The 109892-nt window shown below is 36.2% G+C and overlaps 23 protein-coding genes, 2 long non-coding RNA genes and 2 pseudogenes across 42 annotated transcripts; 12 read left to right on the top strand and 15 right to left on the bottom strand.

Moving 5' to 3' along the window:
- Positions 1–4552: 4552 nt before the first annotated feature.
- Positions 4553–7176, bottom strand: LOC104714037 (uncharacterized). The gene is made up of 2 exons (XR_755710.3): positions 6893–7176; positions 4553–6412 (listed from the first exon to the last, which is right to left on the bottom strand). It is a non-coding gene; the product is annotated as an uncharacterized LOC104714037 (long non-coding RNA).
- On the top strand, positions 4644–6245 carry LOC104714035 (FCS-Like Zinc finger 11-like). The gene is made up of 2 exons (XM_010431270.3): positions 4644–5527; positions 5683–6245. The coding sequence occupies exons 1-2, from the start codon at positions 4644–4646 to the stop codon at positions 5789–5791; spliced, it is 993 nt and encodes a 330-aa protein (XP_010429572.2). The 3' UTR covers positions 5792–6245.
- A 645-nt stretch (positions 7177–7821) lies between the features above and the next one.
- On the top strand, positions 7822–9669 carry LOC104714034 (molybdate transporter 1 pseudogene; annotated as a pseudogene). Its single transcript, XR_015565224.1, has one exon. The product of XR_015565224.1 is annotated as a molybdate transporter 1 pseudogene (transcript).
- Positions 9670–11685: 2016 nt separating this feature from the next.
- Positions 11686–14062, top strand: LOC104714033 (uncharacterized). 3 transcript variants are annotated; one of them, XM_010431267.3, is made up of 4 exons: positions 11726–12026; positions 12188–12568; positions 12987–13248; positions 13438–14062. In XM_010431267.3, exons 2-4 carry the CDS (start codon positions 12248–12250, stop codon positions 13815–13817), a joined length of 963 nt encoding a protein of 320 aa, XP_010429569.2. In that variant the 5' UTR covers positions 11726–12026; positions 12188–12247; the 3' UTR covers positions 13818–14062. The 3 variants fall into 3 exon arrangements, with proteins under 3 accessions (XP_087323292.1, XP_010429569.2, XP_010429568.2); XM_010431266.3 differs by having other exon boundaries at positions 12145–12568; XM_087467166.1 differs by having other exon boundaries at positions 11686–12568.
- A 1589-nt stretch (positions 14063–15651) lies between these two features.
- Positions 15652–26940, top strand: LOC104714032 (protein TIC236, chloroplastic). Of its 2 annotated transcripts, none has more exons than XM_087467164.1 (23): positions 15652–17948; positions 18212–18410; positions 18491–18550; positions 18780–18884; positions 19129–19269; positions 19463–19525; positions 19672–19902; positions 19989–20072; positions 20681–20838; positions 20930–21434; positions 21725–21895; positions 21996–22055; positions 22311–22433; positions 22689–22964; positions 23145–23210; positions 23373–23504; positions 23715–24521; positions 24651–24931; positions 25182–25438; positions 25550–25788; positions 25905–26096; positions 26189–26461; positions 26566–26940. In XM_087467164.1, exons 1-23 carry the CDS (start codon positions 16054–16056, stop codon positions 26710–26712), a joined length of 6465 nt encoding a protein of 2154 aa, XP_087323290.1. In that variant the 5' UTR covers positions 15652–16053; the 3' UTR covers positions 26713–26940. The 2 variants fall into 2 exon arrangements, with proteins under 2 accessions (XP_087323290.1, XP_087323291.1); XM_087467165.1 differs by having other exon boundaries at positions 15790–17948; positions 18491–18545.
- On the bottom strand, positions 26904–28463 carry LOC104714031 (GLABROUS1 enhancer-binding protein-like 1). Its single transcript, XM_010431263.3, has 2 exons — positions 27984–28463; positions 26904–27903 (listed from the first exon to the last, which is right to left on the bottom strand). Exons 1-2 carry the CDS (start codon positions 28227–28229, stop codon positions 27163–27165), a joined length of 987 nt encoding a protein of 328 aa, XP_010429565.1. The 5' UTR covers positions 28230–28463; the 3' UTR covers positions 26904–27162.
- An 803-nt stretch (positions 28464–29266) lies between these two features.
- On the bottom strand, positions 29267–33300 carry LOC104714030 (uncharacterized). Its single transcript, XM_010431261.3, has 5 exons — positions 32944–33300; positions 30876–32763; positions 30562–30682; positions 30305–30364; positions 29267–30085 (listed from the first exon to the last, which is right to left on the bottom strand). Exons 2-5 carry the CDS (start codon positions 32729–32731, stop codon positions 29456–29458), a joined length of 2667 nt encoding a protein of 888 aa, XP_010429563.2. The 5' UTR covers positions 32732–32763; positions 32944–33300; the 3' UTR covers positions 29267–29455.
- A 181-nt stretch (positions 33301–33481) lies between these two features.
- On the bottom strand, positions 33482–34349 carry LOC104714029 (protein CHLOROPLAST VESICULATION). The gene is made up of 2 exons (XM_010431260.3): positions 34085–34349; positions 33482–33990 (listed from the first exon to the last, which is right to left on the bottom strand). Exons 1-2 carry the CDS (start codon positions 34183–34185, stop codon positions 33624–33626), a joined length of 468 nt encoding a protein of 155 aa, XP_010429562.1. The 5' UTR covers positions 34186–34349; the 3' UTR covers positions 33482–33623.
- Positions 34350–37990: 3641 nt separating this feature from the next.
- On the top strand, positions 37991–40604 carry LOC104714028 (putative protein phosphatase 2C 22). The gene is made up of 4 exons (XM_010431259.3): positions 37991–38545; positions 38822–39028; positions 39131–39342; positions 39811–40604. The coding sequence occupies exons 1-4, from the start codon at positions 38366–38368 to the stop codon at positions 40385–40387; spliced, it is 1176 nt and encodes a 391-aa protein (XP_010429561.1). The 5' UTR covers positions 37991–38365; the 3' UTR covers positions 40388–40604.
- A 214-nt stretch (positions 40605–40818) lies between these two features.
- LOC104714026 (V-type proton ATPase subunit c''2) lies at positions 40819–42191 on the top strand. The gene is made up of 4 exons (XM_010431258.3): positions 40819–41113; positions 41191–41268; positions 41479–41649; positions 41746–42191. Exons 1-4 carry the CDS (start codon positions 40989–40991, stop codon positions 41909–41911), a joined length of 540 nt encoding a protein of 179 aa, XP_010429560.1. The 5' UTR covers positions 40819–40988; the 3' UTR covers positions 41912–42191.
- Positions 42192–42414: 223 nt separating this feature from the next.
- LOC104714025 (uncharacterized) lies at positions 42415–44189 on the bottom strand. 2 transcript variants are annotated; one of them, XM_010431256.3, is made up of 7 exons: positions 43735–44189; positions 43507–43549; positions 43297–43389; positions 43154–43216; positions 42961–43056; positions 42796–42873; positions 42415–42691 (listed from the first exon to the last, which is right to left on the bottom strand). In XM_010431256.3, the coding sequence occupies exons 1-7, from the start codon at positions 43863–43865 to the stop codon at positions 42605–42607; spliced, it is 591 nt and encodes a 196-aa protein (XP_010429558.1). In that variant the 5' UTR covers positions 43866–44189; the 3' UTR covers positions 42415–42604. The 2 variants fall into 2 exon arrangements, with proteins under 2 accessions (XP_010429558.1, XP_087323289.1); XM_087467163.1 differs by having other exon boundaries at positions 42961–42991; positions 43735–44042.
- LOC104714024 (potassium channel AKT6) lies at positions 44155–48462 on the bottom strand. 2 transcript variants are annotated; one of them, XM_010431255.3, is made up of 12 exons: positions 47961–48462; positions 47456–47821; positions 47259–47316; positions 46849–47166; positions 46466–46711; positions 46278–46376; positions 46157–46189; positions 45892–46077; positions 45608–45802; positions 45408–45483; positions 44730–45308; positions 44155–44572 (listed from the first exon to the last, which is right to left on the bottom strand). In XM_010431255.3, the coding sequence occupies exons 1-12, from the start codon at positions 48188–48190 to the stop codon at positions 44292–44294; spliced, it is 2667 nt and encodes an 888-aa protein (XP_010429557.2). In that variant the 5' UTR covers positions 48191–48462; the 3' UTR covers positions 44155–44291. The 2 variants fall into 2 exon arrangements, with proteins under 2 accessions (XP_010429557.2, XP_087323288.1); XM_087467162.1 differs by having other exon boundaries at positions 45892–46073; positions 46153–46189; positions 47961–48329.
- A 654-nt stretch (positions 48463–49116) lies between these two features.
- LOC147939299 (uncharacterized) lies at positions 49117–49843 on the bottom strand. 2 transcript variants are annotated; one of them, XR_015566924.1, is made up of 3 exons: positions 49744–49843; positions 49558–49641; positions 49117–49439 (listed from the first exon to the last, which is right to left on the bottom strand). It is a non-coding gene; the product is annotated as an uncharacterized LOC147939299 (long non-coding RNA). The 2 variants fall into 2 exon arrangements; XR_015566925.1 differs by lacking the exon at positions 49744–49843 and having other exon boundaries at positions 49117–49454; positions 49558–49693.
- A 146-nt stretch (positions 49844–49989) lies between these two features.
- LOC104714023 (uncharacterized) lies at positions 49990–51762 on the bottom strand (annotated as a pseudogene). The gene is made up of 4 exons (XR_015566923.1): positions 51620–51762; positions 51098–51513; positions 50300–51013; positions 49990–50233 (listed from the first exon to the last, which is right to left on the bottom strand). The product of XR_015566923.1 is annotated as an uncharacterized LOC104714023 (transcript).
- A 307-nt stretch (positions 51763–52069) lies between these two features.
- Positions 52070–54676, bottom strand: LOC104714022 (pentatricopeptide repeat-containing protein At2g25580). The gene is made up of 2 exons (XM_010431254.3): positions 52707–54676; positions 52070–52553 (listed from the first exon to the last, which is right to left on the bottom strand). The coding sequence occupies exon 1, from the start codon at positions 54605–54607 to the stop codon at positions 52724–52726; it is 1884 nt and encodes a 627-aa protein (XP_010429556.1). The 5' UTR covers positions 54608–54676; the 3' UTR covers positions 52070–52553; positions 52707–52723.
- A 71-nt stretch (positions 54677–54747) lies between these two features.
- Positions 54748–56917, top strand: LOC104714021 (uncharacterized). Its single transcript, XM_010431253.3, has 8 exons — positions 54748–54932; positions 55037–55165; positions 55263–55378; positions 55533–55614; positions 55843–55902; positions 55998–56105; positions 56326–56371; positions 56556–56917. The coding sequence occupies exons 1-8, from the start codon at positions 54843–54845 to the stop codon at positions 56786–56788; spliced, it is 864 nt and encodes a 287-aa protein (XP_010429555.1). The 5' UTR covers positions 54748–54842; the 3' UTR covers positions 56789–56917.
- Positions 56918–57364: 447 nt separating this feature from the next.
- Positions 57365–57991, top strand: LOC104715957 (NEP1-interacting protein 1). Its single transcript, XM_010433322.2, has one exon. It carries the CDS (start codon positions 57365–57367, stop codon positions 57989–57991), a length of 627 nt encoding a protein of 208 aa, XP_010431624.2.
- A 358-nt stretch (positions 57992–58349) lies between these two features.
- Positions 58350–61447, bottom strand: LOC104714020 (uncharacterized). 2 transcript variants are annotated; one of them, XM_010431248.3, is made up of 2 exons: positions 61115–61447; positions 58350–60504 (listed from the first exon to the last, which is right to left on the bottom strand). In XM_010431248.3, the coding sequence occupies exon 2, from the start codon at positions 60471–60473 to the stop codon at positions 58512–58514; it is 1962 nt and encodes a 653-aa protein (XP_010429550.2). In that variant the 5' UTR covers positions 60474–60504; positions 61115–61447; the 3' UTR covers positions 58350–58511. The 2 variants fall into 2 exon arrangements, with proteins under 2 accessions (XP_010429550.2, XP_010429551.2); XM_010431249.3 differs by having other exon boundaries at positions 61103–61421.
- Positions 61448–64221: 2774 nt separating this feature from the next.
- On the top strand, positions 64222–69425 carry LOC104714017 (putative cellulose synthase A catalytic subunit 10 [UDP-forming]). 3 transcript variants are annotated; one of them, XM_019229591.2, is made up of 14 exons: positions 64222–64568; positions 65008–65197; positions 65284–65456; positions 65542–65611; positions 65695–65884; positions 65984–66250; positions 66399–66744; positions 66857–66994; positions 67088–67213; positions 67312–67524; positions 67625–67889; positions 67976–68169; positions 68243–68593; positions 68683–69425. In XM_019229591.2, exons 1-14 carry the CDS (start codon positions 64488–64490, stop codon positions 69046–69048), a joined length of 2970 nt encoding a protein of 989 aa, XP_019085136.1. In that variant the 5' UTR covers positions 64222–64487; the 3' UTR covers positions 69049–69425. The 3 variants fall into 3 exon arrangements, with proteins under 3 accessions (XP_019085136.1, XP_087319832.1, XP_087319833.1); XM_087463706.1 differs by having other exon boundaries at positions 64246–64568; positions 65008–65194; XM_087463707.1 differs by having other exon boundaries at positions 64287–64568; positions 65008–65176.
- A 20-nt stretch (positions 69426–69445) lies between these two features.
- LOC104714016 (adenine nucleotide transporter BT1, chloroplastic/mitochondrial) lies at positions 69446–71724 on the bottom strand. Of its 2 annotated transcripts, XM_087463708.1 has the most exons (4): positions 70798–71724; positions 70431–70592; positions 70312–70362; positions 69446–70219 (listed from the first exon to the last, which is right to left on the bottom strand). In XM_087463708.1, the coding sequence occupies exons 1-3, from the start codon at positions 71380–71382 to the stop codon at positions 70354–70356; spliced, it is 756 nt and encodes a 251-aa protein (XP_087319834.1). In that variant the 5' UTR covers positions 71383–71724; the 3' UTR covers positions 69446–70219; positions 70312–70353. The 2 variants fall into 2 exon arrangements, with proteins under 2 accessions (XP_087319834.1, XP_010429547.1); XM_010431245.3 differs by lacking the exon at positions 70312–70362.
- A 640-nt stretch (positions 71725–72364) lies between these two features.
- Positions 72365–75924, bottom strand: LOC104714015 (uncharacterized protein C115.02c). Of its 4 annotated transcripts, none has more exons than XR_015566922.1 (13): positions 75516–75714; positions 75296–75432; positions 75075–75217; positions 74838–74983; positions 74639–74718; positions 74294–74551; positions 73928–73991; positions 73695–73817; positions 73485–73606; positions 73223–73385; positions 73016–73143; positions 72669–72810; positions 72365–72588 (listed from the first exon to the last, which is right to left on the bottom strand). XR_015566922.1 is itself a non-coding variant. In XM_010431243.2 (13 exons), the coding sequence occupies exons 1-13, from the start codon at positions 75637–75639 to the stop codon at positions 72505–72507; spliced, it is 1764 nt and encodes a 587-aa protein (XP_010429545.1). In that variant the 5' UTR covers positions 75640–75924; the 3' UTR covers positions 72365–72504. The 4 variants fall into 4 exon arrangements, 3 of the variants coding, with proteins under 3 accessions (XP_010429545.1, XP_087323286.1, XP_010429546.1); XM_010431243.2 differs by having other exon boundaries at positions 73928–74038; positions 75296–75435; positions 75516–75924; XM_087467160.1 differs by having other exon boundaries at positions 73928–74038; positions 75365–75435.
- A 725-nt stretch (positions 75925–76649) lies between these two features.
- On the bottom strand, positions 76650–78256 carry LOC104714014 (putative sugar phosphate/phosphate translocator At2g25520). Its single transcript, XM_010431242.3, has one exon. It carries the CDS (start codon positions 78034–78036, stop codon positions 76993–76995), a length of 1044 nt encoding a protein of 347 aa, XP_010429544.1. The 5' UTR covers positions 78037–78256; the 3' UTR covers positions 76650–76992.
- Positions 78257–82255: 3999 nt separating this feature from the next.
- On the top strand, positions 82256–83714 carry LOC104714013 (uncharacterized). Its single transcript, XM_010431241.3, has 2 exons — positions 82256–82373; positions 82869–83714. Exon 2 carries the CDS (start codon positions 82885–82887, stop codon positions 83509–83511), a length of 627 nt encoding a protein of 208 aa, XP_010429543.1. The 5' UTR covers positions 82256–82373; positions 82869–82884; the 3' UTR covers positions 83512–83714.
- Positions 83715–87103: 3389 nt separating this feature from the next.
- Positions 87104–90423, top strand: LOC104714012 (EIN3-binding F-box protein 1). Its single transcript, XM_019229590.2, has 2 exons — positions 87104–87602; positions 87907–90423. Exons 1-2 carry the CDS (start codon positions 87578–87580, stop codon positions 89781–89783), a joined length of 1902 nt encoding a protein of 633 aa, XP_019085135.1. The 5' UTR covers positions 87104–87577; the 3' UTR covers positions 89784–90423.
- Positions 90424–95131: 4708 nt separating this feature from the next.
- Positions 95132–95733, top strand: LOC147939298 (protein DOWN-REGULATED IN DIF1 11-like). The gene has a single exon (XM_087467159.1). The coding sequence runs from the start codon at positions 95166–95168 to the stop codon at positions 95643–95645; it is 480 nt and encodes a 159-aa protein (XP_087323285.1). The 5' UTR covers positions 95132–95165; the 3' UTR covers positions 95646–95733.
- LOC104714011 (receptor-like protein 8) lies at positions 95619–99395 on the bottom strand. 2 transcript variants are annotated; one of them, XM_010431238.2, is made up of 4 exons: positions 98800–99395; positions 98583–98651; positions 98328–98399; positions 95619–98242 (listed from the first exon to the last, which is right to left on the bottom strand). In XM_010431238.2, exons 1-4 carry the CDS (start codon positions 99101–99103, stop codon positions 96081–96083), a joined length of 2607 nt encoding a protein of 868 aa, XP_010429540.1. In that variant the 5' UTR covers positions 99104–99395; the 3' UTR covers positions 95619–96080. The 2 variants fall into 2 exon arrangements, with proteins under 2 accessions (XP_010429540.1, XP_087323284.1); XM_087467158.1 differs by lacking the exon at positions 98800–99395 and having other exon boundaries at positions 98328–98480; positions 98538–98651.
- Positions 99383–104489, bottom strand: LOC104714010 (receptor like protein 21-like). Of its 2 annotated transcripts, none has more exons than XM_019230355.2 (8): positions 104051–104489; positions 103776–103867; positions 102857–103636; positions 102401–102556; positions 102244–102312; positions 102031–102105; positions 101829–101903; positions 99383–101704 (listed from the first exon to the last, which is right to left on the bottom strand). In XM_019230355.2, the coding sequence occupies exons 3-8, from the start codon at positions 103245–103247 to the stop codon at positions 99537–99539; spliced, it is 2934 nt and encodes a 977-aa protein (XP_019085900.2). In that variant the 5' UTR covers positions 103248–103636; positions 103776–103867; positions 104051–104489; the 3' UTR covers positions 99383–99536. The 2 variants fall into 2 exon arrangements, with proteins under 2 accessions (XP_019085900.2, XP_087323283.1); XM_087467157.1 differs by having other exon boundaries at positions 103755–103867; positions 104051–104216.
- Positions 104490–109892: the final 5403 nt, after the last annotated feature.

Below are 109892 nucleotides of genomic sequence, written 5' to 3'. Positions count from 1 at the left end.
CATAAAATAATTTATAAAGTAGGCATTTTGAAAAATTGTCATTTTTCTCAGTCCTCTAATACAACTAGAAATTTTAATAAATGACTCATTTAATCTTTTGTGCAAAGATAAATATCCCACAAAAAGTGTTTGTACAATACCTTTTTTTATTATTGACTTTTTTACTTGATTTTGTTATTAATTATTACCAAATAATTATATAAATTCTTTAAAATACTTTTATTCTCAATCTCTTCTAAACTCACAGTAGTAAGGAGTGTGTTCAAGATATTATGATAGTCATAACACTTGTATACTTCTCTAAGAAGTGTATGATTGATTGCACACCGTAGGTCTAGCTAAATGCACCTTAGCTCCACATCTTGCTAGTATTTGAACAGGGCGAGTGAAGTCACCATCCCAATTTATTAGTAGGATATTGCAGGGGCATCAAAAATTTCTCTTCTTGTGTACGTTATCACTAGACATTATAATTTGAGGACATATCACATCATTTTGAGTTAGAGAATGATCATCTAGATGATTTTTAGTCGAATCCCTGCCGAATTCTTCACTAAACCGGCGAAAAGATACTTTTTGATTTAATGTTTCCACAAATAAGAATATCACTTCCCATAAAATAGCTGCTAAATACTTTACTGATATTATATTGTGAACTGCTTATGTACTAATGATTCTAAAACATTTGATACGGGGAAAATCATATAAAAGTCTCCAAAGTTTTTAGGTTGAAAGAAAAAAACACATTAACTAAAGTATGTGATCTAATATCCAAAACATTAGATGTTGTTATTATTTTCATGCTTACAATCTCATAACTAAAATAAAATTTCAATATTCCAAGTTTATTTGAATAAAAATATTTTTAGTACAATTCTGTTAAAATAAAAATAAAAAAATTAGAAATTTATCTAGTTTTAATACACTGAAAGAATTAAAAAAATCAAATAAAAGCAAAAATTTTGTATACAAATTCATATTTATCTATATTTTTAGAAACAATAGCATATAACGGATTTTTTGTTTTTTAAAATTTTTGTAGTGGGCTAAAAAAAAGTGTAATTCTTCTCTTTTTAAAAAATTTATATTGAAAAAACAAAAACTTATTTTTCTTCAAATAAAATTATAATCTAAGCCATGTAATTTAAAAAACATTAATTAATGAAGATGATAAAGGGAAAAAAATTGTTTTGAGATTGTAAAAAAAAAAAAAAAAACATTTAATTTTGGGAGACGAACTAAAATGAGTATAGTGCACATGCTGACACCTGAAGTCACACGTGTGGAGATTATAGGGTCCATCAAAAGCACTATGACGTGGAAGAGCGTTTTAGGAACGCATTACCAAATAAAACATGAAACAGTAACCGTTGATTATCGAGCTATCTTTTGTTTGTATACCGTTGGATTCTCTCAACCACCGAGAACAGTGAAACTGACTTGTGTCGGTGCATGGTTCTGCAAAAGTCTCAAATACACAAAGTTAAGGAAAGTGATTGTTACACCAAAAACGACAAATCTTTTCCTTAAAGTTCACCAAAATTTAATAGGAAAAAAATAATGTAAAGTGCAAGCGAGGAGAATGATGGCGTAATGCGTCAGCCGTCAGGGGATAGTTTTAATTTGCAAAATATTTTTACACATCGTGTTTAATGTTTTAGAGAAGAGATTAACAGAAATAAGGATGATTCCTTTCTTTTTCTTTTTCTTTTCCTTATCAGCCTTGGTATTAGATTATTTTATTGATTCGGCTAGCCAAACTGAAGAAACCAAAGGTTACAAAAACATAGTTATTTGAACTTCGTTTAGTTTCGAATTGGCATTTTGCATACTGAACATGACCAACATCACATCCAACACATTAACAAATTCACATTTCTTTCTATTTTGTAAAATGATGGACCAAGTTTTAGTCCCTTTTTGCCAAGTTTTAGTCTCAAAACAAGAAAAACAAATAAATAACAGAAATAAGGATCTCTTCTTTTTTCTTTCAAGTTAGCCAAGTTGAAGAAACCAAAGGTTACGTACAAAAACATTGTTATATTTAATTTTAAACCTTGTTTAGTATATATTACGGGATAAAGAGTCAGCTTTTCCATTTCAAAATATGTAGAACGAAAGATAATATAAATAGCAATAACAAAAACGATTTTTTCGATGATAATAAGGCACCACCATCACAAATTCATGAAAAAAAAACACAAGAACACAAATTCTAAAAAACAAGATAGTTATGGGAAAAAAAAATGTCAAGAAATTAGTAAGGCATATATGATATATCTATATCAGGGATATTGAATTTATTGATTCATCTGATTTTACAGCCCTAGGTGAGGATTTAGTCTCCAAAACAAGAGAAACAACGATTATAAAAAAAAAAAAAAACTTTTATTAAAGATGCAAAGTAATATTCTTGTAATGAACTAATGAAAAACAAATCTATTCTTGATTTTGGTTTTCGTTTGGATAAGAAAATTGTGTAGACAAGCCATTATCAACGCACTAGCAAAACAAAACAAAAAGCTATGACACTTTGAATTTTCTCTCCACTCGACCAAAAAAATAAAAAGTTTGTTGGCTTCTATGTCAAGTTGGTCATACGTTATAATGCTTAATATATATATTTGTACTAGTTAAAATCCAGTACTTTATAGTATTTCTTTTACTATCTACTTGTGGTTAAAAGAAAAATTTAAGTATTTACGTAACTATATCTTTCACCGAATAATTTTGTGTTAGTTTATATACCCATGTTTATACTTTATACTTTATACCATGATCTTCAATTCGACGACTATGATGACTTATATATGTCTGGTGCATTTACTATTTTCAATTCTCAGTTGCATGTCTCTAAAATATGTTATGACTTTACCACAAATAAATACTATATAGAGAGAATCTATAACATTATGAAAGAGATCCTGACAATGTCCGTCAACATTTCTCCGCGTATACGCGTCTTCCCCACAAATACAACAGTTTTGTGTTTTTTTTTTTTCCTTAAGCTTTTTGTCGTGTAATGTTCGAAGAAAGGATCACTACAAAGCTTAAACTTCTCTACTGAATATATTAAAAAATTAATAAAGGAGAAGATGGTGGATAGTGTCATAGTGAATTCGTAAATAGTCTTTACTATTTTTATCAACACTTTAGTGTTAAAATTTTCACTGAAATTAAGTACAATAAAAAATACAATTTGAAATTTGTAAAATATTACTATTCTTTTATTATATATCATTATAGAATGATCTATTATGTATACTATTATTATTTTTCTATATTATTTATTTGTCCTCTAAAGTCGATCCCCTTAGTTTGGTTAATCAAAAATCAAAAATGAAATATTAAATGTTGATTTTGCTTGAAGTTTACAAATTAATTTAAAATCCAGTAATATACCTTTTACTTTCCATGTAATCCTCAATTTTAAAAATTGATTCCAGAAGTGGGTAAAAGACCCAAATTGTAACATACTCTTCTCAGTTCTCACCAGCAAACATAATTGTATATATTATTATTTATATTGTGAATTAAAAAAAAAAAAAGAGAATATACATTATTATTTCTGGGTTAAAAAATTATACTAGTATTTAATTTGGTTCTTTTTGAAAAGAAGTGCGTATGAAACCGACACCTCTCTGTGACAAAAACAAAAACAATTAAGAAAACAAGGAAAAAAGAAGAGAGTGGGAGCAGTGCAAAAAAGAGCCAAAAAAAAAAAAAAAAAAAATTGGTATAGAGAAGAGTGTGAAGAGAGCCAAAGTATTTGTTTTCAAAAAAGTCTCTCTCTCTCTCTCTCTCTATTTCTTCATTACCTCACTCTGATAACACCTCTTCACCTCACACACACGCACGCGCTTTCGGATCCGTCTCCTTTACCCGCCCATTTAGATCCGAATCCAATATCATCCTCCCGGGTCAGTCTCTTTTTCTTAATTTCTCCTTCTTTCCAAATTTTTATCTTTCTCAAGCAACTGTCTCTTCTTCTTCTTCTTGGGAGAAAGAACTGAGAGATTACAAGATCCATGTAAGAAACCCATCTCATACATTTGTTTTAGTTTCAACCCAGAAACCCCTTAAAACCCCCAGAAATCTAATTTTTCTTAATTGTATAAAAATGGTTTATAGATTGTAAATTCACAGTATTTAAATGCAGTTTCTTATAAAATATGCTTTCTTTCTAAATTTTATTGGTCTAATTTTTATCAAAGTTATAATCTTTGCATGTCATCTCCTCTTCAGAGTCCATATTTTTCTTTATTTTAAAAGGTTTTTATTTTATCATTTTCTTTTCTCCGTTGCAAATATTTCTCCGCTGATTAGAGGAATTTAATTTAAAGAATTTTTTTTGGCATATTCTTTGTTAAAAATCATATTCTTTGGTTCATTCTTAAGATTTAATTTTGTTGCTTAGTACAATATCTAAAAAAAAAAAAAAAGGAGAGTAACTAGAATAGCAAAAAGTACGGTACTTTTTTTTATTTATATAACTGATCTGATTCTAATTTATCGGCATAATTTTATATATATATATATATATATATGTGTGTTGTGTATGAATCTCTCTGATGAGTTTTATTTTATTTGATATTATTATGAAACAACAGATTGAAGAAGAAGAAGAAATCGTAACCGTAAAAATGCTGAAAACAAGAGCAATGTTTCCTCTCAAGGATCATCAGTCTTTAGATCATCAACCACAATCACAATCTGATCTTGTCGGCCTCAAACCGATCACTAACCACCCACTGTCTCTCAGTCTTTTGATCGGTCTGAACAACAACAAGTGCATCTCAGATTCTTCTGATTTCGTCAGGAGTCCCAAATCTCCTCTTGAATTCAGGATGTTGTCTACAACGGCTGCTGCTGATCCTTTTTTCCTCAGATCATCATCACTCACTCCTCCTCCTCCTCATCTTAACTGTTGTTGTCGCCCTTCTTCTGCTAAAGTTGGCTTAAGCATTGTTGATGATCGTAGTTTGTTGCCTGATGTTGTGTTTGGTCCTGCGTTGAGGATCAAATGTTCCAAGGTTAGGGACACCCACCACCACCGTCCCAAGTTGTTGTTCCCTGTAGCCAAGAAGATTGAAAAGGAAAGATCTGGTGTTGTTTTCGAAATCGGTGATGATAACTCATCTGAGGCTGAACAGATTGGGTTGAGAAACCGTTCCTTTTCTGCTAATGATTGTCTGAGGAAAACCAGAGTTCTGTCTGGATCCAAGTTGGGCGTTGAAGGGGAGAGTGGTGGTTCTTCTGACAATGCATTCTCCTCTTGTCTGTCTGAGGATGACATGGAGGATTACACTTGCATCATTGCACATGGTCCTAACCCGAAAACCACTCATATTTATGGTGACCGAGTTTTAGAGTGTCACAAGAATGAGTCCAAGGGAGATGATGATGATTCTGATGAGAAGCATATCGAAACACAGTCCGATTCCATGCTTGCATCTGTTAACTTCCTCAGCGTTTGTAACTTCTGCAACAAGAAACTCGAAGGTGGCGAAGACATTTACATGTACCGGTGCGTGCTCCTTTTCCAATACTCTGTAACACTCACTCACACACAGACAAATGTGTAGACTTAGGATGATTATGAGTTGCATAGTCTGAGGAAAATGGTTTAGTGGTTGTGAAAAAAATCTAAACTTGTGATGTTTGTGTGGTTGTGAATTGCAGAGAGAAACCATTTTGCAGTGCAGAGTGTCGTTCAGAGGAGATGGTGATAGATGAGGACATGGAAGATCCGTGCATTGTTATGCACGAATCTCTAAAGAAGCTCTTCTGAACAAGAAGCAGCTAAAGATGATGGCCAATGGGACGAGCTTTTATAGACCCGACCATCGTCTTTTAACTACCTAAAGACTTATTATTATGTAATGACTAGTGTCATGCCAATGTTTAGGTAACATGTGGCATTAAACCCGTTCATCCGTCTACAAAGAGCTGTGTTTATGCACATCTATTAACCGCTGCAGCAGCCACGGATGGATTGGCCGGCCTTATTTTTGTATATTTTGTAATGGGTTTCGTTTTTTTTTTCCCTTTTCTTTTGATATCGAAGTTGAAGGATACTACTAGTAAGATGTTAACTGAATAAGTTTAGAGTGTTGGTTGCAAGAAAGGGATTGTGTGACCACTCCATTTGGTTTTCGAGTCTTGTTTTTGAGGATCTTCCTATGGCCTCTTAAGTTTGTATGAAGATTTTAATTAAATAAGTAATACATATATCTATTACTATATGTTACAGCTATATCTTGTGCAAACAGAATAGCCAGCATCTTCTGATTCGATCTACGCAGCAGCTGGTTGTTGTTTAGAGAGGGTGAGAAGTTTTGGTGTCTTGATCACAGCCAAGTTCGGCCGTTTCCAAAAGCATGGGAATCTTACTATTGAGGGAGGACAAACTCTGTAGGAGAAAAAGAAAAGCAACACAAGTAACTCTGTCACTGAAATCAACAAGTGAGGTGACAGGATACATTCATAGAGAGTATTACTATTAAGGGAGGAAGGACGTTCTTCTCTTAAACTTTAAGAGACAAGTTCGTTGTTTGTTGATAACACCGTTACCGACATTTACTAGCATTTTAATAGGTTTTCAATAAGCTTTTAATATGATTCTTATACTTTTAAAACATATTTTCACCACTTGCTGTTTCAAACATCTTTTCAGGTTATTTGTGCGGAAAGGACATAAAATGAAGTAGAACAAGCATTCTATAAGAAAAGGACAGTTTGTGTACTAGAGGTATGGTACCGGACACACAAAAAAAAAAAAAAAGAGAAAAAGAGTTCAGCTGCATGTCGTGATCTGCCTAAAGAACATAGGACTTAAAGAAACATGGTATTCGATTTTTCAATAGCACATATAATGTTGTTTTAGTCTTACCTCTCATATTTGGACAAAAGATAGATAAGGCAAAGCAAGCTTAGATCGACCGATCCAAGAATGAGTTCGACTGATCCCATAAAAGCATGAACAATCCCATAGAGAGTTCAACCAAACCCATAGATGGCTGATTGATCTCCACCAGAGATCGACTAAATTCCTTCCCGTAACATATTTCATCATATTTACGAGGTATCCTTGATTCGATGCTGATTCTATATCTTTCTTACTTTAGCCGACTTAAGACCCTTTTATAAGGAAAGACTTTCCTAGAAGCTATACACACCTTCCACATCCTTCTTCTCTTCTTATTTATCGTTAATCTCAAAAGCTAAGCTTTTTAACTGAGTTTTCACCTCAAAAGCCCCTAAACTCAAACTAAAACAACAAAAGCATATGGAAAAGTAGGGAGAATAGTACCGAGAAGAGAAAGCCTCCAAACTCAACGGTCCAAATTCATCAACTTCTATTGACCTCACATCAAACAAGACAAGATCCTCCACTACTTCTCCATTATCTATCTTCTTTATAATATACTGATATCACTTCACAATGTAAGATGAGATCACTTAGTTATTCCTGCATTATCTTCATCTTCGTCCTAATACTTACAAAACTGTATTAAAAGTCTATTTGATTAATTAAATGTTGGTTAATCATAAACTCATTATTCCTTGGTTACGAAGATGTTAATGTCACCATAATTTTACTGAAACAAAAAGTTTAACACAGAAACATAGTATAAGATTAGATACTACCAATGGTTCAATTAATAATCAATACTGATAAGTCGCAGTAGTTTGCAAAACGAACGAACAATAGGTAATTGCGTGTCACAGTCGCTAGCGATGGACAGAGCCAGCGACTTTCCTTTGCCGGTTCGTTCAAGTACAATAATAAATACACTGCTCTCTTATTATTGTATGTTGACTTTTGTTTTACATAAAATCGCCTGCAACTTCTGGAGGTATTAACTGTTTGCTGAAGATATAAAAATATGTGCCCCCTAATTAAATTCTTAATCAATTTAGTTGACGTATAATTAAATCATAAATAAACATATTATTAAGGATAAGTTTGATAAATTAATTAAGGCAAATTTTATAGAACACACAATAAAGAATCAGATACTGTCGTCATCTGAGTTTATTTTTATTTTTATTGTCAACGCTAAGATATAAAGAGAGAGACGCTTCTTATAGCTCTGTTTCGATACAGAACACAAAACAATGGAGTCTCAGTCTCAGAGTAGTCAACCTGAAACCCCAAAACGTTTTCGGTTCACCGGTATGTTCCATAAGCTAAGGACTAATCTTGTTTTCAGGTCGAAGCTAGCCGAAATAAACGGTGCAATGGGTGATCTTGGTACTTACATACCAATCGTTCTTGCTTTAACTCTTGCCAAGGATTTGGATTTAGGCACGACGCTGATATTCACCGGCATATACAACGCGATAACCGGAGCGGTTTACGGCGTCCCCATGCCGGTTCAACCGATGAAATCGATAGCAGCCGTGGCGATTTCGTCTACCGCTGAAGATTTCGGTATACCGGAGATTATGGCTGCTGGAATTTGCACCGGAGGGATCTTGTTCGTGTTGGGGATCTCTGGTTTGATGCAGCTTGTGTTCAATATTATTCCTTTATCGGTTGTTAGAGGGATTCAACTGTCACAAGGCTTAGCGTTTGCGATGTCTGCGGTTAAGTATGTAAGGAAAGAGCAGAACTTTACAAAGTCTAAGAGTGTTGGTGATAGGCCATGGTTAGGGCTTGATGGTTTGGTTTTGTCTTTGGTTTGTGTTCTGTTTATAGTTCTTGTGAATGGAGATGGGGAAGAAGAGGAGGAAGAAGAAGTTGAAGAAGATGGTTCGAGAGGAAGAAGAAGAAGAAGACGGATAAGGAGTTTTATAGCTAATGTGCCATCTGCTCTGTTGATATTCTTGTTAGGTGTTGTTTTGGCATTTATAAGGAAGCCGAGTATTGTACATGATATCAGGTTTGGACCGTCGAAGATGAAGGTTGTGAGGATAACTAAAAAAGCATGGAAGAACGGGTTTTTGAAAGGGACGATTCCGCAGTTACCTTTGTCTGTTCTTAATTCTGTTGTGGCTGTGTGTAAGCTGTCGTATGATCTGTTTCCGGAGAAGGAGTTCTCGGCTGCATCGGTTTCGATGACTGTTGGGTTGATGAATATGGTGGGATGTTGGTTTGGGGCAATGCCTACTTGTCATGGAGCAGGTGGGTTAGCTGGGCAGTACAAGTTTGGTGGGAGGAGTGGTGGGTGTGTAGCACTGTTGGGAGTAGCCAAAATGGTGCTAGGGTTGGTGTTAGGAGGTTCATTGGTGGGTATATTGGATAAGTTTCCCGTGGGTGTGCTTGGGGCTTTGCTACTATTTGCAGGGATAGAGCTTGCAATGGCTGCTAGAGATATGAATACAAAGGGAGATGCATTTGTGATGCTTATTTGCACAGCAGTCTCTTTGGGCTCAAATGCTGCCATTGGCTTTGTGGCTGGGATTCTTTTGTATGTGGTTTTGTGGATGAGGAGCTACGGACGAGTCAAGCGGAGCACCCTTCCTCTGCGATCCGATGAACATCCTTGAAAGTCTTCTTTTGTGTGTTTAAGTGTTCACTCTTCTTCTTATTCTATACTTTCTAATAATAAGTTCAAAACTTCATTGAACTGCATGTCACTAGTCTGATTGATTTCATATGAATACAAAGGGAGATGCATTTGTGATTGTGATTACTTAAATAAAGAGAAGAGATGCACCAAATTGATCTGTAGTCCATTCGGTAAACAACATATTTTCAAAATATATTTGGTGCCTAAAAACTGAACACAGCTATTAAAGGAAACTCAGACATGATCTGAATTGAAGTTATCTTTATGGTCTCATCTGAGTATTTGAAGCAGAAGTACCAAAAATCAGGAGGAAACTTGGTGTTGTGTTAGCTTCAAGATTTTCCCCATATTCTTCACCCGTTACTTGGGATATGAACGTACTATCACCTAAGGGCTTAGCCCTCTTTTTCCATACTTTCTTAATCCAATTATGACCTTCTTCATCTATTCCAATCTATTCCAATGTACCTGTTTAACAAACAAAAACTCACCACCTTTCACTTGCTGTGACTAGAAGACTGTCCATTTTCCAACTTCAACTGAGATGCTAAATTAGATTCCTTGATATATATATTTTTTTTTTGTCAACTATTGGGCCACAACTAGCCGGCTCATTAGCCAAATTCTTACATTCGTAGGGGAGCCAGGACTCGATCCCGGGTATGATGGTGCCTTCTACAAATGGACTTACCTTCTGCCACTGTACTAAGTTCACTTCACCCTTGATATCTTTTTTTTTCTGAGCCTTTTTATATATTTGGCTTGAGAAATCAGATAGTGGACATTCTTGTGATCAACCAGCAGCCCACCTTAAGAGTGTTGCAGAAAACTGTATTAAAACTCCTTTCATTCTAAAAATATAAAAATATAAAATCATATATCAAAATATGATGTTTAAAATTATACAAATTAAAATGTATAAAATATGATTTAACCTCTTAGTTTGGGTCAATCTAGTTTTGTTTCTATAAAAAAATATAAAATCATATATCACATTTTATAAGTTAGTTTAGTAACTAACCTCTTAATTTGAGTCAATCTAGTTTTTTCCTATATGATATTTCTCCTTTTACTTACCAAAAAAATGATATTTCTCCTTTTTATTTGTTGGAAATGACTGAGTTTTTTTTTCAATTAAAAAAAGAGAAAGCAGCGTAATCAATCGAGTTTTTGAAACCATCAATAAAATATAATAAGAGACTTATACGTTGACTAAAACAATGAAAATTGATAAATTGACAAAAAAAATAAAAATTCAAACTTATCTGAAATATAAGAGAATAATGGTTTATATATTTTACAAGAGCTTGAAAATTTTAAATTAAAATTAAAAATTTATTAGAACTTTATGTTATTTTTATCAAGAACCGCGTTGTTTTATGTATGTAAAAAAAATACATATGTGGCATTTTTAAGAAACAAAATATAGAGTATCAGTTTAACGATATGTGTTTAGGTAAAATTATAGACAAAGGGTGTTTCACTACAAAAAAAACTGGTTGCATCAATTAATTTAAGTCAAAAATTTAAAATAATACATTTTTTTAATTATTTGTTTAAAATCGATATAAAATAATAATCAAAAATTAGTTGCAATAATCGATTTCTTTGCATCATTTCACAATAATGATACAAATTTGTGAATTACATCATTTAGAAAATGATATACAAAATCTAAATTAATACCAACTTCAGAAAACAAATTAACAGTCTAATGATGATTAAAATTTATGGTACATATTTTAGTTATCGTAACGGAGAATATAGAAAAATAAAATCCGTTACAAATATAATGACATGTTATATCAGTTATTTAAAATTTCGCGGGAAGTAAGTTAACAAAGATAGTATAACGGAATTTATCCGGAAATAAGTTAATACAAGTTTCTAAATTAACCTAAAAATGTCGTTACAACCAGTTTTTTTTTTTGCTATGGATGTCGTTACAACCGTTTTGATTAGACAAATAAAAACAAGATCATTTGAGACTTTTTTTTGACTTAATTATGTAGATTTAAGAAAATTTATCTCTAGTTATGTATGAATTTTACACAAGCTGTTAAACAACATTTGTAAACCTTTTCAAACTAGTTTGTGTAAAATTTTGGCTATAATTGTTTTTGGGTCTAAGCTGTATATTCCTAAAAACAATTGAGCAAAAAAGACAAAACCACTAATTTATGAGGTACCAAAAGGTAAATTTACATAACCAATATAAATTCAGAGACACGAGCTTTTTAATGGCTTCTCCTCGCGTTATCTCCTTGTCCGATTTAGCCCTAACCTATACGGCTGCCACATCCAGATTTCCTCATCCTTATTAGGGAGGAACCAAAACCCTAATCCTATCTTGTTTCTCTCCTATAAATCGCTTCAAAGACTGTTTCTTTTCTCTTCTTCTCTATCTCTCTCTCCGTTTCATTTCTGATTGATTCATGATTTCTCATCACGAACCCTAAGTTATATACATCCATCGGGTTGTGTTCTTCTTCTTTTGGGCAATCAGTGGTTAGTCAAAAGTCTAGGATTTTCATATAAAGATTTGATTTTGCTTTGAAATCGAACCTAGATTTCATATTGTTTTGTTGTGTTGTGTGTCTCTCTGTTCTTGCTTTTCATCTTTTAGGTTTTTTTTTGGTCTCCTTTTGTTTATCCGTCGAGACTTCTAGGTGGAATCAAAGCTTGTTGCTTTATCTCGATCTTGGTTATTAGCTGAATCGTGTGTTAAGATGGTTGGAGGTGGAAACAGGAGAGATGAAGGATCGATCACGATCCAGAGTACCAATTTGTTTGCAGCTTTGGACACTCGTAAGAAGAAGAAGAAGTCTGACAAGACAGGTAAGGGCAAAGGGTCATCTAAGTCACGAGAGCCAGAGAAGGAGCCTGAGCCACAGGTCTTTTGGGCACCTACCCCTTTGAAAGTTAAGTCTTGGGCTGATATTGATGATGACGATGAAGATGATGACTACTACGCCACCACTGCTCCTCCTCAGTCTGGCTGGAGCACTTCTGAGCCTTCCCATACTGATTCAAAAGACGTTCATGTCGAGGTTAGAAGTCTAAACAGTTTATGTTTTATGTTGTGTGTGTCTCTCTGTTTACTGAATTGGTTGTGATTTTTGTGTATGCCTATTGAGAATAGACATGATGGTAGTAAATAAGAACTCTTTGTGTATATGGGTTAACAATTCTCTTTGTAACTTGATATTCTGAGAGTTTGGTTTCTGTTCTTCTTTTGATTTTTCCTATGCTTATTGCTCTGCTAAGTTATTAGAAAACTAGTTTGTGTTTGGTGATTATAGTTGCACAAGTTGCTTGACCACTCTTGAATGTTTCACTTTTGTATTACTTATGTTGGGGTTGTATTGGAGCTTCTCTTTTTCTTGCTCAAAAAGTTGTTTAAGCTGGCGTGAGTTCTGGTGTGTGTGATTTCGATTTCTGATGTGATTATCTTGGTTTGATTGTCAGGAAAGTGAAAGTGAGGAAGATATTCTTGATGAAGGTGATGATGATGTGGAGGAGGAGCATGAACAAGAAACCGAGGTACAGGTTCATCCAGAGCCTGAGCCTGAGGTGAAGAAGGCTCCTGAAGTTCCTGCACCTCCTAAAGAGGCAGAGAGGCAACTTTCCAAGAAAGAGAGGAAAAAGAAGGAACTTGCTGAGCTTGAGGCTTTGTTAGCTGATTTTGGAGTTACCCCCAAGGAGAATAATGGCCAAGAGGAATCTCAAGGTACTTTTTCTGACATCTTATTGGCACAGCCATTGCAACTGATTGTTCCAGGCATTTGTGCTCTAGTGTTTTGTTGTATTCTCTTTTTGAAATGTTTTGTGTTGTGTCATTTATCTTACTGAGAAAATCAGCATATATTGATCTGTCTAGCATTTTGCTAATTGGGATACATTGTATGTTCTTTCGCAGATGCTAAAGAAGGAAAGAAAGAAGATGCCAATGGAGAGGGCGAGAAGAAGGAGAATGCAGCAGGTGGGGAGTCAAAGTCAGCCAAAAAGAAGAAAAAGAAGGATAAGCAGAAGGAGGCAAAAGAATCTCAAGAGCAACAAGCAAACAACAACGCTGATGCTGTAGAGGAAGCTACTGGGTCTGAACCGACGGAGGAAGAATCTCCAATTGATGTCAAAGAAAGGATAAAAAAGCTTGCATCCATGAAGAAAAAGAAGTCAGGCAAAGAGGTGGATGCTGCAGCAAAAGCTGTTGCGGAAGAGGCAGCTGCGAGGCGTAAGAAGCTGGCCGCTGCAAAGAAGAAGGAGAAGAATCACTATAACCAACAGCCTGTGCGGTAAATCCTGAATCACCACCATTTTGATCTTGATGGAAATACAAATATGAACATGTATTCCGCCGTATATTGTTCATATGAGTCTCTGTCCTAATAAATCTTTTGAAGGGGTCTGGTTTTTAGGGTTAAAGACATTGAATCCTTTTTCTAGTCGTATTACATTGAACAGGCTAAAGTCAAAACTTATCTCTTCTGTTTCTTTTTGAACATTTTTGTTTTTTTTTTATAATATCAGACCTTTTTTAGGTACATTCTTGTCTTCAATCATCTTCTTATGTATGGTTTGATGGTATTTATGTCTTCTGCTTTCATTTGATTTCCTGTGTTTTGATTCATGTCTTGCTACTAAATCAGTTGCTTGTCCCTCGTCCATAAGGAATAATAGTGATTCCCATTTGTAAGGTTTTTGACTGAAAACAGAAAAGGGTTAAAGTGGGGTTGGGGTTTGATGATCGGTTCTAAATCATTTATCAGCCAGATCAACATCCAAAAGATGGACTAGATTACCGGCTTTAGGATCATGTAGGGGGTAGGACCAGTGAAAAGAACATCTTGTGCCTTTAACCTACTTTTGGATGTCCTTAGAATGGTGTACGTGAACAGATTTATTATGCGAGCTTTCATGTGATCATGATCCGAATATAGTAGTTTCACTCGTACCCATTTCTTTTTGTAGTGGTTAAGTAATCATTACATTCTCAAACCAACGCTCCTCGGATACTTGATTGTGCTCCACTCCAAGTCTCCAATTAAAACTCTCGGTTTTGAACCCCTAAATTATGTTCTCGTTGCTATGCCTTATAATCCACTCTGCCTTAGTGCTTCCTTTTAACAATCATAACTCTGAACCCATCGTCAATGCTAGATCATGAATGCATGCACGATCATATCCATTATTATGCCACTATCACCATCTCTTTTCCCTTGATCAAAACATCTCTTTATCCGTGATCATCACACCCATTCACAGGCTTGAGTGTTTTACTTGTGTTCCACTTCCACACATCAATTCTACTCATTAATCACGAACTCATGTTGCGTTCCGAAATTGTAGTAAATAGTAATTCATTCATGTTTCATTTCGATTGTACAATGTACATACATGCACTCACAAATCAGTCTATATTGACCACTTTCCGTTTTCAAAAGCTCAATCTTTTCTCTCAAGTCTCAACATCGTATTTAGATAATATTCTCTCTGAACAGCTTTAAGTGTTTTTTTTCTTCAGAAAAAGAACACAACAAACAACAAATGTTTAAATAATGTTTTTACACAAATTCTCAAAAATACTTATTTTATTATTAGGCTAGTGGTTTGAAAAAATATTAGTTGGTTTCTAATTTAAAATTTTATAATAAAGTATAAAGTAAAAAAAAATCACATATTCTAAAATTAGGAATTTCTTTTATCTTCCTCATTTTCTATATTCAGTATAAAATTAAATTTATTCACATATTTCTAGATATTTTATGTTTTTTTATTCTTAATTGAATGAAGTTTACATTTTATTATTTTATTCATCTATTTTCCAAAATTTTGACTAATGGATGAAACATTTGTATACATGAAGAATTCTCTGATCGATTGACTCTCACACACATCTTATAATAATGTTCTTGACTAACTTTGAAAAACCAAATACAAGAAGATGTATTTCTATACTTGTAAATGTAATCCCCTTAACTATCTAATGATAAATTTGCTCTTAGTTGTTTTTCTTATAATTTGGCTTTCACGAACCGTAACCAGTAATTCTCACCAAAAATATTCGATTATTTTGTTACAAGAAAATGCTATAAAATATTGAAATAAATCCACTAAAATCTCTTCAAATCTTGAACCGGGTTTAACGATATTGGTACAGGCGTCATCAAAATTGCGAGTGGGTAATTGCGGTTAAACCGGAGCACATTTATACGCACCTTTGCTTGCTTTGTCCTTCTTCTTCTTCCCTTCCCTTCTTCCCCTATCACCTGCACACACAAACTCGTAAGCTTCTTCGATTCTTTTCTTAGTCCACAGATAACCCCTATTTGTTCCCGTTTTCGAACAAAATTGACCTTTAAAAGTCGGAATTGGGTCGAGTTGGTCGCTCTAACGTAGGGGAAACCCTAGTTTCCACACCCTCAGAAACCATTCAACCTATGCCAGGATTCTCGGAAGTGGGTTGTCTTAAAGTCTGAAGCTTTAGGGGGCTAAGAGCCACACTTCTTGGTCCCCAGCTGATGAGAGCGCGATAATGAGCTTGAGATTGCAAAGCCCTTTTCTTTCTACTCCTCTGCTTCATGGTTCCTTTAACCGCAGAGACAAGAGAATCAATGTTGCTAGAAGGGCGTTTCGTAGCAGGCGTATATCTTCGGAGAAGAAGCAGAATGATTGGTTAGCCCAAGTTGCCAAATTTTCTCAGTTTTGTGGGAAAAATGTACAATTGCTTAGGAAGTCTCTTGATTCTAGAAGTAGAATGGAAGTAAAATGTTTGAAAGAGCCTTTTGCACGAAGTAAGGGTTTGGTTAGGTCTTTGGCTCCTGTTTGGGAAGAGGGTTTGTTTTTCTTGAGGTGTTCAGTCTTCTTTGCTGTGATCTCTGGGGTTTGCTTCTTGGTGTGGTATGGACAGAACAAGGCTCGTGCTTTTGTGGAGACTAAGCTTTTGCCATCAGTTTGCTCTGTGCTTAGTGAGACTATTCAGCGTAAGGTTGATTTTGGAAAGGTTAGAAGAGTTTCACCATTGTCCATAACACTTGAAGCGAGCTCCATTGGTCCTCATGGTGAAGAATTCTCCTGTGGTGAGGTTCCGACTATGAAAATTTGTGTCCGTCCTTTTGCTAGTCTTAGGAGGGGAAAGATAGTGGTTGATGCGATTCTAAGTAATCCAACTGTTTTGGTTGCACAAAAGAAAGATTTTACATGGTTAGGGATACCTCTATCTGATGCTACTTTGCCAAGCCATTTGTCCTCTGAAGAAGGGATTGATTTTCGCACCAGAACTCGAAGACTTTCAAGGGAGGAAGCAGGGATCCGTTGGGATGAAGAAAGGGATAATAATGCAAGAAAAGCTGCAGAGATGGGCTATATTGTCCCTTGTAAAGGTATTTCTCAATCTAAAGATAATGCGGTGAGGCACGATAGGACTTTTACTGAAATAGCAAATCCCAACTCCTTTATTTGCATGGATGGAAAGATGCATTCAGCAGACCAACATTGCATGGACCCAGGTGTTGATTATGACGTGAAGCATGCTGAATTAGAGAAATCATTTGGCATAAAGATTCCTGGTTCAGGGCTCAAGTTCTTGTCCAAAGTGTTAAAGGTCCCAAGGAAGTACAAATTCAAGTGGAATTCAAAATCACATAAGAATTCAAAGTCTAATATTAGTGCCAAGAAGAGAATTCTTGAGCGTAGTGCTTCAGCAGCTCTATGTTATTTCCATAGTCTGTCACAACAGCCTTCAGTGATATCCACAAATTATGATGGGTTGAGTTTGGATATGCTATTAGTTAAAGGTGATAGAGAAATTAGTAATCAATATGATCGTGGTGTGCCGTATGGTGAGCAATCATTAGCTAATGATTTGGATGGGAAAGATTACCGAGGGAGGAGAAAAAGGCTCCTTGGTGTAAAAAAGGCTTCCACGTTAGACAAGTTCACTGTATCATGTGATCCATTACTTATGACTGTCGAAAGACTCTGTGCACTCGTACAAACTAAAGGAAGCCCATCTGGTGAAGATGTGAATTCTACTGAATCTGAGACTTCAAGCAGTCAGAGAGGGGATATATCTATGAATGTTGTGGATCAGAATGCGGACAATGTTCCACATGGTAATCGAAGTGAAAATCAACGTCGTGTCGTTACTTTCAAAAAGCATGAGCATCAACATGTAGCAAATCATCAGCGTCGTACTTGGCCATGGAGCGAAAAGTTGAAGGAAATGGTGTTTAATAGTCTAATTGGTTCCTCTAAGAAGTTAACAGGAGGGGCAGAGCCAAATGCTACTGACAATGCTCCTCGCTTGAGTGATGGACTGGAGAATCTGCCTGCTGGTTATGCTGAGAAGACACTACCAGTTATGCTTGATTCTGTACAGTTTAAAGCTGGGACACTTATTCTATTAGCGTATGGTGACACAGAGCCCAGGTAAGGGTCATTTATTTTGTAAATATAATGTTTAAGTAACCAATTTAGGCCTTTCTTTTACTCTCCACCGCCTCCTTTCGATAAACAAATTTGTAGCATAACAGTTTTAGTTTTAGCGTCAGTTTAAGTGAATATCAAACCTTATACTATCCTCTGAGATGTGTATGGCCTTAATATCTCTATTTATTTAGTTCAAGCTGAGTGTGGATGGGGTCTTTTTAAGATTTAAAGTGACTGATTGGTAAGCAACATTTAATATGTAGAGAAATGAGGAACGTCCATGGACATGTTAAGTTTCAGAATCACTATGGTCGTGTGTATGTGCAACTTGGTGGAAACTGTAGTATGTGGAGATCAGATGTAACATCTGAAGATGGTGGGCTTTTGTCCGTTGATGTTTTTGTTGATACTGTTGAGCAGAACTGGCATGCAAATTTAAATGTCACCAACTTCTTTGTCCCGGTAAGGTAGCAGATGAATAGATGACGTATGCTTGGTATCAGTTGCAATGGTTGGCTTATCATACTTCTACATGTCTGCAGATTTTTGAAAGAATTCTAGAAATCCCTATTGAGTGGTCTAAGGGAAGAGCTACTGGTGAGGTGCTTTTCTAATGTCCACTGTGTGTCCTCTTAGTGAATTGAACATTTATTATTTTCGTTATCAGTCTACGTTTGATGGTTTTAACTTTTCCATTTTTTCTCTAGTAGTTTCTTTGTACAACATCTCTACGAGCTGTTAAATATACCCAATTAGTCCACTGGCTAAGTTGAGGGGTCTGAGCAAACTTCCGAAATAATATTGGCTTGCCCTTGGTCTACTGCATTGCAGGTTCATCTGTGTATGTCTAGAGGGGAAATATTTCCAAACCTACATGGGCAACTTGATGTCACAGGACTAGGCTTTCATATAAATGATGCACCTTCATCGTTTTCTGTAAGTCTTGGGTTTTAATATATCCTGAATATGCTTTCTCATGTCTCTATACTATGTTATCGGTGCGTTAGAAGATCTATATATATGTCTTTCTATAGGGGATTTACGCTTTCCATGTAATTGCTAAGACATAAATCTTCTCCTGTCGTTATCTTTAGCTAGTAAACGCAGGATGTCAGCTCAAGGTTATAGTTGTTGACTCAGGCTACCTTTTGCCTCATATAATCTTATTTCGTTTTTACAGGATGTCTCAGCTAGCCTGTCTTTCCGGGGCCAGCGCATTTTCCTTCATAATGCTAATGGTTGGTTTGGAAAGGTTCCTTTGGAGGCTTCTGGAGATTTCGGTATACATCCTGATGAGGGGGAGTTTCATCTCATGTGTCAGGTAACATTTGTTATGTGAACCCCTAATCTAGATAGCAATTTTTGTTATCTAGATCACCAGTCAAAGACTAAACGAAATGATTTGATGTGGGTCAATATTCTCGCTACATTGGATGACTATCCTCATCTTAATGCATGATGTGTTTTCCTAATTTCCCAATCAAAGTTGTTAATTTGTCCCTATTTTGTCTTAGGTTCCTTATGTGGAAGTTAATGCTTTGATGAAAACGTTCAAGATGAAGCCCCTGGTTTTCCCGGTATAATTAATATTTTCTGCTTGTTCTGTTAAAATTTACCATTTATATAGCGCTATATGCATCTTCATTTCGTTTTTTCTTTTTTTTTGTGCTTCTGCGTGACTCCTTTGTCTAGTCCCAATTCCTTGTATTATCTTGGCCTGCAGCTAGCTGGTTCTGTTACAGCTGTATTCAACTGTCAAGGCCCGCTTGATGCTCCCGTTTTTGTGGGAAGTTGCATGGTCTCTAGGAAGATAGCTTATCTGTCTCCAGATCTCCCTACATCTTTGGCATATGAGGCAATGCTTAAAAACAAGGAAGCTGGTGCTGTTGCAGCATTTGACCGTGTTCCATTTTCCTATCTTTCTGCTAATTTCACATTTAACACTGACAACTGTGTAAGCAATTTCTTTGTCTGTTCCATCTATGTGAAGTATGAATTACCGTTTCGGATATTTTCAGATTAGCCTATTTTATGTAATAGGTTGCTGATTTATATGGTATTAGAGCTACCCTTGTTGATGGTGGGGAGATTCGTGGAGCAGGGAATGCTTGGGTCTGTCCAGAGGTATGTTGTATTGACTTACCTACCATTCCTAGTATAATCCTACGCCAATTGACGTTGCAACATTAGTGTCTGGGTTGGGTGAGTACTGGATTGAGGGAAAACGGGACACAAGATATGTGGCTCAATCTTGAGTTTCTCTTGAGGGATCTGCAGATGCATGCTTACTCTTTCCAGCTGATTTTATGAATAGCCTGTTAGGTTTATCATTTAACTGCATCAAGTCCCATATTTCATCCAAATAAATTGTTGTGATTGTGTGTTTCACCAGGCATGTGTAGGTATGAGTGGTAACTGTGTCTTAGATTTGTTTTTTTTTTTTTCTTCTTCTGAATGGAGCATATGGTATGCCTTCCATCATAATCGACTCAGTTTAACTGTAGGAAAATGGTTATGTCTCACAAAGACCAGCATGTCTCCCTTCGTTTACGGATTATATGGAAGTTTCAGTTTTATCGCCCCTAATTAATCTGAAGGACAATATGTATAACATCTTAAAATCTAATGTCTTCATTCATCATCTTATTTAGCATTTTGTTTGTTCTTCAGTACTGGTTATCATTTTGTGTTTCTGTTTTTCTAGTTTATGCTGACTAAGGTATATTTTACAGGGGGAGGTAGATGATACCGCACTGGATGTGAACTTTTCAGGAAACATATCTTTTGATAAGGTTTTGCATCGTTATATGCCTGAATATCTAAATCTTGAGCTGCTGAAATTGGGTGATTTAACTGGGGAAACAAAACTTTCTGGTGCCCTCTTGAAACCGTAAGATACCCTTGCCATTCTCTTGGGCCATATGGAGTGTTCTTTAATGTGTGTGCTTGTCTTATTGTGCTCATTTAAATTTTGAATGCAGGAGGTTTGACATTAAATGGGCAGCACCTAAAGCTGATGGCTCCTTAACTGATGCTCGGGGAGATATTGTGATATCACATGATAATATTATTGTCAATTCATCATCCATTGCTTTTGATTTATACACAAAATTAGATACCTCATACCAAGACCAGTGTTTGTCTCACCAAGACTTTGCCCAAGGGGAGGCCATGCCATTTGTTGTTGAGGGGCTTGACTTGGATTTACGTATGCGTGGTTTTGAGTTTTTCAGCTTGGTCTCTTCCTATCCATTTGATTCGCCAAGACCTACACATTTAAAAGCAACAGGAAGGATCAAATTTCTAGGGAAGATAAAACAACACAGCACTACAAAAGATGGAGATGTTGAGTCAGGCAAATCTGAAGATGCAGATGCAATTTCTAGCCTCGATGGTGAGATTTCCATATCAAGTCTCAAGCTGAATCAGTTGATTTTGGCCCCTCAACTAGCAGGATTTTTGAGCGTTTCACGTGATCATGTTAAGGTAATGTACTGAATTCTTGCTTCTGTGAACCATATCATCAGCATCAGTAACAGCCGGAGCACTAGTAGCAGCTATCCTTGTGACAAACCTTTCTGTTCGGCAGTAAAAGATCTGTGATTGATATGAGATTTCTAACTGTTGAAGCTTTTTCTTAATTTTTTTCTGTCAATTTATTAAAATTGTGTCAGTATGTCTCATATATCTGATTCGAACAGCCTCTACATAATTGTTAGGTAGACAAAGGTTAATCCATGAATTTTATACTAATTTTTTTTGTGTTGCATATCTAGCTTGATGCCGTGGGCCGGCCTGATGAAAGTCTTACACTAGACTTTATAGGTCCACTACAGCCTAATTCTGGCGAAAATGTACAAAGTGGAAAGTTACTCTCCTTTTCTCTTCAAAAAGGACAACTAAGAGCTAACGCTTGTTTTCAACCACAACAGTCTGCTACTTTGGAGGTATTCTCTTGTTTAAAAACATGCTTCTATTTGATCTTTTGAAGAGAAAATGAGAATCGGCTGCAGATAATTTACATTTTGTCCTCATATCTGGTCCCAGATACGCAATTTTCCACTGGATGAGTTGGAGTTGGCCTCACTGAGAGGGGTGATTCAAAAGGTAAACACAATCATATGAGTTATTTATTCTGTGTTAGTGCTGGGTGCAGGTTCAGTCTAAATAGACTATTATCAGCTTCAGTTTATTTAGGAATTTTTCTTGCATGTTAACAACAGTGTCAAGGAAGACTAGGCTCACTTAATAAAACGTTCATAAGATGACGTCTTGCAAGTATCATGAGTTAGTTTTAGCAGAATATGAAACTAAATATTACTATAATTATCAATAATATCTTACTTTCCATTTTACTTGCAGGCAGAGATTCAACTAAATCTTCAGAAGCGAAGGGGACATGGCCTGTTGTCTGTAATTCGGCCAAAATTTAGTGGAGTTCTGGGTGAAGCTTTAGATGTTGCAATAAGATGGAGCGGTGATGTGGTATGTAGTATAACCGTACATGCGACCATATAGATTGATCATTTTATGTTGTCTAGTTTACTCATTTCATAGTACATCATTTGCCACCATTTCTATGTTTGATTACCTTGTTTAAAGTGTTTCATGTTGTCCGGAAGACTACGGTAATAGTGAGATGAAACTGTGTATAATTGACTAGTACTTTTAGCAGTGAAGGCAATATGAGAATATGCATGATAATATTTCCGCTAATCCTCTTTATCTTTTTTCCTGAAGATCACTGTTGAGAAAACTATTCTGGAACAAAGCAATAGCCGGTATGAGCTTCAAGGTGAATATGTATTGCCGGGTTCCCGTGACCGAGACCTTGGTCAGAAGGAAGCTGGCAGTTTCTTTATGAGAGCCATGACGGGTCATCTTGGAAGTGTTATATCTTCCATGGGAAGATGGAGAATGAGACTTGAAGTGCCTAAGGCAGAGGTTGCTGAGATGCTTCCTCTCGCAAGGCTTCTTTCAAGAAGTACAGATCCAGCTGTTCACTCGAGATCAAAGGTTGGCTGTTATTACTAAATAATATGCTTATATTGTGAGTAGCCATATTCGAAAAATGTTGGTTTAATAGAAATTCAACCTGCATGAGCATGTTTATGTTTGTGTACTCCAAAAACATGTTCTCATCTACTCTTTGAGTTGGATGCCTCTGATTATGTGGGTTTACTGGTTATATGGCAGGATCTTTTTATTCAAAGTGTGCAAAATCTCTGTCTACAAGCTGAAAATCTTCGAGACTTGCTAGAGGTAATAAACCAAATATGATGTATTTCTCATTCTAAAGTAACTAACAGGCTTCTGATGTAGTAAGCAGATTCTATAGTGACAGAAAAGAACTGTGTGGATACCATTAGGCTCGTCTTTCTTTCTTTCGTTCCTATAGTAAATTTCATTGTTCCTTGAAATCAGGAGATACGTGGGTATTACACTCCACCAAATGAAGTCGTTCTTGAAGATCTAAGTCTTCCAGGTTTAGCTGAACTCAAAGGTCATTGGCATGGTTCGCTGGATGCTAGTGGTGGAGGCAACGGAGACACCTTGGTATAAACATAATTACATAAACTTGTCATGTCGTTTTTAAAATTATAAAAGGATAAACATTGTCATCATCTAAAGGGACTCCAAATTGGTTTTCATGAGCAATGTGTGCAGCTGTCTTAAAAATGGAAAAAGAAAACATGACTGGGATAATTAAGTGAAAATATCTAGTAGTGCTCTTGTTTAAACATTTTTCTCTTACATCTATATCAGGCCGAATTCGACTTCCATGGAGATGACTGGGAGTGGGGGACTTACAAAACACAGCGTGTTCTGGCTACTGGCTCGTATAGCAATGATGATGGTTTACGTCTTAAGGAGATGCTTATTCAAAAAGGAAACGCTACACTGCATGCAGATGGGACCTTATTGGGGCCAAAAACAAATCTTCATTTTGCTGTTCTGAATTTCCCTGTCAGTTTGATACCTACCTTGGTTGAGGTTGTTGAGTCATCAGCTACTGATCTTGTTCACTCTTTGAGAAAACTCTTGTCACCAATCAGAGGAATTTTGCACATGGAAGGAGATCTTAGGGGGAGTCTTGAAAAACCAGAATGTGATGTACAAGTTAGATTATTGGATGGCGCGGTTGGTGGTATAGACCTTGGACGAGCTGAAGTTTTTGCTTCTCTTACATCTAACAGTCGTTTTCTTTTCAACTCCAATTTTGAACCATTTGTCCAAAATGGTCATGTGCATATACAAGGGAGTGTTCCTGTTAGCTTCTCGCAGAAAAGTATCTCTGAGGGGGAAGACAGAGAAACTGATAGAGGTGGTGCAGTCAAAATCCCCAGCTGGGCAAAAGAAAAGGAAGATGATGAGAAGAGAACCTCAAGGGATAGGAGCGAAGAAGGATGGGACAGCCAATTAGCTGAGAGTCTCAAGGGCTTATACTGGAATATTTTAGATGCAGGAGAAGTTAGATTGGAGGCAGACATCAAGGATGGGGGAATGACTTTGTTGACAGCCATATCTCCTTATGCTAATTGGCTCCAAGGAAATGCGGATATCAGGCTTCAGGTTGGCCAAAAAATACTTACCCTCTTTTTTTGTTTTCTTTACATTGTAAGATAGTTAAATTGATCTATCCATGTCCTCAAACATTGTATAAAGTCAAATTCATTTACGCATAACCTACTTGCTGAGCAGGTCGGAGGTACAGTAGAGCATCCAGTGCTTGATGGGTCTGCTTCATTCAACAGGGCGTCTATCGCTTCACCTGTACTCCGTAAACCTCTCACAAACTTTGGTGGAACCTTGCATGTTAAGTCAAACAGGTTGTGCATCACCTCACTAGAAAGCAGGGTAAGTAGAAGGGGAAAGCTGGTTGTTAAAGGAAATCTTCCCCTTCGATTAAATGAAGCATCTACTGGTGATGGAATAGAGCTCAAATGTGAAGTTCTAGAAGTACGAGCAAAGAATTTTTTAAGGTACGCTGCTGTCAATCATTTCAAGCTTGTAGGACATAAATTTGATTGATTTTTCTTACTTTAACTATTGATATATCTTGAGGGGTACATACTTATCACTTCTGGTTAATTTATATTATTTGCTCTTCTGGTAGACCGCAAGTTGAGATACTGTATCGTCTAGGTTTCTTCCATTCTTCTCTTCTAGACGCATGTTACTGCTTATTACAATTTCTAATTCCTTGAGAGAGTGATCGTGTTGCCATATCAGTGGTCAGGTTGACACTCAGCTGCAAATTACTGGATCGATGCTGCAGCCAACTATATCAGGGAATATTAAACTAAGCCAAGGAGAAGCTTATCTGCCTCATGATAAGGGTGGCGGAGCTGCCCCTTTAAATAGATTGGCAGCCAATCAATATAGGATTCCGGGTGCTTCTATTAATCAAGCTGTTTCTTCACGATATTTTGCTCGGTTTTTTGGTACAGAGCGGGCGTCTTCAGGGATGAAATTATCCCAGTCTGCTGGTAACTTATGTATATACTAGCAAAAATTCTATGATTTCTTTTATCTATTTTAGTATTTTGACTTTGTAGGTAAAACTTTGTAATGATCTCTGCTTGTTTTGCCCGCAACAGGTAAATCAAATTCTGTTGAAAAGGAGATTGAAGAAGTGAAAATGAAACCAAATATGGACATCCGTCTGAGTGATATGAAACTTGTTTTAGGACCAGAGCTGAGGATAGTATATCCTTTAATTCTTAATTTTGCTGTTAGTGGTGAGCTTGAACTTGATGGCATGGCTCATCCAAAATATATCAAACCAAAGGGTGTCCTAACATTCGAGAATGGAGATGTCAATCTTGTGGCTACTCAGGTTTTGTCTAAATCTCTGTTTTGATCTTATGTGGTGAATTCATTCATTCCATAAAATTTCTTGCAAAGCCAAGCTCTCCTCGAGTAATCAACATCTATTTTGATTTCTAAACACAGGTTCGTTTGAAGAGGGAGCATCTCAACGTTGCAAAATTTGAGCCTGAACATGGACTAGATCCTCAGCTAGATTTAGCCTTAGTTGGTTCAGAATGGCAATTTAGGATCCAAAGTCGTGCCAGCAATTGGCAGGACAAACTTGTGGTGACTTCAACTCGTTCTGTCGAACAGGATGCTCTCTCACCTTCCGAGGTAAGTTTGAAGTTAAAATGTAGCTGAAATTTGGAAATGTTGTTGCGTTTTTCTTCTTGATGAAATATCTGTTTATTATCTCACTCTCGCAGGCTGCAAAGGTGTTTGAGAGCCAATTAGCAGAATCTATATTAGAAGGAGATGGACAACTTGCTTTTAAAAAACTTGCAACCGCAACACTTGAAACCATAATGCCAAGGATAGAAGGAAAAGGAGAGTTTGGTCAGGCGAGATGGAGGTTGGTGTATGCCCCACAGATCCCAAGTTTACTCTCTGTTGATCCAACTGTGGATCCTCTCAAGTCTCTGGCAAGCAACATATCATTTGGAACAGAAGTTGAAGTGCAGCTCGGAAAACGTCTTCAGGTCAGGCATAAACATATAAATCTTCTTTCTTCTCCATTTGCAACTTCATTTTAAAACTACCAAAATAAGTACCGACCAGTTCTTGCTGTCTTTTATCTCTACAGGCCTCTGTGGTAAGACAGATGAAAGATTCTGAAATGGCAATGCAATGGACACTTATCTATCAGCTCACAAGCCGCTTGCGTGTCCTTCTGCAGTCTGCACCTTCAAAACGTTTGCTTTTTGAATACTCTGCAACATCACAAGACTAAAGCTTTTTTTCGTCCTCGTCGGATTCATCTGGATAAGTCGTTTGTTGCAAAGGAAGTGCATTTGTGAATTGCTGGGTTTGGTGATTACCGACAAGAAAAATTATTTTATTATTTGGTCAGCGTGTTTCTTTGTTCACTTCTTTTGGCCCTTTTTTTTAGTGTTAAAAATGTAAAATTACATTGTAAAGACCTTTTGTTAGTGAATATAAAATGGTGCCACTTTATTGACTGATTGGTGCCACTAGATGTTATGGAATATGTAACCAAACTATATCCAACAAAGGACATGACTCCTGTGGATACTTAAGGAAGAAAACTAGATTATCTTACACAAAGCTTTCCCAAGTAGATCAGCAAAAGAACAAAAGATAACTACACTGAACAGTAGAAAACTTATGACTACTAAGAAACTAAACAAGACAGAATGCGAAAAGGGCTTCGTGGTTTCATCTAACCATCATTTGCTGCTTCTGCAAGCTTGGCTGAAAATCTGAGCTTCTTGATATTCAATTTTCTTTCCTCAACACATAACGCTTTCCATTCATCGCTCAACTTTCTTCTTTTACCAGCTCCAATGTTCATCAGCTTCTCAAGCTGCAGCTTCCTTTGATAATCACTTAAACCTTGCGACATAACGGTCTCAAATGCGTCACGCACAGCGCATAACTCATCATCATCATTGTTATGACTCTCTTTTCCAGCAGTAGTCCCATTCTCCGTTACTTTGGCTGCCCCATTCTCATTTAACCGTTCAGTATTAGCCACATCCTCGTGCTCCTTCAACATCTCTTCCCCATTCCCTCTCTGCTGTTCTAGTCGAGCAGTCCCGTTGTTGTCAGTTACTTTCACTAGCCCATTTTCATTCAAGGGTTCCTCCTGTTCCTTCAACATCTCCTTATCAATTCCATCATCATCATCATCATCACCATCATCATGACCAACTTCATTTTGTCCCCAAATCATCATGGAAAAGCCAAAAGCTTCAGAATCACTAGCCCTAGTAAACTTGGGATCACTACCTTGATTGATCTTCTCCAAGTGAACAAGGAATCTCTTTTTCAACTTCCTGATCTTACCCAAAACCTGCTCCTTGGAGTATTTCTCAGCGATTGAACCTCCAAGGAAGCGATAAAAAGCATCCCAATCGATTTTGCTTTGGAATCCTGTCTTGGCTCTGTAATCAACTAATCCCTGAGAATTTGAAATGAGGGTTTAAGGAATCACAAATACAGAATCAAATCAATAAGTAATTACAGTAAAGGAGGAGGAACCTTTAAGACAGAGAGTTCATCTTCCTCGTTCCAGATCCGGATGAACAACGGCGAACTCAATTTTGTCGTCGTCGTCTTCTTCTTCTTCTTCTTCTTCTTTTTCTTAGTCGCTTCTTCTTCTGCTGCGTCGGAAGCAGCGGGACGCTTTGAGGAAGGATTCCGCGGTGATTTTTGCTGGGAGAAGGTATCGTCGGAGTCAGCAGCACCACCGGAGGAAGAGAATTCTAAATGCTTCGGAGACACCATGATCCTAGTAAGGAAGGGGGCATGCAGACAAAACCCTAACCCTAAATCACATTCGTCAAATCCACCACTGATCCCCAATTTTCGTGAAACCCCTTTAACAGAGGAATCCGAATCCGAGCCACTCAAAAGTAAAAATAATATTCAGACCGAGTTAAAAAAAAAAAAGTAAAAATATATATAAGTGTTCAAAGTTATTTCTGATGGCAACAAAAAATCACTTCTCTTGGATCTTTCTCATTTGGGAAACTAGTTAATTGGTCAAAAACAAATTTAAAATGGGTAATAAATTAGTAAAAACAACATATAAGACTAGAATATTTTTGAAACAATAATGAAAAAGCCACACTTTTCTTAATGGCATTTGTGGATTTTGCCATTTTTGCTAATATTTTGTGAATTTGTCATTTTCCAAGATTTTAAAACACAATTTTACACATTATGTTTGAGTTTTTTTTTTGTTCCATTTTTCTTAGGGTTAAGTATTTGTTATGAAATATGTATTTTAGTAGAAAAACATTGACAAATGTATATATTTTAAAGTGACCAAAAGTGGCAAATCAAGAATATTTTTTTTTTAAATGACAGATTCAAAATAATTGGAGTGAAAAGTGACAAAATCCATAATAATCCCATTTTTTAGCATGATTTATAAAGGGGCCACTAACTCAGTTGTAGACAATTGCTAGACTGTTGGCATTACTACTTTACTACTCCCTCCGTTCTAATTTAACTGTCGTTTAAGGTTTTTGCACACAAATTAAGGAAACTATTAAATTTTATGTTTTGCCCTTCATTAATATATTTTATAATTTTTTCATTGGTTGAAACTTTAAAACAGCAGGGATAAGATTGGAATATTCATCAAACATCTGCATTGAAAATCTAAAACGACAACTAAAATATGAAACAAAAATTAAATCCTAGAACGACAACTAAATTAGAACGAAGGGAGTACTAAAGGATTGTGACAAAAGTACATTTACTCAAGACTATGCTATTTTTCTTTTCAATTTCCATAAATTTATATAGAGTAGGAGTGATCAAAATAAATTTATCTAACCCTCTACTGCAAAAGAACGATTAGCGGGCCACGAAGGCCCATCGTATGATCAATGCAAAATTCAGTGATAGAAAAGAAATTCAAAACTTTAAAGAGCATTCTATGGATAATGCCTGCTTTAGAGACAAAAACAAAACAAAATCACTAAGGTGTAACAAAAATGCAACTAATATCCTCCGCCAGCATGATTCGGCCACCACTCACGACGTGGTCTAACCACTAAGCCACCATCAACATGATTAAGCCCAAGACTCTGGCTCTGTTGAGGCTGCCACTCTGGTAGTATGTCATTGTCATCATTAAAACTTTGGTTCCACAAAGGTTCAGATTTTCCATATTTTTGAATAAGCTCTCTTACAGATTCAGACCGGCGTGTCCGGTTCATGATTACATCTCCACCAGAAAAATAGTTAAATTCAGGCAAGTCATCGTCATCATCCCGAGCCATGGTCAGTACTGGACCAAACCCCGGTGGCACATCATCTATATCATCATGGTTGTTGACCTGTCGCATGTTATTGTAACGAGACATATTAAGTGTGGTTAATGAAGAATCCTTTCCACGGTGGTTCTTGTGAGAGTTATATAGTGGTGCTTTTTTAATTTGTGGTCTTCTCCATACAACAACACCTATAAGTCCATCATTTAAAGATTTCAAGAAATCAAGTTGGTTTCTCGGAACAATCTTGCTTAGAATCTCGGCAGTTCTGCCACCGGTTGGGCAAAGGTAAAGCTCAACTCCTGAAGCTGGTTCTGCGTAACCAACCCTCTGATCTTTAGCGTACAAATCCACCACCTGTGAAATAACGAAATCACATTTCCCAAATTTGTTACTTATCCAGACATCCACATAACCTTAGTTCGTGAAAAACAAGAACCAAATTAAAATCTATCAGTTTGTACAGGTTCAGTTTCAGTATAGATATCAATTTTTTAGTCGACTATTTGGTTCGGATATGTTTATTTGGATAAAACACATCTACTCAGAATCTTGGTTAACTACTAGGACTCATACCTCGGAAATGTTTTCTTGTTCTGTATTTGAGCACTCCCCTCTGCAGATGAAAGACATAACCTGAATCACAAAACCAAGCTTTATAAGTACCCACGATGGATAATAGAGTTTTTGCAAGGGCTCAAAACACAATGTTTAAACTCTTTAACAATTATCAGACACAACAAGGACTTCTATTTTAACCAAGCAGACAGCTGTCTATGAATGTGCACAAAAACGGGTAGAGTCAGGATATAAGGGTAAACGTTAAATAATACCATAACAGCACGACTCCTGGAATTTGGGAGCTCTCGAACAAACTTCTCAAATGCGTCAACTCTGACTCTGCCCTTGATCTCAAGCAACATAGGCCATTCCTTAGTAGTAGTCTTTTCGCCACTGTCAAGTGTAAAAAGTCAGGTTGGTAACCGTGATATCAATAAATGTATGGACTTTGACATAAACCAATTGTTTTAACATGTTAAGGGTCTTTGACCAATCAGGAGAAAGAAAGCTTTAATAATATGCAAATCCAAATTTGTCAAAGTAGACAGAATAAGATATATTGAGATAGATTCCATTGATTACAAACCTTCTTAGAATGCCAATGACAGAGCTCACAGAAGAAGTACCCAGCTGGAGTGCACCTTCCCACACGTGTTCACCATCAGGTATGAGAACCGAAGTAGTTTCAGCTTTCAAATCAGAATTAGGCTTTGACGATACTATGTCACTATGCTCAGCTTTAATAGGTGATAATGCCTCAGCTTTAACTAATGATGATACATCAGCCTTGATTGGTGATATACCAAAATCAACATTAGCACTATCTTTGGGTGATGTACAAACTAAAACCGCCTCTGCATCATTCTTGTCTGAAACAGAAGTTTTTTTCTCAGTATCTGAAGAGGAAGAGTAAGACGGAGCTTCTGAATCTATGGATGACATGAATTCATCAAGAGAGATGATTGGAGGAAGAGAACCAGTAACAGCCTGCATCTCATCATCTATTGTGACTCCTTTTATTAGGCCAGTGCCCTCATCAGAGCCATTCAATTCCTTCTTGATTCCATGTGTTTTAGTTATGGTTGGGGTTTTCTTCTTTGGCCGAGACCAGTTAAGCGAACTTAATCCAACAGAGACCTCCACTGAGCCACTATCCATTGGTTCAACTTCCACTTGGAACTCTCCTTTGTGTGTTTTCCTTACCAGGCTTCTAATATCTACCTCTGTGTCCTGCAAAACAACCATTTGAGCCATCTCTTCTGCTTTAGCTTGTCGCCACTCAGCTAGTTCCTTTGAAGCAAGTTCCTCTGCTGACATGGAACACAATCTCTCAGCTGCAATTTCTCCATACATAACTTTTTCCCTGAGTTTAGGATTACTTTTGTCTTTCAAATTGAATAAGAGTGATCTTCCTTTCTCTTTATATTTCTTATTCACACCACCAAATAACTTAAAGAGTTCTGCCTCTATTTTAAACGCCAAAACTTGTGGATCCAGTAACAGTTTATCCTGGCACCTATCATTAGCTACTGCTCCAATCAAATCATTTTGAAAACTTTCTGTAAACTCAATATCCGACTCAAGATCCCAAGAGAGGTCATTCCCTTGCAAAAGATCATCTTTTGAAAACACATTGTCACTATATGAAACATTATCTACGGCAAAAGGTTTAACAGCCAGAGCTTCTTCTTTGGCATCACTTATCTTGGTGGTAGTCAAAATCTCTGGCAAAACTGTCTGATCAGAGATACCTCCAACAGGACTAGGATCACTGAGGGTCAGCATTGCGGTGCTACCATCAGATACCATGACATCAACTCCAGCAGCAACTGGCAATGGCTCACTAACATGACCGTCGAGAGGATTAGATGCAGTCTCAATATCTAACCTTTTCGACTCCTTTGGCACTTCCATTTGGCACTGTACCATTGCCAAGGCACCTGCTAAAGAATCTCTCATCTTAGACCTCACAGTTCCAGATGATTCGTTCTGAGGTTTCAGCGGCAGCGGTTTCTGCGAACTCTGTTTTCTCCCCGCAGTTTGCTTCACAGGCTTATTACACATAACAGAAGTATTCTTAGTAACAAATGATGCAGGCAAATACTGTGTTCTGGGGGAAACAGAAGATGACTGCACAGACATTGGAGCAGACGCCCATGGTCGATGCTCCATAGGTAAAACCATACGTTTATTTTGCACAGAAGGATGCAACGGAGACTTGCGCTTACCATGTAACATAGTTGTATCCATGTTAACTGATCCTAAACCAGCAGCAACACTAGGCAGCATTACATGAGAATCCTGACTCCCACCAGAGATTGGACTACAAACTGGTTGTAACAATCTCATATCCGGATTACAAATCAGGTCTGGAGTAGTAGAGACATTAATGAATTGACCCATTTGCATAAAAGGCTGAGGAGGCAAGACATTGTTGGACATAACAGGCAAAGCAATGTAGCACAAAACAAAGGCTGCGATTAGGAAAAATGACAAAAACCAATTCAGTCAAGATTCAAGATTTCAATTAACATGATACTTTTGAGAAAGAAAGGATTAATCTTGACCAAAAGGCAATGATATGAATTCAAACTTCTACTTTATCATCAATGTTTAAACAATGTGGAGGAAATAAAAAGAGTGAATATGTATACCTAATCTGATAAGCAACCGGAAGAGAGATCTCAGAGGCGGCGATTTGAAGATACCATTGAGTGGTGATGATATAGTGAAGAAGATTAAAAAAAAAACCCTAAAGAGGCATGTGAGAGAGTGAGTGTCTGAGAGAGATGTCAACTCTATTATTAACCTTTCTCTATTATTAAGATACCGTTACATTAGTTTCTTTTGTACTTAAAAAGGAAAAATTATGAGGCCGAAATAAAACTAAATGGTTGGACTGACATATAACTGTGGATCGATAACGGGCCGACTCACTCATTGATTTCAGTGTGAAGTACTTTTCTGTTTGTACTACACTACACGCATGTACTACTTTGTTTCATCATCTCACATCCAACAGAGTACTACTCCAACACTCAAAAACTGCAAGCTCCCAAACTTTTGGGAAGAATAGGCTACAAGATTACAAAAATAAAGAAAAAGAAACGAAAACGAATCGTGCAAATAATAACAATCTCAATGATTTTAAGTTTTTTTAATTAAATTTAAAAGAAAAAATGTCAAGTTTAATTTGTTCAAATACTTCAATTTTTATTTATGCAAGTACGTATATAAAATATTGAAATTTAATTTATTTACAATAGTAGTATTTGTTTCTAATTGACTTTTTTTACAGCTGCCTAACCCTTACACGTGTACTGAACTTTCCAATTTACACGGAGAAGCAAGCAGTCCTATTGACACGTGTCACCACCGCACCGACCGGCGGCGCATCACCCTTAGCTAATCCAGCTAACTCCAAACGTCGTTGAGCCGACGGACGGGGAAGATTCTCCGGTACGATAGTCTCTAACGAGTTCTCAAGCCAAGGCGGACACGTCCTCTTGTCGCTCCACCTCCTTGGCGGCGGCACCACGCCGGCGGCCATCTCTTCCACAGGCAACGCAGCTGCAACTGATGATGCCACGTCATTGATTTGAATTACGCCGATCAGGACAGTCGCCGTCACGCCAAAGACAAGAGAACACTTGTTGTTGTTTTTCCGTGGCTCAGTCACATGCTCTGTTCTCCTACTAGTACTAATATACAATAAAAGAAATAAAATGATCTTTTGATATGTGAAAACTGATCAGGTGGATAATGATTTTTCATGAATTGAATAGATAGAGATACCAAGAGATCTGCGACGTTTTCTTGAGAAGTGGGGATAAAGATTGTGCAGAGTTGGAATCTAAGAGAGGAAGATTCAGACAGCAGCTTATTCTCCCTGCCATTGTTGTCCCTCTGTTTTCGTTTTCCTCTTTAGAATCTTACCAAAAGCAAATATTTATTTATTTTTTTCTTCTCCAATATATATATATATATATATATATATATAACTCGATTAGACAGACCTCTTAAAATAAAAATAATATAATTTGAAGTTCTTCATTAACACAAAGGAATTATCATGAGAATTGCATTTTAAATATAAAACGAAGTTACTCAAATATTTTGATTTATAAAAAAACTAAAAAGTGTGTAACTTTCCTTTTTTGGATTACAAAAAATGATGTAACTAACAACAATAGAATAGGAATACAAAACATTGAGTCAAATGTAAAAAGTAATTCATCCTCTTTTTTTTTTTGTTGGTAAAAGAAACTTAAAAAATTACAAAAGTAACAAATCACCTTTAATTGTAATTTTTGATTAATTTACGTAGTGCAAAATTAAAAATATTTATCCAATATTCAAAAATGTGATGGCGGAAGTGAGATTTTTGTATGGGTAAAAGTATAAAAGAAATGACAATAGTTCGTTTTCTATATATGAAATCACGTGGTTTCTTTTGTGCTTTATCCTCCTCATTTACATAATTACATGTTTTTGATAGTCCTTTCCGAAAAGTTATCCAGTTTTAAATTGTTTCAGTTCAAATATGTTTAGGCAGCTGTGTAGTATTTTTTGGAATAGTTGACCCAAAAAAAAATAAATATTTTTTAATTGATATATTTGATCAAATCAATTCTTTTAAATTTTTATGCATGTACCAAAACTGAAACTGGAATGTACTAACAGATTATACGAAAATGCTAAATCAATACAATAAAACTAGAATGTGTTGCTCTCCTTAACTGACAACTCAGCATTTTAGGCTCTTCTCAGTTTGACATCTCAGAAAAATTGTTAGCCAATAGAAACATTTCAAATAATACAACTCAACATGTCTTAACCTATAATAAGTCTTGTTTTTTCCATGTCATATTTTCTCCTAAATTTGATCTTATTTTGTTGGGCTTAATTTTTAAAATAAGTGGGCTTAAAGTTTTTAAAACAAATGATCTTATTATAAGCTATTTCTTAGAATAATGGATACGTGCATCTAAATTTATGAAATACTGTATGACATTTATGTTTTGGTTTCTTCTATTCAATGATCATTTATGTTTGACTTAGACGACTATTAGCCCATTTATGTTTGTAAACTCTTCTACCCATTTATGTTTGTCAATTATTAATAGAATTTTTTTTTTAAATGAAGCACCGGGCATATTGTTTTGCCACGTGAAATAAACATCGCCTAAATGAAACTAAACCAAATTGACCGTAATATATAAACCGAACTGGTTTAAACTTTGTTTCATCGAGAACTTTCCTCAGTAGACACCAGTAGTATTTATGATTGACGACTGATTTCAGTATATATAACCAGAATGAGTTTTACTTTTACATTATGTAACAAATTTTTGCAGATAAAATTAATGTTATGAGTAAAGTTATTTTCGAGGATCTAAAATTTGTTTGTATAATAAAAAAAATATATAATACGTAAGAAATATATGTTTAGATCAAACTACTATGTATCAACTAAATATATAGTCTACTTTTTCTTTAATCTATGCAAGATTTTTTTTTTGTTATTTTTTTGTGTAAAAATATGTTTCACCCGTTAAATATTATACCATTGGTATTAAGTAAGTCAATTGCCTATAATAATAATTATTTTGATAATTTTATTTAGAAAAAATTAAATATGTGAATAGTAATCAGTTTTTTAATAGGTGAAAAAATTAGAGTTTTGAAAATGTTTTAGATCTAATAATATTATATTTTAATAATTAAGTATGTTATAAAAATGATTAAAATAAATTTTAAAATTGAAATGTTTGTTTTTTAATTAATAGAAAATAAATATTCCTTAATCATTCAATAACAATTATGTGTAAATATTCATAAAAATGAGGGCAATAAATTCATTGACATTAACCCATCATCATATCAAAAGCCCAATCATAAACCCCAAAAAGGAGATGTCAATGACAAAAGAATGTTTTGATGGATTTCTTTTTTGATTAAAAACATTCAATAAAGTTTCATATCCAAAAAAAAAAATGGTTACAATTTTGAACACAAGTTTAACTCATATGAGTTAATTTTTCTAAAACGAGAAAAAACATTTTTTCATTATATGTTTAATAATTAATTAACTAATCTCATAAACATGTAAGGAAGTAGAGTTGATATAATTAACACAATCAAACAATTTTTTTAAAACAAAAAGTTCTTAAAAATCTCCTCCGTGTTGATAAAAACATGAAATATCAAATGCCAAAATTGATTAAATAAAACAAAACAACTAACAATAATAATGGTCCTCCAATACATCCTAATACAAGAAAAGAATTGATTTTATTTTTAATTTACAATTTCATTACAATAATAAAACTAGAAATACATAATAACAAAAACCTAAAACCAAAAATATTACCAATGAACATTGTCAAAACTATATTAATAATGACTTTTGAATTACAAACAAATATAAAATTATTCAAAAATAATAAAAATAAAAATAAAATATAAATAATCCCGCGGCGTAGCGCGGGTACTATCCTAGTATTTTCATAAAAACATGTCCATCCAGTATAATTTCCTCATAACATGTATTCAGTACATTCACAACGTTCCTTAGTTGTTGTTGTTGTACACAGTTCAAACCCATCTAAATATTCCTTCCAGCTATGTACATATCTTCTCTATACTTAAATTAAGCCCAAAGAATGGACTTGACCCATTAACATTAGAAATAGAAGGTCCATTACGAAAGACAAATTGAACACGAAGCCGTGAATATTTTTGCTACGTCTATAAATAAAACGTACACGTATCACACACAACACATACTGAAGAAATTTTTGTTTGATAATATGATAGCCAATTAGCTAGCATGTGTCATCACATGCTCCCACGTCAACAAGCTTCTTGTCGGTCCATTTAATTAATAACGAGATAAGTAAACCATCGTTGTCAGGAAATATCCGCACAAAAAAGTTTCTAATGGCGAAACAATATTCGAATATTTCCCAACATATACTATTCGTGTGATTCTTTAATTTCTAATTTGGTGACCGCCAATAAAAGCATAAAAGGTTAGATATTTAAGAAACTAGCGATGAGGTACCTGCAAAAACACGAAAAAACTGTTATTTTTAGATAATTTTCAAACTATATAATTGCTTTAAATATTTTGTATAAAATAATTTAACGCAGTCAATAATAATATAAAAAAATAAAATAATAAATCATAACAGTAAATCAAGTTTAATAATACTGTATATAGAAAATATTATCGTACAAATAAATAATCAAACATTTTTTAACAGTTCAATTATATGAAAAATTGATATCAAAATTTTATTTAATAAATTAAAATGGTCATATAAGCAAGCAAATACTAAAACGGACAAATTTGCATGAAGCGATCATATATATGTAAATATGTAACTCCAATATCTATCTAATGTAAGTGAATAATGTTCTATTAGATTAACTTTTTGACCTTTTTTTTTTTAAGTAATATTGTTGACAAAAAATAAAATAAAATATTAGATCTTCGAAAATCCAAACGTTTTAGAAAAACACAAATATTCATTTTAAATGATCAAAATCATTTTCTATTTTCTCTTAAATGTCATGTTTCCTTTCATGCTATTCATAAAATATTACGTTTATTTTTATTTAGAAATGTAAATATTTTATTCCTTTTTAAATAAGAAAAAAAATAAAATAAAGAAAAACAAATGTCAATGATACGCCGACGTTTTCAATTTTCACTTTTTCACGTTAAGCATCCTTTTTTTTTTTTTGGGCCTTTTAATAACCGTCGGACTCGTATTTCTCACCTCCGCCGGCGAACAGCTTTTAGTTACATCTCTCTTCTCTCTCTCTCTGCGTGTTCTAATTTGTGCCACAAAACCCTAATTTTCTTAAACCCTAGAAATTCGTGTAACTCTGAAACAATTGCTTCAATTTTGTCGCTGAATCTGTATCCATTGTCTAAGAATCTCTCATCTACAGCTACATTCCACGTGAAATCGTTTTTAATCGACTCACTGACTCGTGAGTTGACTCGTCAGCTCTTTCGCTAATTTTGCTTACTGAATTTTTTTTTTAATATAATGATGGTGCAATATGGAAGAAACTAGAGGAATCTCTGATCCGGAGAATGGGAGTTCGAGTTACGGCGGTAAACCGCCGAATCCTCTCTCCTTCTCTTCTTCTTCATCCGCCGCCGTTTACAGGCAAAGCTTCGACGGTGAGCGATCGTTGGCTCCGTGTAATAAGAGGTCGCTTGTTCGACACCAATCTCTCGTAAGATTCCTTTTTCTTCAACTTGGGTTTCTTGGATAATTCTGGTTTTATTTATTGCGTTTATCTTTAATTACATGTTTCTGTATTGAATGTTCAATTTAAGTTGTAATTACTGCTTTGGTTTTGGATCATTAGTATTAGTTTCCTAAACTGTTTGTATCAATGAAATTGAATTATTGTCTCTCTAATGTGTATGATTAAGACTGCAATTATCTGTTTTTTTAATGTGTGATTATGAGATGCTTGAGGTTTCTTTCTGACTGCTTCATTTTGTAGGTGAAGACGAAGGTCTCAGATATATCTGTTGAGAATGAGTTTACTTTAGAGAAGAATAAGTCTGAGTTTGTTCCTTCTATGCGTTCTGGAGCTTGGTCTGATATTGGCTCCAGGTCAAGTATGGAAGATGCTTATCTTTGCGTCGATAATTTCATGGATAGCTTTGGCCTTCAGAACTCTGAGGCCGGCCCGAGTGCCTTTTACGGGGTATGCTTGTTTGTTTGTTCTTCTCTTTCCCTGTTTTTTTGTAAATGCATTTTATAGCATAAGAAGGTCTCTGGAATCTCTTATTCGATTTGTTTATATTAGGTATTTGATGGACATGGTGGGAAGCATGCTGCTGATTTTGCATGTTACCATATACCGAGGTACATTGTTGGGGATCAAGAGTTTCCTAGTGAAATTAATAAGGTGATGTCTTCAGCATTTCTTCAAACAGACACTGCCTTCTTAGAGGCTTGTTCATTGGATGGGAGCCTTGCTTCAGGAACTACTGCTTTGGCAGCTATTCTTTTCGGGAGGTTAGCTGATTCAACTCTTATTATCTTTTAAGTTACGTCTAACCTAAACTCTAAATGACTACTACCTAAGACTGCATAGGTAGGCTAGCAATTTGCAGGACATTCTATTTATTTTTGTCCAACTAGTTGTGTGGTCATCTTCTCCCATATTAGTTGTTCTCTCCTAAGCCTTTACATCTTGGTAAGGTTAGGTAAGAAAAAATATTCGGGAATAGATGTATGTTATAAGTTACTCTCTGCCACTTATTTGTGTGTAGATGTACTCTTTGCCCGTATTTGCTGCTATTATAATGTAGTTATTGCCTTAGGCCCTTAGCTTTACCTGTTGACTAATTTTGTAGTATATTGACACACAAATACAAATTAGGTCTTCTAGTCTTGTATATTCTCTGTTTTGTTTCATACTATATTATTATTCAGGTACGAAACTCTTTTGTACCATGTTAACATTTATTTTTGTGGTAACAGGTCGTTGGTGGTAGCAAACGCTGGAGATTGTAGAGCAGTCTTATCCCGTCAAGGGAAAGCCATTGAAATGTCAAGAGACCACAAACCCATGAGCAGTAAGGAGAGAAGACGCATTGAGGCATCGGGTGGATATGTATACGACGGCTATCTAAATGGACAACTTAATGTGGCTCGAGCGCTTGGGGACTTTCATATGGAAGGCATGAAAAAGAAGAAAGATGGTTCTGACGGTGGACCCCTCATTGCAGAGCCTGAGCTCATGACAACTAAACTAACCGAAGAGGACGAGTTCCTTATAATCGGGTGTGATGGGGTTTGGGATGTGTTCATGAGCCAGAATGCCATAGATTTTGCTAGAAGGAGACTGCAGGAGCACAATGACCCGCTCATGTGTAGTAAAGAGTTAGTGGAGGAAGCTATAAAGAGGAAGAGTGGGGATAATGTGACGGCGGTGGTTGTGTGTCTTCAGCCACAACCACCACCGAACTTGGTTGCACCGAGGTTGAGGGTTCAGCGGAGCTTCTCGGCGGAGGGTTTAAAAGATTTACAGAGCTTCTTGGATGGCTTGGGGGACTAATTGGGTGACCTGGGTTCCTGGGATGGTGACGAATGATTGATTCTCTTTTGTTTTGTCTTTTCTTACAATTTATAGTTTGGGTTTGGAGGTTTTGTTTTGTTATAATTCTTGCAATTTGAGTAACTTATACTATAACATGAGGCGGCATACAATAATTTATTGTTTGGTAGGATATATTTATTCTCACTTTTGCTTAATAATATTTTCTGCTTCAGTCTGGTTTGTTTTGTAACTTGATCGGAATCCTCATTCCTCCCTTTACCGAGTATGTTGTGTTCTCACTTTTGCTTAATGTGTTAGATATATGCAGTTATCCCACTCTCTTTGTTCATTATAGAGAGGGCTCAATACACATTGCCAATAATCGGGTTGATAAAACAAAAATACTTTAGTATTTTAGTGAAAATGGGTTTTTGGTGAAAATGGGCTATTGAAATGGCTTACAAGGCCTATAAAGATGGTAAGTAAACTCACGCGCGCGTGAAATGTAGTTGCTCAATCTCAGATCGCAGGCAGGCTCTGTTGTTGTTATTGTCTCCTCCTCCGAAAGAGAGAAAGAATAAGATCATATCGTAGAGACTAGAGAGATAAAGAGCGAAAAATGTCCGGTGCTGCGGCTATTCATGCGAGTTCATGGGCGGCGGCTCTGGTGAGAATCTCTCCGTACACTTTCTCCGCCATCGGAATCGCCATCTCCATCGGCGTCTCCGTTCTTGGTGCTGCCTGGTAAAATATCCTCTTCTTCTTCTCCCAAATTGATTTACGAACGCATCGTGTTTACGAAATCTCTCTTAATGGTTTAGGGGAATTTACATAACCGGAAGTAGTTTGATCGGTGCCGCCATTGAAGCTCCTCGTATCACTTCCAAGAATCTCATCAGGTTTTTGCCCCACGATTCAATTTCAATTTCAATTTCAGGAAATATTGTGTGAACCGATGCAAATGTCATTAGATTATAGCATACAATGGTTGACCTAGGCTAGGATTCGTGAAATTGGCTTTTATATGATGTGATAGATTACATTGGCTCTGACCTAGTAGAAGATGCTAGAACTATGTAATGATCAAGTGTTTGTTCATTGTCTTTCAGTGTAATTTTCTGTGAAGCCGTGGCTATATACGGCGTTATTGTTGCTATCATACTACAAACCAAGTTGGAGAGTGTGCCATCATCGAAGATGTATGACCCTGAGTCTCTTAGAGCTGGATATGCAATCTTTGCTTCTGGAATCATTGTTGGATTCGCAAACCTTGTATGCGGGTCTGTATCCTCTTCTTCTTTATCCTCTCCTGTCCTCTGTTGAACCTTTGTAAAACATGGAAATCTCACTGTTTATGGGGATTTTGTTTGTTGCAGGTTATGTGTAGGAATCATTGGAAGCAGTTGTGCGTTGTCTGATGCTCAGAACTCGACGCTTTTTGTTAAGATTCTTGTGATTGAGATCTTTGGGAGTGCTCTCGGGTTATTTGGAGTTATCGTTGGGATCATTATGTCAGCTCAAGCTACATGGCCTACAAAATAGGTATTTTATGGACCTGTACTCTGTACTTTTTAATATCTATCTTTCAAATCCTAGAAGAATTACACATCTTTGTTTATCTTCTTGGCTGTTATATCACTTGTGTAGAAGAAAATCATGTTTCTCTTTGAATCCCTATTTTTGGTATTGTTCAAACTTGGGAATAAGTCACTTGGAGAAACCTCTTCATGTTTGTATTCTTTGGTTCTTTTGTGACAAATGATATGAGTTTGTATATGTTTTCATGTTAAGCATTGAAGAATGAAATTAAACTCTTCAGGCTTCTACTGTTCTCAAACTCTACCTGTGTGTGTTGAGTGTACATATGTGAAAAGAAAAATACATAAGAAACAGTACATTTTTCCTACTTTACAGCATGGCCTTTGCCTTTTCAATCTCCAAAATAGTTTTGATACATACACTAGATGGTATGGGTTCATTTCGAAAGACATATACATAAATAAAAACGCAAAAAAAAGAGCATTTAAAGATCATAAGAAGCTGGATTTCATAAATATACAACTTGCATTCATAAGAAGCTACTACATTCGTTTTGTTTACTACACAAAGCAACATCTAATTCTAATCGTGTTTAATATTAACATTAACTTACATGACAGTGTCACACATTACCACGCATAGAATCAGACAGAACAAATCGATAACCCAAAAAAGAGATGAAGCTCAGCTTTTGAATCAGTAAGCCAACCCTCCTGAAAAAACATCTCCGTCATGAAGCAAGCTTTCCGTCAACCAATAACCATCCCATGAACCGCCTATCCGCTGCCATTACACACAAACGATTTCATATCTAATCATCATCATCATTGTAGATGAAAAATCCACATAATATTAGGGTGTCTATTGTGAGTAACAAAGGAACCAACCTGGAACATTGTGAATTCAAATATCTCTTCTTCCTCAGGTCGATTTCCCTGAATCCATATCCTCTGCTTGAAACGATTCTGTATATATTGGAAAAGAGGGTATCATGAGACAACAATGGATCTCTATGATGATAGTAACATCTTCAAAAAAAAAAGAGATGATACCTCTTCCACGAACAAACTGCTTAAGATTTTTCTGTCCTTGTGGCCAAGCAACACACGGTAAGACGAGTGATGAAAAATACGCCTAAACCTTTCAAACTACACCAACCAATAAAAGACCAGGGGATAAGAACCTTAGCTAGTAGCTAAGGAACAATATGACCATCAGTGTAAAAGAAATGATGAAAAAAGTAACCTGTCCAAGATCAAAGAAAGGACCAAAATAGGTGGATCTCTCGAATGGATCGAATCCAGCAAACTGTTAAATCAACAAATCATCATAAAAGTTGTAAAAAAAAAAAAAAATCAAAAGAAGCATAAGTCTGTAATGTGATTTACCCGATACATGACCTCGATGCCATAATCATCACGAGGATGGACATTATACTTCAATGCATCAAGCTGATGTCGAACAGCGTCTTCAGCACTAAACTATTACACCCAAAAAAAAAAAAAAAATCTAAAACTGGGATCAATCAATACACAACAACAATAGAGACAAAGCAATGTAATGTTCCAAGCTCGATGCAGTAAATAGAGAGTCATTACATCAAGTCTCGGGCCAAACGGTCGTTTCCTACGGCTCTCCAACCTGTAAAACCCATCCATCCATGATCCAACAACATAAAAATAGTGAAGAAACATAGAATTGATCTTCTCTAATGCTATGGCCTTTGCAAAATCAAATTTCTTCGGATCTCTGATCGTTTCTTTCCTAACTAATAACCAAGTAACACCCAAAGCTTGAAATTGACGAAATTTTAGTTAAGAGTGTACCAATCAGCAGAGAGGAAATCGGGAACATCAGAAGAAGAAGCTCGCACGAGATGACGATGGAGCCTTCCATAGCCATTGAAAGGCTTGAGCTTAGCAGGTGGAGATGGAAGGACGAGAGATCCAAACGACATCGTTCGAATCGGTTCTGATGGATTTTTGATTTTGTGTTCTTGCTCTCGCCGGACTTGGCCTTTCAATTTTTAATTTCGCCCGTCCGATACAACGACGCCGAGAGATACACACACACGGAATCAAAACCAGTAAAGAGGAGTTTTAAGGGTTTAGGATCAAAAAAATAAATTAAAAGTAAAAAAAAATAAAAGCTAACCGAGCTAGATTTGAATTTGAATCCGGTTTAGATATTATCTGCACCACTACTCACACTCGCTAGAAGTTTAACCACAACAACCGGTCGCACTCTTTTAACACCAATCATTTTTTTTTCTTTTTTCTTTATTATTGTGAGGTTGTTAGAGAATATTTCTAAAAGATGTTTGTGGTTTATTTTGTTTGATTAAATAAAAGAAAAAAAAAAAAGAAAGAGAGTAGCGTGTGAATCAAGGATCTCTTGAAAGAATGAGAAAATCACCATCTCTAATAAGAGTGATGTCGTCAATTTCAGCTCCTTCTCTTGTAAGTACTTTAGTTGGCACGTAACCCATCTTTTTCTCACCAATTTCCAATAGCTCTTCCATTATATTCGGTAACAATATCACTTTTCCACCGTTATTTTCCGGCGAACTAATGGTCACTCTCGCCGGATAAAACATACTTCCTCCTCCTCCTCCTCCTCCTATAGAAACTGCTGGGCTTCTTGAAGGTTCCCCTCCATCATCAGCTGTTAAAAATAAATAAACGCACTCAAGACCAAGTTTTGAGTTCTGCTAAAATGCCTTGATGGCTCTAGTTGTGTGAAAAGTTCTGAAAATTATGGTTACTTGACGAGAAAGCAACGAGTATTAGAAGATCAAATGGAGAGGTGAGGCGGGTTTTACCGGTATTTGCAGCTGAAATGATTCCGAAGAGCGAGTTTCTGAAGTTATTAAGTTTGCGTCTCTGAGAAACCACAACCTGACCTCCTTCTCTCACAAGAGGCATTTCTCCTGAATGCATTGTAGGCTCACTACTATACTTCATCAATGGCTTTCCTGTCACAGGAACCTGAGGTATTCCAGGGACAGGTTTCGGTTTCTTCTCCACGGGCCTATGATTATGAAACAAGGTTTTGATATCTTCATGCCCTTGATGCTCGGCAAGACCACGAGGTGTCCACCCGTAAGAATCCGGCCTGTCCAAATCAGCACCTTGGTCTAGTAAGAACTTAACAATCTCCAAGTGTTCTTCTGAGACTGCTCTGTGTAACGCTGTGGTTCCGTTTCCGTCAGGGAGTGTGACATCGCCGCCGTATTTGATGATGTCTTCGAGTATGTCTAAGCTGTTTCTTTCCACGGCTAAGCAAGCGAAATAGCTCACTGAGTCTAAGCTTAACTTTGCTCCGTTCTCTGCAAGGAGTTTAGCAATTCCGCTATGTCCCCCTATGATTGCTTCCCACAAGGGTACATTACCTTCTGAATCTGTAAATAATGTACGAGCCAACCGATAAATTAGTTAATTCTTTCAATCTAATTATATGATCCTCCTAGCTACCTAGTGAGACATTTTTTACTACTTACCTCTAATGTTAGGATCTGCTCCATTTTCAAGAAGTAAAACGACGCAATAATGACTTCCTTTTGATGCTGCTATATGCTGAGGTATACAGATAAGAAACATAGAGAGTAAGCAACTCTTTTTTTTTCTTCTTGTTTTGGCATTAAAATGAGGATGATGGTATATGTCTATGATATATATACAGAGGCAGGTTGGGGCTTACCAGCGCAGTTCGCCCGTCCTTATCCATTTCATTAGGGCTTGAGCCTCGTCTTAGTAACTGATTCAGCAATAAATCATCTCCTCTGGCTGCAGCAAAACATAAGCTGAGAGGTAAATCCATTTTCCCTTGAGCCAACATGTGTTCTGTATCAGCCAAAATTCCTTTCATCACTGGATCTTCTGAGTCTTTTAAATGCTGCATCAACCAGAACATATCTGTTATGGAACTGCTCTTTGACCTCCAACTGTTTACCAAATAGAAAGGAAGAGAGGATTCATACATACCTGAAGAAGATTATTCATGATTATTGCTCCATCTCCTACATTTGCCTGAACAAGATTTAAGAGTACTGTACGGTTCACACGAAGCAACTGAGTCAATCGCTTGGTACGAACAGTAAACAGCTGCGGTCTGTAACATAGTACCCCAACTTCACCAAATACACTTCCTCTCCGTGCTTCACAAACTACCTGTAAAAAACACATACACACAAACATTACCACATAAGAACAAAATCGTATCTTTTAAAATACTTAAAACTAGACTTGCCTGCTCCACTCCATTTACACGTGCAATTATGTCCTGAAGGATAAAGCAATGTGTTAGGAATAATAATACAATATTTTTGAAGTTAGATAGACTATTCAACTGATTTACACAAAACACTTACAACAGCTCCTGTCACCAATATGTAGAAGTCTGTTGGTGCTTCATTCTGCAAAATCACATCTTCTTTGGGAGGAAAATACTCTGCTTTCATTTCAGTAACCTACAATATTACCATAAATTACAACTTACTGTGAATAAAATGACCACATTTTAGCATACGGTGCTCCGTGCGCTGTGGGGAAACATTACCAACTGGAAAAGAAGATCATTGGAGATTCCATGGAACAAATAGATTTTGTCAACAACTTCATAGAACAGGTAATGCGATATGCTGGAGCGAATAGCTTTGGGAAGGGATTCAATGATTTCTTGCTGCTGTAATCCTTCTGAGTCAGTTCTGTACCTCAAACACAAATGAGCTACCATCTGATCTTGCAAGCGCACTGGCAGATTGTTCCTCTGACCAAACCCCGAAGCGGCTTGGATAGTATCTCTCTGAAATAATCCAAAATGATGCATAAGACTCATGAAAAATGCATTTAACATCTTCTGTTTCTTTGACAACGTATCTGATTATTCCTTTTGAGATGTGACATATATAGGAAATAATTGTACCAGTAACTTGAACTTACAAATTTTCTGGTGCGGCCGGTTACGTGAACCACCAAGTTGGTCATATTACCAATTATATATGCTAATAATCCAAGATTAAAAACCATGTAGCAAAGAATGAAAGTCATCTCTCTTGAGTTAACACCATGTATATCACCATAACCTGTTGTGGAGAACGTAGTTATAGACCAATACATTGCCGTGTTATACCGTATTGCAATAGGAGACTGCTTCCAATTTTCATCTGTTAATGCAATAAATGTCTTGGAAGGGTCTGGATAATGTGAAGCAATGGAATAAAGGAAGCAAGCACCACAATGAATCACAAATAGAGTAACCTGCATGCATTACCACCCAATCAATACTGTAAAATTGACAACTAATTAAAAAAATGGTCAGTGTAAAAACAAGTAGACATATAGATACTAACAAGGAGAAGCTTCGTGCAGCGAACCCAAAAGTAGCTGTATTTCCTATCTTTCTCTAACCTGAAAAGAAGAGTTCAATGTCACACTCACCATATATAGAGAATAATAGATTCAAGAAACTGAAGTACACAATAATTCATCTACGTATATCAGCTGCAACTCAAACGTTTTAGCTAGCTTTTACTCTTGTCAAACTCACCTGGCAAAACAATTACTGACCCTTCGAAGACGCCATAGACGAAGCATACTAAAAATCCCATAACCCTGAATACTCTCATGAAGCAAACTCCCGAAACTTTCGTAAGGAAATGTGGAAACCACATCAAAAGCAAGCCAAGTCGACGTATATCTCCAAGCTATCTTCTTTGGATCATCGATAAGGAGATAAGTTACCTTGTCTAAAAAGGCAACAAAGAACGTCAAGATAATATCAACAGCGAAAAACCCGTTGACAATGTTATCGAGAATACTGAGAGGTGCTCTTGGCTTTTGCAGAAAACCAAATTCAAAAGGCGACGCCCAAGCTGTGTAGAGCACCAAAAACACCAAAAACGTCTCCCACGCTCTAAAAAAAAAACATAGTTTTACAGATTTAGCAACGCATTATATTCAGAATTTTCCAACATTATTATATAAGTGCAAAATCTTTAGCAATATGCATCGATAATATTAGAAACCCTAGTTTTTTTTTGTAAAAAGCAGACCTGTAACGAGGATCGAAGGGAGAGACGATGAAGCGACGGAGGATGACATCACGAGAGGAACGAGCGCTGGCTCCAAGAGGAGGAAGAAGACCTTTGCTAAGGCTATACTGACTCATGGTTCCATCTCGAGACAAATGGTCAGCTACTTCATCCTCTGCGTCCTTGGCTCTTCCTCCTCCATCATCTTCATCGTCCTTCACACCCCAAAACCATACCTTCTTCTTCTCCATTTTGTTAGATCTTTCGATCTCTTCTTCTTCCTCCTCCAAAATCCCTTGCGGAGACACACGCAAGTTTGGCGATCTCCTCCGAAATCGCCGGTTTCTTATTTTCTTATTATATCTTATTTATTATTATTATTATTATTTGGTTACGTTTGTTTCTATCTTTTTGTTTTCTTGTGGGCTCTCAACACGGAACTGTTTTTTTTTCCCCTCCTTTTTTCTCTTCTTTAGCCATAAAAATAGCAAGTAATTTTAGGTTAACTGGTCTAAATGATCGTAGAAAATTTCAAATGTAACAAATTGACATATTTATTACCATTTTGTTCTACGCAACAGAATATTGTTAAGTGAAGTTGATATTTATAGCATACAATGTCCCCATTCACAAGTGCAGTATTTGTCTCATTGTGATTTGCTGTATATGCTAATGTTATTGCTATTTGAGTGCTGATGTGAAACCCCACCCAACCCGTGTCCAAAATACCACATAGAAAAATCTCAGTATGTCGTCGTTTCTTCAATCCATCGATCCAGACAAGAACTTCCTTGCTCGGATGCACATGAAGTCGATCCCGAATCGCCTTCGAATAATACGGTCAGATCTTCAAAACCTACCTTACTACTCAGGGCCGGCCCAATAGCTTTTGATGCCTAAAGCAAAAAAAGTCCATAAGCCCAATTTCCACAAAAATTCACAGCTTATCACGCTGCGGGATTCGAACCTTTTACCTAAGAAACATATTTTACGGACCTAACCACTGAATTAGCATATAGTCACAAAGATATTACTTGTAATTTTGGTTTATCGAGTGCACTTGTTTGTACGTACCCTATCAATTTGAGTGGTCAGCCGTTGAAAATAAGTCACATTATTCAGTTGAGACTTCGATAATGTTGTTTATAAGTTTTGTAGCAACCATAAAATTGGGGTATTAGAGAATCACAAATACTATTTATTGTTTCTTAAGTATTAAAATTGGGGTATTAGAGTAAGCTATTATATAAAAAGTAGTTAAGGCATACGAACATCATTACATATGACAGGTCTAAAAACAAAAAAGTGAATGATACATCTTCACAAGGATTCTTCTTCTGTCTTCTTCCTCTTCTCAATTTCTTTAGCTGAAGAGTGAAGTTATACTTGACAAACAAGTGAGTATGCCACAGCCCAATTAGAGGAATTAGTAGCTGGTGAATTTGATTTATGAACATATGAACCCCCGCACCTCTGTAAGTCAGGTTGAAATGTCACAACCTGAAAGAGCAAAGACTACTATCAAAATATTTGGCACAACTCAATACTCTCTCTCAGGTATAGACAGGCATATGGTATCATGAAGATGAACTCTCTATTTAGTGCACTTAATACCTACCTAACAATCTTTCACAAACTTATTCAACCAAACTGTAGAATGATTCTCATTAGGCTAGGACCAGTCCAAAGCCTGTGCACGTAGCTAGCCCAAGAAAACCTGAAACAAATCAATTATGTCTAGCAAAAAAACACCTAGCACAATTTTAGTTATGTATTTGAGAAAGAAGGGGCATTGTGTTTTTACACCATTCAAACCCCAAGCATCAGAGTAAGAGATCTCTAGAAGCAATCATATCTGCAGGCACCTGATATTGCTAAGCTGTTCCTGAAAAATGTAGGGGAAGTTTAATAATCCACCACTGAATATACAAGTAACTCATCTCATCAAGAAGCTTAAGCACAATAAACTGAGGTATATACATATCAGTAAAAGATAGCTACATATATATGAATAAAAGACAGCTTCAGAACAACGGAATACTCCAAAATATAACTCAACTTAGGATACTATATAACTTTTCTTTAAATATAATTATCCAGAAATTACAACAAAGGAATTAGCCTGACTATAAAAAGAAAAAAACACAATTGAGGAGGATTGGAAATTTTCATTAAGGTCAGAGTTTCCGTACATATTTTCCCTTCTGCTGTCTATACAATCATTATAAGAATCCTCTATAAAAAGAACAACATAAAACAGTTGATTCCACATTGCAGGGAAGTATGTCCAACACCTGTAGATAAGACAGTCAAGGATCAAAAAGAAAAAATTTTATACTGACAAAATTAACTATAGGTACCAGCCGACATTAGATTTCTTAGCTCCATCAGATGTTCATCATCTGATATATTAAGAGAAAGTCGGAGATCGGTTAGTGATGCTTCCTGATCCCAATTTAGGGGACCGGAAGAAAATAGTTTCCCCAGTGTTCTGCAGTAAGTGTATAGTTCAGGCCTAGAGGATCTCACTGCTCCACCACTTGCTAACGAATGTTTCCAACTAGCTTCCTCTCTGAGCCCAAATGCTTCTTTTGAAGATTCTGCATCACTACTACAAGAGTCGGCACCTTGACTAGGACCATCTAGAAAACAAGTTGGTATGTCATTCTCATCATCATAACTAATAGGGCTACAACTACCAACCGAGCATGCATCATCAATATCATAACAACCATTAGAGAGTGAGCTTCCTGTACCAACACATTCACTAAATCTTTTTGATCTTACCCTGACCATTTGTCGGAAACCAGTCTTCTTCTTGTTAAACGAAGCTTGCACATTCAATTTACCCCCCCCACACGTTCAGAAGCAGCCTCCAATGTTCTTACCTTCTTAGGACTTCTCGTACATGATTCAGCAGACTCAGACCAATCACAAGGTGACGATCTCTTCAACATTCTCAAAGAAGCAATACTAGTCTCCTCCTGAGGCACCACCACACTGTTCAAAAGGGGCTTCAGATTCTGGTCTACATCTGATCCAGTAAGCGTAGAGGACTTGAGAGAACAAGATACCTGAAAAGATTATTACAAGACAGTTAGTAATCGTGTAACTCCATTAACAACATCAAAGGATACAAAAAATAAATAAGACTTTACCTTTCCAACGACAACCCATCTTTCATCTTGCCAAGATTGCCGAGCCCTGAGGTTAACTTTGTGAACTGTGAGTTCGACCGCGGCACCAAGCAACCGAACCAAATAATATCTTCCAGACAACTCCTCGAGAACCGTAGCAGCTTTCCAGGAAATATTATTATCAAGAACCTCAACCAAATCACCAGGTTCCCATCTATCTACATCTATTTGAGGTGGACAAGGCCTGATTATCTTCCTTGGAACTCTCTCCTCAACAACCTCATTGTTAGAAAGTTCGAAAGAGTAATATCTAACAGCATAAGTATGACCATTACCCGATATAATCTCCGCTGATCTCCACGCACCGTATTGTGCCTCTTTGTGGTGGCTAAACACCTCAATTCTACTTCCTTTTCTGAATCTCATGATCTTTATTCCTGCACACAAAAAAAAAATCAATCTTTAGAATCTAAGAGAAAAAAATTAAAAAAAACCAATAAACCAAACTAAAAAGTATCGATGAAGAATTGGATAAGAAGATACCTTGTAAGCAAGTTTGATGATCACCTTAAGATTTTGAGAATTATTTCCTCTGTATATGTTCTAGGGGTTTTGTGAACGAACTAACGGAAGAGGAATTGGGGAATTAGGGTTTCACTTCTTAATGAAATATACAAACGAAACTTGGCGTCATTAAATTCTTGAAATCAGGCTTAATAAGCCAAAATTTGACAAATAGGCAAATATTTTTTTTTTTGGTAGAATATTAGTTATTTATTTATTAATTTTTTTTTTTTTTAGAATAATAGGCAAAATATTAGTTATGACCGTGCGTGATCAAAAAGTAATAAGGAGGGGGTTCAATGAAACAAATTTAAACTGTATTTGCTGCAAAACATTAAATTTTTAATTGGAAAAAATGTAATTTGAATTACAAATTTTTAAATTTAGGTATTTTGTGTTGACTAGATTTTTTATTTCATACTCCTTCCGTTTATTTTTTTACGAGTTAAATTTTTAACTTTATAGAGCATTAATTTGTGTTAACTAACACAAATTTTTTAATATAAAGTTTACAAATACGAGATCAATAATATTCAGATCGTCTATAAAGTTACCCACAGCACGAGATCGTTAATACATATTAGCATTATGAACTCCCAATATATTCCCAACAGAATCTGAACTCCCAATATATTCAGATTGTCTATAAAGTTACCCACAACACGAGATCAATATTACATATTACATAGCATTCATGAATCATGATATATTTTAGCATAACCTGGACACAGAGAAACTGCATCAAATTGACAAGAGAATAAGATTGATCTATCATCTGTGACAACAATATGGCAGCTCCACGATGTAACTGCCTGAAAAAAAAGACGTGATAGCAAAGTTGCTGCTTATGATTTCAGTTTGTCTCTGTGATTCTGTTGCTTTATGTTTTTCCATCCTGCCAAAGTTTCCAACACTGCCCAAGTTTCCAACATACATAATGAGTCTGTGTGTTCTAAGGTATCGGACTCGGATAGAAACCACAAATCTGCTCACGAAACTAAAATGATGATCTACGAGTAATAAGAGCCAAACAAAAACTTTGCAACGCATATTCTATAGAACAAACCTCAGGTTTGTCGTTAATCACCAATAGTCATTACAGCTGCAAGCCCCGTTTTTAAGATGGTGGAACCTCTTTATATCTCGCATGATCACTACTCTACCAACTATATCTGCCATAAACTTCAATGCGTTATGACAATCAACACACACACGGAGGTTTTTCAAAACAGTAATTTGTTTGCGGGGTGCGGTGCTGAGAACAGCACGAGCAAAAGCTATTCTCTCACTATGACCAAGAAGTGCTGTCTCTTTACTCTCTTGGTCGATATCATGCAGAGCAGGTTTTGTATCAGCGACATAGCCCACCTCTATCATATGCATCTTTAAATTTCTCAATAGCTCCAACAGTTCATCATTCTCTGGAAGATTGGTATCCCCTGCCCTAAATTCACTCGTCTTATTTGTCACTCCGGGAAGGGCATGAACTCCCGACCTTTTCTTTAGACTCTCTTTCTCAACATCTGATGCCTTGACCGGTAGAAATCCTTCCCGAGATTGTTTATTCAACCGTGTAGGATCTAACAATTCAACAAACTCAGCACACTGGTCTCCAAGTTCTAAATTCCCATGCACTCGAGAAAGATTCATCAATGTTTCCCACACATCAACGTTTGGCTCCATCGGCATTTTCTCTACAAATTCTACAGCCTCCTCTAAAAATCCGGGTAACGCATACATCTCAACGAGGCTAACATAGTCTTCAATGGAAGGGACGATGCCGTAGTCTCTAGACATTGACTCAAAGTGCAACAGTCCCTCATCAACATCACCTAACATACCACATGCATAGAAAACTCCTCTAAATAGTTGAGCAGTGGGTTTGTTTCCTTCTTGTTTGAAGCGGCTAAACAAATCAATAGCGTCTTCTCCTCGACCATTCTTTGCAAAACATCTTATTGTAATGTACCAAGTCTCCAAATTCCTCTCAGGCATGTTCTCAAAAACACTCGCGGCTTCATACACCAACCCACAGTTGGAGTACATCTCTAACAGTACATGGTAACTACTAACATCTAAATGGCGAGCCAAAGCAATAATCTTGCCATGAACAGCCTTGGCTTCTTCTAAAGCCTCTGCTTCCCCACACAGCTTTGCTAACCGTAAAAGACTATTCAAATCCACAACATGATTCAGACTTGCCAATGTATCTATTGTACACAAGGCCTTTTTCACCTTACCTTGTTTGCAAAATTCATCAAGTTCGTTAATCGCCCAATCAGTAAAATACTTCAAATCATCCAAATCATCCGGTTTTAAATTGTAAACTTTAGCTCTGATCTTCCTCTGAACAGAAACCTTGGCTTCTTGCAAAATACTATCTTCTAGAAAAGCATTTTCTCCCCCACATAGCTGAGATAACCATATAAGTCTACGTAAATCCATAACATAACCCTTAAGCTCCAATTTTTCCATAGTAGTTAAGGCCATTCTTAGATTCTTTTGTTCGCAATATCCCTCAAATTCCTTAATCATTTCATCATATACTTTGCGATCAATAGTCTTACCAGAATGCAAAGACGATCCTACACTACTACTCTGATAATCAGAGTTTGTCCCATACCAATTGCCTTGATAATGAGATTGGACCTGCGAGTTATTAGACATACCAGGACTCTGCTTCCACGGCTGCTCATGATTTGAAGAACCCAAACTCTGACGAGTTTCACTAACTTTCCCATAGCTCCCAGTTGGGTTCTGGCTTTGCCCATTTCCACTGCTCCCCTTAAACCCTTCTTTAGGGTTGTTCATATGTGACGAATCCTCTATTTGGTATTCATTAGAGTTTCCAAAATCTAACCTTTCAACAGCTGTGGAGAGCTTCCTCAGAACTTGATGGATCCTTTTCTCGTTGGGTAAGGAGAGAACATGATTCGTTCTGGGAAATAATGCTATCTTCTTATACATCAGTTTGGTCGGAACTTGGGATTCGGCGTGAGTTAAGGTTTGACGGCGATGAACTTCAACGAAAATCCGATAGCATCGACGCTCGAGGGTAAAGTTGTAATTGACAGATAAGCTAGTGATGGGCCTAAATGGGCTTAAATAATTTTAGTGGACTAAAGTTACTACTTTAGCTAAGCCTTATTAAATTCCGCCAAATTCTCCGGGGATTAGGTTTCTTCTCCGGCCAAATCAAATCATGTTTCGTCGTCTAATTCTCCGGCAAGCAGCCGCCGTAGCCGCGGAATCGAAGATTGCTCGTCATCATCTCTATGGATTCGATCAACGAGTATACCATTTTTTTTTTTGTGTGTGTGAGGATTTACATTGGAACTGACTCTTGTATCGGTTCTGTGTGATTTACGTTTGTGGTGTTTTATGGGTTTGAATCAGAGAGGATTACACAGCAGGAACAAGAAGGCAATGGAGTATGTAGCCAAAGGATGGAGCGCGATTAAGGAAGTAGACAGAGTTATCGATTACTGTGAACTCAATGATCGTCGCCTTATCCCTCTCCTCAGGGTAAGTTCCAAATGCAATCTTGTGTAATAGGATAAGTCAAATTTTTTGAATGTAGTGTCTTTGGTTGCATATCTAAATAATGATTTGTATGGTTCAGGGAGCTAAAGAGAACTTTGAACTTGCTCTGGAAGCTGATAATTTGAACACTCATGCTAGATATTGGCTTTCTAAGTTGCACTTGAAGTACCATGTTCCTGGAGCGTGTAAAGCCGTGTAAGTAAGAACAACCAAGGTTTTGTATTGCTGAATTTGCTATGGCGTTTCATAAACTGGGAGTTTGCTTGTAATTTTTTAGAAGAACGTTTTCATGTATGCAAGGCGGTTTTTGGTCATCTTATCAATATGTTATTGTCTTTGATCATCACAGTGGAGCTGCTTTGTTAGTCGAAGCTGCAGACATGGGGAATGCAGATGCTCAATATGAGCTAGGGTGTCGTTTAAGAGTCGAGGTCAGGCTTCCTTACAGTTTGTCGTATAATATTAATTGTTCTCGACTGCTTAGAGATTAAGAACCTCAGATGTAGATACTTTAGATCTTCATCTTTATCTTTGTCAGTTCCATTCTTACTTTAGTCGGCTACTCTGCAGCATTGTTTCCTCAGATTTGAAAGTTAACGTAGTTAATATTTTTCTCTGATTCATCCCTAAACTGGCCCTAGATGTAATCTTTCTTTCAGAATGATCATGTCCAGTCGGATCAACAGGCGTTTCACTATATAGAGAATGCTGTTGATCAGGTATGAATGAGTTTTTTTTGTCTGTTCAGAGAACTGTACGAACGTATCATGCGGCTGTTTCATAGAAACCTCACCTGGGGGTTGGTAACTTGCAGCTGCATCCAGGTGCCCTCTATCTTTTAGGAACAGTGTATCTGACAGGAGACTGTGTGAAGCAAGATGTGGATTCAGCTATTTGGTGTTTCCATAGGGCTTCAGAGAAGGTAATAAACTTGCGAGAGATTACTCTTTCTTATTTTGTATGTAAGCAGTGTTTAAAAAGAGTGAGTTTCTGTTTTGTTTCATTATAACCTCAGAAGTGTAATTTCTGGGCTATAATGATCATATCTTCTACTTGTGAATATTGACGAAACAAGCATTGTCTGATGTCAAATTGTTAGACATCTTCTTGTAATTTCCATAGTTTGACTCACATATGTTCAGGGACATGCCGGTGCTGCTATAGCGTATGGATCTCTGTTACTTAGAGGTTAGTAATCTTCTTTCAGCACAGAGTACAGACCCATCTTGCTTCTTTTACAACAGATCTTTAACAAATATCCAAAGTTCATTTGTTTTGGTCACTCCTTACTCTTTAGATCACAGGAACGCAACATTATCGTTTCGTTTATTGCTTTTGTGGGTTAACTTGCTTAAAAAAATCAACTGGACAGGTGTGCAAGTTCCAGAATCTCTAACCAAAGTGAATGCTGTGGGAGTTTCCCCGCCCAAGAGATCAAGAAAGAACTCAGAACATCCTGAGATAAATCCATTAGAGATGGCAAAAGAGCAGTTCCAAATCGCTGCAAGAGCAGGATGCGACCTGGGGCTGAAATGGCTGGAAAGGGTGGAGCAGGAAGAGAAACTTCTTACGAGCGAACAAGATGACGAATGTGCCTATGTATGATGCATTTGCACATGTAATACTACAGTCCCGTGGTGTCAAGCAGTGTATTGTGGTGCAAATTTTGTTGTACCCGCCGCTTAAAACATCTGTCTATAGAAGAAAAAATAAAGAGAACATTTCTTTTTTTCCTTTTTCAGCTTTCAAAACATAAAATTTAATGGTTTTGAAAGGAGTTATCAAGCGAGATTCACATCTATCTCACTAACAACAACCAATCACTGTTAATTTACTAATCCATTCCATAAAATCACCCAAATCTACAGATTCTAATAGGAAAAGGAAATAAACAATAACTTTGAAAAAAAAAAAAAAAAGGAAATAAACAATAACAAAAACAGAGTTCCCGTAAAGAAAAGTAAATAATAATAAACAAAAAAGGTAAATAACACTGCAAAACATTAACATAAGTTCGGAAAAGTAAGGATGACAAGAAAGGAAATTTACCATTAAGCGCACGAATCTCTCCTCTCTCAGAACTTATATAAACAACATCAGCAACCCCTTCTCTGATCTCCTCTCAACATCTAACGATTTCATCTCTACTGATTGTGTCTCTGCTTAATAAGTTTGTTGACAATGGATACTATGGAGTCTGGAGACGTGAAAATCAATTTCATTACGAAGACGTTCAGTACTGTAACCTCACCTTCACCCTTGAACCTCAATAATGTTTGCATCACCTTCTCTAAGCGATACAAGAAGTCTCCTATTGGCAAATCCGTTAGAAGCGTCCCTTGGACTGGATTTGATCCAGCATCTCCTCTCCCCGTCTCCCAAATCAATTTGAAACTCTCTTACAACGAGTTTACTCCGATCCATCTCTTCCCGCTCATCAATACTCCTCTCCAAAATCGTCCCTTGTCCAAATATATCGCTGAGGCAATCGCTGCTCGAGCGTATCTAAGCGTTGGGCTTCTACACTCGATGCTCATGTCAGTTGACGTTATTATTACTCAAACGCTGTTTGCAGTGACTCCCGCCGTTTCTTGTCTTGCGGAAGAAGAAACCCGAGAAGGAGAGAACAAGTCGACGTGTCCCATCTGTTTGGAGAATTTGTTAAACGATGACGACAACATTGATGACAAAATTAGAAAATTGCCACATTGTTTGCATCGATTTCATAAAGAATGTATCAGCGAGTGGTTAATTAGGTGGGATTCTTGCCCTCTCTGCCGTAAAAGTGTGCTTCAGGAGAGTCAATAGTTTCAATATACTATTGTTATTATTCATGAATAGTCTATCGCTCTAATCTATGCTTTTGTTTTTAATGTATTGCAATTGGAAAACTGCTTTTGCTGCTACATTCGCTAGAGTTTTTGTTATATCAATACAACAATATATAATTTTAGTTCTTAGTAAAAGTACAATGAAAAACTCACTTTATAAAATTTTCTTGTCTCTATTGTTTGCATCAATTTCATCAAAAGATGTATAGTCTAGTGGTTAGGACACTGCCGTCGAACACAGTTCGAGGAGTAGTGACACATAGTTTTAGTAGTCTATGCCTATGTATTACCATAAAACTGTTTTTGTTGCCGCGAATTTTATGAAAATATTTAGATTTGTTAAAGCTCTTCTTTTTATTTTATAGTTATAAAGACAACGAAAACTCCGTAGGCTCTTCTAGATTCTATGTTACCATAATTGGAACAAAACATTCAATTCAAGTTTAGGCAAATTACATTACCAAGATACAAAAAAAAAGTTTGAATCTTTTACACCCTTACCGATGATCATCGATAACCTGAAGATGCTGTGACGGTGTTGCCGCCGGGTCAAGCTGTCTGCAACCTCTGAGAGCATCGGGTGCTTCTCGACTTGTGAGCAAATACGAAGGTATCTTGTGAGAGAATCTTGAAATTTCATCCCTACTGATCCTTCTGGTATCTTTGGGATCCACATGGTGGTGAAACACGGCTTTGAAACCAGCAACTTTAACCAGAGGAACCACTGACACACCGTATTCCTCTGTATATCCTTCAACTACTTCAACTATATCGTACTCAACCGTTTCAAATCCTGTAAGATAGTTCCAGTCACGGGACCATTCCCGATACAGAGCCCATACTTCACCTTTTCGAGGATATATTAAGAATTCTCCATTTTTCCCTTTGACCAGGTTTACTTTGTGTGAGAAAATGTAAGGTGACCTGCAGATTTGGGTTTTCCCAACTCTAAACTCTCCACAACTTTTTGGTATACCAAAACCAAGCCAATTTGTTGAGGTAAGATCACCATTCGTTACTGAAGTAAGCCAACTCATACGGACCTTGAATGGATCTACGGAGATAACCTTATGTATCATGGCATATGATCGAGGCATCCCTTCAAGAGAATCGTAAGAAGCCCATATCTGGTCATCCCTAAATGACTTTTCAGTTCGATCCTTCTCAAAGTTACAGAAATCTGGATCAAGAACATCTACTGTCAAGTCTCTCAGGGATTTCAAATCCTTCTCGGTAGCAGAAGTATAGTCCATGCAGCATGATTCAATACCATTGAGATCCTCAGTTTCTCCCCTTTCCTTTGCATCAGTTTCAATATCAGTGTCAACGACAATGGTACATAATTCTTGCAGGTTTCTGCTGATTACTGACTTGGCTTTCTTCTTCAATACATTCTTCAGCTCATCCTCAGATACTTTTTTTACAGCAGGTGACTTGGGAGGAAGACAACTAGCAATGTTGGTACCAGAAACTGCACTTTCCACAACCTTTCTTCTTTTTGGAGGAACTGTCGATGAGAGACCAGACACCCTTTTGGTATACTCTCTACGCACAACCTCATCTTTTCGTGACCCGGTCTGTGCAGCAGGATGAGCAACATTTTTGGTTCCATTGAAGACACCCCACTCAAAGGAATCATAATCACCATACACACCATTGTTGTCTCTTCCAGAAACATTTTTCTTTCTTCCGTCCGTTGTGTGACGGAGAGAGTCGAACTGGTGCTCGTGAAAGGTCTTGCGAATCGAACCTGAACCTGGAGGATCCGTTTCCACAGCTATAAACGGCTTACGACAGTTGGGACACAAGAGGTTTTGATTTAGATAAACACGATGATATTCATACTGTGTTCTGCAAGTACGGCATACAGTCCAAAAGGTCCCATCAGCAGTTGTTTTCTGGGCCGAAGTAGAAGTAGTAGCAGCAGCAGAGCCATCACTTGCCCGTTTTACACCTCTCTTTGAACTCTTTACCTTTGTTGCGTTACCGCTAGCTTTAGTAACATTCTGAAATCCATTGGTTGGAGTCCTTGACGATGAAGCTCTCCCTTTCTCATACAATCCCGCATTCCTCTTGAGGTCATAGTCAGCTCTTTTTCCCTCGTCAGAGAACACACCCCAAGCCTGCGAAAGAAACTTAAAGGCTTCCTCTGCTCCAATGGACTTGTTCCTGTCAGGATGAAGCATTACAGCCAACTTTCTGTAGCGCTTCCTCACAGTTTCGTGACTAGCCTCAGGGTTCAGACCAAGTACACCATAGTAGTCTATCTCCCCAAATATGATATTCTGAGCAGATAAATGAACATCAAAGGTGGCCACCATTTGAGCAATTCCATCGAGTTCAGGATACAGAAACTGAGCCTTCAAGGCAAACTTCCGAGCGCCCGAAAAATCATTTGCTAAAAACTTTTTCTTTGCAATCTCTCTAGCCCTCGTAGCGTCCTCTTTATTACAGTCCATTAGGAGGTCTCCTAATTTACACACTGCAAATCTATAAATTTGAAGGTTAATTAATTAGAGCAAGGGGAATCTATAGATAGGGGAAATAATGATGAGAGCAATCCAAAGTAAAGTCACAATGTAGATATATCTCATCCAAAAACTGCAAAATGATTCAACTCAAAGGGCAAAGATTCCAAACATGTCAGAAGGGCACTACTTATGATAAAAAAAAATTCAAGATAAACTGGTGCAATTGAACATTAATTCCATGGACACATTTAAATCTTGACTAACAAACATATGCTGCATTGCATAATCCATTTGAAATTAAATAAAACCCTAATAATTAAATCGCCAGATATTGTAAAACCTCGTCTGGATATCATGCAAATTTTGACAGGAACTTCAGCAGTTATGTCTTAAAAAACCATCCTAAACCCTAAGTGTATAAGCCAGGGACAAGACTCGTAATTCTGAAGCAATTATTATAAATCGCTCAAAAGAATAAGATGAAATTCACCAGATTTCCCAAAATTAAAGTATCGAATGTTAAAACTCCCAAGTGGGTATTAATATTAACTCACAGTGGTAACCAAGGATCGCTGGGAGTATGCAGAAGTAATAAATACAGAAGCTAAGGAGATTACATTGAATCTTACATGTAGACGACGACACCAGACAAGCGAACTAAACGGGTAAAGGAAGGGACTTTTATGTTGTTGTGACGATACAGATTCCGGGTCGAGTAAAATGGAATCACCAAGTAGCGAAGCGATCCCCAAACCAAAAAAAAGACAATTTTTTGGAATTGAGGATGGAGATTAGAGAATCGGAACTAGATCATCATCTTCTATACAAAAAAAAAATCGGCGGCGGTTCTCTCAATTCCTGAATTGATGTTTGTCACAGTGCTGCTGTGAATTGTTTTTTTTTTTTTTTTTTTTTTAATTTTATTATTATTAGTATGAAACTTTGTTTTATATCTTGGGACTGAAAAAGTGAAAAGAGGAGCACCGGTTCGATTAATTAAGAAAAGGATTAAAAATATTAAATTAAATAAGGACTAAAAAGATTTAATTTCTGGTTGACTATATAAGAACAGATTAAAGGGAGTGTATTCAACTTGATATTTAAATTTTAATATTTTTAAGGATTCTGAAATATTTAAAAAGATTTGTTTAATTAAAAATAGAAATCCAAATCTTATGATTTGAAAGAATTTTATAATAAATTATACCAACTTCCCTAAAATCATCAAAATCATTTAAAATCTTATGAAAATTCAAATAACTTGAAATATTATATTGAATACATTCCCTTAATTCGTTTCATTTATTAGTGAAGGAAATAATAATTTGGTAATATACATATAATACACGGGAAAATGTCAATAAAATTCTGAAGTTTACATTTTTGTTGATTTAATGCATGAATTCTTCATCTGCTGGAAAAAAACTTCATTTTTTGTTAATTCTAAATAATTCATGAATTTTTATTGACATATAGCCTTGGGCATTCGGGTTCGGGTTTTGGGTTTTCGGGTTTAGATATATAGAACCCGTTTGAATTTTTTTATACTTTCGGGTCGGGTTCGGGTATTACCCGTTCGGTTTCGGGTAATTTGGGTATATCCCAAACTCAATCAAACCATGAACACACAAAAAAAACGTATTTTTTTAATATAAATTTTAGAAAACTTGTATATATATATAAATATTTAACATTTCATCTTACGATAGAAAAACTAAGATGGCAAAATGGTTAAAGATGCACCCTTAAATGATCAAGGTTATGGATTCAAATCTCCTAAGATGCATTTTTTACATTTAATTCGGGTGGGTATTCGGGTTCGGATATTAACCGAACCAAACCATCTACTTCAGTTCGGGATTCGGGTTCGGATAAAATATCCAGGCCTATTGACATAGTTTCACGAGACACAATATTAAGTGATCAAACGGAAAAATCATACATGATTAATTACTCGTTAACAATAACCCGTTAATAACAAAACAACATTGTTTATCAAACCTAAAACCCCCAAATCTAAGGTTCATTTCCTTCTTCCCTATATATATACGTTCATTAACCTCGATGCAACAAAGCATAAGTAGAGAGAAGACGTAAGACCATCATTAGTGGAGTAACCCACTATAGTTACTCTCACATTAATTAATTATATAAATAATCATAAATTAAGTTAAGTAACTCTAAGAGAACTTAAGCAAAATCACCCTATTACTAGAGAACTCCAAAGAGGTTACTCAAGCATTTAAATAATAATTTTTTAATTTTTGTTTATTAATTATCAAATTTTAATTATCTAAAATGATAAAACAATTCTTTTTTTATATTACATAAAATAGAAAACAATTTTTTACAAACTTTAGAATATTAAACATATTTTATAAAATTCGGAATAGTAAACATATTTTATAAAATTGAAAATATTAAACAAATTAAACAGAATTTGGAATAAAATTTATTGTGCGGTTGCACCAAATTTTTGCCAGATATGCTCAATCAAGTTTTTTTGCAAAAAAACATGCATTTATGTATCATGAATATCATTTCGAATGCCCATATCTGTAGAATATTAAATTTTAGAGATCGGTTTACAAATTTGATGTTGTCATTTGACCAAATATTAACAAGCATCCATGATCTGATCATCTGAGACTGCAAAGATCAGTAGATAGAAGGAAATGGTAAGCAGACTTGAATCAAAAAACCTTATATGAAACTGTTCAGCGTGGTCTGATTTTCTTGACATTTTCGTAATTTTGGTTGTTTATGCTGCGGAGTCGATTAACATAAGCAATATATCTTAAGTAGTAAATGCTTAACTAAAATAAAAGCAAGTAATGTCCCCCTCCAAGCAAAGGAAAAGTGTGGTTGTTGAGGCTTTGGAAGAAAACATAACCGCTCACATGAATGAAACATACATGTATCAGCGGTTTACATTAATCAGCTTTGGAGATCTCTGTATCTTGTCCTGTTTTCTCAATTGTGTAATACCATGTGATCTGTAATTTACTTGTCTATTTGAATAGCAATTGTGGTTATAACGTAGCAGCAAATAACACATTTGTTTGAGGAATCATACATGGTTAATTAATCGTTAACGATAACTCGTTAATAACAAAACAACATCGTTTATCAAACCTAAAACTCCCTAATCTAAGGTTCATTTCCTTCTTCCCTATATATACGTTCATATCCCTCGATGTAACAACAACACAAGCATAAGTAGAGAGAAGAAGAAGTAATAACTTCCTTTATTTACCTCTCGTCTCTCTCCTTTTATTGTTATAGTGTATATAATTTATACATACATATATTATATATATTTGCGTTATTGTTTATAACAATAATGTTTTTAAAAAAAGTAAAATGTGTATTTAATCTGATTGATCATATCTTAATTATATCTGTCATCCAACAATATATCCGTGCTAACCTAGTAATTTATTAAAAGTTGTTTTGAACAATGAAAAATGTACAAGTTTTAGATGCCGAATTTTCAAATTAACGAAAGAATAGTTAAAAAAAAAAAACCTAATAATAATCATACTAATGTTAGCTGTTTAATTACGATGGTTTGGTGACCCATCGGTATCATATACGTATTCCTATTAAGGACTAATGTGACGTGTCTATCTTTATAATTTCCATCTAATTATAGTTTTCCTTTATTGGCATCTTGTATTAAATTATCGTTTTGTTTGATTTTAAGGTAGTGGTGGGTGGTGGCTAACCTTATGTTATGGCACTGACAGCGACTTAGAACGGTCTGACGTCTGAAATATTTAATTCCCAAGAGTAGAATTTATTACAGAAACAATATGGAAACGTAAACATAAAAGTGGACACTACTAGAAGTGGAAGCCAGAGGTAATGAGGTGAAGAGACAAGTGTGAGAGAGCAGTGGACATAGACCATAGTCACAAGAACTCTTTAAATTCCGCATTGTATCTACTACGGCGATTTTCTAGGGTTCTGTGTTACTTCTCTCTTTTGCCGCTTAAATTGATGGTGCAAAACGCCGGCATGGTTGCCGGTTCTTACCGGAGAAATGAGTTTGTTCGGAACAGAGACGATTCTGATGATGGGGTTGATTTCTTCTTTCTTTCTTTCTTTTTTTGCTTTAGGGTTTTAATTCAGATATCTCTGTTTCTTTGGTTGGTTTTTGAACCACAATTGACTAGTGGAAGCTCAAAATTTTGAACTTTTCCTGGATAGACTTCACTCACTCTGAATACATTTCTGTTCTTGTCTGTAAAGATTTGGTCATGTTTAGATATAATCTAGCTTAATCATGTTTCGTTAGTTCACAGATTGCGACCGTGACTAATATTATCTTAAAGTTTCTGTAGATAACTTCTGCTCTGTCACAAAAATAATATCTATTAACTTTAATTGAAAGTTACCAAAATTTTGATATATCTAATAACTTGGAGATGGTTCTTGTAACATGATTTGGTTAAGATCCAATAATAATTTGTTTCTGTTTTTCCTCCTTTTCTAACATCGTTTTGTGCTCAAAGTGCAGCTGAAACCCTTGAAAAATCTGAATGGGCTGATTTGTCATATCTGTGGTGATGATGTTGGACTCACTGAAACTGGCAATGTCTTTGTCTCTTGTACTGAATGTGGCTTCCCTTTGTGTCGATCTTGTTATGAGTATGAGAGGAAAGATGGAACTCTGTGCTGCCCGCAATGCAAGTCTAGATTGATCAGTAGTATACTTTGCTATTGTCTTCTGGTTGTCTCTCTGAATTATTAGTTCTTTGTTTTTTCAATTTCTGACACATTTTATTGGTAATAGGGAGTCCTGGAGTTGAAAGAGATGGAAAAGAGGATGATGCTGATGATATCGAGAATGAGTTTGGTTATACCCAGGAAAACAACAAGGCAAGACTCCCAGATCGCGCTGGAGAGTTCTCTTCATCATCTCGACTTGAATCTCAACAAGTTTCTCTTCTTACTCATGGCCATCCGGTAGGGAGTAACTTATCATTTGTCTTCTAACGTTGATAAAATGTTTCACAGCATCAATTTTTTTACTGACATGTTCTATACTTAGGCTTCTGGAGAGATTACTACGCCGGATAGGAAACCTGCTATGTCTCCTTGTATTGACCCACAGATACCTGGTATGTATCAACTTTTGCTGTTTTGTGTTTGACCCTCAACACTCTACAGATTGTGATTTCACATGTTTAATACAAATATGCAGTGCCTGTAAGAATCCTGCACCCATCAAAAGACTTGAACTCTTATGGACTTGGGAATGTTGACTGGAAAGAAAGGATCGAAGGTTGGAAGATGAAGCAGGAGAAGAATATGTTACAGATGACTGGTAAATACCATGAAGGGAAGGGAGGAGAACTTGAAGGGACAGGGTCAAATGGTGAAGAACTCCAAATGTAAGTTTTAAAAGTGCTGGATACAAGAACTTTGTTGGTTTAGTTTTCAATCTGCATGAACTGTTTGTATCTGTTTATTGATGGATCTTGTACTTACAGGGTTGATGATGCTCGGCTTCCTATGAGCCGTGTGGTTCATTTCCCATCCTCTCGCATGACACCTTATCGTATAGTGATAGTTCTCCGGCTCATCATTTTGGGAGTCTTCTTGCATTATCGTACGACTCATCCGGTGAAAGATGCATATCCCTTATGGTTGACCTCAGTTATTTGTGAGATATGGTTTGCCTTTTCTTGGCTTCTTGATCAGTTTCCAAAATGGTATCCCATTAACAGGGAGACTTTTCTTGACAGGCTTACTTTAAGGTTGGTCTTTCTATGTTTATTATTGGTTGTTAAATATCTGCAATGTGTGATTATGTAACAGTGCATTTGAGAATAAGAACTTCTATAGTGTTTTGTTTTTTGGCATTTGAACTTTTTTTTACTTGTCATTTTTTTTTTTTAATTGCAGATACGATCGAGATGGTGAACCATCACAGCTAGCTCCTGTGGATGTATTTGTTAGTACGGTGGACCCAATGAAAGAGCCTCCTCTTGTAACAGCAAACACCGTTCTCTCAATTCTTGCTGTGGACTACCCAGTCGATAAAGTTGCCTGTTATGTTTCAGATGATGGTTCAGCTATGCTTACTTTTGAAGCCCTTTCTGAAACGGCTGAGTTTGCAAAGAAATGGGTACCTTTTTGCAAAAAATTCAACATTGAACCTAGAGCTCCTGAGTTCTATTTTTCCCAGAAGATAGATTACTTGAAGGACAAGATCCAACCTTCTTTTGTCAAAGAGAGACGTGCAATGAAGGTCAACTGGACTACTATAATGTCATTAATAGCTTCCACTTGTTTTATCCATTGAACATATTTACAAGACTAAAGAGTGAATGTCATGTTTTTTTTTTATGTCATGCTGACAGAGAGAGTATGAGGAGTTTAAAGTGAGGATCAATATCCTCGTCGCTAAAGCACAGAAGATGCCTGAAGATGGCTGGACAATGCAGGATGGTACACCCTGGCCTGGTAACAACCCTAGAGACCATCCTGGAATGATTCAGGTACACTAGTACAAGGCGTTCCCTTTATTCAACTTCTCGTTGATGGACTATTGTAGAATGTGTGTTGATGCTAAGGATTTTATTTCAATTCAGGTTTTCTTAGGCCATAGCGGAGGATTGGATACTGAAGGAAATGAGCTACCTAGGCTCATCTATGTGTCCCGTGAAAAGCGTCCTGGATTTCAGCACCACAAGAAGGCTGGAGCTATGAATGCCCTGGTTCGTTTTATCCATTACAAAATGCTCTGATATGACTACATCGCCTTTAGTCCATTACTTTTACTTTCTCCTAATCGAGCTTTTCATACATTCGGCAGATCCGTGTTTCTGCTGTTCTTACTAATGGGGCATATCTTTTGAACGTGGATTGTGATCACTACTTCAACAACAGCAAGGCGGTTAAGGAAGCCATGTGTTTCTTGATGGACCCTGCAATCGGAAAAAAGTGCTGCTATGTGCAGTTTCCACAGCGTTTCGACGGCATTGACTTGAATGATCGATACGCCAACAGAAATATTGTCTTCTTTGACGTAAGTTTAGCTCTTCAATTCCAATCAGTGTTTTTTTATTTTTCTTCTCGACCATTTCTTGTCCACTTGAGCTGACTCAGATTTGTATTATGTGTTGCAGATTAACTTGAAGGGGTTGGATGGTATCCAGGGTCCTGTGTATGTGGGTACTGGTTGTTGTTTCAACAGGCAGGCCCTGTATGGATATGATCCTGTGCTAACAGAGGAAGATCTCGAACCTAATATTATTGTAAAAAGCTGTTTCGGCTCAAGGAAGACAGGAACGAGTAGCAAGAAATATCACTATGAACAAAATAGAAGCATCAAGAGAAGTGACTCCAGTACTCCACTTTTCAATATGGAAGACATTGACGAGGGTGTTGAAGGTCTGTCTGTGTCCCACGACTTCTGCGTGAAAACATATTGCGCATGCTATAAGGCAATTCATTATAAAACATTCTTGTTCTTGCAGGCTATGATGATGAGATATCTCTAGTCTCCCAGAAAAGTCTAGAGAAGCGTTTTGGTCAGTCGCCGGTATTTATTGCGGCAACCTTCATGGAAAAAGGAGGTCTTCCACCGACAACCAACCCAACAACTCTTCTGAAGGAGGCGATTCATGTCATAAGCTGTGGTTATGAGGCCAAGACTGCATGGGGGAAAGAGGTCAGAGTCCAAACAACAAAGCCAGTATTTTTGTTCTCTGTCTGATATAACTTGTTCATCTTTTGGGTTTCAGATCGGGTGGATCTACGGTTCTGTGACAGAAGATATTCTCACTGGGTTCAAGATGCATGCGAGGGGTTGGACATCGATCTACTGCGTGCCTTCACGCCCTGCGTTTAAGGGATCTGCACCCATCAATCTCTCTGATCGTTTGAACCAAGTTCTTCGATGGGCTTTGGGATCTATCGAGATTCTGCTCAGCAGACATTGCCCTATATGGTACGGCTATAATGGAAGGTTGAAACTCTTGGAAAGACTTGCTTATGTCAATACCATTGTCTATCCAATTACATCCATCCCGCTCCTTGCCTATTGTATGCTTCCAGCTTTTTGCCTCATCACCAACAAGTTCATTATACCTGAGGTAAGACCTGGTGTTCATCCATCTAATGCAGTTCACTTTCCGAAATTGCATTGTTTTTTTCATCACTACAGTTTGTTCTTAATTTGCAGATAAGCAACTCTGCAACCTGGTGTTTCATACTTCTATTTATATCCATCTACGCATCAGCAGTCTTGGAGCTCAGATGGAGTGGTGTGGCCCTTGAAGACTGGTGGAGGAACGAGCAGTTTTGGGTAATTGGTGGAACCTCGGCTCATCTTTTCGCAGTGTTCCAAGGTCTACTCAAAGTGTTTGCAGGGATAGACACAAACTTCACGGTCACATCAAAAGCATCTGATGAAGATGGAGACTTTGCAGAGCTCTACGTCTTCAAATGGACATCTCTTCTCATCCCACCAACCACTATCTTACTTGTTAACCTTGTCGGTATTGTGGCTGGTGTCTCTTATGCCATAAACACTGGGTACCAATCATGAGGACCGCTCTTGGGAAAGCTCTTTTTTGCTTTTTGGGTTGTTGCTCATCTTTACCCTTTCTTGAAGGGTCTTTTGGGAAGACAGAACCGAACTCCGACCATTGTCATTGTCTGGTCTGCGCTTCTTGCATCCATCTTCTCATTACTTTGGGTCCGAATCAACCCCTTCATTTCCACTACTGGGGTTGGGAGCAACAATTTCATGGGTGAGTGACCTGCCCAGTGTCATGCTTTACCCCTATCTATAAATGAGTGTGTGTGATGAGTATAGGAAATCTATTGGTCTTGTGGGAAGTTACTATAATAAACCCAATGATATGATTACCTGTATTAATCTTTTTCTTTATTGAAAAAGTCGTCGTTGGTTACGGATGTAAATACTGTAGTTCAAACTCAACTGAGCCAACGAAAAGAATTAAAACAAAACTATGTCAGATCCATAACAATACATGAACCAAAACGAAACAAAAAAAAAAAATGAATCTTTTGGATGTTTAGTTCCAATTGAATCAATAATGTGCCCGCCCAAAATTTTAAAACTCAAATCTCCTCAACTGTGAATCTCAAATGGCACAAGGCCATTCTCAGATGGTTGCAGAATCATCAACCAGGACCAAATTTGGTTCACCAGAGCCATCGTGTTAGTCTGATCGAACCCAAAAGTACTCATGTGAGTTGTAACAATAGAGCTCAGCTCAGGCTTCTTCGTTGTTGTTCTCAACCAGTATCTTCTTGCACGCCTCATAACACATGAAGGAGATTCCAGCTGCAGGAACCAACTTCAAGCAACTCGGTCCAAGCCCTCTGTACCAACCTCCAATACCTTCTTGCTCGAGTATGCGTATCAAAGCATGCAACATGTTCTTGTAAACCACCCTCCCACCAACTGCTCCCACCTGCATATGCTTCCGAGCAACCTCCAAGGGGAAAGTTGCAGTACTTGATAGTGCACCAGCTAAAGAACCTATCAAAAGAGTCTCAATATTCCCAATGCTCTCTTGCTTTACCATTTTACGGTATGCTTTTCTTAACGAGTCATAGGCGAAGTAGTTTGTCGCTGCATATGGAACCACTCCTATAAGGCTCGGGGCAAGACCCCTGTAAAGTTCTGTCGGGCCTTCCTCCCTTATTATTTTGACAAACGCATCCATTATTCCCTTGTACACACCTCTCTACAAAATTGTATTGAAGACACATTAGTGGCCGATGTCAAAAACTCTATCCGCCCTTACAATATACCATCTGTTCTATAACCCTAAAATACCTTCCACAGCAAGAGTTTGATTACATTTTGCCAAAGTATGTCTCACGTTGACTGCAAATGACCTCTTCTCAATACCATTTTTACGAAAAAAGAAACTATGGAAACTTTATGGAGCAAACCTGAATTGTAAGGCGGGTCTTGACTAATTCGAGGGGGTATGTCAAGAGTGTCTGGCTAACTCCAGCACAGGCACCAGCAAGCAATGAAGCTGGGATGGGTATTTTCGAGTCTTCTCCGAGCTTTGGAGTCAACTTCTTGTTAACAGTCTCGAATACAAAAAGCTGAACAGAGTTGAAAGAGAAGTTACCATTGGCTCATTAGCATTTACTAAAAACTGTTGAAATTAACTAATAATCAAATACTGCTTAGCCAAATTCTGACTTGAGCTTGAGCTCCATATTAACAATACAACACAAACTGTCAAGCCGAACCAATTCACAAATTATCTAAAGTTCCACAGCTATTCTACAATCAAATCATTGGTACCTCAACGGCACGAGCAGGTGCGACTCGAATCACATTGACCAAATTTCCCCGGAATAGACCTTTCCATCCTTCTTGCTTCATGATATCACGAAAGACTTCGGTGGTAGAGTCACCACCACTTCCCACCATTAGATGAGTCCTAATGGTTTCCAAAGGAGCCACAGCCGTTCTCGAAATGGCTCCGGCCACAGCTCCACTTAACAGCCGCCGCAACGAAGGATTAGAGATCTTAAGCTTCAGTTTCAAGTTCAACCCTCCTTTCTTCTTACGCTTCTCACCAATCACTTCTTCTTCTTCCACCTCATCTTCTTTAAAAGGCAAGTACTTTGTGCACAAATCATTAAGCTGGGCAGCGAAGCTACTGTTGTTGTTGCCTCCTCTGTTTGGAGGATCCGGAGACGAAATAGATCCGGATCCGAGTCCTGAACCGAATCCAGCTCCTAACTGATTAACACTAGCGAACAATCCACCAACAGGACGGTAGTTAGGGTTCTGTAGACTGCTGCTCCAATCAGATCCCAAATCGGATACGGAGAAAAACCCATTCCTCGTGTCGTCGAACAACTGGATTCCAGTCTTGCCCATATGAATTACAGTTTCTCTCGTATGAAGCTTATGAATTTAATAATGGTTAATGACAGACAGTCTTCGTTCCCCCGAGGCTGATCACGTATTCACGACATCCACATCTTCGTGAAGGATAAGAAAGTGAAGATTTTGGCGAAAAGGGTACGACGGAAATCGAGGTGACGACGAAGAGAGTGTTTAGGGTTGAGACGAAATTGCGGTTGTTGTCGCTTTCGTCGAGACCCTTGTTAGGGTTTTACTATACAGCTGCTGGTTGCAGCTTTTGGCCTTTTGAACGGGTGAGTGGTTGGGGGCGGAGGCTGCTTTAGGTATTTATATTTTAATTTCTATGATTTATTCGTTTTATGTACTTTCTTTTTTTATTTAGCTTTATCCATGTTTTTTTATTTATTAACGAAGATTGAAAATTGAAAATTCGTCAAAATTGGTCAAACGGTGCCAGTATATAACTATGAAGTATGTATGTTTTTTTTGTTTTTTTTTTTGTTTTTTTGCAAGAGATAAATATGTTACACATAGTGATGTCAACAAAATAAAAATAAAAAAGGTTATAAACCGGATTAAAAAAAATGAGGGATTAATTTAGAAAAGTCAACTATTTGTGAATTTTTACACTTTTACTATTTGCGTTTTGTGGTTAAACTGCAGAAACAAATTTTACTACTTTTTGCAACACATCCCATTCATCTAATTTGACTTTTCCCATATATCCCATTCCAATGGACTCGTTGGTAGGTGCATAATAACAGTCACGTGCGTCTATCATAACCTTAGATCATAACTATTGTAATCTTAACATGAAAATTATTTTTCTTGGTCCAAGGCGCAAGTGAATCTACTTGACAGATTAGTCTATTTGTAAGTTTTGATTTCCTTGGGGGGGGTACAACAGAAAATTACTTGACAGATTAGTCTAAACATAAGAAAACTAAAAGAGTGAGTTACTCCCAGTACAGACGTTTTGTGATGGAACGTCAAAAGTAAAAGAACATTTTTATTCATGAATCGCCTTAGTATATAAGAAAACCTTTGGTTGGTCAGTTTTGCCAAACAATAATCACAGTGGAAAAATTTAATGGCGCAATATGTAAGTAAATTATTCATTTTGTTATTATTGATTTACTTCTGTTGATGGAAATAAGGATGCAAGAAACGAACTCCTTCGAGATACAATGGTGTCTGCATTTCAATCAACCGCGACGCCTGCACCCACCGTTTAACATAATTTTACCAAATACTCTAAACCACTTTTTCGGATGGAAAAAAAGTGAGAAACGACTTACTGCTCGAGCAAACGCAAACATTTCCTCTTCGCCAGAAAGCATTGATACAATTGAAGAAGGCGATCCAGCTGCACTTATGCTACCTTCTGCAAGCACATCTCGCCTTAATCTTGAATCTTCGGTCTCTGTCTCAAACTGGAAGCTGCAAGTTTCCAATAAATTTATGTGCCGTTTAGGGGATTGGCATATAATAAACCAAACTGATTAAGCCATAACCAAATTAAAATGATCAACCAACTAAATCCAAACCAAAAACCAAAACTTTCAATAAAGCTGGTAAAACCAAATAACCTGAACAGAATCAAAGAGTAAACCAAATTTCCCACTCGTCAATTGTGTGTTCTTACCTTTCCAGGTCAAAAAGAGTTCCCTCTGCAGTTCCTTGAAACAACTCATCGATAGGTGTCTCTGCGGATGAGACAAGACAACAATGGTGGTTGTATAGCTCATCAACAAGGGTTATAAACCTACGTGCCTGAGAACATTAAAATCCCTTAGAGGAAGGAATCCGAATCCACAGACCTCAAAAGCCAAAATCTTGATTTTGATTATACCTTGTCGCGTATTTCCATGCTCATTGCTGGAATATCAGAGATAAAGATTGTATGATAGTTTTTGGCCACTGCGATATAATCTGCTGCACCTACAGGTCGACCACATAGATACTCGAATGTGAATCTTGCCACTCCATTACAGCTTGCAGGAACCTCCACTGTTCTGATGGATACACCACATGATACTCGAATGTAAAAAACAAACCCATTGTGATTTAATTTGATCCATAACAAAAAGAAAAACCACTTTTCTCATTAGTACCTTCCAAACATCACTGGGAGAGTCGCAGAAGTTATTTCTCCACCGGACTCTTCAGTGACCTGACACCACATTTTCTCAAACTCTTCCAGAACAGCATTATTCAAAGGCCATAAGTAGTGAACCTATAAATGCACATTTAGAATTTCGTCACACAAAAGCAAAAAAAAAAAAACACAGCAATAAACAATGTAAAGAATATGTGGTTCACACATTTTCAACTGAGTTTTTGGCTGCAACTCGGCGGTAATCTACTTCACTTCCAATTGAGATTATCTCACAATGTTTCTCCAATTTAGAGATAAACTTATCAAATATCTCCTTCTGCATTCCGTCCTGTACCAACAACATCAGCGAGAGAATTAGTGACTTGGCGCAAAACACTGCGTTCTCAAGAAGATAGATGTCTTCCATGAAATCAGTTAAAGAGAAGAAGGAAAAGAAACCTGATTCAACTCCCGTGGTGCTCGGTTACTGGTGGCCACAAGAACAGTTCCAGTAGTCAACAATCTGCTCATAATTCCAGATAAGGCCACAATAGCAAATACATCAACTGTCTGTAACAGAAGATGCAAGAAATTCCAAGTTATGGGAAGAATGAACACTATTTGCAGTTCAGTTGATGCCAAAAGATAGCAAGTACAGTCTCAACTAAGTTAGACACTGAATTGGCTTTATGACTTCAGAGTAACAAGTAATTAGCGAGCCAAGTTTTAAACACTTCCTTAATTTCTCATAGTCAACAATCTATTGTTAGAAGAATGACTAAGGATATTGTAGTTTATTTAATAGTTTCATGTATTCAAAATTACCTGAATCTCATCAAAGCAGAGGATGCTGGCTCCTTTTTTAGTCGATTGCTGATCAACGAGAAACTTATCAGCCACAGCTGGAAGAATGTGCTTCATTTGGAGTTGCTGCTTATAAAATTCTTCTCCAGCTAGCCATTCCTTAACTTTTTCATCAACAGGAAGGTTCATAATCCATTTCGAAATGCTGTATTGCGAAGCCTTTTCGGCACCATTCTCCTTCCAATACTTGTGCATTTGTTCATTTATCTTCAGCATAGCCTACAGACAAATGAAATGGAAAACATCAAAGTTTATATTAAGTTACTTAGCCAGAAACATAAAGAAACCTCTAAAAGGCTCACACACTTCATGAAAGTGAAACCGTTGCCTATGTCTGATAATCCCATCAGTAGCGCCATAAAACATATCCATCAGCATAGTCTTGCCTACATGAAAACACCAAACATGGTCTCAACTAAGTTAACCATATCGCGCTATACAGTATATATTAAAGACTTATATGAAGGAAACAATAATAGCAATAATGTAGCATCCATTAACATACCACATCCTACATTTCCATAGATATATAATCCTTTCGGAGCTAGTGGTACTGCAGGACGAGAACCCACAATCGAGTCCAGTTTTCTCTCTCGGTTGAGGTATGATACCCATTTACCAACTCCAGGTTCTACATTCATCTGTCTTCTCCTAAAACACTCCCCCAGAAAGATACAAAAAACCATATATAAAAGAAGAAGAAACAAACAAAAGAAGATGACATTGATAAAAAAAACCTCACCCTAAGACCCATCTTCCCAAAAGCTTTTGTCCATGCTTATTCATAGAAGCCCACATTCCATCTTCTTCCTTCTTCTCAGCTTCTTCCACCATTAGCTTTCTTCGCTCTTCCTCTCTCCTCTTCTCCCACTCTGCTAATCTCACCTGTAAAAACCAAAATTGTACACATAAACGCAGACGAACTGAATTAAATTCCCACAAATCCTAAAGCGTAAATTTTACATGATAATGTTCCATTTCCTTCTCGAAATGTTCCAATCTTCCAAACAAATTTTCGAATGCTGAAACGACCTTCTCTTGGTACGGATCATGTTGTAGTCTCCCTTGCTCCACTAACTTACTGTAACTCGTCAGTGGGCCTCCTGATAAGGAGCGAATAACATTATATCTCAATTGCATAATTCTCAACCGAATTGGAAGAAGATTCAATTAAGGTACTGACCTGATGGTTTGGGAGGATCAGAGGTGGTATAGGAACGAGCAACGAAGTGTAGGCCATTAGAGAGTTGTCTTCTGGAGGAGAACCCTAGACGTAGAATATTAGAGATCTGAGAAACATTAGGCATAATTTGCTTCAGACTCCGATTTGTGGTTTCTTCTTAAAGCTTCCGATCACGGTTAAGCTACTACTACTGTTTCTGAAACGAAAGTGAAAGATTTAGAACGGTATTAATAGGTTGGTATCGACGTGGACGTCTCATATGAGAGCCACGTAGTGCAATATGGACCGTTTGTTGGATTGCTGATTTGGCTTATTAATGTCCGTATAGATATTCCTTTTTGTGAGTTGGTAAATGTCAAAACTCAAAACTAGGATATGCCAATCTGCCGAACTCGATGTGGTCCGGTCTGGTCCGTAAACTAGTATACCAGTTGAGCTAGTATAAGATCCCACTTAAAATCAAATAGAACTACTTCGCAAAGTTTTGAAATCTATCGGATATGAAACCAAATAAAATAACATAACACGAAACATTAGTTATAGAGATATGTGGAAAATGTATGTTCGTATCACGGGAGCTGAGTAGTAGAATAGAACCAGCGTATGTATGCAATTCTCATATAGAAAATTCTGCCTAGAGTCAGGACAGCTATTTAGATTTACAAGAAGACGACAAACCCAATGCATGCTTTAGGAATTCTGTTCTGGAACCCAAACAGCTTTATATGCCAAAAACGTGAATAGATCCGAATGTGTTGGAAGTTCCCAAATATTCGTTGTTGAGCAAAGCCTAATCCCGTGAGTTGTTTGAATGTTTTATAGTTTAGCATGTAACACCTGCTTGGCCTGTTCCTTTATCTAGGACAAAAACTTGTTGAGGTGACAATGCACATTAAGCCAAACGACTAGACTCTATAGTAAGGATCTTTGGAGAGGTTAAATGAGACCATTGTAATCATATGATGATGATGTAACATACATTTTATTGTAACGTCGGTATGGTTATTTATCGCCTGAAATTGTGGATCCTGCTTCCTAAAGATCCCACATAAACCCATGAAGTACTGAAACATCTTTTGCAATGACCATCCTTTGACTTTCAACATAGAACGGTTTCATTGGAGAAAGAAGAAATAAAAAGGGAATTTCAATTTGACATTTAACAAAAGTTTACTACTACAACAATTGTTTTACCCAAATAGATAGGTTCATAACGTGAAAGTAAAAAAACCAAAGAAGATACAATGGAGTTCAAAGATTCATGAAACCTCTAAAAACCATCAATTGCTATGTAATATAATTTAGCCATAACTTAAATAATATAATCCCAAAACTAAAAAACGTAGACCAACAACACCGACAATGATAATGCATTACCTATGATGAAGAAGCAAAATCCAAAAATCTCTTCCAAAATGTAACCCCTTGAAGCTCTTATTCCCTGAAAATTGCATTCTTGAATCAGATCAAGATCAGATCAATCCTGAGTCTCGCTTCGTTTAGCTTCAGCTTCCCTCTCTTCCAAAAGCTTCCCAGCTTCCTCATCACTTGCTTGAACCTTCTTCTGTGCATCTTTAGCCTTCAACGCCTGCAACTTGCAGTGATTGTAATATCCAACACCCAAGAAAGCAAGTCCGTACCCAAACAGATTGATAGGTGTGACCGTGTCCTTGATCACAGACCAGGAGAATGCAATCAAGAGCCAATCTTTAACCACACCAGCCACATTCATGGTCAAAGCAGAGGTTTTTCCAACGAGCAAGAACACAGCAAGATTCAAAGCAAACGCACAAACCGAATTGGTTCCAAATATCACGAAATCGAAGTGGAAACTCGAAGTATCTCTAAGAACAGGGAACTCAACAAAGATCCAAGGAACAGAGAGGAAAACTAAGCAACAAGGAGCAACGTAATAGAGGGAAGTGATAGGGTTAAGGTTGATTCCTTTAGAAGTAAGCAAGATCTGAATCAAAACCAACCTCGTAGCTTCAAAAGCAACAGCACCAAGCTGAAGGAAAACACCCCAACCATCAAACTTGGCTTCACCGTAAGCAGCAATAGCAACACCAAAGGAGATCGAGAGCATGTTAGTCATAGTCTGAGATTTGAAAGTCTCTTTCTTTAACAAGACCCCGATCGAGTAAACCGCTACAGGCATAAGGGCTTTGAGCATTTGGATGAAGGAGACGGAGAGGTAAATGTAAGCAGAGTTTGATAACCAGAGGGAGAGTGAGTACAACGCGCCGATTGGTACGACGGATCTGAGATAAGTCTCGCGAGACATTGAGACAGGCTCGACGACTTTGAAGACTTTGATGAGAATGACGGCTAAGGAAGAGCAAAAGCCCATGTGGATCATGGTGAGAGTGATTGGGAATGGCCAATTGTACATCTTCTTGTCGAGGATGTACTTGTTGTAGACGATGACTGTGAAGCTGAGGAAGATCCAGATTGCGACATAGGTGTATGAGAGGATGATCTTCTTTATCACTCCGTCGGAAAGAGCACGGCCTTTCCCCATGGTGGTGGTGGTTTTCTCGCCGGACGAAGAAGATGGGTGGTGCGGCGTAGGATAAGATTTGGGAGAGAGAGCTGCGCACGTTAGAAGAGTCTCTCTCTCTTGTGTTTTTGGGTTTGGGTTGGGGGAAGAAGAGACTTTGAGTTTGGTGTAAATGTAAGAGGAAGGGCTTACGTGACTTTGTATGCAACGTGGCGAAAAGGTGCGCGATTACTTGACGATTGGCATATTTGTGGGATCCATGTATAATTCTCTGTTTTCTAGTGTATTTTTTTTTTTTTTACTTTAATAGTCATTTTTAATTAAGAAATTATGTAAAAAATGTTTTGTTTTTGAGCTCTTTTTAGTTAATTACGTTTTGTAAATGTGATACAAAATTGTTTAATTTCATGGTTTTCTTAGTGTTGCGGAAAACTCACAGAAAGGAACATGATTTTTTCTTAACTAATTTAGTCAAATTAACATTTTTGGGAATAAATGATTTATTGATTTACCATCAATTTTAAAAAGACTTACAATTTAATTTTTAAAATGATTATAAGTCAATAAATAAAATGATTATAAGTCAATAAATAATTTACTGCATTCGACTCAAATTAGTTGTCGTTAAAGACTTTTTACACAAATTAAAAAAAAAACTATTACAGTATGATTTATGTTTAACTTTTATTTATATATTTTCTATTTTTTATCGGTTAAGACACTAAAATAATAATAATTAATAAGGGATGGTATTGGTTTGAGATTTACGAATATTTTTGAAGAGTTCAATAAAATTATTAAAATGAATAAGTGAAAAATTGTTAAAGATTGCTAGAGAGTTGTGTTGATTAGTTTTTTAAAATCTTGTAAAGTCCTCCAAACAATCCCTGTATTTTTATGATATTTTCCATGATTTCATTTTGTAAAGAAAATGCATAAAATCATGAACCAATAACATAATAATTGAACTCATTAACAATTCTACATTCTTTTGTTTTAATTGAATAACACAGAATTTTTAATGACTTTATAAAAGTCTGAATCCAATAGCCCAAATTTGTTAAGATTTTAAATGATTTTTTACAAATCACAAACTAATAACACTAAACTTTAACAAAGTTTAACAAAATCTTAATCTAATAACAATAGATTCTACATAATATCTAAAATTTTTAAAATTCTATTCAAATCTTAAACCATTATAACCCTCACTAAGTCTCTAACAACAACTATTTTGAAACGAAAGAATATTTATATCAAACTAGATTCAGACCCGCACGTACGTGCGGAATTGATTTCATAAACTAAGTTTGCTATAAAGTTTAAAATATATTATGTACGTATCAAAAAAAAATTATATAAAATATGTTTGTATATAGTTTTTATTTTGAAAGTGTTAGTTTGTTTTATTTTGAAAATGTTAGTTAGTTTTAGTTTGTAAACTGTAATAAAATAATATATTTGAAAGTAATATATGACAAATCAATCTATATGTAAAAAAAAATGTAAAAATAGTTTCATACACCATAGTTGAGAGTACTGCTTTTCCATAGGTATATAATTAGAGCATATAAAATCAATAACTGAAACTAAGATCGGTTGTTATATTCATTTTGTGAATATTAGGTTGAAATAATAGCGGTTTCACGAAGAAATTTGGATTGATGTGATGGTAGATCCAGATCAAATAAGAATCAAATGAGTGATCGATTAGATTAATTATTGTTAAACCCGGGAACTATCAAACCGGAAATAACGCTAAAAATTTAATTTTTTTGATAGAATATTGACCTAAAGTATTACTAAAGCGCTTGTGTAACAAATTTAATATTTTTTGGCCCGTCAAAAACTCCCTCCAAGAAACCAAATGAGTAATATATGCATTCGCCTTGCTTGAATTTGTAAACCCTAAGAGTAACAGGCATTTCAATAAATAATTTTTTTCTAATATGTAAGATATATTTGAAGAGTCGAGGTAAGACATTATGATGAAATACTCTTAAAATATTCAAATCTACTCAAAATTTTTGAAATAATCATCGTAAATTAGACATGTACCCGTTTCGAAGTTGACGCATACTCAAATTAGTGAGATTTTGAGAACTGAATATAGCTACCAAAAAAGTTTATACTGTAACTTGTTACCCAATTTTTTTACATTATAATGTTTTTTATTCTTTAAGTTACACGTTCTTATTTTATACCCGTTATAATTAGTCATGATATTTGAAATAAATAAGTATATGGAGATTTTAAATATATAACAAACCCGTCCCTTCTTCTATTTTATCAGGAATAGTTTGTCAATGTATATATATATGTTTTTTTATTTTCAAAAATAGAAATATCTATGGAAATGTTTTTGTGATACATAAAATTAAAATAAAAAATTCTATTTCATTCTTAAATGCGTAAACATCGTTTTGTTTTGTTTTGTTTGATTGACAGAATTTAAATAACACACAAATTCAATAAAAATATAGCAGATAATGTGAATTTACAATTTGTAATTAGTTTATAACCTGTATTATGAAACATTTTCATTATGGGACATACATGTCTACACCTTATGCTATATGTTGTATGGATGGAGAGACAAATCTACTATACAATTACACCTTATTATATTTATAGTGGCATTTTATTGTAATAATCTCAAATCCTATTGTAAGAAAATTATGATCCAGCGATGCTAGAATTGATTTTACAATAGTATGTATTTTTCACAAACAATTCGGACTATATATTTTGATCTTATAGTTTTAGTACGTATTAAATATATGGGATTTTGAATTTATTATAATTTCCTTATGTTGTGTTTTTTTATATATAACTGCATTATTTTTGGCTAAAAAATATGTTGAACCATTTGGATTATTTCCTCATTCGAATACAAAGGATCCCACGTATTCAAGATTTGAAGACTAATGATTTTAATTTAATTATTTAGATATTAATTAAGGTAGTTTGCAATTTTTAAGGGACACTGATTTTATTCTATTTTTCCTAATCTTTCTGTTTTTTTATGGTAGGTTATAACTGCACCCGATTTTATGTGTTATATCATTTAAGTTTTTTCGGTTAATACAATTAATATTAATCTGTTTGGCTCTAATTAATATTAATCTGTTTGGTTTCAAGGATTATACATACTCTTATTCCTATTTGAGTGGCATTTCATTGTAATAATTTCAAACTCTATGTCTACTCATTAAAAATGCTTCCTTTTTAATAGTATAGATTTATGAGTTATATATACACGGTATTTATGTATTTTTAATACCCGTTATTAATGTTGTTTTCTGAAATGACTGGTTTTTGCCAAACTCCTTTTAGTTTACGTTGCCTTAAATTAATTGCGAATCCCTAAAGCTATTAGTTAGAGTAATTAATTGGAAACTTGCAATGAAGAAATGAAAAGTGAATAAAGGGAATTTAAGAGTAACTATGAAACAAAGAGTCAACGTTTAGATCAGAGCGCGTGAATCTCACTCACGTCGCGACAGTTTTTGCAATGGTGCGTCCCTCTTACGTTGTTGTATTCTTATTGGTGGTGCTATTATAGTTGTCGCAACGTTCGTTTGTTGGGTGGGTTACTTCGAGTGACAGTCCAGACGGGGTTTGTTGACTGGGCCAGCTCAATATTTTGAAGTATCATTAGCTAAAAAGAAAAAATAGACCCTTATTTTCATGTTAAAAAAAAAAAAAAAATGTAGATTCTAGTTTTAGTGTAAAAATAACAAAAATTACATAGAACTTGTGCAAATGCACTTCCTGCACATGTGTAGAGCCGGACTTAGATTCATGTACCTGTTAAAAACTCATCTTTTTTTTATAATATGCTATTTAGTGTTATTGTTTTGTTAATTAACGTTTTCTCTACAAATAGTTATAAGCCTTTTTAGATGGTTAAAGACTTACCATTCATTTAAGTTAGAAAAATAGCTTGTTGAACTGTATAATTTGAAAAAGAAAAACTACTACAGTTAATTAATTTCGAACTAAACCAACCTCATCAAAACGTTTTTGGATGTAGAAGAAGATTCTAAAATATTTTGCACTGGTTAATAGCTTCAAATCTCGTTCCGGTATAATTATCGGATTTGATCCTTTTGGCTCTGTATAACTCAAAAAACACATTCCATCAATAAAATCTTCATAAAAAAATAAAATAAAAAAATTAGCACGCAAAATTTTAGTATTATTTTTTAATTATTCTTAGGCAGGCGACAAAAAAAAAAAAAAAACTAATCATGCCAAAATTACAGCCATCTGTTGTAGTTTTTATCTCAGTCTCTCACTCGCTATCTCCAGCTTTCTTTCCGCTTCCCTCATCTGCAATCGAATTCGTATCCTCGGTGAGTTTTGAATCTCTACTCAATCTCAAAACCCTAAATTCTCTTCTTAGATTTTCTGTTCCGCAGATTTTTATTGGGTCACTGATAGTATATATATAGCATCGTCAATTGTAATAAAGATTGTGAGATTTCGTCTATCTGTCCACTGCCGCGTCTATAACTGAATCGTTGTCACAGATTAATTTGGTAGAGTTCTTCATCCTAAATGCATTTGTTTTTCTTTCTGATTGTTCTGTTCCTTGTAACGATTCTGAAAGTTTGAATTTTCTAGAGTTTTCTTACATGGTATAGGATAACGTTGCGTGACAAAATGTGTATTCTTTTTAGGATTACACTTATCAGACTCTGTAAATGTGGTAAGTAATATAATAGGTGTTTTATGTGTCATCTTGTGGCTATACAAATTTTTTGAAGAGTCAGTATGGAAAAATCTTTGTTTTGCTCTTCTTTTGATTTGTTTGTTAATTCCTTCTTCTTTACTCTTTCTGCTAACAGTACAACAACGAGAAGTATGGTGAAGAAAACGATGGAGAAAGGATTTAAGCTGATTTTGGGTTCTCAGTCCATGGCGAGAAAGCGGATTCTAGCTGAAATGGGATATGATTTCACCATTGTGACTGCAGACATTGATGAGAAAGCTATTAGGAAAGACAAGCCTGAAGATTTGGTTGTAGCTGTTGCTGAAGCCAAAGCAAACGAGATTATATCGAAACTGGGAGGTGAAAGCCAGTTTGCACAAGATCATCATCATCAACCAACTCTGTTGATTACTGCAGACACTGTTGTTGTCTACAAAGGTGTCATTAGAGAAAAACCAACCAGTAAAGAAGAAGCTCGCGAGTTTATCAAAGGCTATTCTGGTTCACACGGTGGCGTTGTGGGATCTGTTATTGTAAGAAACTTGCAAACTGGAGTTAGAAGAGGAGGGTGGGAAAAAGCAGAGGTTTATTTCCATGAGATACCAGAGCAAGTCATCGATGACCTTATTGATGATGCAATCACTTTCAAGGTTGCTGGAGGTTTAATGCTGGAGCATCCCCTCATTTCACCTTTTATCGATTCCGTGATGGGAGGAGTTGATACTGTTATGGGACTTCCTAAAGAACTCACTCAAAAATTCATCAACGATGTGTTGTAGCTCAAGCCACTTTTGATTGTGTAGGAAGACTTAAAATACTCAAATCTAAAAGCATTTGCCTAACATCTCATGCGCGTTCTCTATTGTTACATTATGTTCCGAGTCTCTCTTTGGCTTGAAGTGTGTTTGTTCCATGGTCTTTGGAAAGCATCCATCGGGTGACAGTATTTTTACAGTATACTGTTAAAATATCTTTTTCTTTCCTCTTGTGTTTTGATTAGATACATGGTTTAGTATAAAACCAGAACATCACTATCGCTACAGTAAGACAATTATGCCTTTCAACACAATCACGATTAGTTCATCCCGATGAATCAGTACCTTCGGATCCAGCTTGGAAAAGTTTGTACCAGAGAAATTATTTTCTTTAATTCGTCAGCTAAATTGGAACATGAGAAAGGCCTTGCTCAATAGCCAAGTCACGAAAAGACATCGAATCGGACTTGGATTTTGTCAATATCTTAAAGTCCACACCTAGAATATAGTCATCCTCACGCGTTGAACCAGTATGTTCTTATATATTATGACCACAACAAAACAAATTGTGATTAGTACATAGAATATTTCCCGTTAACTTGCTATGATTATATTAATTAACTACGTCTACAAATTGTCTATTAAACATACAAATTACATAATTGTAGCATGTTTTTGCGGAACCGGCCCACTAACTCCATAGTCAAGTACTGGACCATTAAATATTTAGATTATTGTAGTTTTTGTCATAATCATCTTTATCATATGGTGTCACTAACTTAAAAATGCATGAACCTCGTCTTAGGGAGATTATAGTTAGTTTTAAGTTTTTGCCTCTTTTATTATCAAGAAGTTTATGGAATTTTTATTGGCATGCAGAGCCGTGCCTCAGTGTAAACAAAATAAACTTTGGCCTATGGCCTCAAAATTTTGAAAAAAATTGAAGACCTTTATTTTTACTTTGGCCTATGTTTAGTTACTACGGCCATGTAATTTCAAATAGTATATTTATCTTAAACCTTTAGTTTTCAATTGTTAAATCCACTTAATTGCCACGTTCGATTTAAAGAATAAGTCAAAAGCTTAAAAAAACTGAATTAACATTATAAAATTACGGTAAACGTTTATTTTCTACAGTTTTCTATGTATGCACACGATACAAAAGAACTTTCGTCTCTCGTTTTCTCACTTTATTTTGATTGATGTTACTAATTCCACACTTGAACATTTAGTCTACAGAAACACCGGTTATCGTCATTATTAAAGTAAATGTCTAGCGAAAGGAAATGTTTAGAAAAGTTGATTTTGAACGTTTAGTTAATGATATTTTACGGAAGAAAATTTCAGTTAGATTTTTTTTAATTAATTGTTTACTTTTGTTATATAACTGGTATTTACCGTTCTTGACATTATATTTTCTATGCATTGTAAAAGTTTTTTTTACCGCCTCTGGGCACAGTTTATGTTCCGCACGGCTCTGTTGGCATGCTAGTGATGATGGGAGGTTCCTAGGCAGTTGTTTCTTTGGTTTGTTTCATTGATGGTCTATAACTACAAATTTGAAACTAATTTGACTATTAACATAGGAAAATGGAAAATAAAAGATCGTATATAAGTAGAATCCCGAACAATTTTAATGTGATTTTCGAACGATAAATAATGTCCTAGTTGATACCGGGACATGAAGAATTGCGATAATAAGAACATGGGCTGTTTATGCGATGAAAACTGAAAAGGATGGATAATGCTTCCACGACAACTTGGGTGTCTTTTGTTCACTTTCTCATTTTATAACATATGTTTATAATGGGCAATGGGTCCTCTTCTCCACAGATACATTCAGATTCCAATTTGTCATTTACGATTTGACCTATTCTTTTACAGAGAAGGTTGGATATATGGAATCCTGATACAGTGTGGTGATAACTGATATGTATTAGGGAACCTTCTGAGAGTCTTGTTGGTGTAGGAGATTATTATATAGATGAATCAATCGCAGAAGGATTTCTACGTTCATCAAATCTGATTCTTTTTATCTCAATTTTTTCTTTCCCACATGGGATTCTGTAGACTGTAGGTACAGAAATAAGTTGAAGAAAATATTAAAAAAAGTTCACCAGCCGGTAGTATTGAATAAATCTATTATATTCACATTAAAAATACACATGTCAAAACTAGTTTTAACTCATGCTCGTGCAGTAGTCACGCCATCGTACCCGTATACTAACAAAAAATTGGTTATTATGTAGCGATTCGTTCCTTGTCCATAAAACATATCCGTGTTATTATAAGGATTCTAGGTTTTTTTCCTTAATTATAATTTTGTGTCCTTAACCTAAAGAGAGATTTGGGACTTAACCAATGCCACTTGTAGAGCAACAACCTTGTATAGAGAGTTCCTCGCAAACCTCACATGACAAATATATGTGTACCGGCCAGTGAAATTTTTTCTAAGGAATGTGGCCTAAGACCATCTACATCAGAGAAATGCCTCATCAATCTGAAAAAAAGAAACTTATAAGAGACTGACATATGTCAAGAGAAACGATTTTCAAGTTGCTTAGATCATTCTCATCGCTACAACACATGGTATATTTTTAAGGGTTTTAAAATAATAAAAATGTTGAATAGTGGATACAGCTGTTTTTAAGAAATAGAAAATTGGTCTTATGCAAAAACTGTAGAATGGTGTGTTCTTAAGTGTAGACCATTATTTAAATATTTTAATTTCATTAAAACCATATGGTGTTAAGGATGTCCTTAAAAAAGAAAGGTTTCTAAACTTTTATTTTCCTTTATTATTATTTTTAAAAATTTTTAATTGAGAGTACTCCTAATAAAATCTAAAACTATCGGTACCTAATTTTTTTTTTTTGACAAAGTCGTAAGTACCTAACTAATCCCAAAAACTAGTTTTTTTTTAAAAATGTCATTTTTTCATATATTGTCCAAAGATCTTTACCCTATTAATTGTAGCACTTTTGGACTCTAATAGTTCTTCTCGAGTGAAAAACAGACAAACAGATAAAGGAAAGTTATGAAGGATTTGGAATCATAAAGGATTTGGAATCTTCAAAGTTGTTGCATACATTGATACATACAAATCTTCATCGACCCAATCTCTTCTAATAAACACATGCATACAATCAGAATCAATCCAACTCAATCATGCCCAGTGGCGGACCTACGTTGATATTGGTGGTGGCAGCTGCCCCCAGTAATTATACAAATATTTAAAAGTTTTACATTAGACAAAGGAAGACAAGTGGCAAACTGGCTTGAGTTCACCTCAAAAATGTTCACAGGTTGAGGGTTCAATTCTACCTAAGAGCAATCTGCACCCACCAATATTTTTTACTAGGTCCGCCCCTGATCATGCCTCAACATGACCCAATAATGAGTGAGTTCGTGTTGTAACAAGTTTGATTTTTAAGACTTCTTTTTTTTGGTCATCGTTCTAAGAATTGATTTACTTGAGACTTGAGAAAAACACGACATAAACGATTCTAAAGTCGGCCACAAAACGTAAGCAAAAAAGAAAAGAGAGAGTAGGTTTGTTCGAGGAAGCAAACAAAAAACAATTGATTTATAAACTCCGTAACCAAACACCACCACCTCATTGCTTGCCTTAACGCGCTCTGAAGGGTGAAAAAACAAACAAAAAAATCTGGTCTATCTTAAGCAACTTTTTGTGTGTAGGGGAATAAAATAAAACAAATTAATTAACGATCCCGAACTCTCTCAGCTCAGATACATTGCATGTGAAATTTCAACTAATGTATATAAACTCATTATCTTGACCTCATACTGACCGATCATTTCCTTTTTTTCCTTTTTTTTTTCCCTCTCCTTCTCTCTCTCTACCTTTTTTTTTTTGCCCTTTCTATAGGGTTTTCTTCGCTCTCTCTCTCTCTCTCTCTCTCTCTCTCTTCTCGATCTTTATGTGCATCTCGTTCTTTGGTGTAATCGGAGCTGATTTCGTTGTTTTCTTCTTAATCGTCTTCAGATCTTTCGTTTTTGCTCTTTCCCACGGGTTTTCGCTTGAGGAATCAAGCGTTTTTGTTTTTCCTGGGAGTTTTGAGCTTCAATCATGTCTCAGATCTATAGTTTCGCTGGTATGTTTCCCCCCAATCTTTGCTTGAATCAATCGATTTCATTCTCAGATTTTTGATTTAGGAAGATTTGAATTTAGATGTTCGATTTAGGCGTTTCTGTGTTGTTTAGATGTTTTCAGTATGATGAATTAAGATTTTGACTTCTAGGATCGTGTATGTATGTCGATGACTTATAGATCTGAGTTTTAGTTTCTTGGCTAGAGTTAATTTTTCGTTGGATCTGGGAATTAATAGGTATAGTGATTAAGGAATTCAAGTTTTTGTATGTTTAGTTGATTTGTATTCTTTTGTGGTGTATTTACAGGTGAAAATGAATTTTACCGTCGTGGAGCAATATACCCAAATCCAAAGGATGCAAGCCTTTTGTTGTCGCTTGGTAGTTACGTCGATGTCTACTTCCCTCCAAGCAAGAGGTCGCGTGTTGTTGCACCGACGGTCTTCAGTGCTTTCGAGGAAAAGCAGGTCTCTATTGATGTGCTCCCAGATGAGTGCCTTTTCGAGATCTTTAGGCGTTTGCCTGGACCTCAAGAGAGGAGTGCTTGCGCATTTGTCTCTAAACACTGGCTTACGCTTGTAAGTAGCATCAGGCAAAAGGAGCTAGATGTTGTTTCTTCCAATTCCAACAAATCTGAAGATGGTGATGATGATTGTGAAGGATGTTTATCTAGGAGTTTAGATGGGAAGAAGGCAACTGATGTTAGATTGGCTGCTATTGCTGTTGGAACAGCTGGCCGTGGTGGACTTGGCAAGTTGTCTATTCGAGGAAGCGGTTCTGTTAGCAAGGTTTCAGATATTGGTCTTAGGTCAATTGGTCGTAGCTGCCCTTCTCTTGGGTCTCTTTCCCTGTGGAACCTATCTACCGTTACTGACAATGGCCTCTTGGAGATTGCCGAGGGTTGTACTCAACTTGAGAAGCTTGACCTGAACCGCTGCTCTACAATCACTGACAAGGGTTTGGTAGCGATTGCTAGGAGCTGCCCTAACTTGAGCGAGCTTACATTGGAGGCTTGTTCAAGAATTGGAGATGAAGGTCTTCAAGCCATTGCACGATCCTGCTCCAAGCTGAAGTCAGTCTCGATCAAGAACTGTCCTCTTGTCAGGGATCAAGGAATCGCATCCTTGTTGTCAAACACCACGTTTTCCTTGGCAAAACTTAAGCTTCAGATGCTAAATGTCACTGATGTGTCTCTTGCTGTCGTTGGTCATTACGGCTTGTCAGTCACTGATCTTGTGCTCTCTGGATTGTCACACGTGAGTGAGAAGGGATTCTGGGTCATGGGAAATGGTGTCGGGCTACAAAAAATAAACTCTCTAACCATCACAGCCTGCCAGGGAGTGACTGACGCGGGGCTTGAATCTGTGGGAAAGGGCTGCCCGAACATGAAGAAAGCTATTATCAGTAGATCCCCCTTGTTATCCGACAATGGGTTGGTTTCTTTTGCAAAAGCATCTTTATCACTGGAGAGTGTTCAGCTTGAAGAGTGCCACAGGGTCACCCAATTTGGGTTTTTTGGTTCTCTTTTGAACTGTGGTGAAAAGTTGAAGGCTTTCTCTCTGGTGAACTGCTTGGGCATTAGAGATCTCGCAACAGGCTTGCCTGCTTCACCTCATTGCAGTGCTCTGCGTTCCCTGTCTATTCGTAACTGCCCTGGCTTTGGTGATGCAAATCTTGCAGCCCTCGGGAAGCTGTGCCCTCAGCTCGAGGAGATTGATCTATGCGGGCTCAAGGGGATAACAGAGTCTGGTTTTCTACATCTGATTCAGAATTCTCTTGTGAAGGTGAACTTCAGTGGCTGTTCCAATTTGACAGACAAAGTGATTTCTGCCATCACTGCCCGTAACGGTTGGACTCTCGAAGTCTTAAACATCGATGGATGTTCCAATATCTCTGACGCCAGCATGGTCTCCATTGCAGCAAACTGCCAGATTCTCAGTGATTTGGATCTTTCAAAATGCTCCATCTCCGATTCTGGGATCCAAGCATTGGCTTCCTCTGAAAAACTCAAACTGCAGATCTTATCCATGGCAGGTTGCTCTATGGTCACAGACAAGAGCTTGCCAGCCATTGTGAGGTTGGGTTCCACTTTATTGGGATTAAATCTCCAACAGTGCCGATCCATCTCCAATTCCACTGTCGACTTCTTAGTCGAGCGCCTTTACAAATGCGACATCCTCTCCTGATCGATAATTCCACTGTCAACTTCTCCACCTATATAATGAAAGGTATTTTAGTCCGTCCAAGTTTGTTTATCAAGTGTCAACCCTTTTTCAGGCTCTGTGATCTACGCGTCCTAGGCTCGGTACCCGGTTTTCCTTTTTTTTTTTCCAAGCAGTTCGCTTCCGGCTTCTTTTTTTGCCAGTCAATGGTTTTTTTGCAGGGTTTCCTTTTTATCAGGGAAACTCTAGCTTTACCTTGAAATCGGAAGGTCGTGTGTTGCTTGAGAATATATTTACCGGGTATACGAGATTTTAGGGTTTATCATCCTCCTGTTTCTTGCTTGGTGTCTTTTACGAGCCTATTATTATCCCACTTTTATTCGCGTCGTTTGTCTTTGTTGCGTATGGTTTTCCTCGAAAGGGGTCTTTTGTATGATTTGTACGGGTTCAGGTTTTGGTTCATGCCTTGGTTCTCTCAGAGGTTGCTCTGGCTGTTGTTGCAACAACTCTATTAAAGAGTTTTTTTGTTGTTTTTTTGCCAGATCCCCTCGTTTTTTTTTCCCAGGCTGTATCAATCTGTATGATCGATCACTGTACTAAATTATGTAATGTCCTTTGGGATGGTTTAATGAGTATTGAATAAAATTCTCATTTCGTTGTATAATATAAAGTTTTCATTTTTTTTTCTCTAATATCCTTCGAAATCTGAGAAATTAAACACACACAACTTTATCTCATGTGTGGGACAGAGAATCAGATTTTGTGTCAACCTGAGATTTTGTCTTTAATTTACGTTTGTTTGTGTCCATTCAAAAGTGAATGTGGTGTTCAATGAATATTGTCGAGGGGATGAACCTGGCCAGCGATTCCTTTTCTCGATACGATATGATTTGAGTGGGATTAAAATAAAGTGGGGGAAAAGAGTCATTATTAGTAGTATTGGTTGTCGCTATTATTGTTATTGTGGTCTAATCTTTAATTAGTACATTAAGATGGCCAGATTTCCAAAACTTTTTAGCAAAATAATCTTAAATTTTCTAATTAATTTTAGTTCTATGTCATTGTATTTAATTTTAAAACAATTAACAGAATAATAATTAGATATGTTATTATTTTTTTATTTTTTTTGGCAACAGTTTACAAGAATGACTCAAGCGAGCCAAAACGAAGGAACGTTATTTACAACATAGGTAGCTAAATGCGGAACTGAATAGATATGTTATCATTTCTCATACAAATTTAATAGTAAGACAAAATTTCACTAAAATTTACTTATATAAGTCAAAATTATATTAATTTTTTTAAAATTAATATAAATATTGATTTTAGTAAAATATTCTAAAAGAGCTATAAAAAGATATCAATTAATATAAAGTTAATAAACATAAAGAACATATAACTTATTAACAAAATCATATAAAAACAAAATGATATTTTTCTGTTAGTATTATTATCATAATAATTTAAATAACAAGCTTTCAATAGTTATTATAATTGATTATAAAAAAAAATATTACTCCTGAATTATCTCCAACTCATTAAAAGAAATTTAATTCTCAATAAATATAGATTTATATATATTCATAAATAAATATAAAAATAATAACAAATTAGGAGATATCATAATGTGTGATTATTTATATATATATATATATATCTAAGTATGTAAACTAATTAATCTCAACATTTAGTGTGATTATTCATTAAAAATTGAAATATTGATAACCAAATAGGAATATACGTTCTAATTATATATTCATCTATTTGCTATTAAAAAGGAATGAGACAATAACCTTTATCATTATAAATAAACTTAGTAACAAAAATAATCATAATATATTTAAATACGTGATTATAGATTATGCAAAATTGTTATAGTTACTCGATAAACCATAAATATAAATTTGATTTTTAAAACATACAAAAATATATATTGCCATAAATTTTAACATTTTGTAAATATTTTCTTTACCATGTTCACATATTTTATGGGTAAAATGTATTCTTACACGAATACGTTGATTTTGGAATTTCATTAATTTTTCATAATTTTTTTTTGATAATATACCGTCATTTATAGAAAATATTAACAAACCGAATAACTCAAATGATTTAAATAGCTAATCAAAAATATTAAATCAATAAATTAGATTATCTTCATAAAATTTAGTTTAAAATCCGATTGTTACTAACATATAATAAAATTAAATAATTAAACTACAGAGTAATTTAGTATATGTTGTTATGGTTATATAAGAAACATGCAAAATTGTTGTGATTACAAGATAAAACATAAGAAGATATGAATTTGATTTTTAAACCACACAAGAAATATTACAATAAATAGTAACATTTTATTAAAATTTTTTCTACCATAAAACCTCTTACACATTAAATGATTTCACGGATAAAACATATTTTTTATACAAAAAACGCAGCTTTAAATAAATAAATAAAAATCTTTAGTTAAATATTATGTTTCATACAAACAGATATTAGTTCTAAAATAATAATTTTACTTATAATAATTTTCTTTAAATCGATTTATTACACACATAGTACGGGTTGTTACCTAGTGATCCCTTCAAGTAGAGACAAAGAATCATAGTGAATTGCGCGTCTTGTTCACACAACATCCATTGACCATATATATTCTTAAGCATCTAATTCAAAGTTTGAATAAATTTTACTTTTAACATTATTCACCGATCACACTGAAATGGTTATGCAACAATTTTCAAGATTTTTACCAAAAAATTAATTTTCAAGATTTTTACCAAAAAATTTAAAATCTAAAATGAATGATACATTTGTGTTATGTAAAACAGGGTGGATTATGTGGCTAACGTATATAACATTTTGGACCGATTTGTTTACGGAAATGTTTGATTGATCACTTTCTGACACTGTTTGTCCAAAGAAAAAAAAAGATCACTTTCTGACACTAACATTTGAGTTAGATATCTTAATTGTACTCCCTAAAGTGGATTGCTAACTCCTAATAAGATTGGTTACTTCTTTTTTTCTCTTAATTTTCTTGCAAACTTCATTGACATTCTTACTAATGAAGCGTGAAATGCACACAGTTAGTGTTTCATTTGTCCAATGTTGTTCCATAATACGTTAAGAAGTTTTCTTCAATTAATTTCATCAAAAAATGAAATGTAATAAAGCTAACCATATTTATGAAAACATGAAACGTCAAAAGATAATATTTATGTTGATAACTAAAGATATTATGTTAATGAGTAATAAACAAACAAAAATGTAGTTTTTATTGATAAAAAGTTACTTATAATAACATTAACGAAGCACTATAAATACAATCATAAATCCTAATATATGGCATCAAACAAAAGAAAAAAAACTAAAAAGAGCTCAAAACAATTTTTTAAAAAAAAATGGAGAAGAAAACCATTTTATGGCATTTTTCGCAATCACGGTGTTGCTCTCATTTTCTTATTCAAGTTTGGCCATAGCAGACGATCTTAAGGAGATGCTATACAACGAGTTTAAGACGGGGGTGAATGAATTTTGGCCGAGTCCGGATCATTATAATTTCAAGGTTATTCGTAGGCAATCAATAAAAGTTCTCAAAAATCTTATTGACTGCGGGACTAAGATGGGATATAATGGGCATTATTGTAACCATGACATTATGGACGAAGTTCTTCGAAACAAAAGTGCGTCGAGAAAATGTTGTGGGAGTATAGTGAAAGCTGGGAAGCAATGCCAAATAAGTTATATGAAACTGTTTTCTCAGTTCTATCAATTCAAAGGTTTTAGTTCTAAAGCTATGGCCAAAACTGACGAAATATGGAAAAAATGTTCTGTTCAAATGGGAGGTATTGCACCATTTTCTGGTTACAAAAATCGAAATTAATTATACTATTATATAATTATAAGATGGCCAGATTTCCAAAATTATGATCCCTTAAAGTAGAGACAAAGAATCATAGTGAATTGCGCGTCTTGTTCACACAACATCTATTGACCATATATTCATCTTCTTAAGCATCTAATGCATAGTTTGAATACATTTTACTCTTTAACATTATTTACCGATCACACTGAAATGGTTATGCAACAATTTTCAAGATTTACCGATCACACTGTAAACATAGCAACAAGGTTTTTGGTGATATAAATATGTTTTCAATAAAAACAACATTTTTGAAAATGTTCACAAGTGTTTAGAATAATTTCACAAGCTGTTACAAAAAAAAAAAAATTGGGACAAGTTTACGGAATCTTTGATGTGTATATTCTGTTAGAACACATTGATCTAAACTAGATAATGATCTAAACTCTAATCAAATCATACTAAACTTTGTCCACCATTTCAAATTCAAGAAGCTGAAATCTTAATAGCCACATATATAGGTCATTCACTTAAGTCGGCAAGAGAGTCTCACCCGTCGATAAATTTTGTTGAGAATAGACTCTTTGAATCGATCTTTACGGGAGAACTGAATAACAAAACAAATAGAAGATAGAGAAGTTAATAGTTACACAAGTTTGTTGGAGTAAACCATCAGAAATCATCCTTTGTGACACCATGTTGTCTGAAGGAGATATATAATACAAAATGTCATTGTTTGCTTCTTCAAGTGTTAAACCGTGGGTCACTTCGATATTAAGATGCATGATTGATATGGACCATGGTTCGTGAAACTTTTTTTTCAACATCAGGTTTAGAATGGGTTTGATTTTAGGGGGATTAGGTGAGACAAGAACGAAATCTCGCATTTCTACACTTGACATGGAAGCTTTAACATTATAAAGACTTATCATTTTCTAAAGAACATAATTTGTCGTGTTCAGAAACAGATAGTGCAAACTTAGCCTCAATAATAAAATCTCTCTGTGTTTATTTTTTTTTCTTTGTTCTATCTTTCTATGGAACTTTTTCCTCGATAAATATTTACAAATAAACAAAAAATTCAGACGGAAAACAAATTGTATTCCCTAAAATTAATTCCTAACTCCTAATCAGATTGGTTACTTTGTTTTCTCTTAATTTTCTTGCAAACTTCATTAACATTCTACCAGAAGATTTTACTAATTAATGAAGCGTGAAATGCACACAGTTAGGGTTTCATTGTCCAGTATTGTTCCATAATACGTTAAGAAGTTTTCTTCAATTAATTTCATCAAAAACTGAAATGTAATAAACTAACCACATTTATGAAAACATGAAACGTCAAAAGATAATATTTATGTTGATAACTTATAAAGATATTATGTTGATGAGTAATAAACAAACAAAAATGCAGTTTTTATTGATAAAAAGTTACTTATAATAACATTAACGAAGCACTATAAATACAATGATAAATCCTAATATATGGCATCAAACAAAAGAAAAACAACTAAAAAGAGCTCAAAACAATTTATAAAAAAAAAATGGAGAAGAAAACCATTGTTATGGCATTTTTTGCAATCACGGTGTTGCTCTCATTTTCTTATTCAAGTTTGGCCATAGCTGACGATCTTAAGGAGATGTTATACAGCGAGTTTAAGGTGGTGACTGAAGACTGGCCGAGTCCGGATCATTATAATGTCAAGGTTATTCGTAGGCAATCAATAAAAGTTCTCAAAAATCTTATTGACTGTGGGATTAAGATGGGATATGGTGGGAGTTATTGTAACCATGACATTATGGAGGAAGTTCTTCGGAACAAAAGTGCGTCGAGAAAATGTTGTCGATGTATAGTGAAAGGTGGGAAGCAATGCCAAATAAGTTGGATGAAACTGTTTTCTCAGTTCTATCAATTCAAAGGTATTAGTTCTAAAGCTATGGCCAAAACTGACGAAATATGGAAAAAATGTTCTGTTCAAATGGGAGGTATTGCACCATTTTCTGGTTATAAAAATCGAAATTAATTATACTATTATTTAATAATGGTTTAAGTTGATTGTATTGTATTTGTAACAACGATTTATACAATAATATTATATATCCGTTTTCTTTTATGTGATGTGTTCTCTTCTAGACCCCCATAGTTTCATGATCCATACGCCTTGATTCTATTCTTCACCATATTGTCCATTTTGCTTCCAAAACACATTTTCCGTCATGGTTGTGATCGCAACTTTTCACGGTGTACTAAAAATTGTATAGCTCGGAAGAGAATTAGTTGAATTAAAAGTAAACGATAGCACACAAATTAGGAAAACAGAGAAATTGCTCCTAGTAACATTTCTACTGATTACGTAACGAAGAGAGATATGTTTTTTTGTGGAGACTCTTATTAATAACCATATATCATGCAAAATCCAAAGCTACAGAAACATAATGGGGAACATACTAAGCAGAATTTAAGGCAGCATACGTTTCGCCGAGGAAATGGAAGCGTCCACAATGCGGAGCCATGCCCGACGACAAGGAGAATCAAAACACATAACTACAAGAACGCCTATCAATGCGGTCACACAAGTTGAAGCAGCACTATAATAGAATACCACCACATCAATAACAGCTTCATCGTCTTTTTCTTCTCCTCCATCATCATCTGCTTCGTTTGAGCTCTTAGTAGCCTCACAACTTTTCTTGGTCGTCGTAGGTCCACAAAGAAGAGGATTGCCTATGTAACTTTTCTCATTAAAGGTATTGAACTGCTTTCCTTGTGGAACGATCCCTGACAAATTGTTGTAAGACACGTCGAAGACAGCAAGAGAAGTAAGGCTAGTTAGCTGTTGAGGAATACTTCCTTGCAACTTGTTATGTGAAAGATCAAGGCTCTCAATATCTTTCAGTTTGGAGAAGTTTGATGGTATTGAACTTGACAAGAAATTGTGAGATAAGTTCATGACTCGAAGTTGTGGGAGATCTCCAAGCTCTGCTGGGATAACACCACTTAACTCATTGCTTGACAGATCCATCCCATACATACGATCAAGTATGGCACCAGTGAACTCAACTGATGCTCCAAAATAAGATTCATACCTTTGCTTTGTTGAAAACTTGATTTCAACTTCTTCAAAACCATAGGATTCTACACAGAATTTCTCATTCACAAATGTAGATTTGTAAAATTTGAACTTACAGATTTCCGAATATGATACACCTATCTCCGAAATGTATCCTTCTGGTCCAAATGATAAATTATAAAGGCATGAAGGTATGACACCGTTGAGATGGTTATCAGAAAGATCTAAAAGTCTAACGTTGCTCAAATCACACAGCTGCCTTGGAATAGATCCTGTTAAATTGTTCCCCTTCAACAAAAGAATTTTGATGTTCTCGGTATTGACAAACTGTGGGATACTACCAGAGATTTTATTGTACCGTAGATCAAGTATTCTGACACGTTCCAAGAACGTGTCTGGAATCGGCCCGGTGAAGTTGTTGTCGCTTAGGAACAATTGTACCCCAAAATCCCCACCGACATGTGAAGGCAAAACTCCAGATAATTGGTTTCCAGACAGGTCAAGAAGCGAAATAGAGGGCATGGTTAGCAAAGAGGGTGGTGTTGTGCCTTCTAAGAAATTGTTTGATATCAATAACGTACTCAAAGTAGATAAGTTAGTTATCCAACTTGGAATAGCACCCACGAGACGGTTGTTGGACATGTCAAGAGTTGACAATGTTTTGTTGGAGCTAAGCAAACCAACTCCGATCTCTCCACTAAATAAGTTGTTATCCATTCTCAACTCTTTCAGTGAAGTGAAGCTTGTTTCTCTTGGAAGAAAAAGGCCACTGAGTTTGTTGTGAGAGAGCTTCAGTTGTTTTAGTGAAAAACAACCCTTGAGAAAGCTTCTAGGTAGCTTCCCAGAGAAGTTATTATAAGACAGGTCCAAGAATGAAATATTCTTCATCTCACCAATAGACGATGGAAAATGCCCTTGGAACTCATTATTGGAGCCATTCATTCGTACCAGATTTGGAAGTGCACGACCAATATTATCAGGGAATAGTCCTGTAATATTATTCGCTGAAAAATCCAAGAACTGCAACTTATTATGCACTATTGTAGGCATCTGAAAGGTAGTGAATACATTATTCTGCAACTGTAATACTTCAAGTTCAGGATTATTCAACAGCCAGGTAGGAATGTGACCAGATATTCTGTTGTTGGATAAATCAACTAGACGCAGGTTCTTCTGGTACACGAGAAAGGAAGGGATTTTCTCCAAGCTGCAAACTCGTAGAACAACAACACTCAGTTGAAACTGTGGCTGCCAAGTAGCCTCTGTTTCGACTTGTACCATTTCAGATTTTGATGAAAGTTTTAACACCTTAAGCTTTGTGAGGTTTGCAAGCGGACTGAGCGAGAATAAGCCACTGAAGTTGTTATCTGACAATGATAGGTATTCGAGGGACTTAAGGCTACTGAAACTAGATGGTAGATTCCCACTAAACTGGTTGGATGACAGATCAAGAACCCGTAGCTTGTTCAAACTACCTAAACAAAGAGGAAGCTCGCCTGCAAAATGATTTGTTCCGAGATCGAGCTCCTCTAGATTCTTCATTTTACAAACTAAGAAACAACAAGATAATGAGATTTTCTGTGTCATACGTAAAACTATATTGTTGTTCAAATTGATAATCACACACACACAAACCTGCATGTATAGCCCCACTAAAGCTATTCCCCTGAAGACTCAAGCGTTTCAAGGTAGTCAAATTCATTAGTTCTGAAATGAAATAAAGGCCAAAATATTTTGTTTAGAAGAAATATTATTTTCCAAATAAAAATAAGCTTACTTTCAGTTTTCCTAGGTGCAAAGCAAGATATTTCTAGTTAATATGTAAACGAAAGATGAAGAGTTTACTATGACATAAACCAATTCAATAATTATGTAGAGAGTAGATGCTACCTAGTATTTTGCCGTTAAATCCGCGTCCACCCAGCTTTAGCAGTTCCAACTTTGTCAAGTTCTCTAGTCCTAAAAGGGAGTCAATGAGAATTAAAAACTGTAGTTTAAGGACACATAAAAATTACAAAAATTAAAAGAACTAACCAAAAGATACATCATTAGTTAAGTAGGCTGTGTATGATAGGCACCGCACAGTTAAAAAAATGGAATAACATACCGTTAATAGGAAAAGGGCCATCGGTGTTATAAAAACCAATAGAAATCCCGATAATCCGGCCACTTATACGATTGCATTCAATGTACTCCCACTGACAGCAATCACTCTTTGTGTCATTAGTCCAAGTAGTGAGAACATCGTCCCAGCTTGTTATGAAGCTTCTTGAGACCTTGAGCTCCAACAGTTTCTTGAGCTCCAATAATGTTTTTCTTTCTTTCTCAATACAGCTTTTGCATCCATGAAGCTGCTCCAACAGTAATATCATCCATATCAAGTATTGGCCCAAGAAAAGCTTCCTTTCCATTGCAAATAAAAGATTAAACACACAGAAAATGAAATAAACCCCAAAGCAATTTGGGACTGGGAGTTCAACAAAAAATATCACCACGTTTATAGGAGTTCAACAAAATGAAAAAGATCGAAGTTTCAGTGAATTCAAAACACACTTAAAATTGTATGAGAGGAAGTCAAGGTCTTTGTAGAAAAACACCCGTACTCGAATGATTATTTGTGTGGCTGAAAACTCATCTATACAGCCTTTCCACGAAATAAGTTAAAAGTCAAGTCAAGTGAAGAAGACAAGAACCCAATGGGCCATTCAAATATTTAAAAAGAAAAAGTATATATATATATATTTTTTAATTGATCCTCCAAGCATACCGAGGCGGAAGGTTCGGGTTTCATCTTTTGAACGAAACTCAAACACAATATATTCAAGCTTTTGAACGAAACTGAAATTATTTTAAGGAAACACATTTTTTTGCAGAGGCAATGAAAGCATCGACAATGCAGAACCATGCTCGACGCCAAGGACAATCAAAGCACATAAGTGCAAGAATGCTTATCAACGCTGTCACATAAGTTGAAGCAGTACTATAATAGAAGACCATCATGTCAATAGCAGCTTCATCATCTTCGTCTTCTCTTCCGATCACTGTATCCTCTGAGCTCTTATTAGCCTCACAACTTCTATTGGTTGGTGGTCCACAAAGAAGATGATTGCCTATGTAGCTGTTCTCATCAAAGGTGTTAAATTGCCTTCCTAGGGGAATGATTCCTGATAAGTTGTTGTAAGACACGTTGAACACAGCAAGAGAAGTAAGGCTAGTGAGTTGGTGAGGAATACTTCCCTGCAACCTGTTATGAGAAAGATCAAGGCTCTCAACATCCTTTAGGTTGGAGAAGGTGGACGGTATAGAACTCGACAGTAAATTGTGAGATAGATTCAACACTCGTAGTTTCAAGAGATCTCCAATCTCCGTTGGGATAACACCACTTACTTCATTGTTTGACAGATCCATCCCATACATAAGACGAAGTATACCTTCCCTGAACTCAGATCTTCCATTATAAGAATCATACCTTTGCTTGGCTGCAAATTTAATTTCAACTTCTTGATAGGTTGAGCGGTCTACTTCGATCTTATCTACCAAAAAAGTGGATTTGTATAATTCCAACTCAAGACTCACTTGATTAAAAGATGGCGGAATGTTTAGAGCCGTTGTGTCCTCTTGTAAACGACCAAAAGACAAATTATATAGGCATGAAGGTATGAAGCCATTGAGCTTGTTGTCTGAGAGATCTAACAGTCTGATGTTTCTCAAATAACAAAGCTGCCTTGGAATAGATCCTGTTAAATTGTTTCCCTTCAACAAAAGAATATTTATGCTTTGGGTATCGACAAACTGCGGGATACTCCCAGAGAGTTTATTGTTCCGCAGATCAAGTATCTGAACACTTTGCAACAATGTATTCGGAATTGACCCTGAGAAGTTGTTGTTATGTAGGAACATATACATCCCCCACACACCATCAACACGTGACGGTAAGGCTCCAGAAAGATTGTTTCCAGAAAGGTCGAGAAACGAGAGAAAGGGCATTCCCAACAAAGAAGGTGGTAACGTACCTTCTAAGACATTGTTGGATATCAATAAGAAATCCAAATAATGAAACTCAAACAACCATCTTGGAATAGCACCACCGAGACCATTATTGGACATGTCAAGGATTCGTAAAAAAGTAGAGTTACGCAAACCGCCTCCGATCTTCCCAGTAAATAAATTGTTATCCATTCTCAACACGTCAAGCGAAGGGAAGTTTGCTTCTCTCGGAAGAAAAGGGCCGCTAAATTTGTTGTGAGAGAGCTTCAGGAATATTAGTGAAACACAACCTGTGACAAAGCTTCTTGGTAGCTTCCCATAAAAGTTATTATAAGACAGGTCCAAGTATGAAATATTCTTCATCTCACCAATAGACGATGGAAAATTCCCTTGGAACCCATTATTGGAGCCATTTAGACGTTCCAGATTTGGTAGTGCATGGTCCATACTATCAGGGAACTTTTTGATATTATTAGCTGAGAAATCCAAGATCAGCAAATTATGCACTATTGCAGGCATTTGAAAAATAGTGAATGAATTATTCTGCAACTGTAAGACTTCAAGATCTGGATTGTTCTCCAACAGCCAGATAGGAATGTGTCCAGGTAACTTGTTGCTGGATAGATCAACTAGACGCAAGTTTTTCTGGTACGCGAGAAAGGAAGGGATTTTCTCCAAGCTGCAAGATTGTAGCACAAGAACACTTAGTTGAAAATTTGGCCTCCAGGTACCCTCTGTCTCGACTTGTACCATATGAGATCTTGATGATAGTTTGAACACCTTGAGCTTTGTTAGGTTGGTGAGTGGATTGAGCGAGAAAGAGCCAGCGAAGTTGTTATCTGACAATGAGAGATATTCGAGGGATCCAAGGCTACTGAAACTAGATAGTAGATTTCCACTAAACTGGTTGGATGAGAGGTCAAGAACCTTCAGCTTGTGCAAGCTACCTAAACAGAGAGGAAGTTGGCCTACAAAATGGTTTCCTCTGAGATCGAGCTCACGCAGATTCTTCATTTTACAAAATACTGCAAAAAAAAAAAAAAAAAAAAATTTGAAAACAAAACATAAAGATGAATTAGTTATATTTCTATCGAGAAGTCAGTAGATACTTCTCATAGTTGCATAGAGGTGAAGCAAACAAAAGGGTACCTTCTATTGGGAGAGGTCCGTCTAAATGATTCTGAGCAAGACTCAAGACTTCCAAGTTAATCATATTCTTTAGTTCTGAAATAATCAAAGGCAAAAATATTGTATGTTGCAAAATGATCATTAACTATATTTAAATAAGCTATTTTCATCTCCCTTCATATTATAAATATATAAAAACGTTAAAAAGAAGAAGCAAGCTTGCCTTGCAATTCCGTTGAGCTAGAAAAATTATTCGAACTCAGATCTAGAGCTCTCAGCATTTTCAGATGAGTTAGCTCTGCCACAAGACAAGGAAACACATAAAAAAAATAAAAATAAAAGACACCTCTAAATAATCTAAGTTGATATATGATAATAAGTTAGATGGCATAAACCAATTATACAATTAAGTAGTCACAATTGTTGTAGATGCTACCTTGCATGGAGCCTCTTAATGTGTTTGCTCTCAAATCCAACAGTTCCAAGTTTATCAAGTTTTTTAGTGCTGAAAGGGGAATCCAATAGAATAATTATAATTAAAACTAAAAAATGACTGTGCTCCATAGGCACCTCCTTAGAAATAGAAAACTCACCTTTACTAGGAAAAGGGCCATCCATTTCGTTATACGGGAGAAAAAGAGTTGTAAGTGATGTAGTGGCATTAAGAAAAGGAAATATGCTGTTGTTGAAATAATTTGTTGAGAGATCCATGATCTGCAAGTTTCTTAATCTACTTAAGCTTCTATAACCTGCAAACGAAAAATCTTGTCAACAAAAGTGTACAGAAAAATAAGATTGCAATATACTAGTTCTTATTTCTCTACATGCAAATGGAACTAAGAGTGTTGAATTGTATGGACTCTCTAGAAGAAAACGGGACTGGCCAGGTGATGTAACTAATGGTAGTACTATAAATTTTTGATGCATGGGAAAATCAGAAGAAATACTGATATAGCCTATATAGAATTCTAAATTTTCAATGTAAGGAAATATATCTCCAAACAGAGACCACACGGGTAAAACTAAATGCGGGAAAAAGTGTGGTATACCTTCTACGTCATCAAAGAAGCCATTGAATTCGTTGTATCCATCCGTGGATAAGTTCAGACTTCGAACCTCTTCAAAGGGATGGAGCAAGGAAAGATTTAAAGGAGAGCTCTCTTTAAAGTACATATTACCAACAGAAAGTCCAATAACCCGCCCGCTTGTTCGGTTGCATGTAATGCCCTCCCACTGGCAGCAATCACTCTCTGTGCCATTAGTCCAAGTAGGGAGAACATAGTCGAGTCCTGATTCTCGACTCCTTGACATCAAGTAGTTCTTGAGCTCCAACAAAGCTTCCCTTTCTTTCGGAATGCAGCTTTTGCATCCATGTAGCTGCCCCAACAATAACAACACATATATCATCAAGTATTGGCCCAAGAAAAGCTTCCCTTCCATTGGAAGTGAGATGAAAAGAAAAAAAAGGAAATGAAATAAACTCCAATGAAAGCAATTTGGAAGTGTGATCGTTCACTCTTATACCTCCCCGGTCATAAAATTTCAACCAGAAATGATTGTTGAATTTATTAATAATTAAAAAGAAAAAAAAAGTCAAAGTCTTTGTTAGAATAAACACTGAGAATTCATGTACATGTATAAGTGAGTGATCACAATCGTTTACTTTGAAATTGTATGATAAGAAAAAGTGAAGGTCGTCTTTGAAGAAGACAACCATGCTCGGATAATATATATGTGTGGCTAATTTGTTATGTGAAGGATACGACTTTTGTATTCCAAGTGGCTGCCGCAATAGTCAGATGAAGATTGAACACCTTTGTCACCCTTCCCTTTTCATTGGATTGGGACGGCAAAAAAAAAAAAGAATTCAAACTCTCCATTGAAAATGCAGTATGTACGCAGATGAATTTTCAAAACAAAAGCTGAATAACAAAATATATATCTAACCAGCTCATGTGGAAAACATACTCGTTTTTCAGTTGCAATAACAAATGACGAGACTTGCAATTTCTTATTACTCTTCATTCAAGAGTCTTGATCCACTAAGCTTGTCCATGTCCCTGAACAGTTGAAAACAACAACAAAAATTACAGAAGCAAGTAAACCATCTCATATAAGGGCTATAGCATTATAATGACTAACGCATTTGGCTCGTTTGTAACACATGAAGAACGTCACATAAACTAAAAATCCCAATTTTGGGTTTCAAATCAAAAAAAAGAAGTATGGATTGAATCTGTTACCTCATTGCATCAAGATCTTCTCCTCCTATAAGCGGAATTCGTTGAATCCTCAGTCACAATTTCTGGGTTCCAAATTGAGACAGATAGGAGATTAGGGTTCATGTTTTTTTCTCTTTTGTTATTTAATCGATTTTTAAACCTTTCTCAACTGAATAAAGTGTACTATAAAATAAAATCAGGAATTGGTAGAGAGATATTAAATGGAGTTTGGGTTTAGTTTTAATTTAAACCGGTTTAGTATGGATTTATTATGTGTAGCTAGAGCACGAACTTGAAGTTTTTTTGGGGATACATACTTAATTGAAACTTTGGATGTGTCCGAAAACAAATAAGTTGAGGAAACAGAGTAGAAAACAGTTTTGTTAAATTGGGGAAGACTTCTCCCTATAATTCATGAGTTTATTATGAGATAAGCATTTTTTTTCCAGAGGTATTGTTCAGTTGGGACTTTCTGTCCGTGCTTATGGATTTAAGCATTTATTTGGCTATAGAATGACATATTTATCCTTCTTTTAATTGATGAAAAATTGAGACAATTTTTTTCCTCTCGACGGAAGAGATGAGACGAAGAAAAACAATGTTGTAAATGAGATGATGATGAGATCCAGTGATGAAGATGGTTGCGCGGTGGTGAGAAATACAAGATTAATAACGATCAAATTTCGAGTCTCCACTTATGAACGGTGCCAACGACGATGGTGAGCTCCGTCCTAATGAACAGCGGCAACCTTCAGTGATGAACTCCGCCTTTATGAACGGCGGCAACAACGATGCTGAGCTCCATCTTAATCAACGGCAGCAACGACAAACGGTGAGCTTCGCCTTAATGAACGGCGAGATGGTCGCTTGTCAATAAAGGCTTTCATAGCTTCGTATGGACCGATTGCCGACAGTTCCTTTCACGATTCTCCAAAATTTGTCAATTTACAAATATGTAATTTCCAAATTTAGCTTAGATCTGAAATTTGTTTGATTCGACTAAGTTTATTATAGGAACCCTTGGGTTCACTAAACATTATCTCCTTAGGGTTTAGTTATTTTAATTCAAACGAAATTAATTAAAATCATTGAGTTTATCGGAGCATGGCAATGGTGGTGCCGGAGACGTTTCCTGGTTTTGGTCGGAAGAGAAGAAAGCAAAGAGGAGGCAGAGAGAAGGATAGTTTTGTTTTTGTATGTTAAAAAAAAGCCTAAAAATGAAAGCATGGAAAGAAATGCCTATTTTGAAAGATTTGGCTCCACAAAGGTCCATATGGACAAACACCCCTATAATTCACTACATAAAGTTTTAACCTTTAAATTCTTGATTTTAAGAGAGTGTTTAAAGTTCACTTGTTAGAGACTGGAGGCTGGAGCAAAGAGAAAGCAAATAAAAAAATGGTTATACCTTTTCGCTCTTCAATAGTGTAGAGACTTTTATTAATAACCCCATGTAAGGTAAAAATACAAAGCACATATATGTATATAGTTTTAGAAACAGAATGGTAACAACTGATGAAATGACTTTAAAAAAAACATACTTTTCGCTGAGGCAATGGACGCATCAACTACGCGGAGCCATGCTCGACGGTCGACACCAAGGACAATCAAAGCACATAAGTGCAAGAATGCCTATCAACGCAGTCACATAAGTTGAAGCAGTACTATAATTGAACACCACCATGTCAATAGCAGCTTCATCTTCTCGTCCATTATCTGCTTCTTAGCATCACAACTTCTGTCGGGTCGGTGGTCCACAAAGAATAGGATTGCCTAAGTAGCTGTCTCGGTCGAAAGTGTCAAAATGCCTTTGATATGCTCAAATTTACTCTAGAGATACTCTCTCAAATTAAGAGATCACTGCAGTACTTAGGGGTCGAATTCCACAAGGACTCAAGACTACACAATAAATTATAGAGTTTTATAATTATGCTAAACAGATTAAATTGAATTAAAAATAGCAATGCAAAATATTAAATAAAGCTTTTTGTAAATTCAGAAGATCAAAAAGCTAGGCCTAGGGAATTTCTCAGGAAATTATGAATTATAAATCAATCAATAAATTAGGATTCAAGCAATTAAGAACAGATCTAAAACTCTAAACACTTTTGTAAATTAAATCAGTTCTCACTGCAAATAATATCTAAATTTAAAACTAGAAAATCCAAATCTCTTTGTAAAATTCTAGGTAATAAATCAGCAATAAAATCAGGTTTAGATTGTTCACAAAATTATTAAATCAAATCTTTTTGCAAGAAATAATTTTGCTCATCAAAAGGTTTTATCAAGAAAACAATTATATTCTCATATCAATTTATTTTCCTAAAGTATTAATTCTAGATGGCCAATCAAGGATTAATATGAAGAACAACCTAAGATGAAGATCTAGATAGATAATGAATCCTAAATAAACAGATCTAATAATTCATAAAATCCCTGTGAAAAACCCTAAACTTAACAAGCAAACTACTCAGACATAATCAATGAAGAACAAGACATGATTCTGAATAATAAGCAATAGAGATTAAAAGAGTAAGAAAGGAGTTTAAGAATTTCTTCTCTACAAAGCAGATCTGATCTCTCTCTCCAATAGCTCTCAAAAATCTCTCAGGGTTGCAGGAAAAATAAAACTTGATAGAATACAACTTGAGGGTTTGGAAAACCTAAAAACACTATTTATATGTCCTAAAACACATCAGGGACTTGTTTTGAAATTATGGAAAACTTTGGGGCAGATTTGTAAAACTTCCAAATTTGGCTCTTTTCTCGTTGGCAACAAGGGTGTCGATCGATGCTCTCTAGTGTCGATCGATGCCCTCTCTCATATTCGACTCCTAGCTGATTTCCTCCAGATTATTGCTCCAAAATGATCCAAACTGCTCCACTTTGCTCCTTTCATGCTAAAAACCTGTAAAGACTCAAAAACAATCTAGAAACAAATGAAAAGACACTAAAAGACTCCTTATATCATGGTTAAAAACCACAAAAACCATGATATATCAACTCCCCCAGACTTAGCCTTTGCTTGCCCTCAAGCAAAACAGAAACTTAGACCTGTGAAAGAGGTTTGAAAACAGGGAACTCACTCAACTGCATGATGATTCTTTATTCACACTCTTCATTTAACTGACTCAAGAACTTACTTCTTATACTTCAACCATGATAAGCATCAACATTCCTTACTCAAATCCCACAATCCTCTGGAATCTCTGAAATCTCCATTGTCATCTCATTAGTCAATATTAAAGCATAAATAAGGTGAATTCTTACCTTGGGTGTATTGATCAGTGGCATGTGGACTCTCTTCAGGCCAAGACATTCTTCTTACATCTCCTTTCCTCTCCCTTTTCTCACTTCCATTCTTTTTTTTTTCTTTTTTTTCGAAGGTGTAAGCGAATACCGGGGTCATCGGTAATTTACCTACCCCTCGCTTCCAAGCTTTGTATGATCATTTGACTCAAGAGTAGAATAATGAGGTCACTGGTAATTTACCTACCTCTCTAAACTGATCAAAATCATCTCATCTTTTGTTTTCTCTTTTTCTGATTTTTTTTTTTAAAAAGCACTGAAGGGAAGAGAGAGGGGAGACATACTTTGAAAAATTGCATTGTCTTGTATAGCCAGAAGAAGAAGTCTAGTCCACTGATTTCCAACCCCAAAGTAAGAGATTAAGTCCGGTTAAAATCCTGATAAAAGTTGAGACAACATTAGATCAATCAGATATCCATTGAATAAGGGCTTTCAGGATTGTTGATAAGGCTCATAGTCTTTCTAAGCTTCAGTTCTGAGATCAAGCATAAACAAGTAATCATTAGAGTGTTAGCCAAATAAGAGAAATCATTAGTCAAGATCATAATTCCCAAAGATAAAAAGAAAAATTTGAAAAATTTGACTCAAACTTTATGGTTTTGACTGACACAACTGAAACTCAAAAACAGAAATCATAGTTAGTAACTAACCTCCCCCAGACTTAAACAACACTGTCCCCAGTGTTATCAAGTAAGAGGAAAGCAAAAAGAAAAATAAGATAAACAAAAATGAAAATCAAAAGAAAAAGAAAACCTACCAGTGGGTTGCCTCCCACTAAGCGCTTGTTTTCAGTCATTAGCTTGACTGTGTTGGAGCGCATGCATCCGGAGGATCAGAACATGGCATTGAAATCCTCTTCATCCAAGGCGGTGTATAAGCGTTAGGTGCATGAGGCTTGCCAAGGATGTTAGGAACATGACCAGGGCGGGACTTAGGTATGGGAGGATATCTTTTCTGTCCTGCAAAATCATCAACAGAAGAAACAAGCGCTCTACGATAATCTCGTGGCTTGGTTAACTGCAAAACAGTTTTTATCTCTTTGAAATTCTTGTTGATGATAGGAGGAAGTTTAGGAGAAGAAGATGCATACCTTGGCCTTACCTGAGGGCTCTGGAGTGTGGATTGATGACTCTTCTGTTTGGGAATAGGTTTCTGACTTGGAGCATCAGTTTTGGACAAGCTTTGTCGCGGTCGTGGAGGGGTGTCGATTGATACTCTCTTGGTGGCATCGATCGACACTGAGCCTGATGCTCGTGTTGCAGAAACTTTTTCAACAGAAAAAGTCTGTCCATCAATAGTAGGAGCCCTCCTCAGCTTATCCATCTCAAATTTCAAACTCAAACCATCCACATTCAGTGCTATGTGTCCCTTCTGCACATCAATGATGGCACCAGCTTTAGCCAAGAAAGATCTTCCTAAGATGAGGATCTTTAGGCTCTTGATCATACTTAAGCACCACAAAGTCAGTAGGAATCATGAAGTTGCCAACCTTAACTGGAATATCCTCTAAAACACCTTCAGGAGTTCTTTGGGAGCGATCAGCTAGGATTAGAGAAATCTGAGTTGGCTTGAATTCTGTCATCCCAAGTCTCACAACAACAGAATGTGGCATCAAGTTGATGTTAGAGCCAAGGTCACAAAGTGAGTGAGAAGACCTTCCTGCTGAGATTGAGCAATCAAGTACAAAGCTTCCAGGATCTGGTAACTTCTTAGCAGTCCTACATTGAATGATTGCACTCACTTCCTTAAAGACAACTACCTCCTGCTTTCTCTCCTTCTTCCTCTGAACAGGCTGGTTCAACAGAATTGCACTAACATCCTTAGTTAGCAATGCTCCTTCTTCAGGGCTCAAACCATTGGATACCATTCTTTTGACATAGCGCTTAAGTGGTGGTGAAAGCTTCACTGCATCAATTAAAGACATCTCAATCATCACCTTATCCATCATAGTCTTGCATCTAGCTTCCTCAAGCTCCTGCTTAGACCTTCTTGGCTTGGGAAAAGGAACCTTAGGCTTGTAGACCCTTTCAACAACAGCTGGAACCTGAGATTTTGTGTTTTCCGCATCTGACTGAGATGGGTGTCGACCGACACCCAGGTGGTGTCGATCGACACCATCATCTGGACCCGACAGATTGGCCGATTTTTCTCCTTGTTCTGCAGAAACAATTTCACCATCATCTTCATCTCTCACTGATATGGCATTGCAAGCATGTCTGGGGTTTGACTCAGTTCTTGCTGGAAGATAATTCTCTTGCCTTTTGACAGACCCAGCAGTCTGTGCAACTTGAACCTCCAGCTTCTTAACATGAACATTCAATGCTTCTATCTTCCCATTCAGTTCAATGTAGACATTGTCAATCTTTCCATTGAATGTCACTGTCAAATTCTCTTGACCTTGTAGAAGCTGCTCAAGCATGGCCTCCATTCTACTCTCAGAAGAAGTCTTAGGAGGTGGAGACTGATAAGATGAATTCCCATAGGTTCTTGTATAGCCATTGTTCTGTTGCTGCTTCTGGTCACCATTGTAAGGTCTGTTTCCTTGCTGATTACC

Source organism: Camelina sativa, chromosome 9 (genome assembly GCF_030686135.1).
Source record: "Camelina sativa cultivar CO46 ecotype springtype chromosome 9, ASM3068613v1".
NCBI lineage: Eukaryota > Viridiplantae > Streptophyta > Magnoliopsida > Brassicales > Brassicaceae > Camelina > Camelina sativa.
The sequence above is the reverse complement of the archived record's forward strand: the minus strand, read 5'-3'. Positions and strand labels throughout refer to the sequence as shown.

Bases quoted from the DNA above. Each gene is read 5' to 3' on its own strand.
- LOC104714035 (XM_010431270.3), top strand. From the start codon at position 4,644: ATGCTGAAAACAAGAGCAATGTTTCCTCTCAAGGATCATCAGTCTTTA. The intron at 5,528-5,682 runs GTGCGTGCTCCT...TGTGAATTGCAG, and splicing joins GAAGACATTTACATGTACCG to AGAGAAACCATTTTGCAGTG.
- LOC104714022 (XM_010431254.3), bottom strand. From the start codon at position 54,607: ATGTATAAGAAGATAGCATTATTTCCCAGAACGAATCATGTTCTCTCC.
- LOC104714017 (XM_019229591.2), top strand. From the start codon at position 64,488: ATGGTGCAAAACGCCGGCATGGTTGCCGGTTCTTACCGGAGAAATGAG. The intron at 64,569-65,007 runs GTTGATTTCTTC...CTCAAAGTGCAG, and splicing joins GAGACGATTCTGATGATGGG to CTGAAACCCTTGAAAAATCT. The intron at 65,885-65,983 runs GTAAGTTTTAAA...TTGTACTTACAG, and splicing joins AATGGTGAAGAACTCCAAAT to GGTTGATGATGCTCGGCTTC.
- LOC104714026 (XM_010431258.3), top strand. From the start codon at position 40,989: ATGTCCGGTGCTGCGGCTATTCATGCGAGTTCATGGGCGGCGGCTCTG. The intron at 41,114-41,190 runs GTAAAATATCCT...TTAATGGTTTAG, and splicing joins TCCGTTCTTGGTGCTGCCTG to GGGAATTTACATAACCGGAA. The intron at 41,650-41,745 runs GTCTGTATCCTC...TGTTTGTTGCAG, and splicing joins TTCGCAAACCTTGTATGCGG to GTTATGTGTAGGAATCATTG.
- LOC104714010 (XM_019230355.2), bottom strand. From the start codon at position 103,247: ATGGAAGGGAAGCTTTTCTTGGGCCAATACTTGATGATATATGTGTTG. The intron at 102,106-102,243 runs GTAGCATCTACA...GTCTTGTGGCAG, and splicing joins ATTAAGAGGCTCCATGCAAG to AGCTAACTCATCTGAAAATG. The intron at 101,904-102,030 runs GCAAGCTTGCTT...TGATTATTTCAG, and splicing joins TAGCTCAACGGAATTGCAAG to AACTAAAGAATATGATTAAC.
- LOC104714015 (XM_010431243.2), bottom strand. From the start codon at position 75,639: ATGCCTAATGTTTCTCAGATCTCTAATATTCTACGTCTAGGGTTCTCC. The intron at 75,436-75,515 runs GTCAGTACCTTA...GCTCCTTATCAG, and splicing joins TGATCCTCCCAAACCATCAG to GAGGCCCACTGACGAGTTAC. The intron at 73,818-73,927 runs GTTTCTTTTCCT...TTGTTGGTACAG, and splicing joins CACCACGGGAGTTGAATCAG to GACGGAATGCAGAAGGAGAT.
- LOC104714012 (XM_019229590.2), top strand. From the start codon at position 87,578: ATGTCTCAGATCTATAGTTTCGCTG. The intron at 87,603-87,906 runs GTATGTTTCCCC...GTGTATTTACAG, and splicing joins TCAGATCTATAGTTTCGCTG to GTGAAAATGAATTTTACCGT.
- LOC104714028 (XM_010431259.3), top strand. From the start codon at position 38,366: ATGGAAGAAACTAGAGGAATCTCTGATCCGGAGAATGGGAGTTCGAGT. The intron at 38,546-38,821 runs GTAAGATTCCTT...TTCATTTTGTAG, and splicing joins TTGTTCGACACCAATCTCTC to GTGAAGACGAAGGTCTCAGA. The intron at 39,343-39,810 runs GTTAGCTGATTC...TTGTGGTAACAG, and splicing joins GCAGCTATTCTTTTCGGGAG to GTCGTTGGTGGTAGCAAACG.
- LOC104714031 (XM_010431263.3), bottom strand. From the start codon at position 28,229: ATGGTGTCTCCGAAGCATTTAGAATTCTCTTCCTCCGGTGGTGCTGCT. The intron at 27,904-27,983 runs GTTCCTCCTCCT...TCAAATTCTCAG, and splicing joins ATGAACTCTCTGTCTTAAAG to GGATTAGTTGATTACAGAGC.
- LOC104714016 (XM_010431245.3), bottom strand. From the start codon at position 71,382: ATGGGCAAGACTGGAATCCAGTTGTTCGACGACACGAGGAATGGGTTT. The intron at 70,593-70,797 runs GTACCAATGATT...AACTCTGTTCAG, and splicing joins CACCTGCTCGTGCCGTTGAG to CTTTTTGTATTCGAGACTGT. The intron at 70,220-70,430 runs GTTTGCTCCATA...ACAATTTTGTAG, and splicing joins AGACCCGCCTTACAATTCAG to AGAGGTGTGTACAAGGGAAT.
- LOC104714033 (XM_087467166.1), top strand. From the start codon at position 12,248: ATGGTTGGAGGTGGAAACAGGAGAGATGAAGGATCGATCACGATCCAG. The intron at 12,569-12,986 runs GTTAGAAGTCTA...TTTGATTGTCAG, and splicing joins CAAAAGACGTTCATGTCGAG to GAAAGTGAAAGTGAGGAAGA. The intron at 13,249-13,437 runs GTACTTTTTCTG...GTTCTTTCGCAG, and splicing joins TGGCCAAGAGGAATCTCAAG to ATGCTAAAGAAGGAAAGAAA.
- LOC104714014 (XM_010431242.3), bottom strand. From the start codon at position 78,036: ATGGGGAAAGGCCGTGCTCTTTCCGACGGAGTGATAAAGAAGATCATC.
- LOC104714011 (XM_010431238.2), bottom strand. From the start codon at position 99,103: ATGGAAAGGAAGCTTTTCTTGGGCCAATACTTGATATGGATGATATTA. The intron at 98,652-98,799 runs GTATGTTATTCC...ACTCCCTTTTAG, and splicing joins TGGCCCTTTTCCTATTAACG to GACTAGAGAACTTGACAAAG. The intron at 98,243-98,327 runs GTTTGTGTGTGT...GTTGTTTCTTAG, and splicing joins TAGTGGGGCTATACATGCAG to TTTGTAAAATGAAGAATCTA.
- LOC104714029 (XM_010431260.3), bottom strand. From the start codon at position 34,185: ATGGCAGGGAGAATAAGCTGCTGTCTGAATCTTCCTCTCTTAGATTCC. The intron at 33,991-34,084 runs GTATCTCTATCT...ATTGTATATTAG, and splicing joins AAAACGTCGCAGATCTCTTG to TACTAGTAGGAGAACAGAGC.
- LOC104714025 (XM_010431256.3), bottom strand. From the start codon at position 43,865: ATGTCGTTTGGATCTCTCGTCCTTCCATCTCCACCTGCTAAGCTCAAG. The intron at 43,217-43,296 runs GTAAATCACATT...TTGATTTAACAG, and splicing joins GCATCGAGGTCATGTATCGG to TTTGCTGGATTCGATCCATT. The intron at 42,874-42,960 runs GTATCATCTCTT...CAATATATACAG, and splicing joins GCAGTTTGTTCGTGGAAGAG to AATCGTTTCAAGCAGAGGAT.
- LOC147939298 (XM_087467159.1), top strand. From the start codon at position 95,166: ATGGAGAAGAAAACCATTGTTATGGCATTTTTTGCAATCACGGTGTTG.
- LOC104714032 (XM_087467164.1), top strand. From the start codon at position 16,054: ATGAGCTTGAGATTGCAAAGCCCTTTTCTTTCTACTCCTCTGCTTCAT. The intron at 18,551-18,779 runs GTGCTTTTCTAA...ACTGCATTGCAG, and splicing joins AGGGAAGAGCTACTGGTGAG to GTTCATCTGTGTATGTCTAG. The intron at 20,073-20,680 runs GTATGTTGTATT...TATATTTTACAG, and splicing joins ATGCTTGGGTCTGTCCAGAG to GGGGAGGTAGATGATACCGC.
- LOC104714021 (XM_010431253.3), top strand. From the start codon at position 54,843: ATGTTTCGTCGTCTAATTCTCCGGCAAGCAGCCGCCGTAGCCGCGGAA. The intron at 55,166-55,262 runs GTAAGTTCCAAA...TGTATGGTTCAG, and splicing joins GCCTTATCCCTCTCCTCAGG to GGAGCTAAAGAGAACTTTGA. The intron at 55,379-55,532 runs GTAAGTAAGAAC...TGATCATCACAG, and splicing joins CCTGGAGCGTGTAAAGCCGT to TGGAGCTGCTTTGTTAGTCG.
- LOC104714024 (XM_010431255.3), bottom strand. From the start codon at position 48,190: ATGGAGAAGAAGAAGGTATGGTTTTGGGGTGTGAAGGACGATGAAGAT. The intron at 47,317-47,455 runs GTGAGTTTGACA...TCTTCTTTTCAG, and splicing joins GTCAGTAATTGTTTTGCCAG to GTTAGAGAAAGATAGGAAAT. The intron at 46,712-46,848 runs GTAAGTTCAAGT...GGATTATTTCAG, and splicing joins CCGGCCGCACCAGAAAATTT to AGAGATACTATCCAAGCCGC.
- LOC104714030 (XM_010431261.3), bottom strand. From the start codon at position 32,731: ATGTCCAACAATGTCTTGCCTCCTCAGCCTTTTATGCAAATGGGTCAA. The intron at 30,365-30,561 runs GTATTATTTAAC...TTTGTGATTCAG, and splicing joins CCAGGAGTCGTGCTGTTATG to GTTATGTCTTTCATCTGCAG. The intron at 30,086-30,304 runs GTATGAGTCCTA...GTTATTTCACAG, and splicing joins AACAAGAAAACATTTCCGAG to GTGGTGGATTTGTACGCTAA.
- LOC104715957 (XM_010433322.2), top strand. From the start codon at position 57,365: ATGGATACTATGGAGTCTGGAGACGTGAAAATCAATTTCATTACGAAG.
- LOC104714013 (XM_010431241.3), top strand. From the start codon at position 82,885: ATGGTGAAGAAAACGATGGAGAAAGGATTTAAGCTGATTTTGGGTTCT.
- LOC104714020 (XM_010431248.3), bottom strand. From the start codon at position 60,473: ATGGACTGTAATAAAGAGGACGCTACGAGGGCTAGAGAGATTGCAAAG.